Below are 141,953 nucleotides of genomic sequence, written 5' to 3'. Positions count from 1 at the left end.
AGCTGAATTGGTTATGATTCTTCATAGTTATTGTTCATTATCTGCAGTAGATTGTTTTTCTGATGTACAAGAACACTTCAGATACACAGTTCCACTCCTAATCACATGGAAAATAATAAAATTGAAAAGAAAGGGTAGTTTGTACTTTCTCACAGTACTGTCAGCATTACCTGATGTCCAACAGAAGAGAATGATACTGTTCCAGCATTACTTTAGGCAAAAACAAAAGAGCAATACCATTTCAGATATATCCAGGAAAGTATTAAATCCTGAGAGGTGAACCACTTAGGAATTCTCAGGGGATTTCCAACACCACCCAATTGCAAACAGCCACACTCTGGAAATTAGCACCTTTCACCTGAACTTTTAGTGTCATAGTGCACTTGGAAAATAATGTGCTTTATGTGAGACAGATTGCTCTCCAACATCTTCACTTGTTAAGGATTAGCTTCATTCATTCAAAGTAATAACTGTATTTCAAAGACTGGAAAATGAAGCTTTAGCACTCAGAAACACATCCATTCACAAATTACTGCCCATCAGGATCCTGAAGTTGATGGGCTGGTAAGCAAGGTAAAACAATGTTTTGTTGCACTCTTCATTTCAAGATTAGTGAATAATTACATCACATCAATCCCAGTGCAAAATCAAAACCTGAGTGAGAAATGCAGGGCACAGCACCTTCAGCCCTTCCCCCCGCCCCAATAAGCTTATTTATGTATCATCCCCAGAAACCTGAAAGCACAGCCTACCTCTTGGGCACACACTCCAATTCAGACTCACTTAAAAACCCTTTATCTACTTGATTCTTTCATGTGCAAAAACTGACTTGGTCGTTCTGCAAAGAGAGAGAGTTGCCAGTCACTCTCAGTCTCCAGTGTCCTTATAATATTCCATTTTTTTCAACCTCCTATGGTTTAAGTGCCAGCAGATCAATAACTGGCTCCAAGTCTGGTGTCACTGGTAGATTTTTTTTTTAACCATGGGTCTGTCCACATGACACCAGGCCTGCTGGCAACAAATGGGGTACACCTGCCTCAGATGAATAAAAGACTCTTTGCACAGGGCTCACAGAAAGAACTGCAAACTCTACTTGAAGGGAGAAAACCAGGCTCATTAAGAAGTCTGGGGACAGCACACCAATGTTGGAAGTGAGGTATGCTAGGGAGGTCCTTCAGGAGGCCATCTTAGTGAAGGTAAGGGATGGAGATCCACTTGGCAGCAAAGACACAAGGGTTATTGATGGGTTAGAAAACACAGAAATGCCTGAGAATGGTCTTGGAGAAGCTGGACTCAATGATCTAGAAGGTCCTTCCCAACCTAAATGGTTCTATGAACCAGCCTTAAAAATAACTCATAGTTTCTAATTATCAGTGTGAAGAAACCCACATCTCTACTGTCCATCTCTACTGTCCACTCTTCTATGAATAAACCCAGTATTTCATTTCAAGGGCTGTCTGTCCCCAGGTTTCTTCTGTGATAAATTCAATCTGTTTTTTAAAAGGAGCTGAGCATCTGAAGGTCTCTTCTCACAATATTGACACAGTGAAATGGGGCCTTTGCTATTACAGTAGCACTCCTTGTAGCCCTACAGATGATGTGTCAGCATTTCCATTATCATAACCTCTATTTCTCAGAGGTTAATAACTGATGTATTACTCTGCAGCTACACAGAACAAGCCACAAAGCCTCCACCTGGGAGGAGTTCTGCAGGATACAGCTGGATCTTTCCCAATAAAGATTAATCTTTTTAGGCAAAACAAGTATTGTAATATTACAATGTTAAGATAATTTTTGAAAGATCAAGGAAAATAAAATTATCGCTTCATAAATATTAACTTAACATGTGTAAAAAGGTGTACTGAGTAAAACTGCATTTTTAGTTGTAGGTAAGCTCCAAATTTCCTTGTTGTCTTCAAAGTGTTTGGAACACTTTTTTTTCCCCATCTTTGAACTGTGAAGAGAAAGGTTTCTAACTTCACAAAAATCCCACACTTCATTCCAGCAGACCTCACAGTCCAAACCAATCAAATGTTACAGTTAATATGTAAAGATTTCAATTTAAAAGATTTGTTGCAATTTAAAAAGTATCTCAAACTCTTAATCTAAAAATGTTCACTTGATTATAATGTTTTCTCACCAGTCTGTATGTTAGAGCTGAAGATCACATTCAGTTCTATTTACTTCCAGCACTTACAAAAGTTTTACTGCAGCTGGTGGTACTCTGGCTTTTGATGCACTCTTAAAAATATAATTAAAGACACTATTTCACATACTGTTTTCTAGAACAAAACCTTTCACTTTTCAATCTACATTCTTTGCAATTCCGCATGACCAAGTTTAAGTACGAAGGCCTTGGCCCCCAAAACATACTGATAGCTTTCTGATAGGAGTATTGAATATATATTAACACATGGCAAAGAAACGGGGAGAATTCAAAGCTGCATTAATGAATGTGCTACCACATGCAAAGTAAATGATCTGTTCTGATGCTTTAACACAAAGGTCCCTCAAATTCCATGTGTCCATCAGAATATGTGCTTTTAGAGACTGAATAAAGATTTATACTGGGGAAGTCAGAACTTTCACACAACAACAAGTGTTTACTTCAACACAAGTGTTGAAGTAAACACACAATAATTGCACTTCACCTGAAAACAGTTCAGTCGTGATTCTGCTCTTATCATACCTGGGTGATTTGATAACTCATTTTTCATGTAGGTGAAAGACTTTTTACAGAGACCCTTTGGCCAGGTTGAGGCTTTAAGGATGATTCCAGATTCCACAGGGTTTTGCTTCTTGCAATTTTCTCCTACTGTTACGACCATTGCACAGGCATTAAGGAGATTTATGTGTAGCTAAATACCCACTACACTAAATTCATGCTTATCTGATACTTTATGCATTTGTAAAAACTTAAGAACTGATTATCAGTGAAAAAAAAAAATAGTCCTCCCCCCATCGACTTGCTTACTGCTAGAAATATGTAACTGTAGGATTACACCTGATCTCTTATTGCCATCCATGAAATGCACACGTGAAACAACTCAGAGCTCAATGGAACTTGCAGTCTCTCACTGGCCATCTTACATGACATTCTGCTTTGTGAAAAACAAGAAGGTATCAAACAGTCGCCTTTCTTTATGAGCTACTGACAATAGTTGCATTAAATCTTTTATAATTTAACTATGAAGTCAACTGTCCACTTACTGTAAAAAACACAATTAATAACTTGGATGTTTCTAGCTATGATATTAACGTAAATGTTTACATGTAAACATAAGGACAGCAATAAAGTCACAGAATCATTAAGGCTGGAAAATACCTCTAAGATCATTAAGTCCAAGTGTTAACTTAGTTCCAGTGTGTTCACATCTAAACCATGTCCCCTTGTGCCACATCCACATTCTTTGAAGACTTCCAGGGATGGTGATTCCACCACTTCCCTGGGTAGCCTGTTCCAATGCCTGACCACCCTTTCAGTGAAGAAATTTTTCCTAGCATTCAATCTAAATCCCACCTAGTGCAACTTTAGGCCATTTCCTCTCATCCTGTCACTTTATTATCTGGGAGAAGTGACCGACTCTCTCATTGCTACAACCTCCTTTCAGTCAGTTGTAGCGAGCAGTGAGGTCTCCCTTAAAGCTCAGTTCTGGTTAGCCAGAGAAACTGAATTTTAAGAATGGTATAGAAATTATTGAATTCCAACTGAACAGGCTCAGTACCAGTGAAAAAGTAAACAGTAAAATCTCAAGTATTTAGGAAGCAGAGGTATTTAAAGACATTTTTGGGGTAACAGCTAGTCTTCTTCACTGTGTAAAATGATGGAAGGAAAGAGAAGTCATGGATCAGAAAAACCCTGAATGTTGTACTTCAGTAACAAGATGTGAGCCACAGCAGGAAAAGGGTGAGCTCATCTCTTACAGCACCAAATTTTTCCATCCAGCATTTGCCACTCGGATACATCATGTCAGATAAGATCACAGCAGTGCAACATAACACTGTTATTTACCCACACCTTCTTTACTCATCACAAATGAGTCATCCACTGCAAATCACAACCAAAGAACTGATTATTTTCACCTCAGAGACACAAACATTGTTACTTCCAAAGAACAAAAGCTTAAGTAGGACCTTCAACTGTTGCAAGGTCAGTCAACATTCTCCCAGTTACCCATGCTTCACTGCTATACAGTAGCCTTTTATGTATTTATTTAATGAAAATTCTGATTAATTAAAACATCCCAGGTAGTTCTTTATTCTATTTGACTACCTTTATCATACACATGTATTATTTCATTATACCTTCTTTTAGAAGTTCAATAACAAATGAGATTGAATATATAAAATACATATTCATTGTAAGCAGAGCAACCACAGAACTCTTCCCAAGGAACCACACTGCTTGTCCTCCTCCAGCTCTACAATGTGAAATTGTCTTCAATTCCTCCATCACCCTCAGCCCTGTCTGCTCACCCCATGGCACAGTGGTGCCACCACAGCTCAGCTGAGGCATGGTTATGAACTGCAGCTCTGAGGTTTACATTTGAGATGTACTAGCCTCTGAAAATTTACTGCAAAACCTGTTTCCCTTCTAACAAGAAATTACACGACTCGAAGGTTGGGATCTGCCACTGCATGTCATATTTCTTTAAATCTTTGATAACTTTCTCTTAATCGTGAAGCTAAAGAAATCTCTCAAAAATTCAACAAAAGGCAAGAGATGAGAACAAACTTGTATTTCTATATTCTTTAGCAGGAAAAAAAAAATGCTTGAACTTATTCGAGTTTAATACTGGCACAGTACTAAGAGGCATGAGGCATTTTTGTATAGTTTCCAAAACTCACACATCTTGGGGAACTTGGCACAACTCCTTTTAAAACAAGCCTTGCTCTCCAGTCACCTTCCACAGGAATGGGGTTCACTGCATCCTCACACTTCACTGAAGGTGTAGGAGCAAGCTGAGGCTGGGAAAAACCTGGCCAGAGCAAGTTTACAGAGGAAGCAGATTAAAGAATGTTATGATCTATAGACCACAAACTGTAGGAAGCACCTTATGAGCATGCCTCTTTGGAGGCTTGTTCCAAAGCAAGTAAACTCCGTCATGATCAATAAGCCCTTGAAGCTGAGTCCAGACAATTCATACGGGGGGGAAAAAAAAAATCTAAAACCTTTCAAAGAGAAGAATAGCCAACCAAGACAAAGAGTTAGAGGCTGCAGCTAAGTGAGTGCAGCCAAAGGTAACATAAAAGGCTGCACTCAAGATACAGAAGTCTACTGAAGCATCTCGAAGTGCCATTGCTCCCTGTATACTGTACAAACCATTATTTTTATTCTTCCTCTCCTTTATTATTTCTTGAGTCAAAGCCAGGTGCTCCCTGAACAGATCTCCAATTTCAGAACTGCTGCACTCAGATGAATAATAGATACCAGCTCTGAAAGGAAATAGTTTGAAATTTCAAATTTGCTTTAGCACCAGAGCAAAAGCCATAATTGTCCATTGTCTCCACAAGTGAATGCAGCCTGCTGCAAAGAAAAGGTATACGTTTCTCCCCAGGACACAACAGGATTAGTGGAAATCTTTGCTTTGCACAGGCCAGAAACCTTAACCTCAGAGCAGATCTGCACATTTCCACAGATGGCATTTTCAAGGAAGGACTGTGACAGCAGCGGTTGTGGGAGTGAAGAGAAGATTACCTTCCTAGCTAGTATTTATGTCGTGTACTCCCCAACAGAAGTGCAAGTGTTGCCATTTTACCCCAGCTGGCAAATAAGTACCAGACAGATGCTTGCTCACTCCCCAAGCCTCCCCAGAGGGGTTTGAAGCCCTCTCATCCTCCTTCCCCCAGCGTGGGGTGAACCAGGACAGAAAGTATTCGGAAAAGGCAGTCAGTTACTCTCCTTGTCTTACAGGTAGCAGACCTGAGACAGGCTTGGCACACAATTTGCTTTGGGTAGTGTGGCTGGTCAGTGGCAGGGCTGGCACTGTCACCAGACCACACGGTCTCAGAGTAAAGCTTTATATTCATTGACCACTGAACAATTTTCCTTTCCTGATCATGCAGAAAGGAAAAACCTTAGGTTTCAAACGCTCAATTTTCATGCAACACAATCTCTCCTAAGCAGTGAGAGTGTCAAATTAACTTACATCTCCTGAGCCCTGTCCCATACACAATTATGCCAACAGAAAACCAATATACACAGAGCATTCCTGGGAACATACACAAGACACACTCTCCTTTTGCTACTTTTCCTGTCGGATACAAGCATGCCTCATTGGTGTTGTGTTTCAAACTGATTAAACTCCTTTATGAACAATGAAGCCCTTGAAGTGTATCCTAAACAACCTTTGGTGAGAACATGACAAGTTACTCCAAGCAGAAGGAATAGCCAAATAGGACAAAAAAAGCTTACATAAATACTACAGTTGATCTTTCCAAAAGAACTTTCTAAAATACTAAATCTTGTAAAAGAGAATTGAGTGAGTAACAAAAGTCAAAGTCAGTTTAACTGCTAGGTCATTTTCTACTTTGAAAGATGCACAAAGATTTTCCTTTATCAGAATCAGTCTTATAGATATAACCTCTGAGGAAAAAACTTTGGGCAAATATCCTTAGGTGTCAACATTTTAGCCTGCTTTCATTCCCAGATCTCTTAAGAAATGATTTATATTAGCAGAACAATACAAACTTGTCCTAGCAGGAACGTGAACTCTGTGACTGTTCCCTTCTAAAATGTATTCTTTTTCTCTTGTTCTCTTTGCAAATACCTTGAATTGCCAAAATCATCTGACTCACCTGCCCCCAGCAGCGAGCAGGGCATGAGCCCTTCCCACAGATAACCCTTTCCCTTTTTGCAAGCTGTTCTGATAATGGTTCAGCTGAGATATTAGTACAGGATCCATGGCTTCTGCAGGAGAAATATGCACTTCCTTGGGGACTGCTCTTTACAATAACAACTATAGCATTCATTTGGTCCAACACTAAATGTCACCACCCTCCCAAACTCAGTGTTTGCATTCAGCTTTAACAGCAAAACCAAGGATGAGCACACAACATCTGACTCTACAGGCTAGACATTCCTAACAGGCTTGAGACCAGCATGAGATATATACTTTAGTTTTGCAGAGGTGAAGCTCAGGGTCTCAAATCACTGCTCCACACATAAACACATATAAGGTGTCACATACCTACAACATTAGGCATTTTGGAACTTCAAACTCTGGCTTTAGAAGCAGCACATCTTATTTAAAATGTTTTGAAAAACAAGAATTAAGGGAATATGTATGCCAATAATGCACTTCTCATGATCCAACTCCTCCCAGTTGCCTGCACAGGCTGTGCTGACCAGATGGATACTGGAGCTATGTTTTCATAATCAGTTTAGGCCTGTGCTGAAGTAAAAGAGAAGGTCCCCCCTTCAAATTTTAGCTCTTGAAGTGGTGCATCTGACCTAAGAATTCATCACTCCTGACCTTTTCTTTTTTTTTTTTCCTCCCTTTACTTTTAACCACCATCAACTTCTCCCTCTGAAGTGCATTACTGCACAAAAGCTGACAAGCTGCATGGCATTGAGCATCACCTCCATTCTGGCTGGGAAACCACATTGCTGCCGGATGTTGGGAAAGAAAATCTAAGCATCTACCTGTCACACCTGAAGGCAAACACAGTAGATTCACCTGGGAAAATTTCTGTAAGATGGATAGAGGGGATTTTACAGAAAAGTCGGTTTTAACTTCAACCATGAAGCAGCTGCTACTGTCCAGAAACAAAAAGCATTTTCTAATTGGCATTTCAGATCAGGGGTCTGTAGTTTGAGAAGTAGTAATTTCAGTCTCCTGTTCTTCATCTTGCAGGATTTCTTGTCCTCTCCCCCTTTTCTCTTCACACTCATTTTAGAGTCAGAGACAATAAACTTATTTTGAACAGTACAGAAACCTTGTGCTGGCTCACCATAACATTTCTACACTGCCTAGTCTGCCTCAATCCTGTTCTAGCACTGCACTACTGCATGTCACTCTATTGCTACAGTGTCTGGGGCATCAACAAGTTAACAGGACACAAAGATAGAGTTGCCAACCCTGCCTAACAAATGTTGCATTCCTCAGAAATTTGGAGCACTTTTTTTTTGTTAGCTCACCTGAAAAGCCAACAACTGCCTCCAGGCCTATGGTTCAGGTCAAGTACTTGTCTCAGCTAGAGTCTTGGAGACATCTGAGGGGCACATGGAAAACACACAGCATTCAAAGGTGAGAGTGCTTGGACATCAAACAGATAAATCCACAGTAAACAAAACTCTGGCTCAGTCTGAACAAATAAATGCCTGAAATATCTCAGCCCCAGGTAAAGAAGGATGCGTCCATTTTTTTTCCATCAAGACCTGAGTCTGCTCTGGTCTTCATATCTGTAGGTTCCCTCCTAGATCTAGCACAGAAGAGTTTACATTCACTTTTCTCTGTGCCTATACACCCCTTTTTCAAGAGCTCTATTCTGAAGCCCTATGAAGCATCCAAAACACAAGTGGGAGAGAAGGGGTTCAAGAGGCAATTAATTACTTACTGCTGACAGTGAGAGATTTTAGGTTCATTCACCATAGAAGTCAGCCAGACTTCTTCATTTGGCCCATGATCATACTACAAAATCAACTCTGAGCTGATGCCTTTTATAAATTACTGAGTAATTTCCATGGCTGAGGACTGAAACAGTCAAGTCCAGTCACTGAATAGGCAACTCTTACACCATGCTGGCCAACTGTTACATACCAAAATCCTTGCTTTCCTTCACTAGGATGGTACACTAGGATTGGCCTATCAGCCAAGTGCCTCTTTAGATGGTTGACAGTGGAAAGAGGGAATTACCCCAAGTGCCATTGTGCCAGTTTTCCATTGCCAAGCCCATCTGCGGCACCGAGTCTTAACTTCAGTGCCCAGAGTCAGAGGGCAGTGCCTCATCTTCAAGAGGCTTCAAGCAAAAACTCCAGTACCAGAAGGAATGTAGCTGCTGAGTTCATCCTGCAACACAACTAGAAGAATGCAAACGTTGGATAGATTATTTCCCTGTCGCTTGCACTGAAAATGAGATACAATGGATGTGTTTTAACAGAGTGCAATACAGCCCCGAAGAAAAAGTGTCATCTGAGTGCAACAGGTGCCAACATTCAAACTTCTCCAGCTTTGCTACATTAAAGATACCCTAGAGCACTCTATCAATTATTGTGCATTTGTCAACACAGGGCAATTGCTGTCACATGGTAGTGATAGATCAAAGTGCCAGTCCTTTGTTAATTTACCTTTGCTGCATTAAGCCTGCATGACTCAAATGAAGCTCAAAGACATGAAATGATGAAATCCTACTAACAGAATGAAACCTGACAAATATTTAACTATTTCCCTTCTCTTGGAGAATTTTCCCCCAGACAAAAAAATTCTTAGTGCAATTACACTTTTTTCAAATACAACCTCTACTTATTTGATGGTTATCTTCCACTAACATCTAAGTCTGCACTTTGGCCACATATAGCAAATAATGACTTGGTGGTCCTTTTCTCTGTCTACAAATTTGTAACTTCACTAAATATCAGTCCTGCAGCACGACCAGCAGGTCAAGGGAAGTGATTCTTCCCCTCTACTCTTTTCTTATGAGAACCCACCTGGAGTGCTGCATCCAGCTCTGGGTCCTCCAACCTAAGACAGGTGTAGACCTGTTGGAGTGAGTCCAGAGGAGACCACAAACATGACCAGAGGGCTGGAGCACCTCTCCTGCGGAGACAGGCTGAGAGTGTTGGGGATATTCAGCTTGAGGAAGAGAAGGCTCCAGTGAGACCTGATAGCAGCTTTCAGTACCTAAAAGGAGCCTGCAAGAAAGCTGGAGAGGAACCTTTTGCAAGGCATGTAGTATAGGACAACAGGGAATGGCTTTAAACCAAGAGTAAGTTTAGATTAGATTTAAGGAAAAAAATTCTTCATTTTCCAGAGGAGTTGTGGATGCCCCATTCCTAGAAGCGTTCAAGGCCAGGTGGGATGGGGCTCTGAGAAACCTGGTCTAGTGGAAGGTGTCCCTGCCTATTGCAGGGGGGTTGGAAATAGATGATGTTTATGGTGTCTTCCAACCCAAACCATTGTATGATTCTATGAAACAGTATGAGAACACTGATGTTACTTGCCATTCCTCAACTGCTTTTTAAAATGTGGCAATGATATAGCAGCTTTCTAACTCTCTCCTTGTAGAGGTGAATATTTATTAGATCACCTGACCATTCCAGTGGAAGCAGATATTCTGATGGAAAATCCATGTCTTCATACCTTCCATTAGAAACACTTAAACCTCAGAAATTACCTTCTGTTCTAGGAGAGGAAAGGGAAGCACAAATATTTGTTTGGGTGCCTTGTTAGGGAAGGAAAGGGAAAAATATTAATCAGCATTTCCTGGAATCAAGTGGGAACATTGAAGCCATGGGAACCTACAGTTATGACTCCATAGCTTACAGCTGAAGTTGCATTAGAACTGCAGATGACAGTACAGACTGGTGCATCTCTCGTTATATTATAGCATTCCACAGAAAATTATCACTAGAAAGGCTGCTCAAAGCTTTTTTTTTTTAATGTGGGAAAGCCATAATTGTGCCTCAGACATCCCAGTCAAGCAGAACAAAACAGAAAAAAAAAAAAAAAAAAAACCCAAAAAAAAACCAAAACCAAAAACATTTGAAGTGCAGACTCTAGCTATGACCCTGTTAGGCATCAAATGTTTCTCATTTAATTTAGCTAAGAACTTTCTCTGCTTACCACATCTTATGAACTTGACCGACTGCAGAGGAGGTATTTTAAGTCTCTACTGCTAAGTTATTTGAGGAAACATTTGTAATTTAGCACATGAGCATACAGAAGGTACAAACTTAGCTATTAGTGTATCAGTAATATGTATTTATTCTGAACTTTATGATTTTTTTTAACCTATTGTGAAAAACATTTTTATAGAACATGTATTTCCTTTCGAAGGAAACCTGCAACTTGAACTACAGCCGTTTTGGTTCTATTCTAGAACCCTTTCCAGAAGCTAAGAACACCAACTAATGGGGTTAAGTTTTTGATTTAAGACTGAAATGTTATTGTCTCTTGCAAAAACCTCGATGAATAGTATCCTGTTTACCAATTTTAAATAAAAAAAATCCTTAAGATTTAAAATATTTACAGGAATATTCACATACAGTTATAAACAAGATAAAGCACATGGAGGGGTAGATGAGTCTGACCTGTCTGTTGAACATCAGCTGATCTTAGACTTCCTGTCCTTCCACTTCTTTTCCAAGGTTTACCTTTTCAGCATGATCAGAAGCAGCTTCTACTGCAAATTGTACAGCTCTGGAAAATTTCCCGAGGTAATTGGGAGACTGAGAAAATTACTTGCCCAGCTTTTGAAGGGGCTAAAAGACTAGGGATGATTCATGTTTGGCCACTGGCAAACAAGGGTATCACAGCACGATGTGCCTGTAAACAGGGTACCACATACTCACTCGTTTCATGTCACCGAGTTATTGAGGCACTGGGTGCTGCTAAATCAGTAATAATCAAAAGCAGCAAATTCATGAATAGCACTGTTTCAACTACACAGTAGATACTCAGCTAGACTAACTCTTCTTCCTGCCTCCAGGGGCCCCAACAGCAGTCAAGTTGGGACTTCAGGCCTCTAACTCCTGAATAACAACAGCCGTGAGACACAGTGAGATTGCACAATCCTTGGACTCCCCACAACAGTTTCTTAAGGTGCAGTGCCTGGCTGTGTAAGTGGTGCTCATTTTCATTTCGCTTAATTTAATTTCTGGTGGTATCCATGGTTTGGTTCCTATCAATCAGGGCCTCCATGAAGCACCCAGCCCAACCAATTGCTTTAGATATGAAAGTATTACTTGCAAAAAACAGCGAAACAGCTTTTCCGCCCTCAGGAAATTCAGCAGCAAATGAGAAATTGGTTTCTTTGTGTCACTCTACCATGCATTACCAAATAGTCAGGAAATCTCACTAATATGCAGTTCTACAACTGGTTTTTTTTCTGATACTGCTGTTACTACTTTTAAAATATATGTTTAAGCTTTTCCATGTCTACACTCAGTATACTTGTCACACAGCACCATCCCCCAAATCCTTGTTACATATCCTCAAAGCAGCACTGTTTACATTCACACTTACTATTTATCACACAGGGTCTGAAGAGTTTGCATATCTGCATCCAGTCCTTCTCCACAGCTTTCCATTTCTCACATTTATCTTTGAAAGAGCTAGAAGCAATTGCTGGAAAACCCTGATAATCCTATTCAGATAAGCCACCTTGCTATTATCCAACATTGTTCACGTAAACCAGAACATGAAGCAAACAACCTATACAGATACCAATCTTTGTAATACAGCTTTTTAACACTTTATTTAGTTTTTCTATCAGATGAAGGTTAATAGATGTATTTGGTGGCAGATAAATCACTCATTTATAGAAGGCTCCAAGGAACAGCCACACATCCAACAGTCTAGCAACACTTACTTAGAAATGCACTACAAGTCTTGAAAACAGGAATTTTTCATGCAGCTAAGTGGAGATTATCTGCTTTCTTTTCTTTCTTCTCTTCAAGGTTGCACTCGAGTTTCCTATATAGCGTGATCCACAGCTGTGAAATTGCTTAACTTGCATTCATGTTAACAGATGTTAAATATTTCAGCATCTGAAACCATGACCACAAAATGGAGAATTTCAGTGGCTACATTTGAATATGCACATTTGAAATACAGATCTCAATGAGCAGGCAAAGTATTTTCATTTCCTCCAACTTGTAGATTCATTGATTTCGAATCTGAAAGGAACAGATCTGATCGTGCCACCTGACCTCCCAAATGCCAGCAATACACAGAGTATCTCCGGAAAAATAGAATCACAGTTGTGCTCACTGCCTGGCTTATTCTTTCATATCCAGTCTCAAGCAAAGAGCAAACCCAGGTTGTGTATTGTGGAGTATCTGATTCTGCTGTGACCCAGAGAAACTTCACTGACCTTTAAAGTTTAATAAGTGTAACATCTCAGTTAAGCAATGCCATTTGCTGTGAAAACCTTAGGTTGTTTTTTAATGTATACTGTTATGTTCAGGAAAATGCAGTGGACACAGTCATGTGAAGCAATAAAGGAAGTGCAAATTACAGCCTTCTATGCACAGCTGAAGCGTCTATGGCTTAAAAATTCACTTCTTCTTTGCAAGATGGCTCTCTACAGACTTTGTACTTCTTCCTGTTCAACTGTTGCGCTTGGATGCTGTCTACAAGTTTGCCATAGATAGTTGCTTATGGCACGAAAATAAATGTGTGATGTAGACTGATATAAATATTCTCTCAGATTTACTTCAGGAGAAGAAATTCCATGAGAGAAATAGATTGCCTGGGAACAAATGGTGATTGTCAGACCACAGCCGGGGTAGTATTACACAGACAACTGCAGCTAATTTTTTAGCCACCAGGCAGGAGGCAAATGCAGCATGAGGCTGTATTTCTCTCCTCCTATTTCCCATAACTACTTCTCTATACTTCAGCTTTCAGTCCTTTCCATTTGCCCTCCTTTTCACTTGACAAGATCATCACTTTAACTAGCTACCCTGTTGCTACTTCCTCCTTTTTTGAGAAGTGCAACCATTTCTTCTATATCTGTCTATAATTTGCCTAACCAACAGTCAGTCACATGGTTCTAGCAGCAAACATTCTCCACAACAGCAAAAAAAAATTTAGGAAGCTACTCTGATACTAAGAGGCAGTGAACACAGCATTGCTTCTTGATGGTAAAGGGTGTCTCTTAACTGGTAGAGTTCTTTCTAATAGATGTTTTACAAGAGAAAAATTTTTAAAATATGCACTTCTAAGGTTGTATGTACAATAGTTTAATACTAATACAAGGAATTAAAAGCCCTTTGACAGACCTACCAGATAAAGCACATCATCCACGCTGTGCTACATTCAGTAGCCGTACTGACACAATGTACAGACTCACTGAAGCCTGTCTGCAAATTTGATGTATGTCAGTGACAAGCTAATTAAAAACTTACTGTTAAAAAATAGTCAGCTTCAACTCTAGCTCTGGGAAGAATTTAAGTCGTTCATCTAGCTCTTCACAACCTTGCCAGTGCATGCTAACTACATGAGTAAATGAAAAAAGCATGGGCTTTGCTTTGAGTTGGTCAGGCTCTGGTAACATTTATAACAGGGTCAGTGCACACATTCAGTGCTTACCATGAGGCAGATTTGGTGAATAAAGAGTTCCACCCACTTTTGCTGGTTATGGAGTTAATTAAAACAGGGATATTTGACTGTGAAATAGAAAAAGGCTATTTGTGGAGTAGGGCGAAATTTTCTTCCCCGATTTAATTTAGAAACCGCAGTCATGGGTATGTGTGAGGCAGATGCTGTTCTATTCCACCACTGCAAACAACTAGTAATGGGCACTATACACTTTGGGAGCACTTATACAGCATACAGATCACTGCTTCTGACTAATTGGCTCTCTAGTTACATAATTCTTCAGATAGATTTGTTGCCTTTTTATAAATTTTGTACTTATCTAAGAAAAATCTACGCCAAAAAGAAACTCAAAATCTAATTAAGTAACTAGCATTACAAATCCAAGTGAACAAATCCAATTCCACTGTTCACTGACAAATACCAGCTTGCTTTGCAGCACTTGATCACATGTCAAGAAATCACTTTCCAGTACAAAAGTTGAATGCCCATGTGTCCATTTTACAGCTGAGTTATCTGAGGCATCAAACAGCCTGAAAATATTTAAGATCCCAGAAGGAAGCAGGGTCAGGATAGAGCATTAGTAGACGACAAACAGTAGTCATTCTTCTGGCACAGTATCAGGGCTCACTAACTTGTGACTGTTGGTCTGTCTTCACTGTCCCTTTTGAACTCCTGCTGCCCAACTATTGATGTAACATTTTACAGAAAATACTTCCTCCTACAGCTTAGCATCTCCTTATTTTCACATAACAGCCTTCGTTTGCAACATCTGCCTTAAAAAAACCTTCCAAGACAATGGCAGCCCAAACCAGCCCCGCATTGCTGTTGTTTTACTTCACTCTAGGTATACTTACAAGGTTCTTTACACAGGGATTCTGGCTTCATGACAGTTTTGCAGACCTCATATATTATGAATTTTATCAAATCTACTAGATTTCATGTCCAGATTGGGATGTTAACATGTGGTCCTTACATTTAGCATTTCCCAGCTCTTATCTTTACTAATCTAAACTAATCATTTCAACTGGCCATTCTAGAAGCTGACATGTTACTGTAAAATTGGAAGTCTACCCACAATGTCTCTCAATGTGCTGTCAGAGCACACTTATCCATGACCAGCATGCAGGAAAAAGTCGAAGGCAACAGTTCATTACTGACCACAAGCACTCACTCCACTGACACGAAATGCTTGTCTGACTCAAACCTCATCCTGCTGCAGAAGCTTCTTGCATTTGATCTGAACACAAAATTCTAGCACAATACAAGAACAAAAGTGTAAAATCTCTGGAGTTTGGCTGGAGTATCATATGTTTGGGAAGATTAGACATCAGTGCTGCTATCAGTAATGCAGCACTATTGTGAGCACACAGGAAAATCATCTCCCATTGTGCCCTAACAACCAGAGCTCTTCCCAGTGGTCTGAAAGGCCCCAGTTAACCAGATGCCTTTTGGTTCTGGCTGCTTCCTCATCCCAGGTGCCTCTCTCCAACAATCCCTAAACTGCACAGGACCTATCCTCACCAGAGTTACCTGGTACCCAGGTGGCTGTGGACACGCATTCCAGCAGTGGCTAAAGGGCGGGATGCACTCCACTGCTTCGCCCGACCGGACAGCTTTACACCTCACAAACCCTCGATGGAAAATTAAACTTGAGGTGAAAGGGGTGCAAGAGCAGCACTGACTGTGGCTCATGCTCTGCTTGTCCCTGGGCAGTACCAAGAAATTAAAGCCTACCAGCACTGCCACTCTCTGCTCTCCCTGTCACCCTGCCCCATAGTTGCAGCAGCTGTGCTCATTTCAGCTCTAATCCCCTGCAGCTCCAGGTCTTGCCCAGGATCCCAAGCACAAGATCAACAGCCACAAACTTGAGGACCACTGCCAGAGCAGAGATGCACACATTTCACTGAACCACCAGTGCCTCTACCTTATCTTTGCAAATTCACCTCTCCACAAGAAAAAACCCCAGTCAATTAGATAAAAGCCCTGCATAGACAAGTTACATCTACTTCTCCAGAAACCTATGGGCATAAACTATATGCACAATCTACAGGGCTGATAATTAGTAATCAGATTATAAAACAGAAACGAGAAGCTGATATTAATCCACAAAAGAGTTAATCTTGCTGTCAAAAGATGAAAGAAAGCCTGGCAAAAAAACTCTCGTAGCTTGTTAAAATGAATTACTCATCTAATGTTTGCCCTTTAAGTCATTCCAGACGTACTACAATATATCTGCTAGTGTTTTGGCCTCTAGATAACCTGCCTAGTAAATCAAAGCAAAACAGTGCATAATTAAAACCTAGTCTGGTTCAGATTATAGAATATACAATTTATTTTTACAAGTAAGAGGACAAACCCCATAATTCACTTGACATTTCACCACTCTCTTGAAATACAGTCTTTCCACTGGTGAAAATAAACTGCCTAGCAGCTGTGTTATATATTTTACCTAAATGTATATTTAGATCCATCATGTGTACAGACTAACAGATTTGTAGCAGTTTTAAGGGGCAGAGACAGTCCCTACTCAACTTTCACACAGGCAAGCTGAGAAAACCTGATAGTAAATGGCATTTAGGTAAACAGAACAACAGTAGAGACCAACAGGACACTTCATTAGTACCAACTGGTTGAAAACCAGCCTTGACCTTGTTTGGATTCCTCCATTTCATCCCTTGTTTTCCAGACCCCTGTGTTCAGAACCAGTATGGTATTAACTGAGCAGATTTCACAGTTAGCATCCAAATAAGCCCTACACCACTGACCTTTGTAAACACGGGGTTTTGTACCGAGTGGGATTATCAGACAAAGTTGCTGATCTGTGGTCTCAAGAACGCACCCCAACAATACAAATTTTCCTCTCAAACTCACAGAATTTCAGATAAATAGCTAATATATCTGGCTCACTGTCTACTCCCCTGTTTGTTTCCCTGCTCCACCCATCCCATTTATACAGCATAAACATTGAAGGCACACTGAATCATTCTGTGCAACCTTAACTAGAGTGCCAATCCATCCATTATCCTATAGCTTCATAATTAAGCCTGTGCACTTGATGGAAGGTGCAAGAGAAGTGGGAATAGTCTCTGCACATCCTTATCCCTTTTTTTGTGGCTCTCATCCCATCACAGCCAGAACAACTGCATTCTACTTTCCTCAGTCATAGGCAATGCTAATTTTGGCACACTTTGAAGGAATAACACAACAGTTTCACCAGCTACAAGCATTGAGACGGTTTCTGCAAAAGAAAAAACCTTAATCCCAAGATATCCAGTCACCATCTTCATTACAACAGCCCCCAGCACTGCCTATTACTTGCTACTCCATGACTCAAAGGAAGTCTGTATTACAGTAGATGGAGAAGATATTTTCCTATTGTTAATGTGTTACAATATTTGTATTAACCTTATCCCTCAATCCCAAGACAGCTCAGCTCACAGCCAGGGATCAGAGCCAGTCATATATCTTCCACCTTCCCTTTGACAAGGAGCTGCTGGAAAGATTTCGGCTGAAAATGAGCTCTTGCTTCAGGCTAAATTTTGTAGATTTTCTATATTGCTACCTCAAAGATCTCCTTACAAAGCAGGACTTCTGAGTTCTGACACTGTCAGTGCTCCTGACAAGTTTTATCACCCAAAATATAAGCTAAGAAGGGAATATTTATATCATCTGGTAAGACCAATAGTCCTTAGCAAAACTTACTTGCACTAAAGCACAGACCTGGGAATCACTGAACACCAGTAGCTCTGCTTTCTCAGTGAAGTTTTTATTGCAGACAGGAGAGAAAGGAACTTCTCTCCAGATGAATATGAAGTTATCTACACAATTTATGAGACTGTATGCATTGAAGAGAAGACACGTCTTCCACTTCTCCCTTAGGATTAACAATCAATGTGATGCTCATGCAGCCACAGGAAACTATCTGAGAAGTAGAGACTGAAACACAAAGCAATCCCAGTTTGAGAATCAGCATCTTCTTGTGCAGTCAAGAGTGCATATACACATCAACAGGCACACAGACACTGGCTTCCCTTGATGTACTCTTTCTTAGAAGACTGATAGCACCAAACACTGTTGGTAACATTTAACTGCTTTTTACTAATCACCTTGCAGTGTAGAAAGGAAGATTGCTGTAAAGAGCCAGCCATCTCAAGGAAGAAGAGAAGAAAATCACAATGACTAATGGTCTGAAGTGCATTTATTCCAGTAGGCCAACCGGCTGTAAGAGATGAAATGGCAGTTTTTCATCCTTCAGAGTGCAAGCTCTGATAACAAGGGAAGCTTTGTCAAGCAAATTATTATTACTCACAAGCCAAGGAATGGCTGAGACAACCCCAGAAATTCATACACAGAAATGTACTCAGACAAGAAGGAAAAACTTTGCCCCGTTAGTTCTGATTTGACACACAAACTATCTTTTTGCCCTTTTGTACCATCATGTGTTAGTTACACTGATTCTGTTACCATTCACACCAGTATGTTTTCCATTCATGTGAGCATATCCATGGCTCATTTCAATCTCTACAGAAGAGGTTATCCCATGGGGGTGATCTGAATCACCTTCAGAGGAATGGTTAACCCTTGGGATCATGCGGCTGTCATGGTATCAGGGAGAGTGCTGCAAATATCGTTTGTCCTGCCCAATGAATACTGTCTAAATGCATTGTAAACACATAACATCCCAGGCACGATGGCTCCCTCCATAGGCAAGTAGGATAACCAGCACTCTCCCAGGCATAAGATGTCCCCCACATCTTAAAAGGTGAACCACTCGCCTCTGGGTGTCTCTCAGCTTCAGGAAACTGGATTATTAGTTATCCACACAGTGTTGTATGACAGGCATCCTTGCTCCCTGGCCACCTCCACGAGCCACACTAAGATGGTTTGGGACAACTCACATTTAGCTGTCCTCTCCAGTGCTCAGAAACCCTACTTCAGCTGGGCTAGTATTAGCTCGTTTGTAAAGTAAAGGTACAGGACAAGGGTCCGTGTCCTCCCTTATCTGAACCACTGACATTAAGGGAGTTCTGAATCAGGTTGCATTTCCCCCTTGAGAAATACTATGGGACTCATTTGCCTGGACATGCAAAGGCTTTATGTGGCCTCCCGTCACAGCTCCAGGCTACTCCTCCCAAGAATCATCTCCAAACTTAGTGAGCCTGAAAAATTCAAACCCTCAAGGGATCCTAAATTTTTACATAACTCTTGGCTGCATTTTGTAATTTTTCCTGTCTAAGCAGATCTTAGAAACACAGTGAATACAAAGAATACTTATTCTTTGCTAAAGAGAAATCAACGGAAGAGAAAAGACTAATTTCCACCTCCAAGGACTGGAACAAAACGACTCAGTTTGAGTCTTCTGTCAAGTCTTCCTCTAAGGAATTTTAAAGGCAGAAGGTACCACGAGGGACTAGCATAATTCAACAGTTTGCCCTCCAGTACTAAAGAAAACTCTGTAAAGCATTTTTCATCTAAAAAAAAATAAATCCCTGGCTAACATGTTATGTGTTTCTCAACTTCAGGAGCCTGGATGATTAGTTATCCACACAGTGCAACAGGTAATGCTGCATGAGAAGTGTCCCTGCTCTCTGACCCCCTTGCAGGCCATGCTAAAGTCGTTTGGGACAACTCACATTTGTCTGTCCTCTGGTGAGGACAGCCTTAACTCAGGTGACTTAGCATTTCTTTGCACAAACCACCAAGAAGACCTCTCACAGAAGAGAAAACAGGTTCTTAAAACAAATTATTTATTACTATGTTTAAGATAGCATTTTTTTAGTCTCAGCTCAACAACCTTTAGGCTTTTACTGACACTCCCTAATGCACTAGCCTGGAAGCTCTTGTGTTCACTGAAGTGATGCTTTCTCTGTGTTAGTACTGAAAATAAACTATGACACTACTGTGAATCACCGTCTGTCCTTAGGAGCTTAAAATGTTTCTGCACAGATTAGGAGCAGCAAAGAAAACCAGTTGTAGAGCACATCAAGAATGATCCATGTGAGAAAGCAGTGTCTGAGAATGAACCAAGTGTTCTATGGCTAGCACTGAGGTTTTATGGCAGCAGATAGGTTGTTCAATATTGTAGGAACACGAAACAGTTCATGAGGAGGGATGGTCTGGAGAAAATCCTGAGCAGATTCCTGCAGGCACTTAAGAGAAAAGAAAGAGTTCAGTTCCTGCAAAGCACACAAACTGCTGGCAGCAGTAAGCAATGCAGTCAGGTGAGAGTCTAAATGCAATTTTAAAAGCTCTTAATGACAGAACATTCTCTACAGAAATTTTCATATATTCTGCAGCATATTTCCCCATGCTGAGTACTGTTCTTACTGCTTTTAGAAGCACTTGTGTTGACCTGATTCAGACCTTTACTAGACAACTGCCATAAGGCCACAACTGTCCTTGGTGCCATGGTTGAAGCCCAAATGGTAGCTAAGCAGACACTCACTCACTTCCCCGCCGTTGGAATGGGGAAGAGAAATGGAAGAGTAAAAGTGAGAAAAATCATGGGTTGAGATAAAGACGGTTTAATAGGTAAAGCAAAAGCCACACACACAATCAAAGCAAAACAAGGAATTCTTTCACTACTTCCCATGGGCTGGCAGCTGTTCAGCCATCCCCAGAAAAGCTGGGCTTCATCACATGTAATGGTGACTTGGGAAGACAAATGTCATAACTCCTAACAGCCGCTCCTTCCTTTGTCTTCTCTGAGCTTTATATACTGAGTGTGACACCATATGACCTGGAATATCCCTTGGGTCAGTTGGGGTCAGCTGTCCCAGCTGTGTCCCCTTCCAACTCCTCATGCACCCCCAGCCTCCTTGCTGACAGGGTGGTACGAGAAGCAGAAAAGGCCTTGACACTGTGCAAGCCCTGCTCAGCAGTAACTAAAACATCTCCGTGTTATCAATGGTGTTTTCAGCACAAATCCAGCACAGACCCAAAACACAGCCCCATACCAGCTACTGTGAAAAATGTTAACTCTACCCCAGCCAAAACCAGCACGCGTGGAGAAGGCAGCCCCTGCATTTCAAAGAAACTAAAGCCCTTAACTAGCCACGCAGGAAAACTAATTATGACATTGTACAGTCAAGAGATACAAAGGCGAGCCTTAATTGAGCTGAACAGAGCACCTAGGACAGGTGAGGTACAACAAACTCAGAATTCAGCACAGTCTGTTTTATCCAGCTTGTCCTCACTAAGTAGCTTGGATGTGTCTGTGGTACAAAACCCTTTGCAGCACGGACGCTGTGGACAAATATCAGTCTGAAACTGAAATCCACATTCTGCCACCTGACTGACATAAGGCAAAACCCAAAGAAAGTGGCAAAACCCTGCAGTGAGGGTTGGCATAGCTTCCTGTCTTGTTCTTCTGCTCACAAGTCTCACAGGAGTTACTGTCTGATGGGCAGAAAAAGGTGCAAGAGTGGCTCGCTGCATCCTGCAGACACAGCCTTTCCCCTTGCAGTGGAAAATTCCACTCTGGGGACTCAGCTGCTCATTAAGGGAAACTACCCAGTTATTTCACCCTCACAGGTGTGGAGATGCAGTGGCTCTCCGGGACACCATGCATGACAGCCATTTCCAGGAAACAAAAGACCAACTGATGGAAAACATGAATAAAACATACCCTGTGCAAAGCAATAAAGAAAAGCCTTTATCACAAGCTAAAACAATACTGCACATGATTGATTCTTTAAGACATGCCCCAAAACAACTAAATGGTTTAAAGGGTAACTTTTTAATGGGGTATAGGTCAGAGAATATTTTAGGTGCTAAAACCAATGCCATTTTTACAGCAACCATTTCTTACTAGGTAATCTGACAGGGTATTTTCACTTGGTTTTTAACTTGCTTCTGCTGCATGTCCTTTAACCTCGTGATCCATTTCATTTAGAGATTACTCACTCACTCAGAATTGGGCCCACATCAGCATATCTCTGTAGAAGTAGTGTCAAAATATGCCCCCTTTTCATACAACACCAGCTTTCAGAAGTATAGTTCTGCTAACTCAGGCTGCGGTCTCTCCCTCTCACGGACTCCCCCTTGGAAACAAAGACTGCTACTCTTGCACATCTGTAGCACTCTGGGACATCTTCACAATTCCATGGCTGTTACATGGGAAAACTGAGCTGCCAGAGTTAACTCTAACCCATCCAGGGAATGTGTAAACAGACTGTTTAACAGCAAAGACACAGGACAGGTTCCTAACTATACCTTGCACACAAAACAGTTGGTGAACACTCGAAACTAACAATCTACTTATATTTGCTGTGAGACAGAATCAATGTTTCATTTCTGAAGCCCTTAAAATGTGAGGCAACAGATTCCCTTTCTATGTGCTGCATCTAACTTGCAGAAATCCTAAGCTGACTTTGTGGTGCTCGCAGGAAAATCAATCCAGCAAAGTACAAGGGGCTTCCCACCAAAATGGAATATAATTTCATTTTGTGAGAATGCAGTGATTTGTTCTGCTAGCCCCAGCGGCTTAGGAATTGATTGCCATGTATTGGTGTGAAAGAAAAGCCAACCATTTGCACAGATTCTCTCCTCTTTTAGTACAAGCTAATACCACAATCGATGCTGATAGCAGCCAGAGGCAATTGCAATGTGTCAACAAAGGAAGAAAATGCCTGAGAGCTCTATAAGTGTGGGAAACAACTAGGCTGGAGGAGCACATGGAACATATTTAACCATCTTCTCCTTTAACTATCAGAATGGTTTCAGACCCTCAGGAGCAGGTAGCAGCTGGCTGGTATCTCTCCTGTAGTCAGACATTTCAGTAAAAATAAGTAATCAGAAATGAATACATTATTTTCTTCCCAGTTCCCGCAACATGCATAAACACACCTAAACATCCCCAGTGACTGCTGTCAGCACAGGATGGAAAGGTGGGTTTGTAAAACCCCTTTGGCACAAGACAGTTTTCTGCCACACCTCCTCTTCTTACCAGCAGCAGTTCCAAGCTGACTGCCCCACGAGCTGCAGTAGGATTCCTCAGCACAGGCTGGTGCATGCACAGCTCAGCAATGAGATTAATGGTCACAAGGCAACAAAAGTAAGATCACGGTATAACCAGATCTGTCCTTGAGCAGAGAAAAGAGGAACAACTGGCTGTGAAATGGACTGTCTGCACATCAGGACACGTCATTGAATTGTCACTTACCTTTTCTCAATTAAAAATTATGCAGGAGTCCAGTGTGATGAAGTATTACAGCTGATAATCCAATCTCTGTCCTTTAGAGGTCTTTTGCCAATCTGGCTCCCAAAAGGCTCTCCACGTTCATGCCAGGAGGAAGCATGCTGATGGGAATTCAAAGAGCAGCTGGACAATTTCATGACCAGCATCACCGTTTGTAAATCATGTCAAGAGTAAGCCCAATGCCACAGGCTCTCGCTGACAGCAGAAGGCTTTTCTAAACAACCCCACCATTCTGCTAACAACAGCCCACACATGTGCAAGGTAGGGAAGACTGATTTGAAAATCACCCACCTGCCCTTTCATTTTCCCCAAGTATCCAGCTGTGTCACTCATCAGTGCTAACAAGATGTCAGTGTCACTCACTAGTTCTCATTAGCAGGCAAAGCACAATTTTTGTTGGCTTCTCAGCCATGTTTGGACACTCTCCTGCAAGAAGGCAACTCAGGAAATTAAAATACTAAAAAGCCAAGTGATTAGGAGACTCAAAGGCTTATGTACCCGTGTGTGTAACCCTATCCAACACAGTTCTTCAAGCATTGTTGTGCAGTAATCATTCTGTCCCTTCAGGTGTCCAAGACCAGACACCTCTGACACCCTCACTGCCATTGTTCAGCTATTATCCAACTCCCCCAAAGCACTCCATGGCTAGCCATGGCTTGTGTCCAAAAGCATGCTCAGAGGTGCCCAGTCACTAAATGACAACCCTACTGCTCCATCCAAAGTCCTTGCCATCCCAAAAGGGCTTGGAAACCAGATACCATACCCCCAACAAGAAAGGCCAAGCTCACACAGACTTAGCTAACCCCACTCTCCAACCACCAGTGAAGGAAAATGAAAAAAACAGGGATGATTCCATCTCCAAAAAGAGGAATGCAACCTACCACTGCTGGAAGATGTATTTGCCAAATTCCCGGCACAAGCACAGGTTTCATCCTAACCCCCAGAAAAACCATACACCATCTCCTTCAGCTGAGCACTCACTGAGAAGCCTCTTTTATCCCAGGCCCACAGGCTTTCTTGACTAGTGAAAAACATAGAAACTGTAGGATCACTTCTAGGCAAGCATCTGGCATGCAGCTACCTAGAGGTGGAAAGTGTTCTCCTGACTTAACTATAGCAAACCACAGCAACAACAAATGTGTTTCACATGTGGCAACATATACTCTAGCAGCTCACTTTTTTGATCAAAAAATTTAAATAATTAAATTCAAACTTTCAGATAAAATATGATCACCTTATTGGAAAACAGAATGTAACCTTCCACTCAGACCCAGAAGTTAATGTAGTTATTACTTGATGTGCTTGATTGCTTTGTTTTCTGGCCATACATTTCTGATGGCACTCTGCCTCAAATACAAGAATCACAATCACAATTAAAGCCTACACCATGGCTGCTGTGCAGAAATGGGTAGGGTACAACCCTTTTCACCTTCAAATCACAGCTTCAAAAAGCTTAAGGTCTGAACAGACCATTAGGTCACTATGTCTGACCTCCTGTAGATCAGACCCTTAAACTGCACTGTTGGCTCTGGACTAAATTCAGCCAGTATTAACTGACTAAGCCACTTTCCAGCCAGGCAGCCAGTCTGGATTTCAAGACAGCAAAACAGTGGAAACCTACCCTTTCCCCCAGATACTTAGTTCCAGAGCTTAGTCCCTGCTCTTAGGAACCACTGCTTTGTTTTCTCATTAGTTGCATGTTTTCAACCTCTACCCGTTTGTTACTGCATCTCTTACCCTAGCTTAGTAAATACACTTTCCATGGAAGAAAAGAGACAATTACCCACTCCACAGACTTCTGAAAGAACTCAACAGCGCAAATTCCTCAAGTTCTTGCTAAAAGATATTTACCTTTTTTAAATCAGTCTGACCATGCTTTGCTGTATTGCCTCAATGTTTTAACACACCTTTAAAAGCACGCGTTATCATAATTTCAGGCTTTTTTCTCTTAATGATTTTGCCAGCTCCAATATGCAAGACACAAAGCAATAAAATACTAACATACCTATGTCTAATTTGCATGCAGCCATTTCAAGGTCTATTTTGTATTAACAACTCCCCTCCACCCAGACTGTTTTGCCTTACCAGTCGGTCTTCACTGTAATGAAGCATCCACAAATATCATTCTACAACCTATTTACTTGCAGACTGTAAATAGAAATGCTGAGTTGTGGCTGTTTCTAACAAAAGCTCTTAGTAGATAAGGATTCCTTCATAAACAGCTAGAATGAGATCAGTTCATTAACTCTTATCCTATCAGCTCTGAACAGTTAAGTCTTGCAAATCACAAACTCCTGTGAAGTTCAGTACCTCTTGTCCCCTGCACAATTACTTTTGCCAACCCTAGTGCTTCTACTTAGCTTGTTTGCTGTAGCACCTGTTTTCCTTTAAGCCATAATGACTTGCACTAATACATTCCCATCCTGCAATTCTTTATCGAGTGCATCTCATTTCAGTTTTGATATATTTTCCCTAGGACTACTGACAGAATAGAAAGCATACTGATGAGCCTTAAACTAATATGAGCTCCTAATCCAGTGATCAACTCCCATCTGTTTGTCCCTTCACACATGCCACAAAGAGGAGAAACATTACTTACGATTCAAAGGAAAGTTCCAGCTAAAAACAACATTTAAAAAATCAAAGTACATCTGGAGTATATAGTAAAGATTGGTTTGTTTGTTTTTTACTGTAGAAGTTGTAACACCTTTTGCAAACGACAGCAAAAATCCTTTTGATCCCATCTTGGGTCTCCCGTTGCCCCTCCAGTGCAAGTGTACCTCCTCAGGCCATGCCTATTATATTAGCCCCATTGGTTGCCTGTACATCCTGAATTCCCAACCAGCATCTAACCACAGAGCTTCCAGGGAATTAATAATCTTCCCCCCTCTGCTAATCCCCCTCTGTCTGGTAATCTTTATTCTTCCTGGAAGGAGAAAGCATCTGATCAGAGAAGATGCCCTCAGGTTAGGGGGACAGGGATTGAGCTCCATTAGCAAAAAACCCACAGGCCAAAGCTATTGAGCAGCTGTTGGTAAAGGAGGCTTACAAATTTAAGTCTAGGTTTCCAGCCCCATCTCTCAGCACTGCTTTAAGCAAAAGGAAATGTCTTATATCAAGCTACTGCTTTAGTTTTATAAATCTATCTATATGTACACCTATTTTCTGTTCCTAAAAAGTTTGTGAAAAAGCCTTAATGGAGGGTTACACTCAGCAACTCCTTATTCTATACACACACCCTTTTACTGTCTTTTTTTTTTCTGTACAAAACCAAACCTATGAGCTAGGATCAAGTTTGGCTTTTTTAATTTTTTTGAAGATTTTAAACTTTTTAGCACAGAAATAACCTGCCTCAAGCTTTTGAAAACAACTCTAAGAGCTTCTTAATATGATAGAATTTGAACTGTGCTTTAGTATCCGGCCTCCCACTATGATATATTCTTGAATGTTATTGCCTTCTTTTTTTTAATACTTGCCTTCATCTCAAGCTTAAAACTGTACCACATCAGTGCTTTAAGTCCCCACAGTGCTTCAAAATGGATGTGAATATAGCAACAGAACATAGGTGGTGGCAACCACTACAATTTCCATTTTAAATCTGCAGTTTTTCTAAATCTTACTGTGAGTCTTTCTGATTACTCAATGTGTATTCTTTTATAAACACAGGCTTTGCAAGAGGCCTGACATCTCACCTGAGTAATGACAGAACTTGTACCTTAGGACATACTTCACCTTCAAAAAGGAGATCACAAAAAAAAAAGAAATAGCAGAGGCTTGGGGCACATTCAAGTAACAGGACATCTTACAAAGACTGTGAAATTTTAAAATATTCTCCAACTACTCCTCCCTGTTTTCATGCATTACTGTAAAGTAGAAATACATAATGACAATTATCTGTCTTCAGATAATAAACACGCTAATTCAAAGAACAAAACCCTGGTCATATTGTTGCCTATAATGCTAGAGGCTGTGAGGAGTCAGAACAGAATGCCAAACCCAACACAGATGAATAAGGCAGTACTAACTATAGAAAGTGACTATTCAGCGCTCTTCAGAGCAGAAAATTACAGCTGGTCATGGATTTTGGCCATGTGAAACACTTACAGAATACTACACCTTGCCATTTTCCTCTAATTTTATAGTTAGTGCAGTAACTTAGGACTATCCATATATAGTAGAGACCAGTTAGGCAGAACGTGCTGGAGAATGCAGTTTTCATGCTTCCTGGCTCTTGAAAACACTCAGCAACAATCAGTGCAAACCATTACATGATGCTTTAACGGTGCTCAGGTGTGCAGCCACGGTGTATGTTTTAAAAGCAAAGTCACAGGAGCAGTGCAGTCTTTTGTATACAGAAATAAAGTTCCATGCAGACAACAATGGAAGCATTTATGCACCCTGAAGTGTAGAAGCTACAACAATGACTGAAGCATTTGAAAGCCAACAAAAAGACAGCCATGCTGGGACCCAGCCCAAACTATGCGGTAACCAATAATATATGTTTTCCTCAATCATTCCCCAAAATAATCCATACATCTTATGCTGTGAAAATGTATCAATTGCTTGATTCATAGCATGGTAACTGATCTAGTTCCAACCCTTCTGCCGTGGGTAGAGATACCTTCCACTAGACCAGGTTGCTCAAAGCCCCATCTGACTTGACCTTGAAGACTTCCAGGGATGGGGCATCCACAATTTCTCTGGGCAACCTGTTCCAGTGCTTCACTATCCTCACGGTAAAGAACTTCTTCCTAGTATCTTATCTAAACTTACCCTCCTTCAGTTTAAAGCCATTCCCCATTGTCCTGTCACTCCATGCCCTTGTAAAAAGTTTCTCTCCAGCTCTCTTGTAGCCCCTTTAGGTACTATAAGACTGCTCTAAGGTCCCCAGGCTGAACCATTCCAACTCTCTTAGCCTGTCCCATAGGAGAGGTGCTCCAGCCCTTTAATCATCTTTGTGGCATCCTCTGCACTCGCTCCAACAGGTCCATGTCTTTCTTATGTTGGAGACCCCAGAGCTGGATGCAGCACTCCAGGGGGGCCTCACGAGAGCAGAGTAGAGGGGTAGAATCAGCTCCCTCGACCTGCTGGCTACACTGCTTTCGATGCAGTCCAGGATACAAGCAGCTTTCTGGGCTGCAAGTACACAACCTCTCATCCACCAGCACCCCCAAGTCCTTCTCCTCAGGGCTGCTCTGAGTGCATTCTCTGCCCAGCCTGTTTTTGTGCTTGGGACTGCCCTGACTGGGGTGCAGCCCCTTGCACTTGGTCTTGTTGAACTTTGTGAGGTTTTAGTCTGATGTTCTTAGTCGGGTAAACTCTTTTACTTTGTTTTGGATTATCTTTTGCAATGAATAACAAAGTTAGAGTAGTAACTACTGCAAAGAATAAAAACATCATTTCATAGAGAAGCCATTTATCATGTGTACAGCAAAGTCCCTAAATTAAAAAAAAAAATAAATTAAAGGAGATGGATTTGACCAAATTCAGTCCCACATTATACTTAAAAACATATCATATATTGTTTTGAATCATCCTGCAAAGCCCTCTGGTAATGTTTACTCCCTTACTCTAAGCTAAGTCCTCTACTTGTCACTTTTAGCTCTGGTGGAGAGAAACCTTCTGGTATCAAGTGATTATTATTCAAAGTACAGAAGTACAACATGTGGCAAGCAAGCTTTGTAACCACGCTCTGAGTGCAGCTGAAGGCTCACAGATTTAAAAAGCCTGGAGGTCAATTAATTTTTTCTTCAGTGCTTGCTATGGATGAACACAGTTTAATCACAAAATAAAGCTGGGAATGTGCTGGCAGTCTTCCACCAGAGCTGAGGCCTCAATGCCAGTTATGTGTGCTTGGCTCTCCATCTAGTGGGGAGCTGCTGGTTTTGGTTAATGGCTGAAGTGGGAAGGATTCCCAGGCCAGCAGTGGGGCGGGGCTCAGAGGGGTTAGCACTGCTCTGCCCACATCTGTTAAGGAAACTTTCCTGTCTGGCCATCCAGAAGGCAGAAAGAAAACTATTGAGGCATTTAACCACTGCCCTTCCAAGTAATAAACATAACAGATTTATGACTAACAAGACTGGCATAGGACAGTAATGATTATCAATATGAAATCATGAAGGATTCTCAAAAGTCAGTTGTTGATCAGCTGGTTGATCATTTCACTACTCGTTTAATGTCAAAATGGTGTAATCAGTTTTCCTTACCTAACAACAAAATAAGAACATAGTACGTGGTCCTTCCCATTAGGTTCTCAGCTGGATTTTCACGAGAATCTCTCCATTAACTCTTGATCCCCAGGCTGTACATCATGTACCTGTATTTCAGGTGGGCTGGGTTGATACTACTGAGCACACTTCCCCAGCTTTTCAAACACTTTCTGCATATATGTAACATACTGGGTCACACATTCATGACCGTCAAAGACACTGGTCTTAGCTGGGCTGTAATTCCTGGTAAAACCAAGTGTCTCCCACAGAGAACTTCTACTGGTATCAGCACTACGGGTTATCGTCCCATTTCCCCCAGAGCCAAATTCAAGGCTTCTGGACACTTCAAATGAGTGTATGCACATATTTTTGCTATCTTTTCTTTTAATGTACTACTCATCCTTTTCACTTGTCCTGAAGATTGTGGATTGTATGGTATATGTAATTTCCTCTCTATCCCCAAAGACTTACACAGCAGATTATATATTCACTGTAAAATGAACACCTCTGGTTCAGTTGATGGTGAAACTGAACTAGGTATAACTTCTTTCAGCAAGGCTTTTACTACTCCTCCTGTGTCAGCCCTTCATATTGGAAATGCTTCTGCCCAGCTGTCTACCACTAGAAAATGCTATTGCCCAGCCGTGGGTGGCGTGTCTGCAGAGCCTATTTGGTTGCTCTTTTAACTCTGAGCTCAGTCAGATACTTGAGAACTTTTGGCAAGCAGTCAGCTGTTCCAGGTTTTATTTGCAGTGGTATAAATTCCAGGAGCTGCCCATACTTTTTGTACTTGGCTATTACCACTGTCCCTCCATGGGCTTTATCATGAAATCATCTAGCAACAGTGAGTAAACACTTCTTTGGCAGAATCAGCTTTCCCACAACTGACCATATTGCATCATCATTTTGAGTTGCCACCCACTTATTTTCCAAGTCTCTTTTCTTCTGTTGAGCAGTCCTTCTCATACATAGTCTTAGTCTGTCAAATTTGTCCATTCATTCTGGTTAACCATCAGAACTAGAACACTACATTGTCCCAGAGGGTGCCTGGCTCTGGCCTGTGCAGCTGCATCAGTGAGGGCATTCCCTCTACCAATTTCTCTTGACCAATGCCTCTACTGTGGGCTAGACAATGTATTACAACAACTTCTGCAGGTAACTGTACTGATTCTAGTAAACTGTGTATTTCTTCTCCATTAAATACTCTTTTCCCTGATGATGTGAAAAACGCACTTTCCATAACATGGGTATGACGTACCCCAAACGCTGCACTTGTCAAGGCTACTACTTCTGCTCTTTGTACACTTATCCTTACTGGAAGTGGTTGTGCTTCCATTACCTGGCCCCGGCTCACCACAGCATACCCAAACCATTGTTGTCCTTGCATGGTAGTAGGACGAGCCACCTGCAAATAGAACTACATCTGGGTTATGTAAGGGCACATCAGTTAAATCTGTCTGTGGTTTACTTGAAATATGCATCACCCAAGGTCATCTTGGTTTTGAGGCTAGAGTTGGCCACTTTTGGGTTTCTTCTTTCAGAAATGTTTCAGTAAAACTGCTTATTGCTTTCCAGAAATCAATCCTGGCCCACTGGGATAAAAGGTATTCCACGAAGCAGCTGTGAACACTCACTGGTATGGCTCTTTACAATTTTAGTCTCCTTTAAATATCAGAGCAAAGCAGCAAATGCCCTAAATTGGAATGTGTGTGAATGGCATACTTGGCACCCCTTCATCTGCAAAGGGCATGCTCCCCAAGAGCTGTGTGCACAAGTCAGAGCACAAGCAAGAAGAAAACAACAGGCTCGGAACTAATAGTGATTATGTCAGCATTTCTCCTGAAGGGAGAGAAAATTCTCAGCCAGTACCACTTTGAACAAGTTACAAGTAATTTCCATTGAAAAATGTGGTCAAAATACTCCTTAGCCTTGAAAGGGAAAACCATGTCATCACTTTGCTCTTCCTTTTATTAGTATATGTACTTATACCTAAGTATAGCAGGTGTGCACACTGTTCTTTCCTGTAGTAAAGATTTTTATTTAACAGCAAGTAGTTTTCTGCTGAGCTTGACATCCTGAAACCTTGTGAATTCCTTTCTTCTACAATGTTTGCCTTGTCAGCCAACTTGGTTTTGTTTCTGTAAGCAGTTAAAAAGTTGAAAAATATGAAGTTCCGTGGATCCAAGGTATGCAGTTGAGTGGAGTGAGTTTCCAACATAATGGAGATAACAAAGCATAAAAGTCTGTGAAGACTCAAATGTTTGTCATGTTCTTTAAATGTGTATCTGGTGAACCACAAGAATGGGTAAAGAGTGCCCAACTCCAGACTGATAAACATCAGAAGGGCCACTTTGATACTTCACTGCTGTGTATAAGCATCTCAAGTCAGTCCTGCTTATCACACGACACCTTTACCTAGTTGTTGTATCTCATTACATAATTAAGTTGCACAGTATTCTCTGGCCACTCGAGCTGCAGAAGTTGTTTAATCTTTTGAGTGCAGAATCCCTACCTGTCAAAGTCTCCTGTTACACCTCCAGTTCCAAAAAGCACTCTGAATACTTTTGTGCTATTACCAGTGCGATCCTAGGAAATAAAACAAAGAGCACGCTTGGCTTACCTTACTTGGTATGTTCTATGTTCTCATCGCTTCCCATATCACTGCAACAAGCTCTCTTGGCAACACTGGTCTTTACCTCAACTGCCAGCACAAATAACTGTGCCCTGCTGCACCACCAGTGCAGGAGAAGGTCAGTATTTACTTCAAGTTAAGATTTCAAACTTGCATTTTACAAGAAAAAAAAAAAGAAGGAAAGAAAGCTGTTACACATTTAGTGTTTTCAGGGGCTGAAAATGACAATTACAAAAATTCTACTTACTTCAAGTTACTGCTAAAGAAAAAAAATGAAAGCAAAACAATACAAAAACAAACCCCAAAACCTGGGTCCTTACAACACTTAAGCCAAATGGCTTAGCCTTTATTACAACTAAAAGAAACACGGTGCTTCTATTTTCATAGCAGGATTCAAGCATCACAGGAAGTAATGGGCCACAAAGCTCTAACAATACAGTGTGTGGGGGGGAAAAATTAAATAAACCAAACCCAAATCTTGCTGCAGACATTACAGCTTCTTCCACATGGAACCCACAGTTTTCAGGACAGCAGAGTGCAACACAGAGGCAGCAACAGCACCATTCTAAGCTCAGAGAACATTCTAAGCCTGTCACACCAAACGTGGTATCACCTAATTGTGTCCTAAGCCATAGTGAAAGCAGAAGACAGGGAAATGAATGTGGGTTATTTGTTTCACAGTCCTGCTCAGTTCCCTTCTTCCAGCATAGCAGGCAGTTGATTGCCTCCACTTGGACAACGGCTGCACAGTCATTGAGCCATCTGGGCCTCCATGGCCTGCGCCGTCCATTCCGGGGCTGTCTGACTTATCTTCTCCAGCAGGTTGTTAACTTGGAAACACAGTGACTGAATCTGTTTGTCCCAAGTTGGCAAAGCTTCACGAGCTGAAAAGCAAAAAAAAAAAAAAAAAAAAAAAAAAAAAATCAAACAACCCATTCTAAACAAAGTAAGTCTCAGCAAATCCCTTGCCTCTTTAACTGCAACCTTTCCATCTGCCACTGCCCTCACCTAACTCACAGAGGAAGCTTTCCTTGCAGCTACAGCAGGCTCATTTCGGTATTCAAAAGCAACCATTATTTCAGCTGTTAAAAGCCTGACTCCTGCACTGAAAGTAGATTTGAACAGAGAACTTCCTGGTGAGCCTGTTCCTACAAGGAGACTGATGAAATAAATTCACACTTTTCTGTGGGTGAAGCGTCAAAGGTTCTCTCTCCATTATGGCAAACCCTGCCACCTCCTGGTCGCAGCAAGACAGAGCAAGCTCCCTTCAGACAAGGTATTAGACCTAATTTCCTTATCCTGTTGAACACTATCTCAAAAAGCTCACTCTGAAGGGTGCTAAAAAAGTAAATTACTGTGGTTGAACTTACTCTCAAAATGAACAATTCCGTCAATCTGATCAATAAATCCGTTCATGCGACCCTCGGTTATCATCTGAGAAGCAATCTTTTCTGCCTGGAAGAGTAAAGAAAGATGGCAGAAACTTCATCCATTCTGAAAGAAGTTAAAAATTACTAAGACTTAACAGCCTTATAGGCTTTTCAACATCTGCACACATTGTGGGGGAAGGAACCCATAGACAACACTAATTATGAAATGATTAAACATACTCCATTATTCCTCATTCCACATGGTGTACCTTCCATTCTCACAAGATGTGCTAGGTATTCAACCTTCCTCATAACATGAGATATTTAATTATTTCCTAATATTTAACTATTTTCCCTAATATTTACCACAGTTATTTTCTCAAGCTGCTGATGTTCCTTGTTGTTTTTTTTTTTAAAAAAAAGTAGATAATGGATACCTTGGCTGCTGGGATCTCTAGTAACGCTCCGAGCTCTTCAAAAGTAATGTTGTTGTAAAGCTTGCTTGCAGATAGTAAGTTGTGTTCAATAACAGCTCTGTCCAGGATACTGGAACCTTAAGGGTTAAGATGAGGAAAAAAAACCCTCAAAACATTACTATAAGATTTAAATATTGGTTTATATTGTATAGCAAGTGAAAAAGCACTTCTTTTTTTTTCAAAGTGTTACAAGTGCAGAAGGTCCAGATGCATCTGCCTCACATCAGTGTTAAGCTAAGCAGAGACAGTGAACAAAAAGAAATAGACAGCACGTGGTTGATTTTAAGGCAGATAGCTTAAACCCTTTTATTTAATTTCTAGAATAATCAATAGGATCCCTTGCTACAAGACTCAATGTTTGAACTGAGGGAGTTTGACCTCCTGCGATCAGTTCCTAGCTTGCCAAATGGAAAGACCATTGCTTTGGTTTTTTATTATTCATTACAGCTCTTAGGGTACAATTAACTCTCTCTTAGTGTTCTTGTGATAGACCCTTATCTAAGGGTCCATCGCTGTTGACTGAACAGTTTAACTCATTTGCCCCTTAACCTCTAGTTGAAGGCAAGCACATTATTAAATATCAACTAACTTGCGTTCTTTAACTTATAAGGACAAACAGTACAGGTTATAAATAAACAACAAGCTGACCCAAGGAAAGGAGACTGTTAGCAAGTACTTTTAACACAGTTTTCACTTCTGTGACTACATGGTTATTTATTTGCCCCTAATCAACAATTATTATTCACTAGGAAGATTTTCCTGTTTCAGAGACCAGCATGTTTAGGATGCCAATGAAGTCATTATGTGACATTATTTCTCATTACTCAGGTTCCAGAGCTAAGACAGTGACAGTGAGATGGTTCAGAAAACAATTTGGATACAGTGTGAGGTCCAAATCATCCCCTCACTCTACGTCACCTTCCTGTCAAGTCAGGAAGCAGTTCAAATAAATAAGTAAATCAGTAAGACGAACTATAGCTAAGAAGCTTTACTATGCCCACGAGGGTAACGGGCTGAAAAAATAATTTAAAAATAATGATATAAGCAATACTAAGTTCTTTTCCATTACCCTTCTTGCCTGAATTGGGCAAGTCTAACTCCCACAGACGAGCACCTTACATTAGGAGGTTTTACAGAAATACGTACCATCGGCTGTAGTTGCTTTCTGGTGAGGCATCAGCATAGCTGCAAACTCTTGCAGTTGATTTCCACGGATAATTCTGTCGAGATACATTTTCTCCAAGATCCCATAGGCTGCAAGCTGCTGGCATCTCTCATCCTTGAAGAGCGTAGCAAGCATGCGAGAACGCTGCTGTCCTAGGGCAGTCAGGAAGAATCCTCACAAATGATCACCAAAGCACCAAGTATTTAGAGGTAAACAGCAGGAAGTTATCATTATTTTTCCAAAATACACACAAGTAACAGCCAATGAAGCTGTACTAAGGAAGGAATTTGATTGTGCTCAGTTCCAAAATGCCGTTTGCCACTACCTTCTGCATTTTTAGCCAAGATGCCACCTTATCACTGGCAAAGACACTGAACTAATCCACCTCTGAGCTAACAGATGCCAACAGGCAATTCTGACACCGTGTTCATAACTTTGGATTCCTCGACAAATCTTAGTGCAAGATACCTCCACACAAGTAATACACAAGATTACCTGCTTCAGGGGAAATACCTACGTTGGCTCTTTTATACAAAAATGTATTTTACCTGCTGATGCCAAAATAGTACAATGCAAAGCATGCTTCAATGCCTCCAGTCGCTCAGTTTCGTGGACTATGCTCTTATAGGACAGCTCGTTGTATCTTTGGGCAGCCTCAATGAACTTTCTTCTGTAATCGAGAACTCGAGCATAGCAAACCTAGAAAGGAAGGATGTCTCAGAAAAAGAAAACTAGCAGAGGTGGCTGCATAATACAGGTGTGCAAAACTTGCACACTATCAAGTGACAGCTCCCATAAACATTGCTCTTCTGCATCTTAGGGAAATCTGTGTCTTCAAAGAATTAGCCTGACTTGAAAAGTCATTGCTAAAGTATCACGGAAAGCAATTAAAAGGGCACTTCCCACCACTGTTCACATGTTAAATATTTCAAATGTCTAAAGGCCAGAAACTTAAGTACATGAAATATTGTACAGCTGATACTGTACTTATGTAAGGTTCCCCTTCACTACTGACACTGACAGCTGGCACTTAGGTAGCAATTCGTGTGTTTCAAGTGTTTGCTTTTTCCTTTCAGGGCTGTAACAGCATCTGATATTTCTTCCTTCCTTTGTGCTCTTCTACAATTTACAGAAAACATTTACACCTTCAACTAAGTGCACACTTTAAAAATTAGCATGGGAGGAGAAAAAAAGGAAAGGGAAAACCAACAAATCAAAGCCACTAGACACTGAGTTACACAGCTCATGGCACACCTGGTTTGTGTTGTAGAATTTTAAACACTTATCTCCTTGATCAGTACTGTTACACTGTAGTCATCACTGCTCATCAGTTACTAAACTCATTTGAGAAATTTGTGTATGAACTAGGTACACAGTAAACCCACAAATAAGTAAAAAGGCCAACAGTTAATTAACTACTTAAAATTTTAAAGAAGCTACTTTTATGGATGGGAATCATCATCTAATTACTGAGGGAAAGGGAGGGGGGCAGGGAGGTCTTCCATTGTCCCTAGTTATTGGATGCAATTTTTTCCCCCCTCTTAGATTTACAAACAAAGGTGGAGGCAACATTGTCAACAATATTTCAGATGTTTTGAAGTCTTCTCAATCAGTACAGGAAATTGGCATTTAAGGAACCTTTACAGACTTATCTCTGCATCACAAGGAAAGAGTTGCTTCATTATTGCTGTGTCTCTCAAACTCCCAAAACCATTTAGAAGCTTTTCCCTTTGTCTCTTTTCTCTTTATGAAAATTTTAGTGGCAGCATGTAAAAAAACCCAACCATCTCAGTGTGGAATCATCTCCCTACAGAAAGAGAAAGCAATAAAGCAAGTTAGACAACCTTATAATGGATTTGCAGCTGCTCATTAGTTGATTCATTCTGCAGCAGGGAAGCTCGGTTAATATATGCTTCTGCCTGAACGGGGTCATCATCCTCCAGATACAGCCTGGCAATTTTCAGGTAGGTCTCCAGTTTATAATCTACATTGTACTGTCTGTAGAGAAAGAAAAGCAAGTGCTCAGAGTTGCTCCAGAACTACCCTTGCTCCTAACTGTTCTAAACATATATTATGATTCTCAAGCACTTGGCAACATTTGGTTTACCCTGCTTTCTTCTTCCCTAACACCAAAATTAGCGCTCTCTGTCCAGTGTAAGGAAATTTGAGATGAATGCTAACGTAGAACTGGCCCCTACAAACAGCAGTAGAAATAATGCTGTCCACCAAGACACAAATGTACACACTAATAATCTGATTTTTGTGGATTAGAACTCTGCCACAAGTGGTGAGCCATTTGAGTTAAGAAGCAAACTTGTAGTGCAAAGCCTACAGCGGTTCCTTCTGCATGCAGAGAAAGAGGGCAGGAAGGACAACCAGAAAAAAGCAACAGCAAGGGTTCTAAATCTAAAAAACCAAACCAAACCAAACAAAACCCACCCCACAAACACCCGAAGAATCCTCTACTGTATTTGTTAATATCCCATTTCAAACTGTGTCTTCATTTTGAACTGAGAAGGTGGACACATGGAAGAACTGCCACCTTTCAAGAACCTTTCCATAACCTTAGAAGCATGTTTGCAAAATGCTATTAAAAAGAATTGTTTATCAACAAGACTAATTAATACTGCATAACTTGTGATGCAGCATTTTGACCCACTGAACTCCTACTGTAATGTACAGTCATCGAGCTATACTTCTGCCATCTGACAGTAGTTCTGGGAAAATATATAACCCAAAAATTCTCACTCACTGATCTAGTTAAGTACAAAGAGAGCAAGTACATGTAACAGCACAGAACTGTGTGTAACATACTTTTGCCCTGTTTCCAAAGGGATCCCCACCAACACTTGTGCTGCATTTCTCCAGTCTTCTTCTTTCTCATAGATCGATGCAAGATGTTGCCTTATTGAAGCGACCTAAAGAATAATAAAATCAGTTGCAGAAACTATAAGAGTTTAATGGTTCTGGATTAACTTCCACAGTATTTTTTCTTCTTTCTGAATCTCCTCAACCTACACCCCACCTTCACAGACACAGCAACCTGCACACATGCAACTCTTCCCACACAAGGAGTCCTGTGTGGGACTCCTGGATCAAGTTTTAATACCAAGCTTTTTAAATATGAGTGCTGGTTTGAAGCATGTTTGTGACAACATAAAAGGAGTTCATCATCAGGGAGTGATAAGTAGTAACCATTTATAAAGCTTTTAAAAAGATGAAATGAATCTTTCAAGAACTGGAGCACCAAGATTCACAAGCCGTTTGTTGCAGTTACACCTCATATCGTGCCTGTGAGACATGAATGAAGTGAACTACGATTAGATCCTACTGCAGAAACTTCTGCTTTGTAGGGCAGCTGTCAGCAGGTAAAACGTCAGTGCTTACAGCCCAGGTTTTAGAAGTGGAAGTGTAGGTAAAAAAAAAAAAGAAATCATCAGATGTCTTGGATTTAATTTATGTATAATAATGACAACAAGAGGCAAGCATTTTCAGCTCAGACTTAGAGTAAAATCTGCTTAAGAAGACAACAGATAAAGAGAAGAAAATATAAATCGTGACAGAAATTGCCTTGCCTTTCTTCTCAACACTAAATCCTAGAGGCTTTTTATATAAACAACTTCTCAGATAATGATGCACATTCGTACAGCAAAAGACAGAACTGAATTGGAAAAGAACTGCAGCACATTCAGTAGTCAACTAAAACTGGGATTTTGACATTTTTTCCCTGGTAAAATGACTGGCTAAACACAACACACACACAGAGGTTGTTTATTTCGAAACAAAAGCTATCTGTCAAGATGCATGCTCTTTACATCACCTGCCTGCCCCATCACTGGGGCAGAAGGCAATACAATGAGTACCAGTCTGTCTCTCAACAGCAACTCCAAGCTCAAGTATTGTTCCATTGTAAGAAGCCATTTTCTGGTAGCAGAGGAATTACATGCCCAGCATCATTATGAAGTGACTAAGTCTGTATTCTTTGCACAGTCCTAAATACTCTCTGCATTTAGCTCAGGTTTTCCATGTACAGGAACACAAAACTGGACTCCAAGTAGGAGTATCTGTTTTGAACAGCTTTTTAAAAGGCCAAACCCTCAAACCAAAACCTCCTCAGCATTGATCTCTCACCTGCTCTTCAAATGAAATAACTCTAGGCTGTATCTTTTCCAAGGTGAAGTGGTAGATTTCTTTGGCTGTGCTGTCAGGAAGACTTGGAAGATGGGTACAGAAATCTGTCAGCAGCTGACGTGAGATCACCAGACTGACATTCTCATTCACCACTGGGTCAGAGACAAAAGAGATGCAACACTTGTTAGTGCTTTCACTACAAGTGATCATTTCCTTTTAGAAAAAATTTCAATATTCCAATTTTTAAAACTGCATCCAAGTGAAGGGGTTTGTTTTTAAAGGTGATTTTTTTTTTTCTTTCAGAAACTGACTACAGGTCACCAGAGTTCTAACCCCTGACAGATAATAATGAATTCTTCACTTCAATTTATAGTTTAGGGAGGTGTTTCATGCTGAATCGCTGTCCTCAGTTGCTGAAATATCTTGGGAAAGTAAACCTTTAGGCTTAGTCTCACTAAGTTTAATCTCTACTCTAAAAGAATTACAACAGGTGTAATTTACAGAGGTGTTCAATAAGCCAAACACCCAATACAACACAAAAAAACCCTTAATAATTTCATTCCCTCTGAACATCTGAATGAGGTGATGACGGTTCCTCTTCCTGTTCTGTTTGAGTTCCAACAGGACCCAAACATCATGTATTTATGTAGCCTCAAGCAGAGCTTACAAATATGCAACCCCACAGACCTCTGGCCTTCACTCAGGGTGTAACCAATTCTACTTACTTGCTTCCACAAAAGCTTTCAAAGCTTCAAGTTGTTCTACACCCGACAGCTGAATGGCTTTTTCCAATATTTGACGGTATCTGTCCAAGATTGGAAAAAAAAAAGTTAAAAATCACTCACAGGGCACATTTTATCACTAAGAAGTTCTGCCTCTCTGCTTATTTTCAATGTCAGAGCCCTAGTTTTGTTTATATTTTCTATGCCTTGAGGTGGCAATTTTCCAAAGAGTATGTTCTCAAAGGTCATGAACATTCACCTGGAGCTGATATCTGGCGCTTCTGAAACCCCATGACCAGATTCTCAGACAACACAGCTCATCATTTTGTTACCTGGGAACGTATGCGCAACCTTGAAGGTTTTAAAAAAAAAATAATAATCACATACCTAGGATAGCGAACAAAAAAAGTAATGAAAACTATTATCATTCAAGGGTTCAGCCTAATAAAGAAAAAAATGTCCAAAATGCCACATTCAGTGAGACTGAGAAGCAGCATTGTGAGGGGCGAACAGCAGGTTATATCCACTTGACGGGAGGACAGTGCAGACTGCATTCTCAAGTGCTTATTCCTGCATAAATGGCAACTTAGAGCTCATTAAACTTTGCCTCAGCGTGTGTGACACTGACGAAGTGCTACATCCACGCTGAAGCCACGTTTTGGCGGAGAAGTTTCCAAGGTTTTACACTACAAGTCCTAAAAGTGACTCAGCCTCCCCAGAACACAAGCAACTGGACTGGGACTCCAAGAATTCCAGGTGGCCGATCCGCATCTCCCGGAGGAGTAAAACCCCACGAGACACATCGCGCCGCGAGCGGTTCAACCCCCGAGGTCTGCCGTCCAAAATAATAAAATAATAGTAATGAAAACAGTGGAAAGAATAATAATTACTAATAATAACAATAGTAGAGTCGTTGACGTATCTATGGCAGCCGGGGCAAATAAACTCCCTGACCTATCGCTGTGGTACAGCAGCCGAGCCCTGAGGGGCGGGTGGACACGCGGGGAGCCCGTAAACAAACAAAAAAAAGAAATTACAGAACTACGAGGTGAAATCTTTCCGTCTCCTTTTTATTTAAAGCAGCGCGGCCGCTGGGCAAGACCCGCCTCGCCACTCCCAGGGCCCGGCGCCCCCCTCCCGACCCCGCTCCGGCTCGCACCCCTCGGCCCCACCGCGGGGACGACTCACTTTCCCGCCAGGTCCTTGTGGGAGCCGCTGGAGTTCATGAGCTGCGCCAGGTCCTGCCTCACCGCGCCCGCCGCCATCTTGGGAGCCACCACCGCCTCCTCCCACCATGGAGCCGCGCGCGCGGCGGCGGGGGCGGTCACGTGACTGCGGGAGGGGGGGTGGAAGGAGCGCGGGCAGCGGGAGGGGGTCGCGCCGGGCGGGCCCCGCGCGCGATATCCCACGGGACGGGCGCGCGCGCGCAAATTCCGCGCGGGGGGAAAGGCCGCGGCTTCCTCGCTTCCTCCCTGCCTCCTCCTTCTCTTCTTCTTCTTCCCGCGGGTGGCGCCCGCGCGGCCCCGGAAGCGGCCGGCGGGGCGGGGCGGGGCCCGGAAGCGCGGGGCGCTGCTGCGCCGGCGGTTGCCAGGGCGGCGCGGCGCAGTATTATGGGATGCGGCGGGGGAATGGCGCGGGGCGCGTGATTTTGAACAAACGCGGCGGCGGGATCGGCGCGGGCGCGGCCGCCGCCGCGGCCCCCGGGAGCGGCACCGGGGGGGCGCCGGCACCGCGGAGAGGCACCGCCAGCGCAGGAGGAGGGAGTGCACCCGCCCGCCCGGTGAGTGCGAGGGGCGGGAAAGCGGCGGCGGGAGGACGGGGAAGGGGGTGCCGGGCACGGCTGACAGCCGCCTCCCGCCAGGAAGGAGCAGGCCCGGCCTCGCCGGGCGCTCTGCCCACGGCCCGGCGGCCCCACCGGCCTTCCCCGCGGGATGGCTCGGACAGCCGGCCCCGGCCGCCCCTCCGCCGCGGGGGCGCCCGCCCAGCACGTCCCATCCCGTCCCCGCCGCTCGCCGGGGGCAGCTGCGCCCGGAGCCGCGGCGGGGCGGCGCGGTCGGAGGGGCCGCGGGGAGCGGCGAGGCTGCCCCTTGGAGCGGGCTCTGCGCGGGACCCGGCGGTGCGGAAGGGGCCGGGGTTGGCGGCTCTGCGGGGCGGCGCCGGGGCGGGGCGGCGGGGGCAGGTGCGGCGGGGGCGGGAGCGGCGGTGACGGGCTGAAAATGGCGGATCTTTCGAAATGCGGCGGCGGCCGCCGGCGCTGACGGGCCTGGGCCGCCCCCGCCAGGTGAGACCCGGCCCGGGGGGCGCGGGGGGAAAGCGGCCGCGGTGGCGGCTCCGCGCAGGGCCCGCGGTCGCCGGGACTCATCGCACCGGGCCCTGCGGGGCCCAGCTGCTCCGACCCGCGGGACACCTCGCAGGGTTGCTCCGGGTACCGGGCTGCGACCCGGACCTGCTGCCCCAGGGGCCCGGGGAGCCTGCGGGGCCGCGCCGGCCTCGGTGCCGGGCGGTGAGCGCGTCCCGCCGGTGTCAGCGGGGCGATGGCCCGGGCGCTGCCCCGCGCGGCGGGTGCGGCGCTTTCTTGGCTCGCCCAGGGTGTCAGGGCGCACCTGTGCCTTGAGCGCACCGCTGTCCGGCCCTGGACAGCCCCCGAGCTCCAGGGGGACGTGTCCAGTCCTGGGCTCCTCAGGACAAAAAGGACAAGGAGCTAAGGGAGAGGGGCCAGCGGGGGCCACAAAGATGATGAGACGTCTGGAGCATCTCTCTTAAGAGGAGAGACTGTGGGAGCTGGGCCTGTTTGGTCCAGAAGACTGAGAGGGGATCCAATTAATACATATAAATATCTCAAAGGCAGGTGCCAAGAGGATGGCACCAGACTCTTTTTGGTGGTGCCCAGCAGTAGGATGAGGAGCAATGGCCATAAACTAAAACATAAGAAGTTTCACCTCAACATGATAAAGAACTTTTTAATGTTGAAGGTGGCAGAGCACTGGAACAGGCTGCCCAGGGAGGTTGTGGAGGCTCCCTCTCTGGAGCTATTCCAAACTCACCTGAATGCATTTTTATCACTTGCTCCAGGTAACCCTGTTTTGTCACGGGATTTGGACTAGATGATCTCCAGAGGTCCCTTCTAACCCTTATAACTTTGTGATTCTGTAAATGTAACTGGACCATCTTTTGGGATGGTCCCAGCTTCTCTCGTCACCACTCTTGTGTGTTATGAGGCATCTGGGATTCTGTGATTTGCATTCAGAATGTGTCATTAATTATTCGTGACCTTGACTTTGAAGCACACTGTGTACTAATTATGTAACGCTTGGTATTGAGGTTTTGGGTTCTGGAAAGCACTGTGGCATCCACAGCATGTGCAACTGTCCACTGGAATATAGTGAGAAAGCTCTCATACCTGAGATTTCCAGTGAAGAAAGAACAGATATTTAAACAATCTTTCATTAGATTCATCCTTCTGAACATTTGTTTTAAACATATTACAGTTATTATTGGAAATACTGAATATTGAAAAATAATTTTAAATATTCTTTGCAATGTTTACATACAGCTGGCAATAACAAACAGGCAATGAATAATTGTGGCTAGCTTATTCACAATAGCTTTTGGCTTATGGGAGGCAAGAAGAATAGTGAGTTATCAGCTGAAAACGTTTCTTCTGTCAGTGGAATCCTTTTATTCCTCAAGACATCCAGTTTACCTATCCGTCAGCAAGCAGTAACTGTTAGGTACATGCCTGGTATGGACCCACAGAGATGTGTGGCTGTATTGCTCTGTAGGCCAAGCACTCTTAAAGGCTGGCTTGGAGAGTGTGTTAGAAAATACTGCCCAGCTTCTCTAATGGGTTAAAAAAGTACTTCGTGCTTGTTGTAATGCTGTAAGCTTGGAAAGTCTGTTATGCAAGGTTGGTTGTTCAGATTATGTATCAAAAACTACCTGCTGATGTTTGGTTTGCTTACACTCCTGTAATGTCCAAGCTCAGATGGTTTGTAACTGAATGCTCTGAACAGTTCAGCCAGAATTCTCAGGAAGGTTTAACTGCTTTCAGGTTCACTATCTGCAAACTACAGGTCAATATGAAGTGTGCTGTCAGATTTCAGCCTTAGAGCCATTGTTATCTCACACTTTGGGATATGTCAGGTTTGGAAAAGGAGTCAAAACCCCTTAGGTTCTTTTCCTTCATGCCTGTTTGAAAACTATTTAATGGGGAAATAAAAACACCTAAGGTAGATTGGAGGTGGTGTGTGTTTTGATTTCTGCTCCAGCAAGGAAGCATGCTTCTTTATCTGTCACTTGGTCTGCCTGTGTTTTTGTTCCTTTCCTATGTTATAGAGGTGGTGCTTTCTTCTTCACATGCTGTCAGAAGCACATCCTAATGTCCTACAGTTTGTGTACTGTGACAGGAGGAGGGTACCGTAGAGTATTTTATAACAAGTACCTAGGGGACAAACTCATGCTTGTTTTGGGTTTTTTATTATTATTCTTAGTTTCAGGAGCTACCAGTGAGAAGAGGAAAACGATTCTTGAATTCTTGATTCAAGGGTTTGTATTTTGCCAGGCCTTATATTTGAGTACCTTGTTTTCCTCAGTTGCTTAGAAAGCCAATAAGCAGCATGTGGCTTTCAGTACAGCCTGTGACCAGGCTCACTCCCTTGACAGCATTAGAAGTATGAAAAACATTTTCTTGCGTAAGAAAGAATGAGACTGATGGAATAATCCATTGATCAGTCATGGGGTTCACAGCTACATGATGTGAGAGATTCAGGTTTGTCATGTTCCAGATCCTGATGTAGATTGGTGGCTTCTTAACTCTTTCAGCTTGTGTGTCATTCCCCTTCAGGAGCCATCCTTCTGCAACCAGACATATTGCTACCCATATGAGGGTTATGTCCTTAGTTTTGGGCTCTGCTTTGATCTGTTGTACGAGTTCTAGGTACATACTGAATCCCCGTCTCTATGGACTGGCTGTTTTGGGTGTTTTCTTCCTTTGGAGTAAAAGCAGTTTCTGTTATAGACTCAGGAAGCCTATCTGAAAAAGCTTCTTTAGATGTATCTGTTCTTGTGAAAGGTCTTTCAGATGTGATTCCTCGGTGCTATTCTGGTGCTGGTAAACCTTGAACTGAGCTATCCAAGCACACTGACTCGCCAGAATTTGCTTGCTACTTTGTAGAGAAGTTTCCTTCCTGGGTTGCAGACCTGCGTCAGCAGCATGGAGAAAATGAGGCTGTGCTAACCCACAGTTTGGTTTGGATGGCTAGTTTTGCTCCAGCCTAGCTCCTTTATCTGGGCTGCTCTTGCAGCTACATAGATGGTTGGTAGCACAAGGAGGAAGGAAAATGTATGGAAATGGATGGGCAGATGCCGAAGGATGACAGGAGACCTTTAGTAGTAGTGCTGACTTAATACATGCAGGGAATTGAAATATAAGGAAAGTAATGCCGCAGATCATGTGCACACAGTGGTCAAAGTAGCAAATGATACTATTTGAAACAGCAGTGCAATAAAGGTGTTGCTAGGATATTTCTCACATTATCATCATCATCATCATCATGGCTGGGCTTCGCGAATGAAGATTTGGGAAGGGCTCTACCCACGTTTGTTGCAAGTGCTCTGGTGGCTAAAAAGGCCAATACGAGACAGACAAGTCTGGTTGCAAAAGGCACAGCAGAAAGACTCCTTAGGTGGTAAATTCTGCAAGGCACGATTCTTTCTGCGTTGTCTTTTCTCCTCGAGAGTGATCCTGCGTGCTTTCTCAAAGGAAACAGCAGCGTTATAGATGGTGTGTCTCCAGGCCTCCCGATTGGAGGCCAGAGTAGACCAGTTATGGTGATCAATAAGGCCAAGGCTGAGATGTTGTTTCAGGGAGTCCTTGGATCTCCTCTTTGGGGCTCCTCTCTTGCGGCAGCCAGTGACGAGTTCACCATAAAGCAAGATCTTAGGGAGGTGGTTGGTCCTTCATCCTTGAGACGTGTCCTGCCCAACACAGCTGTGTTCTCAGCAACATGGCCTCAATACTTGTGACTGCTGCTTGTTCTAGAACAGATGTATTGGTCACATAATCTGACCAGTGGATGTTTAGGGTTGTACGGAGACAGTGTTGATGGAAGCGTTCTAGGAGTCACAGGTAGTGGTGGTGGATGACCCATATAAGAGAGTAGACAGCACTATGGCTCTGTAAACACTGATCTTTGTACTTTTCTTCAGGTATTTATTTCACCAAACTCTTTTATGAAGCTTTCCGAAGGCACTGTATGCCTTTGCTAACCTGTTGTCTATCTCTCCTCATCTCCATCTGAGGAGATGAGGCTTCGCCAATGGTGATGTGGGGATGATGGAAGACTTCCTGAGGTGCAGGTTGATAGAGAACTTCTGTCTTCTTTAAGCTGACTTCCAGCCCAAAGAGCTCAGCAGCATCTGCAAAGCAGGATGTTAAACACTGCAGAGCTGCTTCTGCGATTTCTCACATTAAATCCTATAAAATTGTATCAGGTGCTTGTTTTTGTTAGTGTATGATTAGCAGTTTGTTGACATATAATGTTTTTTAGGTTTTGCTTTTCCTTTTAAAATTATAATGGAAACAGATAATTAGGAAGAAATTCTTTACAGAAGGGGTAATCAGGCATTGGAATGGGCTGCCCAGGGAAGTGGTGGATTCTCCGTCCCTGGAGGTTTTTAAGATGAGATTGGATGTGGCACTTAGTGCCATGGTCTGGTAACCACAGCAGTAGTGAATCAAGGGTTGCACTTGATGATCTCAGAGGTCCTTTCCAACCTGGCTGATTCTATGATTCTATACCCAGAACTTGCCTAGGGAAGAAGGATCTCTTCATAACTGGGATGTGGAGACCTGGTTAGAAAGTTTGTTGGGTTTGTTTTTCTCTGTCCATTCTTAAAAAGAAAGCAGCTAGCACCTCTGTTATGACAGTGGTAACATGAGTTTGATCAGTCTTCCCATGGAAAAAACCCCAACCAAATAACTAAAAAAACCCCCAAAAACACAAAGCCAAAAACCTTAACTGTATAATATAAAATTCTCATGTACACATCACTTGATAACTGTCAGTTTGAACGTGTAGGCACTGCTAATTTGTGTACCTTGCCCATTCTTCTGATCTGCTGCACACAGTTGTTTGTATGGTGTGTCAGGTAGGGAGCGTTCACTTAACAGAATGCAGAGTAATAGGAAGGGAATGGTGTGCTTTGGTTGAGTGAAGTATGGTTGCCTTGGGAACTGTTTTGCAACTATAGATGGTTAATTTGTAGTAGAAGAACACCTGATATTTTGTTAAGTTCTCCTTGTAACTGTTGAAAAAAAGGCTGGATACTTACACTAGTTACAAATTCAATGTTTTGTAAGGACTAAGGCTGGAGATTTTTTCTTGCTGTAGTTTCCCACTGATATTGGATTTGATAAATCTAGAACCATGATCCTCTGGGAAGCATGCAGGCAAACTGCTTCCTTGTCCTATGTGGAGAATGGGAAAGAAAATGGAAATTATTTTGTCTGTGTTCCACTTACATATTTTGTTACTGTGTTCAAACAATTTGCTTTCAGTCTGCAGTTACATATGCAAACATGGTGAGTTTGCAGTCTTATATGATTAATTTTTCCACTTACCTTTGTTAATCATAGCGTCCTTATGGATTAATCTTTTTCTGGTTTCATTACCTGCATTTTTTAAAAGCAATCTCTAGCTCAGTAAGCTTAAAAGAGACTGTTGAGAAAACAGTGCTGAATGATTTTTGTAAGTCTTTGCTTTACAACAAAACAAACCTTTCCGTTTTAGAGACAAACTGTAGAGTTTCAGAGAGAGTAAGGAAATGGGGATTGCGTAAAATGAATGACACTGTTTTGCCCATTTTTGAAACAATAGCAAAATTGAAGAACAGCAATTAATTACGAAAGTTGTAGTACAACAAGATCACCTGTGTGCAGTTGTGCTCTTTCATTCGATAACATGCCAGCAGTACAGGCTGAGTCTTGGGTATACATATGCTTCTGTGGAGGTTTTTCTGACATGCCAGGTCTCAAGAGTTTCATAATAAATGCATTTCCTATCTTTTTGTGCCATTGCTCTTGGTGAATTTCAGTTGGCTGGAATAATTGATGTGTGCTTGTTTGTGTTTGGCAAAAAACGGATGGGAGAACACAGCAAACAAGTAAATTTACTAGCACTTTCTTTATTTTTTGTTGTTTATAAAATAATAAAAGGATTTGTTTCTCTGAGGTTTATTTGTTTTCCCTTTGAAATCGACTTAGGCAAACAAGTGACTTCTTAATTGTAGCTTCTTTCTGCTTTGCATAGGTAGGTGTTCTAAATCACTTGCATTAGCAAGCAGTCAAGAATCTCTGGGGACCACGAGCCTTTTGCTTTTATGTGGTGCGTTCAATCCTTTCTTGAAATAAGTTTTGTCTATTTGCTGGGTTAATGCCTGGAACATTAAATGAAGAGTGGGGTTTCTTTTTCTATTTGCAAAGATTAGTTATGGTGCCAGTGCTGTGAAGTGGCTACACTGGAGTGACCAGCAAGGCTGTAGGCAATTTTGCACCTACACTGGTATTAGCGAAGTTTGTCACTTCTCTTTTCCTGTGGGAGAAAATGTATATGAGCTACAGATTCTCCCAAGAGAGAAGCAGAAAACACGCAAGAGGGAAGCTACTTTTCAATTTTTACTGTTGCTGCTGGAATGACTGAGAAAAATAAGGGCTTATTCTTTCTGTTGGACAGGAAGGTGAGTTTTAGTGTTATTTCAGCAAAAAGAAATCAGTTGAATAAAAGGTTTTGACAAGTTGGATAGCCTGGATTCTTGAAAACAAAAATCTTTAAGGACATTGGTATCATAAGTTGCTACATTGGTTTCTGCTATTTGTTTATGGCTGCAACATAAGATCTTAGTTGTCCAGATGATAAGAACCTGAGCTGTCCTCAACAATGCAGATGCATTTTGCACAAGAATTCCATAGTTGCTTACAAGTTATATTGCTGCTGCTCAGTTGGTTTTGCTAGATTGTGCAGTTTGACACAGAGCTGCTTGGCTGCATGTCCTGAGCTGGATTCTGGAGGAACTTAGTGAGGTACTGTGTGACACCCTCTGGTTCAGGTATGTCCAGCTCTGTGGATATGTGGTGCTTTTAACTCTGTCTAATTGTGAACTAGGGCAGCTGAGTCACAGCAAACAACCTGCCAAGCTGCAGGTCAGCTTCAGTGTCCCATCACAGATAACACTGCTAATCTCCAGTCCTCCAAATTATGGATTTACACTTGGCAAAAGCTTCTTTTGTGTATACAGAGTTGTCTTAGAGGTAGTAGAGAGAGAAGCTGTGAGCTAGATCCTGCTACATAAAAAAAAAAAAAAGCCGAAGAACTTTTTTTCAATGAAAAAATACACTTAAGGCTTGGCATATAATTGTTTCTTCTCTTACTGGTTCTGAGAATGAGATGAACATTCTGGATCTATGTCAACTCAGTGTGGTGGGGACTTGTCCAAATGGTGGTCAAGCATGTTTGCCATAAAAGTCAAATTTGGAACAGTATCCTGTAAGGACAGAAAGGGATATATTGAGCAGCATGAACGGTGCATGCGAAGAATTCTTTCTAGGTTGTGCTGTCTGGAATAAATCATCTCCTGGGACAGGATAAGATACAGTGTCGATATCTCACTGTCACTTCCAGCATATTGAAAACAAAGGTTGTAGGAGATGCTGTGTGCTTCTAGTCACTGAAATGCTTCTCTCTGGCTAGTCCTGTCTGTGAGCTTTTGAGGGGTTTTGAAGTGTTTATCCAAAACTGTTGGTTTTCCTTACAACTAATGAAACTTACCCGTTTGTGTTTCAGAAGCTCTTCAACCTTTTATGTTATGTCACATGAGACTTCAGAGGTCTGAGAAGCCTACATTTTAAGTGGCCCACATGGTTCTGGGGCAGAGATGAAGATTCCCACTTTTGCCATTGAATTGATCTCCTGACTCAAAATCTTAATCTGAAATTTAAGTCCACAAAAGAAAGTCAGTTATTGCATAGTCCTAGTTATATAGATAAGCTTTCCCAGAAATAACATAGAGGTGCTTTATCTGGAGAGTAAAGTGGGAAGGAGGGGATAACAGTGGTTTTTTGGCATCTGAATGAAGTCACAGTTTGCCTGCAGGTGAGTTATTTATCTTCAGCTCAACCCTTCTGCAAGTAAATATATTCTGCACTTGTGAAGTGTTGTCACGTTTAAAGCTGGTGGAGCTGCTGAGATTTGCAGCTAGAAGCATGTTTTCTCACAAATCACTGCAATATAACTGTTGGAGCTATTTTTGCTTTTCTTTTAATGATCCACTGGACTCAAAAATGAAAAGAACCAACTTAGATTTCTAGAATACGTTTAAAAAAGCAGTAGTGGTCTTAGCAGCTTTCACTGCTGTTCAGATCTTGCCATCACTACCTTGAAAGCATTGTGGTTTGTGGTCTTAAGATTTTTACTTGGTTTTCATCTCTTTGTTCTCTTAACTGCAAAAAGAATCATGTGGTTGCATAAGACACATAAGGAATTATGTTTTTAGGACAAAGTGCTTTTCTGTGTCATATTTGAAATTAAATACCCCACTGAAATCAGTGTTGTGTGTGGGTTTTTTGTTTTGATTAGAATGAACTTCATGTGTTGTACCTTCAGCTGGACAGTGCAGGTGTAGTATAGATGTGGTGCACTGCATAATCATCATGCTTCCCAGCTGGCAAAGTGTCAATAAAACTGGTAGGTTACAATTCTGTTGTGATGAACTCTTGCTCGTGAACACGTGCTAAAATGTGCTCTTGCTCAAATTGCTGGCAACAAGCCTAATCTTGAAGGTGCACAATGTGATAACACCTGCTGAAAGTCTGTGAGGAACTCGATATCAAGCCTGTGACAGCAGTTTTCATGCTCGTTGTTTTTGAGAGTGTTCTTGGTGCGATATCGCTGCGTGTTCTGAATTATTCTGTAGCTGTGCATTCAAGAGGTGTTCAAAATTTGGAAAGCGAGACCTTTATTTCAACCTATACTTCAGAGTCTGAAATCTGCAGTATTTGGGCCTGGTGATAAGTACTCCTCATGTTTCGGGTTTTGGTTGGCTTTTTTTCAGTCAGGAGAAGTTCACTACATGTTTATTCACTTTAGATTCTTATTGCCTTAATATTGGCCTCCTAATATTAAATACAGAAAATTGAATAATTTTAAGTTATTTTGTTGTTTGTTTGTTTTTTTTCTTTTGGTCTCACCACAAAGTTTGCATAGGGTTAGAAATGCTTCATTAAATATAAAGGCCCTAGAATATACAAACCAAATTTTGGATTGTTCATGGCAGTGAACACCTTCAGAATGTAACACCTGTGCAGTTCTGTGTTTTAGCATTTGTCCTACTGTATGTTGTGAAAATGACTGAAACTGGCATACAAACCAAGAGAAGAATGAAGGGAAGTGTTCTCATTTTTAGTTTCTATTTTATTTTTAGTTTGTCTAAAACTCTGCTTGAAAGTAGAACATTGTTTCCAGTTACAAAAGGCAAAACTGAATGGCTTTGAAGTATTCTGCTGCAATGAATGTTATTTCCAGTTCTTTCCTGGAAAGTTACTCTGAGTATTGTGTGTGGTAAACAAGCAGTGTTTAAGACTTTAACCCTACCATGGTAAAAAGGAAAGGAGGATGTGCTCTTCAGCACACTGGAATTTAGTTAGCACCGGTGAGGATTAGACCCTTAAAGGACACCAAGGAGTTCTCAAGAAGCAGGTTTATCACCAGCTTGCTGATCCTGGTGCATCTTCAGAATGACATGGAAGTCTGAGTTTTCGACTTGCTATGAGCCACAAGTAACAAATGCTGAAAGTATCCATTGATGGTTATGAGTAGATAGATAAATATCTCTGCAAATTTGAAACACAGACATGGCTTGAAATGCAGACTAATATTAGTAAAATGGTATGGTTTTGCCCTTTTCCTAATGGACATTTAACCAGCATGTGAGAGCAAGGGAATAGCTACAAGCCCTGCATGGGAAAGTAGTTTGATCTTTAAGTGGCTTAGTTTTCTAGATACTAATGATTCTGAGCAAGTGCTTGGAGTTTTGTTGGGTTTTGTTCAGTAATACTGCTCAGTACCTCACAATGGCTGGAATGTTCTTCCTTAGTAATCTTCTTTTTAATAGATGGTACATTTGGGCAATGTAATGTTTGTTTGTGGTGAAAAGGGGATTGTCCAAACTGGAGCTAGATATCTCAGTGTTTTGAAATGCTGGTTTTCTAGGAAGCAATGCACTCACATGTGCAATATGATTCAACCATTTGCGACTTGTATGACATGCCATTTTTATCAAAAACTTAGTTGTAGCTTTTTTCCTGTTTCTACCTTCCATTTTGCCTGAAAGGCTCTGACTCCTGGGGATTTTTGGTTAGGTACTCTGTCTAAGGTCCTTGATAGTTTAATTGTAAAAATTGCTTTTGTACTTGGCGTGTGTAATCTAATTTCTGTGGTAGCATGCTGTGATTCCTGGTATGTGAGAAATAATTTTGATGTGAAGAAAACAGCTATAGGTCACAGGATAGCTGAGTCTTAAAGTATATTTGTAACAACTGTTGTGGTGAAGGAGGAAGATACAGTCATGTAAACCATTTCAGTTTTTAAGACAGTAAGACATGAATTTTTGCAAACTTTAATAAAATATCCTTTTTTTTTTTGTTTTAAAGCATGTTTGTAGAGAACATCATCTCATTCTTCCTCTGTGGGTTGTTTTTTGGGGGGGAGGGGACATTCATTGTGTTTTAACTGTTGTTGACAGTCTTTTGTAGTATTATATGTCAATTATAGCAGCCTAGAGAGCTTAGTAACTGTTTCATGGTTAAATAATTGCAGCATGTTTTTTTCCCCCCTCCATCCCAAGAACTGGAAAATTAGGAAGGTGAATGGGAGTAAGTGAATGAATTGCTACTGCAGTGCAGTGTTTCCATTGGATTGTACTTAAATTTTGCTGTTGTTGTAGCTTCCAACTGCTCACACAATCACAGAATGGTTGGGGTTGGAAGGGCCCTCTGAAGATGATCTAGTCCAGCCTGCCTGCCAAACCTAGAGCAGGCTGCATGTGTTGGTGTCCCGGCGGATTTCTGCAGGGAAGGAAACTCCACAGCCTCTCTGGGCAGCTGTTCTAGATCGTGGCCACGCTGTTCCTGACACCCCCCAGGATACCATTGGCTTTCTTGGCCATAAGGACACGCTGCTGGCTTGCGGTGAACTTGGCCACTGGAACTCCCAGGTCCTTCTCTGCAGAGCTGCTTTCCAGCAGGTTGCCCCCCCCCAGCCTGTACCAGTGCTTGGGTTTGTTCCTCTCCAGATGCAGAACCCTGCACTTGCCTTTGTTAAACTTCATTGGGTTCCTCTCTGCCCAACTCTCCAACCTGTCCAAGTCTCACTGAATGGCAGCACAACCTCCTGGTGTATCCTGGTGTATCCTCCCGGTTTTGTATCATCATCAAGCCTGCTTGCTGAGGGTGCACTCTCTCCCTTCATCCACATCATTTAACAAGTTGAACAAGACTAACCCAGTACTGACCCCTGGGGAACACTGCGACCTACAGGCCTCCAGTCAGACTCTGTGTCTGATCACAACTCTCTGAGCTCTGCTGTTCAGCCAGTTTTCAATCTACCTCACTGTCCACTCACCCAACCCACACCTCCTGAGCTTGCCTGTGTGGATATTTTGGGAGACAGTGTAAAAAACCTTACTGAGGTCAAGAAAGACAGCATGCAGTGCTCTCCCCTAATCTACCCAACCAGTCATTTCATCATAGAAGGCTGTCAGACTGGTCAAGTATTATTACCCCTTGGTGAATCTGCGATGACTGCTCCTGATTAACTTCTTCCACATGTTTAGAGGTGATGGCCAGGATAAGCTGTTCCATCACCTTTCCAGAGACTGAGGTGAGAGTGACTGGCCTGTAGTTTCCTGGGTCCTCTTTTTTGCCCTTTTTGGAGACTGGAGTAACATTGGCTTTCTTCCAGTCCATGAGTGTCTCTCCTTTTCTCCATTACCTTTCAAAGATGGTGGAAAGTAGCTTAGCACTAATATCTGCCAGCAGATCCCTCAGCACTTGTGGGTGTAATCCCATCAGAGTCCCTGGGTTTGTGAGTGTTAGGTTTACCTAAGTGATCTCTAGCCCTATCTTCCTCAAGTAAGGAAACTTTTTTCTCCAGACTTTCTCTCTTAGCTCCAGGGTCAGGGATCCCTGAGAGCTGGCCTTAGCAGTAAAGACTCAAGCAGAGCAGGTGTTTGGTAACTCTATCTTGTCTGTGTCCTTTGTCACCAGGGCATCCATCTCATTCAGCAGCGGTCCCACAATTTCCCTAGTCTTCCTTTTGCTACTCCTGTACTTGAAGAAACCCTTTTTGTTGTCCTTGACATCTCTTGCCAGATTTAATTCCAAATGAACCTTAGCCTTCCTTGTCATGTCTCTGCATAATCTGACAATGTACCTATATTCCTCCCAAGTGGTCTGTCCCTTTCTCCACGTTCTTTAACCTTCCTTCTTCTGTTTAAGTTTTGCCAGAACCTCTTGTTCATCCATGTAGGTCTCTCACCCCGCTTGCTTGATTTCTTACTCTTAGGAATGTACCAATCTTGAGTCTGGAGAAAGTGATGCTTGAATATTAGCCAGCTTCATTGGGCCCCTCCAAGGCTCCAGGGCTTTGTTCCACGATACCCTACCAAGCAGATGCCTGAAGAGGCCAAAGTCTACTCTGCTGAAGTCATGGGCACTGTGTGCCCTCCTCACTGCCCTGAGGATCCTGAACTTCACCGTTTCATGGTCACTGTAGCCAAGGCTGCCTTGGAGCTTTGCATTCCCCACCAGGCCCTCCCTGTCTATGAGGACAAGGTCCAGCATTGTACCTCTTCTCATTGGCTTCTCTTGACACTTGGGGAAGGAAGTGATCAGCAGATTCCAAGAACCTCATGAATTGCTTGTGCCCTGCTGTGTTGTCTCTCCAACAGACATGGGGGTGGTTCCCTGTGAGGACCAGGGCTTGTGAACATGAGGGTGCTCCTGTCTGTCTATTGAGGACCTCTTTAGCTCAGTCTTCCTGATTGGGTGGCCTGTCTATACATGTGACCCCTACTGTAATGTCACCTGTCCCTGCCCTTCTCTTAATCCTGACCCATAAGCTCTCAGTCCCTCCTCACCATCCTCAGGCAGAGCTCCATGTGCTCCAGCTGATCACTGACATAGAGGATGACACTCCCTCCTCGTCTCTTACGCCTGCCCTTCCCGAAGAGCCTGTTTCCTTTTATTCCAGCACTCCAGTCATAGAAGCTATCCATCCCACCACGTCTCCATGATGTCAGTGAGATCATATTCCTGCAGGTGTGCACACATCTCTTAACTGCTTTTATTTATTCCCCATGCTAAATGTGTGGGGACATAGAGGCATGTAAGAAGGGTCCCTGATGAAACCGATTTACCGGCTGGAATTCCTTTGTGCTGCTCTTTGAGTTCTCTCTTGCTGATTTGCCATCCGTTTCCAGGCTCTGGGCATCTCTTGCTGGCACTGACATCAAAAATGCAACACCTGGGCACACCTTTTGCAGACAGGTCTACTGCCTGTCCCTGTCCCAGGAGAAAGGTCTAGGCACTGGCGCTCGAGGCCTGGTGATTTTAAACTGCTTAATCTCTAAGTATTAAGACCCAAAAATCGGATTTTTTCCGGCTCAGCAGCCTTTGGGAGTTTACATATCTGCCAGTGTTGGAGAGGGCAGATAAGCAGAAGCTGAAAAATTTGAAAAGCCTATAAGCCCCTAAATTTTGATTGCATGTGGTTGACAGCATCTCATCCTTCTCAGTTAAATCATGAAGGATTCATTCTATATTTCCCCTTCTTCCTCCTGCTGTTGCTTTTGTTCTAATGAATGGCCTTAGGATTGGAATAAATTATGTTTTTAAACCTTTACTAGTTAAGGTTTAAATATGCCGATTTATGAATGTAAGAATACAATTATTATGGAGGTTTTGAGTTTTAAAATCCTCAAATGTGAGCCATGGCCTGCTGACATTCTTCTGCTCCACCTTGATCAGAAAGAGGAGAGACGGTGTTGGCACATTTTGGTCTCAGCAGTGGAAATGCCAAATGTTACCCCTTTTTTACTGGCTAATCAGTGATACTGCATTCTTTTGTATTCATTTTTGTTTAGAGTCCATTGTACTTGGAGTGAACAGTTATTGATTAGGTTGTCCACTTTTACTTCTCTGCCGTTCATCTGACCCAAGTTTCCTGCCTCGTTCTCCCCCTTCTTGAGGGCAGACTTCATTGTTCTTCTTCATACTTCTTTTTAAGGGTTTTTGCAGTTTATAGCTTGGGAAGCTGAAAATATTTGCACTTGCCGGTGTTTAATACTGCTACACTTAATTGTGTGTATCTGGCCGAGCTTTACATAACTACTAACAGATACTGCAGTATCTGGTAAGGATACTTAGTTTCAATTAGCATTTGCTGTGCGTGTGGCAACAGTTTTACTGATCCCGAGGGGTTACATTCGACAAAATGCATTCATGAAGCCTTTGATTTTGGGTGGTGCTGTGGGTTTGTTTTGCACTACGATGTGTTTATGCAAAAGCTGTTAGTGATTTGATTTCCTTATTTTCTGGTGACAGTGACATTTGAGAATTTAGTTAGAAAATGAATGTTGCCAATGACTTTAGGCAGGTCTGGCCAGTGTTCTTAAATCTGTCAAGTTATACCAGAGTGTTCCCATGGCTGAGCACTACCAGGTGTGTGCTGTGCACTGAGAAGGGAATGGGAAAGGGTCTGCTGAAGCAGCCACAAATGGTGATGAGTTTCATGGTCTGCTGCTTCATTCTGATGACCTTGCTAACGTGCAGCACGTTCCCAGGACTTCTTGTAGAGCTGGTCTCTGCAGCCTTATTCCTGTGTAATCTGAATTTATGGACAGTTTTACTTGCAGTACGTAGCCTCACTGATGGTTTTGTAACATATTACTGTGCTCAAACTGGTCATGGTTGCAGACTGGAAGGTTAACTGTTCTTAGTGAAATAGAGACATTTCTGGATCTAATAAGATGCAGTTAATGTGAAATACAAACATCGTTGCATCTTGCATTTTGTTTACTTGTTTGCAGATCACTGCGCTTTACGATACTGATTTTTTGGATTTTTGTGTTTAGTGTGGCAGCTTTGGTGTTTTATCAACAAAGGTGTTGATATAATCAATCTCAACTCTGTTAAAAGAGTTTCTTAAAGATTGTGCAGTGACATGCTAGTGACAAAGAGAAAAAAGATCAAAGTTCACAGGTACCTGTCAGATACCATTCTGTGTCTTTGCCAACAATCCTGGCAGTATTTATCCTCTTCCTTATAAATCCCCTTTACAACATCATATATGTATTATTCTTTGTGAATATCAAGACTAGAAATCTGTTCTATGGCAAGGATGATCACAGGTGGTTCACTCAAGCTGAGAATTTGTCCCTGTCCTCCTCCTAGCAGTACCTAGCATTTTTCAATGTTGTTGGTCCAAGGCTTTGCTGACAATATGCTTTAGTCCCAAATTTTTTATATGTGTTTGGCTGGCTGAGTGTCCTAAGCTGAGCTATGTTTACAAGAATTCATTGCAAGAATTTCTTCTTGAACTTTTAATTTAGCTGTCTTTTGTGGGCTAAAATTATCTGTTTAGTAATCTGACCCTAGGATTTTTGTGGAGTTCCCCAGCCTGATAGTGTGCTCATACACTTCTCGACCTAGATTGTTTTTTTTCCTCAGGTTTTGAGCCAAGTTAAGTGTAAAGATGCAACTTTTTGAGGGGTCGTAGGTGTACTTCTTGCATTATCAAGTACTCAAAGCATGACTGCTGAAGTGAAGGAAGCTTTCAAGGGTTTTAAATAGTTAAAATAATTCTCTACACTTTCTTGAAGATCTAAGCTGTTAGAATCTTAAAAGAGGTTGGCATGCTTTTACTGTTGGTAATCAGTTTAGTAGAGGAACTGGAAAAAAATGGAAACAGTATAAAAGCATTAGTGAAAAATAAGCAGCTGAACTGTTGAGAAATCCTGGCTAGATACCAAGAAGTAAAAATTTGCAGGGATGCTGGAGCTGCCTTTGATGACAGCAGCCTGTGGTATAGTTAGGGTGAGATTTTGATTGTTGCCTTTCATGTATCTATTTCAGTCATATCCAATGTACAATGAAGAAATAGAACAAGTGGGTTGTGTGGTTCTTTTTTGCTGTTGTTGGTGACACAAGCCTGGACACATTAATGGAAGCTAACTGTGAAATGATGAGACGTGGTAAATGCAAAATCTTTCAATGTGGTCGCCATGAGCTGTTAATTCAGTAGCCATGAGTAATGTTTCTTTTCTTTTTATGTGTCAGTAGCTGATTCCAGACTTGATGTGACGTATTTCTTTTCCTTTTGCATTCTGATTTGCAAGTGGTTGGTTTGGAGTCAGAATGCTGTTTAAAATCCTGACTCTATGTATTTAATATAAATATACCTTCAACTATTTAATAACCATTTACTGCTTTGTTACATAACCAAATGTCAAGAAGAAAATGCAAATAACTGGTAAACTGCAGAACTGCTTAAATATATGTAAATATGGTCATAGTGTTAAAAAATACTAAAAATTACCTTTTTTCCTAGAGAATAACATGTAGAAATGCAAACCAAAAGCAAGTTATTTAAAATTATTTGTAATTACTGAATATGGTGACTTTTCCACTGTCTGATTTAGATGATTCTCTCCTTTTCAAACTCATTGGCAATCATTATTTGGATTGCAGATGAGCCTAGGAGTCTAGCTTTTGGATCCAAGCCCCTTGTATTTATCAGTATAGAGCAGGATGATGATTTGGTTTGGTTTGGTTTTGGCTTTGGTTTTTTTGTGTCTGAAATGAAGTCTTAATATCTGAGACATGAGCTTTTGCAGGTTGCTGAGGAGACAGTAGAGTGACACAGCTCAGAAGAAGAGCTAGTGGCATTAACATATGCTGAAGCAGTCTACTTTAAGCAGTCTACTTTTACTATTCCTCTTTCTGTGTAATCTCGTATTCAGTTAACCAATTTGACTTTAAGGCAGCAAGGTGATACTATCAGTGCTGTGTCCTTAGGAGTGTTTTGTCTAGGGCTGCTTACCAGGGCTGGCATCATTGCAAGCTGTGCAGACGTTACTTTGGGAGAAATGCTTTCCAAAGGAGGTATTTCTGGCAGTGACATCAGATCACTTTGTATCTTTAAATGCCTGCCAATAAGTGAGCTGTGAGTTTGACCGGCAGTCGTCTGGACGAGTCCTTTCACGGCTCAGGCGTCTTGAGTGTCATGGCAGTTGGATCTGGCTTGTGCTCTGAGGTGAGGGGGATTCGTTTGACACCCTTCGCAGTCAGGGAGGCTGTGGGCTGCTCCAAAATAGCTGCTGGAGCTTGGCATGGAAACTGTATAATTACAGCAGGTTTTTTGCCCCCAGTCCTTCTACCCTGTGGGTAAAAGGCAGCTGTTCTGTCTTTGACTGGTGAGTGAAATGAACCCACGATGACTCCAGAGGAAACAATGTCACCTTGGCATTTGGTCGGTGATTTTATTGGCACAGTTCCTTATGAATTAGTATTAATAACTCAGCTCTGCTTCTCCTACAAGTAGGAAACAGAATTTGCAAGGATTTTGTCCTCTTGAGCTTATAATGAGTACTTGGAAGCGTGTACACACACCTACATGTTATGATCATCCATCCAGTGCACAAGTGTGCTCATGGGGTCAGCAAGTGGGGAAAATACCTTATTAAGCTGATCTGTTTTCAGACTCTGACAGTGATACAGCTTTAGTGGGGATGGTAGATGTGACCACTTCCAGCAGCGTCTTCAAGGCTTTTCAAGTGGGAATTTATGCTGACTTTGAATCTCACTAGTCTTTCTTTTTAAGCTCCTACCAGTGAGCTTAAAAAAATTCCATTTTCCTTCATATGGGGTGTTCTTTGTTTTGTGTTTAGAATGCCTTTTAAATTAGTCATGAATTTGGGCGTTATGTTTTCTGGTGAGTATTGAGGAAAAAAAAATTACTGAGCTGCTCTTTTCGTAGTGAACATTGAGGGATTATCCATTCATCTTAGAAGTGCAGGGCTTTGGTCTTGAGGTATGTGGCTGCTGATTGAGTTTGTGGTGTTGTTAAAGCCCGTCACTAAAGAAACATTTGTTTTTCTGAGATTTCTGAAATGAAAATTTGGCAAAAATGTTATGTCTGGTGTGGATAATAAGTCTCTTGAGGCAAGATACCCTGCTAATCAGTGATGACATGTATGAGAAAAGACATCATCTGTTGGATTTTTTTTAAAGCTGTTTACCTCTTTCTTTATACTTCAGTAAGTTTAAATGTCTGTGTCCATATCTTCGGGGAGAAACCATGGTTCTTTGTGTACTGTATTGTCAGGGGAGGACTGGTGATCCACGTCAAGTCAGTGCCTTGATTTGACTTCAGTGAATGATGTCATAAAGCTTTGGTCTAAGTTATTACTGAGAGTAAGTTCAGCTTTATGTGTTATGTTTTGATAACGATTTGTTTCCATGATATCCCTCCTGTGCCTGCACAATACTTTGAAAAAATTCTATGATATTTTCTTCTTTGGTAATATTATTTATAGAACTTTGAAAATGTATGTTTTCTGGAAGCCAATAACTTTTTAAAATATTGCAGTACCTGCTCCGGTCATCACTGCCACTGCTACTAAAATGGAGGTGGTTTCAGCAGAAGTCAACAGCTTGCTCCCTGAGGAAATAATGGACACAGGCATCACTCTGGTGGAAGATGATGGCATCGAGGCAGTTATTGTGTCATCGCCGATCGGAGACTCTATTCCCATGGAAACGGAACTGGAAGAAATAGTGAACATAAGCTCCACCAGCGACTCCTCAGCTACGACTACGGCCACAGTCACCACGGAATCGGTCACTGCCCCCAGCAGCCACTCGGGCGATGCGACAGCAAACACCACGACCCCAACACCTGATGTGAACGCAGCTGCAAAGCCCACCTTTCCCGGCGGCCTCCATAAACTTGGTGCTCAGACCCCCGTCACTATTTCAGCCAATCAAATTATTCTGAACAAGACCACCGACATTAAAATAGGCAATCAGAGTATTAAACCGGATGGGCAAAAGCTCATTGTAACGACTTTGGGCAAGTCTGGCCAGCCTATTGTTTTAGCATTACCCCACAGCCAACTCCCGCAGTCGCAGAAGACCGTGTCCCAAGCCCAAGGCGGAGACTCCAAGGTACAGGGCCAGCAGATCAAAGTTGTTATTGGAGGTCGGTCGGAAGTGAAACCTGTTGTTGGTGTCTCAGCTCTGACGCAGGGAGGTCAGCTGATAAACACTGCAGCCCAGCCCTCTGTCTTGCAGTCCCAGCAAGTAAAAACAGTACAGGTAAAGTGAGTTATGCTGATGAAACATCTTAAAACCAGTTTTGTTGCTGCTGTTGTTGTCTGTTTCCTGCACTGATTGACACACTGTTGTTTTCAGCCTTTGCGTTTATTCTTTGTATTAAAAAATACAATGCTGCTCTTAGCCCATGCTTTCATCTGTGGATGCGTTTACCATTTTATGCTGTTTGCCTCTAGCTACTGTCTAGAATTCTAGGATTTGCCTCAGAGAAAGTGAACTATTCAGTAAAATGAAGATAATTTTCTCATTATTTTCATTTTATAAAAATAAATCCTACATACTTTCGGGAAGGCTAAATTGAACTCTATGTGCATGTTGTTCTTCATTCAAAGTGTACACTTCTTATGAAAGAATAGCTTCTGCCTATCACGTTTAGTTTGTTTAAATAAACTCTCTGAAAAAAAACTTCCAGCATCTGAAAAAGAACAGAAAGGTATATCTTGTATGCCTCAAATCTAGTTAAGCATGTCTGTAGATTATGATGGACTAGACACTATCATAAGATGAACACTTCAGGGTCTTATTCCCAATCTCTGACATGGATCTTGAGATATTCGAAACCACAGAGAATCTGCTTGGATCTGAAAATGTGTGGAAAGACTTGGATTATGACTCAAAGGGTCTGATCTTCCTCTGGTACAGGACAGAACTAAATGTGAGTGACTTAGTCCTAGTTGGCAGTGAGGCAGAAATAAGACCTCTTGAAGTGAAGGGAAAGCAGAACTCATTGCAAGTTATGATGGAAAAAATATTTATTTTTGCCTCTAAATGAAGTAAGAAATTAAACCCCAAGTATTCTAATAAAAATAATCAGCTGCACATGACAAATGACAAAGCTTTGTATGTTTTATTAGCCGAATATTTCCTGACTAGTATTTTGTGGCAAGTGAATGTGAGCAAGTCTCAAGATTTTTTTAAGCTGCAGATGATTCCTGCACCAATTTCTATTTTCTCTTTTTTTGCTACATCATACCTGTGGAAACAAGTTTAATAATGGCTGTTTGAAACATAAATTTTCTCAAGGGACTTATAATTAATGATCAAGGTACATAAATGGTTCTCACTGTAGCCTTTACAAAAGTCTCTGCTCTTGACTCAACATAGGAACGTTTAAGAGTGGGTCAGTTCCTGTTACTTGACTTCAGTTATTCTCTGCCAAGTGACAGATACAGGAAACTGAGGAGAATGACGTAGCTGTGATGTGGTTTTTCTTGCATGAGGTGACCTGTGCTATCACTGACTGAAATACGGTGACTTGGCCAATGACCTCTGCTGTTTGTCATTAGAAATTCTACAGGTTCCTTGATAGGAGCTCTTACGAATGGACTTGCATCCATTTATAAATCTAGTTAATTGCAGTTTGAGTAAATTTGTTTTGTTGGGGTCACTTTTTGCTAAACCATTGCTTCCATTTGCACAACAGGTTGAGTTGTTAGCACCTGCCATGCCTTTTTTTCCTGTAGGGAGAGGGAGAAGTATAAATGAAAAGCAAAAAGGCAATGTTACAGGGAAGATGATTCTATTAGCACTTCACAGACAGTGCTTCTCCCTGTAGAAAATTACTAAAGTATCAGTCATAAATGAGGCTGGGTGAGACATTCGTGGGCTATTGGGGAGGTAACCTGGACCTGGAGTCCCTGGCTTAGAAAATGAAGTCCTGCATTTACCCCATCATCCTGAATGAGCTCCTTAACTTTTCAGTCAAAAAGGAGGCTGTGAATGCCTCCCTGCCTTCCCAAGGGTCTTGTGTAACTTGTCTCTTGGGGCTTTGTGAATCAGGTATTTCAGATGGAAGGCAGCACAGTGCTTTGACTTGGTGCTGAAAAGTGAATCGGTAAAAGATTAGATGACAAAGAGCTCTCATCAGTTCTTGTTACATTGTCACTATCATAGGGGCTTTGCATATCATTAGAGAAACTCAATTAGCCTTGCTGTAGTCTAATTGTGGCAGTTGAGATCTCAGCATTTGAGAGGTAATTGGTAGAGTTCAGCAAAAAGTTTCTTGGAATTTTGCTTCTTCTCTGATTATAGCTCTAGAGGTATGAGTCTGTGAAGTTAAAAGTGTGGCAAGACCTTTGGCCTCATCTATATCCAGAGGTTATTTACTGTCTCTTGGGAACTTGTCCTGATTTAGTTGAAACTGCTGCCGTGGACATGGCATCTGCTTTCAGCCCGTGGCTCCTGCCTCCACAGAGGCTCAAAAGCAGTGATGTGCCTGCTGGTGTTACTACTTTAGTCTGCACTAAGCTCGAGTTTGGCCTTGCACGTGACTCTGAACCAGATGTCCAAACACATCACCATGGCTGTCATTAAGCTGATCTGATTTGAACTTGGCTTGATGTGGTAACTGGCTCTGGTTTTAGCAGTTACATCGACATCTCCACAGCATCATTGCTGCCATGGCAAGGCAACTGCTAAGCCATCATTGTGGCTTCGTCTCATCATGGAAAAGTGACCTTGTGCACTCCCTAGCCTTAAACTCCCATTCCTAGCTCAGTTTCTTCATCTTCTCTGAATTATGCTGTTCTCCTTTTCTATTTCTAAAGTCCCTGACTTTTCATATTATGCCAAATATAAACTACATAGAGAGTGCCTACATGGCCATCCTCCTGAGAGGTCATCTAGGGAGTGGATTAACTCCTTTGTGGTAGCTGCCCATGCAGTCACTGTGAGGTACAGGTGTGCCTATTTTTGTATGAGTAGAACACAGTTTGACCACCGAAAACAGAGTCCATCCATATAAACTTGGTAGTTCATCTTTAGTGGAGAATGCTTAGGAAGACATAAATTGACCACTTAAATCAAGTTGCCTGCAAATAAATCTCTTTACTTCTGTAGGGGAAAGAAGGTTAGTGTGTAAATATAATATTCTTATGGAAGAGCGTGTTGCCCCAGGAAATATTTTTGCAGTCTAATTCAAAGTAACTTGGAGAGGCCATGCTTAGCTTACATAGGCAGGGGAATAATGTTAAGCTTGTTGAGATTGGTATAGTCAATGGCAGAGGGCTCCAGAGAACTTGCTCTTTCTGAGTATCAAAGGGGCAGTCTGTCACCTTGATTGTTTCCTCCGGCTTCTCCATTCTTTACTAAAACGTGTTGTGAGTTTCCCACTGATGTAGAAGCTTCTCAAAGGTGGCTGGGGTTATCAGCTCAGGTGCCAAAACCTCAGAAAGGCTCACTTGGCAGCAGGTAGAGGGAGAAGTGCTATTCCTCACGTATAACCAAACAAGTTTGACTCTTGTTATGTTTCCTAAGCCCTGAGGGTATTCACTTATTTATTAGACAGTCTTTGTAGACAAACAGTTTATCCAAAAAGCAGGGGCACCTTTATCTGAGGAAGATACTGCAAGTTGAATATGAGGGAAGCAGGGCTACTTGTGTTGACCAACTCTCGTTTTGAGATTTTTAATTTTTTTTTTCTGAAATACTTCATCTTAATGGTAGCTAGTATTTTACACGTATTCATGTAAGTCATTTAAGCACACTTATTGACTGTTACTGGGAAACAACTGCTGTTGTCCAGAGCTGTCTCTTCCTGCTGGATGTTGATCATGTTCTGAGCCAGACTTTGCTCTCACTTTGGAGAGTAAAAGCAATAGCAGTTGAGTTGCAATAATACCTTATGGCAGGGTAAGATTAAGTTAAGCAGAACAGAAATCTCAAATAAAGCAGATGAAATGCGTGGAATTTATCAGAAATTAAGGTGTGTGCAAATTAAAAGAAAAAATTACTGATAAAATGGCTGCTCATCTATCAGCTGTGTACGTGCTAAAAGAACTGAATTCTTGAAATGTTAAAATGACTTCGAGTTAAATTTGTGAACAAGACCGTGAATGGAACTTCTTTCTTCAAACAACTCACGTTTCAAAGTATTAGTTAATATATCTCCAAAAAGAGCAGGTTTGTATCCTCTGTTTCATTTTAAGCCTATAAAAGCAGCTGATGTGCCCTGGAAGCAGCATATTTGGTCTGAGGTGGAGGTTGACTATGAGGAACACTTGTGCTGTAACTGTGGAGTAGCACATGGCTTCCTTTAACTGAGGCCTGTTCTCTGCTTGTGCCTGCTGTCAGAGCTGCTCACTGCTGCCTTCCCTTGGCTGGGTGTAGCTCAGGCATGCAGAGATGGTGTTAGCTTTCCGTGGCAGGCTGGGGGGCTCCAGTGCCATAGCAGAAGGGCAGCTCTGGCTTCCCTGGCTTGTGCCATGAGTGTGCTGCTGGGAGTGCAAGCAGCCTCCCATGTGCTCTTTGTGGAGCAGTTGAGGAATTTGTGATGTGCTACTGAATACTTCAAATCTCTTGTCATTGCTTGACTGTAAAAAAAAGTGTTTTCAGTCAATAAATTCTATAGATAGGTTCGTGTAGGAAACCATAACATCCAGCCTACTCAGTTGCTTCCTTTAAGCATTCCTAACTTTCTCCAGCTATTAAAAGTAGCTGTCAGCTCTGTATCTTGGCACATCAGTGAGATTTCTCCAGTCAGCTACTTGAGTCCTAAAGGTGGTTCTGTGCCTTTGGGAGGTGGCTCCCCACAGGGATGCCAATGTGGTGCCTCTCTGATAGTGCTGGAGCTGGTGGCTAAGTTCCCACAGGATGTGCCTGGGGGTGTGTGGTGGAGGAGAGGCAGGATGTGCCTGCTCCAGTAATGCTTCCAGTGTGGTCATGTGGACTCAGGGAAGATCCTAGCAATAGTCCACACCTGTAGGCAGCCTCTCCTGACAGCAGGTTAAAAGCCTTTGAAAAAAGTCAACTTCTAAATTGAACTGTTCACTACCTGGGTGCTGGTGTATAAAAACTATTAGAATAAATGCAACAGGGAGTTAACTTCTGTCAGTGTGGGAAAGGGAAAAAGTAATCTTTAAGACTTTTAAGACTATAAAAAACCCTACTTATAAAGATTTCAGGTTGAGGGGATCTGTCATCAAATGGCATGTACATGTTCTTGGTCCAGCTGTGTTTCAGGAGACTGGATCACAAAAGAAAAAACAGATCTTCTTGTACCTGGAGGCAGCCAGCTGATTTGTTCTTGGTTAGTGACTACCCAAAACTTTCAAGGACTCATGATCCACGTACTTTTGGGGAACTGTTGCGGAAGGCGGTTTCCCCATTTGCAAAATAAAAGTGTGCTGCTGTGTCAGAATAGGTCAAGAGATGTAGAGCAGTAGTTTTCAAATTTAAGTCACTGGAGGGCAAGTTTTGTCTTGTTTGACTGAGAAAGAAGTAACTTCATTTAAAGCTTCAAATATTGAGAGTTGTGCATTTAATTTTCATATTTTTATGTAGACCAACGGCATGTAAGAAATAATTTTGGCATCTTCAAGATGAGGTATGTTTGCACAGAGATATCTCTGTAAGGGATATGGCTATCCTACTCTGGTAGCTGGCTTTCTGAAGTGTCATGGATAATATCCAAGCTCTTTCCGTAGGGAGAAATGGAGATGAAATGCGAGATAAGCAGTTATTCTTCTAATTATGCGTGCGAGTATTGCCCTTTTTATTTTTTAATGTACTTAACAATACGGTGATTTAGATCCAAAATGCTCAAGTTACTTTAGATCTTTTTTCCTCCATCTTTTAGATTGCGAAGAAGACCCGAACCCCAACTTCTGGCCCGGTGATCACCAAGCTGATATTTGCAAAACCAATCAATAGCAAAGCTGTTACAGGGCAGACCACTCAAGTGTCACCAGTCATTGCAGGTTGTACTACTTTGACTTGTTTTGCTTTACCTTTTTTTGAAGGCTGTTCAAAGAGGTGGTGATAGTAGAAAGTTTTTTGTCTCAACTATTTTACTGTAGTTTCTGTCAAAGTACCTCAAGCCATGGAAAAAAAGAGACCAGAGCATTTTATGGGTAGGAGCAGATAAATGCAGTTGTCAATACCTTTATACTTAGCTCATTTAGAATAATCTTTGTAATTGCAGAGTTGCTTTTACTCCAAGATGCTTTTACCTTACGGATTTTGAGGAGGAGAAAAAAATACCCCAGAACCTCAGAAAAGACTACTTGCTAAACAGAAAGTAATTGTATAAACATTATATAAACACACAAGGGGGAAAGGAGACACGTGCTGTTGTATTACTTTAATCTGCTTATAGTTGGACTTAAGTGTAATACATGCAAGTAACAGGAAAAATGTTTGAGTGAAATAAGTGAATAAAGCTGTGTGGTTTCTGTTAAGTCACTCACCTACTTCTAAAATAACCATCTCAGAAGCATCTAAGAAAGTAATTAAGGCAAAAAAGAAATTATTTTCTCTTTGGAAAAAAAATCTGTTAATCCTAAAAAAAAACCTAACCAACCATAGAACAATAACAAAAGCACCACCAAAATGAAAGAAAAAACCCACAGTGTAATCATTTGTTTACTATGGCAGTGGGACCAATGGATCTGTTGCTAAATGTATCACAGCAGGTATGCAAACATCCTAGACACATAAATTATCTGAAAAGGACAAATGTAGGAAGCCAGAGTTGTCTTCAGAGCTTTGAAGGATGTCTTTAACTGCTTCCAGATTGACCAACCCAAGTAGGCCTAAAGTCTTTAAACAAAGCTATTGTTTAAAGGTATATTTAAATAAATTTGTTAAGTCTTTACAGAACTGGGACTTGAGCTGGTTTTAGAAAGTATGCGACTGTCTCCTGTATTCAAAACTCTGATAGGTACAGGTGAATGGCATGTAACTGAAACAGTCTTTTTCTTGAGTTGTCAGGCTACCTGTGTTTCAAGTGAAACAGGGATTCCCCACCCCACTCACCAATTTGTCCTCTTTCTCAAATAATTCCCTACCAAATATATGGACCTGTGAATAAGAAGATTGCTGTGCCTGCTTAAATATTTGAATTAAGCTGGTTTTATGTTAAAAAAACAAACCAAAATCCAAACAAACAAAAAACACGACCCAAAAACATTAAAAACAACTTGCTGTTTTTAAATCAATATTTTGGAAAATCTAGAGTACCTGTACCTGAGCCTGTGAGAAAAGCATCACTGTGGGGTGAGGATGCTTCAGTAATCAAGAGGGAACTCTTTTTAAACATCTGCCTTTCCTCTCACCATTCCAAACAGCCAGCACAGCTTGCCAGCGTTGAGAGGTTGTCATCATTTTAGGGAAGGTGTAACATTTGTGTTTTCAGTTTCAATTTTGTTTGCATGTTTTCCTGAATCTGGTAAATATTTTTAATTGCCTGGGAATTCCTGCAAACTGAGGTTGAAGTTGTAAATTTGAAAGACTTGTCAATATAAGTAATCAGATTCTGTTCAGGAAGCTGATGCCAAAGGGTGCACAGGAGATGTAGTGAGAAAGGGAAAAGCTGTCACTAGGAAAATAACTCAAAGCATTGAAAACTGTAGATGGTAAAATTCTCACTGACTCTGACATTCTTGGGGTTGCATGTGGCTTTAGCAGCTGCTGGCAAAAGTTAGGCTGCACAAAAGTGGTCATTTTAGAGCACATAGACCTCAGAGGAAATCAGGTTTCCATGAGGACAATGCTTTTTCTTGTTAGTTCCAGTTGACTTTAATTGTTACGCCACTTGATTTTGGATGGAAAAGTTATGCTGGTGTGTGTCTCTTATATTTATAAATGTAGTACAACAGAATGGGTGACAGACAAGCTATGACAGAAAAGAGTCTGAACCAAAGTGCAGCAGAGGAAAGCTCAGTGGTCGAGCACTCTCTTGGAAAGAAACATAGAAAGTATGAAAAAAAAAAAAATCTGTTTTCCATTATGGGAGTTTTGCAATATTCCTGAGACTGATTTCATGATTTGGCACTGCTGGTTTTGATGTTTACTGTTCTTTGGCATGGTAAAAACGGATAGTTTGTAGACTCACGCTACCGCCCTTGATTTCACGTGTGTGTCATATGTTCTGTTGGGCAGTGAAAGAAACAACCACCAACACAGAAGAAAAAAGCCAAAAAACTTAGAATTCGGTGTAGGTAGACGAAACAACTTCTTCTTGGTCACTGTAACACAGCTTGTTTTTGATGGTTGAGGTTTTAAAAGGAAGTAGTCCCCCCGCGGATGCTCAGTTTCTCCATCCATTGGCAGCAGCCCAGGGACTTCCTAGGAGACTGCCAGCTGGCTGGGGGTTTGTGTGCAGCAGAGGTGTATTGGAGCTCAGGATGCTGTCCTGGCTATGAAGAACTTGCAGCTGAATATCACAGAAAGCTCAATGTACATTCTGGCACTTTTCAAGCCCAAGTAACAGTTGTTTTATTTGCAATAATGCCAATTATTTTCTTCTTTGATGCTAAATCTAACTTAAAGAACACCAGTGTCCTTCATACCAGGTCATACACTCTCAGAAATAGGGATCAGTTGCACAAGATGCAGAGAAAACTTTACTTTAAAAGCCAACGTGAACAGGGATAACTGGAGCTGATGGTATCTTCATTGTTTGTAGGTAGGGTTTTTTCCCAGTCTGCTCCAGGGACACCACCAAAGACAATAACGATCTCTGAGAGCGGAGTCATTGGATCAACTTTGAGTACTACACAACAGACACCGAATAAAATAGCTATCTCACCACTCAAATCCCCTAATAAGGTAAGGATCTGTTCTGGCTGCAGCCTTCTACCCCTCCTGCACAGGGTCTGAATGGAGCTCTCTGTGTCTTTGCTACAAGCTGTTTATTATCTCTCCTGAGATAATAAACATATCTCCAAAGTCCATAAAGATGTCTCCAGAGTCTCTGTTGCACATCATGATGTGATATCCTGAGTTAGATTTTTTGCAATTGGCACCCATACTGTCGTTTTAAGTAAATATGCATTACTGCATTAGTTTCCCATTCCTGCCGTTTTTTGCCATTCCCTAAGCATCCATTCTGAGAGCAGCTGTTCCCTCTTAGCCAAGCATTCAGACTATTTTTAATACCTTCATAAAATGTCAACCAGCTGTTTAAGAGGAGACCTTGATAATATTAATGGGTCAGCACTTACTAACCACTGCCTGCTACTGCACAGGTAATTTAGTCTTACCTGATTGCTCCCGTAGTAAATGAGATTTGCAATGGTCCATGACAGATACAGAACTAGAGATTGGCAGAGGTAAAGGCAACACTGGTGTTTTAGATTTGATGAAATTGTCTTGGAAAGAGGAGTATTGCTGCAGAAAGGAAGGGAAGGGAACAAGATGCATAGTGCGTGCAAGCTAAATATCATACATAAAAAGTAGAGTAAGAATAAAGAATTCTTTTGGTTTGGCTGTGCTTTAATGATGTGAGGTTATACAAATGGAGTGAAAGACTTGTGTTTGGCAATTCTTAGTAAGGTAAGCAACATGAAGAAGAAGTTAAAAAACCCCATAACTGTAGAATCAAAACTAACAATGAGTGTGAAAAGACTCCTTAGAGTTACATCTCGATTTTACTGTAGATAAGTAATTCTAAGTGTCTTTTAAGCACTTAGCAAACTCTTTCAATAACTGGGATTTTTCTTAAAATGTAAGGAAGTTTAGAACAAAAAGTAGAAACCCTGACTTTGGAGGGGCATGTCTGTATAGAATAGAGTATTCAAACACTGCATTCCACAGAAATGTGGTCAGATGACTGGATCTCTGTGGGAATCTGGAAAGTAGATTTAAAAATACTGATGTTCTTATAGTTTGACTGAATTGGTAGTATAAGGTGAGATTTATTTTTTTTTCCACAGCTCTTCTTTAAAATTTCTGTTTATGATGTACCAATTATAAAGCTGTTATTTAGAAAATCCAGATGCTATGGTAGGTTTCTGCATTACCCTTTTGGTGCTGGAAACCAGCAATGCCTTCAAGTTTCTAAGGGTTTGCTGTTGTTGCAGTTGGACTCATGTGATTTGAGATTAAATACAGTGCCCTTGTTCAGAGAAGGAGCTCTGTGACCTGGTGGAGAGCTGTACTTCCATGAGAAAGGGAACGTGTATGTACAGGGTCCTGTACCCTGCCCGGGGATTTAAACTGCTTCTTTGTTTTGCCAAGCAGCTAACAGTGGTGTCAGTGGCCTCCCAGCCTCCCAACTCCCCCCAGAAGACGGTGGGCGTCCCACTGAATGTAGCGTTAGGACAGCAGATCCTCACAGTGCAGCAGTCAGCACCCTCCTCCCCTGGGAAGGCTATAGTCAACCACACAACCACCCAGGTACACACTGACTTTCCTTTGTCTTCTAGCGTGTCTGTGTCATTGCTTGCTGGAAACTGGAGTGCTGGATGGCAGATTGGCAGTGGTCAGTCTGAAGGTGTTCTTGTAATGGTGTTTGCGTAAGAAGTGGCAAAAGAATTGCCCTGGGGAGCACAGACTTCGTCAATTGAGGGGCGCAAACCATTGCAAGCCTGTACAAGGACATGCTGTTAGAAAGCAGCTTTCCAGCCTGGAAAGCTCCACTTGGTGTAAGTTCTTGTCTCTGTGTACTGAATCTCCCAGGTCATCTGAAAAACTCCCGATGACACGGACAGGAGTTCTTTGGGTGGTTCTCTCTCTTCTGCCAGTGTTTCTCTGCCACTGACTAGGGGTGCTTTCCAGGTGTTTCTGAGGTTTGCAACAATTTAATTCATATTCCTGTGGTAGAGGAAAATACACATAAGTAAGACACCATGGTATGGAACCTACAGAACTAGAAATTGTTCATTTCCTATGTCTCATTCTTAGAAAAATAGGGGTTTCCATAATAGCTTTTATAAATTGATTTGCATTGATAAATCACAAGACAAAACTGACCTTTCTTACAAACTGCAGTTGTTACTGTTTTCCTGTTTTGTAATCTTGGGTGAGGGTTTTTTTAATATAAATATCTACATTCCTGTTTTGGTGAACATGAAGGGATGTGTATGTCTGTAAATAAACAGAGTGCGGATAGAGCAGGGAATGGACACAGTTGCATGTACAGCATGAGACCAGAGACTCAGACAGACTTTGCCAGCCTCATCATACTAATACAGGTGACAATTGGAATGCTGATATGGGGATTTGGACACCATCGAGATTTGAATTTTACTTTTTTTCCCCAGATAAAAAGTGGCAAAACTGTCTTTTGATACAGTCATTGGAAGGTTGTCACTCTACTGCAAGTGCCCTAAGTGGAGATGTCTGTGGGGTATACATACTGGGTTCTGATCCAAAGCTGTCTGACACAACACAAGGGTTTCACCTGTCTGCACTGAGCTCAAGAACATGCCTTTAGAAGAACTGTCACTTGAATCTTAGAATTTTCCCAGTTGGCCTTGGATGGCAGCCTCTAATCTGAGAGCTAGAGAGAACTTTGCCCATACTGGTCTCCCTTTGGTAACGCTTTGTCTGTGACTGTGCTTGCAGATGATACTTATTTTGAATTGCTCTGGCTTGTTAAGGTTTCAATGTATTAACAACAAAACAAAAACAAACAAAACAAAATCCCAAGAAAACACCTTTTAAAAGACCAGACTTATATATCCAGTGAAATGTGTGCAATTTTGAGATATCATTTCTGTAGTTGCTGAAAGCTGGGGAGCTGGGAAAATGTTCTCATGAGAATTCACATCATACTACCAATCAAATTTAATAGTAAAACTTAGGGACGATATGTTTAATATCAATATTAAAAGATACTGAGAATAAAAAACTGAACTTCAGAAGGAGTTAGACAGAAGAAGAAAAAGGAGGAATAAATCAAAGTTGGAGGTTGAGCAAGGCTGGAAAAAGAGGCTGTTATCAAACCAATAGGCTTATGAATGTGTATAAATAAAATAAAAACTTGTTATTAGTTTGTAGCTTAAGAAAAATTGGAAAGATGAAGTCTTTCAAATTCCGGGTATACCAATACTCCAACTGTGAGGTAGCACAGGTCTGCTGAGCTCCCTTTCTTTCACCATTTTGCCTTTTTTCTTAATGAATTTGTTTTGCTACTCCTCATTGTTCCTGCTTTTTTCATTTCTCAGCTTGTACTCTCTTTCTGATGTCTGCCAGTTTATGGACTCTGTTCCATTTTCTTCTCAAGGGTTGCATAGTGATTTCTGTGTACTAATCACAAACTGTCTTAACAGAATGTATCTGTACATGCTGCAGTCCAGCACAAAGAGTTCTGCAAGTTCTTACCATGTACTTTTATTAGTAGAAATATTTTTAGGTTTGGTCGTTGCTTGATTTTGGAATACAAACTGAATAATGTTCTGTGTAGTCACCTGAAATAGTTTTGGCAGACATTGTATCTGGGCAAGTGGACTGAGTCACCCCACACATGTAAATATTAGTTTATTCTGGTGTTTGGTGTAGAGCATTGAAAATGGAACTGAGTTTGCTCTGAGCTGTTGCGAGGCATTTAATCTCCTCACATCTGTTCTACTTTTGAAAGCAAAAATGGGGGTAACTGACTTCTGTCTCAGGGATATGAATGTTGTGGTAGAGTTGCTCACTAACAAATTGAGGAATAAACGTGCTGATGTTCTTTCTGCCTGTGTACAAGTAACTTCATACTGTCTGTGTTGGCTTAACAGGCTGTGAAATCAGCAGTGCAGACCATTACTGTAGGAGGAGTGGGTACATCTCAATTTAAGACAATTATTCCTTTGGCAACTGCACCCAATGTTCAGCAGATTCAGGTACCTGGAAGCAAGTTCCATTATGTCAGACTCGTTACTGCCACAACAGCCAGTAGTTCAACCCAATCGGCCAGTCAAAATCCCAGTACGAATACTCAGCCTCTTCAGCAAGGTAAGTGCTGGTGTTAATGTATTGTCTGAAGCTTTTATTGTTTTGGGGTTTTCTTCTGTGTTTGTTTTGTAAGGATTAAAATGAATACATAATAGAAGTCTGTGAAGACTGCCAGCTGTACTTGGTTTTGTGGTAAGACTCCTATAAATGTCTTAAATATTTTGCTATTACTTACGGTTTGTGTGTGGAAATGCCCCTTTGTGTCAAATTGCTCTGTAGTTGGGCCTGAACTCTTGGAGCATTTTAAGTTGCTTTTACCTAGTTTACCAGATTATGGGTCACTCGTGGCAACTCCCACATCTTCTGTATGAAAAGTGTGATGGCAAGATAGCCCACAAACTTATTGCCAAAACTTCTGTATCATGAAGATCCTTCCATGTAAATTACTTTAGAAGTGCCAGATGCTTCTGCTGGTTTCTGTTTGTGCTTTCCAGAGCTGTGAAGGAATAAAAGACTTCAAAGGGAAAAGGGATGTAAGAGAAATACAGTGTCCAGAGGAGGTCTGCAGCCAGGCTGCTTTTTAAGCCATTGCTGTGAAATGTGTGTGCAGGCTCTCATGCCAAATACAAATACAAGAGCATTCTTTAGACCCAAGTGTTGTATGCCATGAGTTTGGGCAGTGCATTGTTACAGCACCTCTGCATTATGCATATGTGAAAGTCTGAAGGACTGAACTGTGGACTTTGAGTGAATAATACATGTTAATGTGATGTTGTTTCTTGACACTAGCGAAGCCAGTGGTGGTGAACACGACCCCAGTGCGTATGTCAGTTCCCATAGTACCAGCACAGACTGTGAAACAGGTGAGCTAAGTGTTAAAAGGCATATTCCTGACTCGTTTTAGCTGAGTGGAAAAAGTCTTGCTCCAGCTCTGTAATGAGATGTTCATTAATAGAAGTGCAGTTTGAATCAGTGAAACACTGATTTCATGAAGACCTCTTCTGTCTCCAGGTGGTGCCCAAACCAATCAACTCAACTTCACAGATAGTTACTACTAGTCAGCCCCAACAAAGACTTATTATGCCAGCCACTCCACTGCCGCAGATACAGCCCAACCTCACCAACCTCCCACCAGGAACTGTGCTGGCACCAGCACCTGGCACAGGGAACGTCGGGTATGCCGTCCTTCCAGCTCAGTATGTCACACAGGTATGGTGTTACCCGGAGATGTGCTGCTGTTGTGGGATATACTGCCTTCCCCTTAGAGGTTCTCACTCCCTGACTGTCACCTGACACTAAGGCAACAGTTTCTTTTAGGGACCCCTGGCAGAATGACGATGGCACTAAATGAGTTACAATTAAAGGTTTATTTTCTCAACAGGATTGTTTTATTAGCGTAGCATAGAATTTATAATCGGAATAGCACAGGATTTCTCTAAGCAGAATCAGTGCAGTGCCATTCTGGGTACCACAGTACAGAATTTGTAATACAAACTTATAATACAACTTATGATTCTAATGACCTAGATCTCAACTTAAAATTTCTAATCACCTAGAGCCTCTGCAGATTGGGTCAGATCTTGATACACAGCTTGCCTCATCAATTTAACAATCATAATCTAAACTTGAAAATTGTACAGAAAAGTACAAATCGCTCGGCCCTCAGAGGAAGCAGATGTCAGTGGAGGTGACCCTGGCCACTGTGTGCTCATGGGTCTCAGCAGCAGGTCCACGCCAAGTTCCCCACTTAGGACTTGGAATTGCTTGGTGTTACAGACTGTGTTCTGTGTGCTGTTACACTTCCCTCCTCTGTGACAGTCATCACCACTACCTGGATGGGTGCCTGAGACATTCACAGCCGGAAAGGAAGAGAGTTACTGGCATTGTGCCCAGGAATCCTGAGACCTGTAGTGAAGGGAAGGAGAAATCCTATTTCTTTGTCTACTTAGTTCAGTGGACCTTCAGGGCCTGATAATGAGGAGAAAGGGAGTGTATATGTGACCCGCTTGGTCACAGACAGTGGCTGCTTGCATTACAAAATGGTGTTAGTTAATGCCAACACATTGGCAGGGGTCAGAAACAGGTGGTACTAGTCACACCAATGCAGGTCTAGGGATTAGATTTTGCTCTTTGCCAGGATCTGACCAACAATCAATATGAAAAGCAGAATAAAGGTAACATTCTGCTGAAGGCTGATGAGTCAGTTTGTAGAAACAAGAACTCTGATAGCTCATGGCCTTACTGGTACCAGCCTCCTTTCAGGTTCCCTTCTGGTTTTGTCACAGTTGCAGTTTGACCCTGAGGACTGTTACTGTGTCCTTCCACTCTAGTTATACAGATTTTACTTTAACTAATAGTATTTGTTGGACCTCTTCTCTGAGGTTTTGTGTTCTGGTCACAATCAGTCTCCTCTTACCTGGCCCCAGCAGGTCCATATCTGTCTCCAGAACCTGTCCCAGCAGGAGAAAACAGCTTCATGTAGATACTATTAAAGAAAGTAGCCCAGAACAGTGTCCTTTGGCAGGTTCTTAGGAGGTTTGGGTTTTTTAATGTGACAAATAAACTGAGGGTTCAGGTATGCAGGGAAGTTGGAATGCAAACCATGACTCACTTTAATTCCATATTAAGTGGATTGTATATAAAGGAAGCTACTAAAGTAATTTGTGCAGGAAGTGATCCTGCTCTATTAGGGGCAGGGTTGCTTGGGAGAAGAAGGGGAAAAATTAACATGTTTTTAGGAACAGGAACTGGTTGTGATCTGAACATTTCTGTGTGTTATCTCTGTCATCTGTATGGCTCTGTATGTATGACACTGTAATTGAGAACGAAAATATAATCTAAAATGATATTTTTACGCTAAGTGTGGAGGCAGGAGGTTGCCACCTGGTCCAAGTTCTATAAATGTCTAAAACTGTACTTACAAGCAAATTATTTATATAACTGCATCTGGATAGCTAATCAAAAGACTAACCACACATCCTTAATTTCTGTCATGTCACACATTAACCTTTTTGTTTTGTTAGCTACAACAATCATCGTATGTATCTATAGCAAGCAACACTGGCTTCACAGGGACATCTAGTATCCAGTCCCAAGCACGGCTGCCATTTAATGGGTAAGTGTTTCGAAAAACAACCCCAAACCTGTGGAATAGGCTACTTGAATGAGCATCTTCTTTCATTTCTGTTATAAAGAAGGGTGGGAGGTGAGGTGGTGGAGTTTGGTTTGGGGGATTTTCCAAGAGGCTTAAGTAAACTGTGGTGTGGTTACTCCCTCTGACTAAAAGGCGTGGATCTCTCTGACAATTGAGCCAGTCTCTTGATCAAAGCTGTGTTATCCTTTCTGGTTTTTGAACTCGGGTAGCAGGAAGTTGACCTGAAAGCTCTGTGTTGCTCACTTTTTTTATTTTGTATCATCACCTGGGAGCTACAGGCTTCAACTACTCCTCAACATTACTGGAAAGAGGTACTGGACAACATATGAGCTGGATGCTTAGCACATGCAGAAACTCAGCCAAACAACAAAATGGATCCTGATAGGAGGCTTTGGGTTTTTTCAGTCTTGCATTTTTCCTTTAAGGATGAAAATAACAGCTAACATGTATTATTTTCCCTTTGCCAATCCATCAGGCTTAGCTGTTCTGCACAGGCCTTTTGTGTTATTGTTTGCTGGAAATGGTGAACACGAAGGTGCTTTTTGTTGCTGCAACCTCAACTGATGCAAACTAATCCCAAATCCAGATGCAGCCATTCAGATGAACGGGTTTGATTTAATCTCCCTGGTATTACATGCAGAAATTGCTGGATACGGATGGAACAAATCTCATCAGAAGTGATTAGTGTCACAAAATCTGAGTTTTAAGAGCAGTTAAAGACTGTGTCTAATATAAAACTTATAGATAAACTGAATACTGATTTTGGATTGCTTTCCCATTGTTCTAGAGTTTTTTTGGTTTGTTTTTTTTTTTCTTCCTAATTCCAACTAGAACAAAAGAAAAGGCCATGGTCATGTTGTGCAAACCCTGATTGGATCTAGTCCTACTGCATTTAGAGGGGTTCTGGGGGCGGTTTCCCTGACTCCAGTTTTTAGTTATGATGCTTCCTCTAGCTTTAAGCCTCGTTTCTACTTTAGGCATGCATCCAGGTTTGCAGCAAATAATCCAGCTCTTTCTGGATTGGAAAGGCACTGTATAGAGGACTATATAGAATAGTTACTTAGATGCAGTCAGCCAAAAAAATAATGCAAGGGGAATATAAATGTTTTTTCAAGGTTTTCGTTATGAGCTATTTACTTGAATTTAAAATAGGAAGAAACTGACAAAACTGTGTTTGTGTATAAACATGTAAATGCCCCTTTTCCCCCCACAGAATAATTTCTTCAGAATCTGCAAACCGCCCCAGGAAGCCTTGCAATTGTACTAAGTCTCTGTGTTTGAAATTGTAAGTACAGCTTGGTATTGGGGATTTTTTTAAGCCTTAACTTTAACATCACAAATGTATGCCAAGTATCAGAATATAAAGTTTTTAAGTATGTCAGAAATTTTATGTCTAGATGCTAATTTAAGGTTACTATTGGTAACGGTGGAGATGCTGCAGGGCCTGTGTAATTCTGCATCTCCTGCCAGCTGTACAGGCCCTAACATTTCAGAAATGTCTGACTTTGCAGCCTTGTTGCATGATGAAGCCACAAAGCCATTCCACTCAGCAGCTCTAGTTGCTTTGGTGTTACCATGAGGGAAATGGCATCCCATGGTATCATTAGTGGGCATTTACTCTACTTTGGTGAAGCACATCAGTAATACCATGCTGGTTCAAGTACTTAGAAAATTTGGGCTTTGTATCTCTTGTTAAGGGACTGAATAGACAAATGATTCTTCACTGATAGTCTGAGTCTTTCGTATCCTTATGAGATATTTTGCTCTTTTGTTCGATGTATTTGTAAGAACTTGACATAAAAGCATTCTAAGCTGAGGACAGTTTCCTTATTGAGGCAAAGTCAGTTTACCGGTATTTTTGGGACAGTAATGGAAGAAGATACTGAAATTAATCTGTAGTTCCCTGAATCCTAGACAATGAGTAGGAAATCAGGGGTGTGGCACTCAAAGGGGAAGTGATGCAGCAGAATCTGAACCCAAGTTAAGAAATGTGTTTAAACTTTTAAACTTGTGTTTCTTTTTGTGTTAGTGCACCCCACCTCTATATGGGGAGGTGTGCCCTGTGCTTTCTTCTATGTCTTTTGCGTAGAAGACATGGCGAACAGGAAGTTGTGTAACTGTTTTTTCAGGTATTTTACACCTATGAGTGACCTCATAGTGCCCAGTATGTGTTAGATATGTGGAGTTTTCCACTTGTTTTAGTTTTTGATGCTATAGTGCACTAGAATTTCTGGGAGAAAATGGCATCCCTGGTGATATTTCACACCTTCAGAATGCTTTGGAAATAACCTTTTCTTGTAAATTGCTGTCATTATATCTTTAAGTGGCTAGGCATTGGTGGAGACCAAATGGTTAATTCACTCTGGCAAAGGTGCTTTCTTACTAGTAAAACTTCTTCCTGTCTGGAAAGGGAGTTGCTTTTTCTCAAAAGCATGTTGAAGGTAGACACATAGCCTGTTCTACAAAGAAGTAAAATCAGTTATTTGTTCACTGATGTTCTGTTTGTTTTGGAAGCCAGGACCATCCCACTACTGAATTTTAGACAGGATGGAAAAGAGAGCTGTTACAGATTGTAAAAGCTTTTGATGTAGTTTGTCCCTGGGACCATTCAAGATGTTAAAAATCACCAAAACACAGTTCAGCCAGATGAAGGCTTGTAGTTGACTCCAGGGGAACCCTAATCTAGTTCTTGTAGCATTGTGCTGGGCAAGCCACAGAAAGCCAGTTTTACAAGGAGTTTAGGCTCCTAGTAGGATTTGAAAGAGTATCAGTAGTTTTTAGCTATAGCTGGAGGTGGTACTGGAAGCACTGAAACGTGACAGAGTTTGTTGTGGCCTAAAGCCATGTTTGAGCTGGGGATGAATGTAGTACTTCTATGTATCAGATCTGTGGGATTGGTGAGATTTTGGTTTTGGTGGGAGGTACCAGAGGTACATAAGAGGCGTGGCAATGTGATTGGCTTTCCCTGTCCATGTTTTGCTGCTTTTGATTCACATAATTGTCCCTTTAAAAAGTCTCTGATAACTACAGCCTTATCCTCATTCAGATCCTTCCCCTAGTTGCCTGTGCTTCAAAGCCTCCAAGATGTACCAATTGTTATTCCATTTCTATTCTTCCATCCCTATTTGATTAACTCTGTCTCAGCTCAGAGCTGCAAACAGCGTATGGGCAAAACTAACCAAAAAAGACTCATTGCTGTGTTAGTCAGTTTGCCTGTTACCTGGCACTCCAATTGCTTGCCTTTTGTTTCAGCTGCATGAGAGCTCCTGAGGGCTGGCTTGGACTGGCTGGGTCAGGAGCTGCCTGTGAGGTGGCTGCAGCGGGATGGCCCTCAGTATGTAGGTGACTCAGGAGTCACCCTAGGAAAAAGTCTCCTTAGCTTTTCTTGCTGCTGTGGGGACCTGCGCTATGTGAACGTGAGCTCAGGTGGACACCCTCAGTTATACCTGTGTCTTTAGACAGCAGCTAGACCTGTGCTAGAGGATTTTGGCTCTGCAATGAACCTGGTACTGCTTGTGCGGGTGGAGTCGAGCACAGGGTGACCCTCACCTTTATTGGTGCATATTGCCAGAGTAGGAACTTCTGCTGCTGCCATCAGTGCTAACACCAATGTAATGGTCACATTTACAAACGCCTTCTGCATCTTCTGTTTCAGGTATTGTGATTGTTTTGCAAACGGTGAATTCTGCAATAACTGCAACTGTACAAATTGCTACAACAACCTGGACCATGAAAATGATAGGCAAAAAGCAATAAAGGTGAGGGGCCTCTTCCCCTGCCCCCGGGATGAAAGCTGTCTAGCTTATGTCTCCTGAAGCTACAGAGCGGGGCAGAGTGGGTGTATAATGCCCTGATCTCCTCCCACATATGCAAGGCTTAAGTTCTTTTATTGCACCTCTAAATTCTGATCCCTGCGTGCAATGACTGACCCTTTGGGTCTGCATTAACAGGCCTGCCTCGACAGAAACCCTGAAGCCTTCAAGCCCAAAATAGGGAAAGGAAAGGAAGGAGAGTCAGACCGGAGACACAGCAAAGGGTGTAACTGTAAGCGCTCGGGATGTCTCAAAAACTACTGTGAATGTTATGAGGTATGACAAATTGTCTCATTTTAAAGATATTAGCTTTTTCCATTTAGTGCAGTGACTCGCTTTGTCTCTTGTTTGTACTGCTATAATGTTTTTTTCTTCTTTTCTATTGCCATAACGTTACCTCTTCTCCCAGCAGTTTTCACCTAGAAATCCATGTATGTGGCAAAATCGATCACTGCTGTTGTGTAATTTTAATTTTAAACAATGTAGCAACTTCAGACTCCAGCTTGGATTTGTTTTTTAATGAATAGCACTATTTCCTAAAGAAATCTACTGCACCAAGTCCCTAGGAGGAGTTGAATCAGCATCCCACACGTGCTCTGGGATAGAATGTGTCTGTGGAAGTCAAAAACAAAAGTTGTTTTTACTTCACCTGCTAACTGATCAGTCTGTGGATGTAGAGACAGTGGCAGACTGACTTCTCTCATAGCTCAACCATCTAAATTCCCATGGAAACTGGAGGTTGGTGAAGAAAGGGATGAGTGGGAAACCATTGATTTACATTTTATGCTCTGTTATTTGATTCAAGTATACATTCTGGGAAAGCATCTCAGCTTGAGGTAAGAATTTAGAGAGAAAATTACTGCTTGGGGATTTCTTCTAGTGGCTAATTGGTACGAGATTAAAACAAGATCTCCTTTTTGTTGTGGCTTGTCATAAAAGGGCTCAAGGTTGCAACACGTCTCTTATGGGTTTTTTGTTTCTTTCAGGCAAAAATCATGTGTTCTTCCATATGCAAATGCATTGGCTGTAAAAATTTTGAAGAGAGCCCAGAGCGGAAGACGTTGATGCATTTAGCAGATGCTGCAGAAGTTAGAGTCCAGCAGCAGACTGCTGCAAAGACCAAGCTATCTTCTCAGATCTCAGATTTGCTGACAAGGCCAACACCAGCACTCAGCAGTGGTGGTGGGAAGTAAGTTAATGCTGCACACGTTTAAGTTGTTTCTAGTGTGGGTTTTTTGATGTACGTGACAGGTATGCCCCTGTCATCTTTGAATCTTGTCTGTGTAAGCTGTAGAAGCAGGAGCAGTCAGGTGAATGGAGCTTTTTTGTTCCTGCCTTCTGTGGGACCTGGGGCATGCCAAGTTTAGCTGTAACTAAGCCTTGTCTTCTCTTCATTGCCTGTGTGCTCACAGAAAGCACGAAGTACAAGTGCCATTTACTGAGAGGATGTAATCCTTGAGCCACCCATGTAGTAAAAGCTGGAGAATGGTTCTGTCTACCTGGGCATTGCAATGACTGTTCCAAAATGTCCATCAATGGAGGCAGGCACCAAAGCATAAAGGCCCACCAGTTCATTTGACTGTTGTTAATTGGGGCTTATTCACTCCCTGTAGGTTGTCTAAAGGCTCTTGGAAGCAATGGGACAAATGAAATCTCACCAGCCCTTGTACTAAGAAGTTGCCCTGTCCCAGAGTTAGGTGCCTTGTGTGTTTTTGCAGAGACTAAGGGGACCTGTCTTTGTTTCAGGCTGCCCTTTACATTTGTAACCAAGGAGGTGGCCGATGCAACCTGCGAATGCCTTCTCGCGCAGGCAGAGCAAGCGGAGAAGACGGGCAAGTCAAAAGCTGCAGCGGAGCGCATGATCCTGGAGGAGTTTGGACGCTGCTTGATGAGGGTTATTAGCTCTGCAGGGAAGTCCAAAGGTGACCCTTGTGCCATGAACTGCTGACTCGTGCACATGAGCCGCAACGAAGCGGACTGAAACAGAACACTTAAGGCACAGGGACACTTTGGTGTAGCATAAAGGATTTAATAATATTTGTTAATTTGGTGCTTGTTGTAAATTGACCCATGTAAGATTGAAACAAGATCTTTTATAACAAGATGTAGAGCCTTTTAAATCTTAGCTAAATCCTCTTCTACTTAAGACAATGCCTAAAGGTCAATTTTTCTTCCCAATGTACAGCTTTTACCCTGGATTTCTTAAAATTAGATTTGTTCTCCCCTTTCCCCAGAATAATTGTCTGAAGGGCATATATAAATTATTATAATATATATTATTTACGGTGTATGAATTGGCATCACTTTGTGCATACAGGAAAACACAGATGATGTCAACAGCTGGGTCATGCTTTTGGTGACAGACCTGTAATAAGGAGGTACCAGTGTATCCAAGATAATTCTGAAAGGAAGTATGTAAAAATGAGCATTCAAATGGAAGGTAGTACTTGTATTTAGGACCTGACGCAGCATGTTCCTTTAGTGCACGGAGCACTGTGAAATACCGAGGCAATAATACAGAGGGGTTGCTTGCAGATTTAGCATTGAGCAAGTTGTGGAGAATCTGGCTGGAGTGGGGCCCAAGGAGTTTAGAGGCAAATGAAATTAATGGGAATTTTTGATAGGAATGTGGCTGAGAGCTCAGGTGTTTCTTAAGCTGGAACTTGAAGGCTAAGACAGTGGCCTGTTCTCAGAAGTGATGCCATGTGGCAGCAATGCCATGATGCCAAACTGTCTGCCCAGCGTAGTGTTACCTGAGTCTGCAGCAGGTGGATGCTGTTGCTTAGGTGAAGATTGGTTTTTCAAAGGCCTGCAGCAGCCTAATCCCTCACTGGAAGTAGGGCTGTGCAGTCCATTGTGTTTTCTAGGATCAAGCTGTAGCCCTAGAATTTGTTTAAGCCTGAGAAGCTGAAGTCATGGGAGATGACAATCTGCATCTGAATCGACTTGCAAATGCAGGTATGGATCATGTTCAGCCTGGCTGTGGGTCTTCAGGATGCTGCTTCTCTGTACCTTGGCAATTTTCTTGGCATAAGGGCTTTTTTTAGAGTTGTTGAGAATAATTGTGAGAGCTGTGATCAGAGAATATACTAGCACAGAATCAGGATTGCTACAAAAACAGAGACACAGATCCTTTTACACTAAATGGGGGGCAATCAGCTATAGCTGGGTATAGACTAAGGCAGGGGATTTTTTTCAGTATTTGTTACAGGCAATCTCAAATCACATTTTTGATAGAGGAACACATTTGCAAAATTAACCTGGTAGGTTACTTACCTATCATGAACATCCATTAACCATGTTTAATCACAGGCGTTTTTATTACCTGTCTCACTGCAGCCTGAACTAGCTATGTTTTTCCAAAATGTATTTTGTATTCCTTCTATTAAAACTGTAAATACAGAGAAATGCAGCAGAGCTCTTTCTCCAGATTTTCTAGCAGGGCCAGGCTGGGGAAAAGTAGGGCCTAGGCAAACCAGCAGCAGAGATATGTGCCTATGTGTGTGAAGGCAATAGGATGGGAGGATGCTTCACCTCGCAGCCCTGTGCACTGAGCAGAAGGCCCTTCACCAGTGCCTCCTCAAAATGCCTTGGAGGCATGAAAGGGCCTGGGAAGCATCCAGCAGCAGTGCTGGGCCCACTGAGTGGCTGTTGCAGACAGGGCTTGGCCTGCCAGTCACTGTCTGAAGGGCTCTGTCTGCCATTAACATCTCCCTGAGCGTCAATAACAAGTATATTTGCGCATATCTCTGAAAAGGGAATCCTCCTCTTGTGTAAGTAAACGCCATTTTTCTCATGATTAGGACTTGGATTTACTAAAAAAATCAGTGCAGTAACTTTACCTGTAGATAGTGCGGATATTCTGTTTACTTCTAGTGACCTAATATAGTATGTCCAGTAAGATTTGTATAAATGTAAATTAGTGTAAGTGAATAAAGTAATACCTACTTACGTTATTTTTCGAACAGATTGCAATATGCCTTTTGTTTAGACTTCAGTCCATGTTAATTTTGTATATATTCCGTGTCCTACTCTAAATTGCACCTTTTGTGATGTGTATTTATATACAGTGTGCAAAAGCACTTGTGAAATTTAGATTACAGTTGTAATTATGTATGATGGCATTGCTGGAGAATATTTTGCTTGTAAAGACTTTGAAGGTGCAATCAAATGCTCTTAGTTCTTCTATTTTGTTTTGAACAAGCTTTCTCAAATATTAAGCTTGGTTTCCTCTCTCCCTGGTGTAGAGTGTATGAATTGGTTTTAGTACTTCCTTAGCCATTTGCATCAAACTGCTGGACAAGATTTACAGTCATCCAGTTCATCCAGTTAAATAAAAATAATTGGGAATGGGGCAAGGGTTCATTTTATAGTTCTGTTTACATCCGAAAGTAGAAAAATTAAATTTATATTTACAAGACCTATTCAAAAAATACACTTTTCTATATTGTACAAATAAAACAGTCAGATAAATCACAAAAAATAAACATTTATACTATTCTGTAAATACGAATTTTTTTTTGCACTCCTTTTCTTCAGCATTGACAAATACACAAGGTTTTTCACTGAAATATCAAAATAAATTGTTAATACTAGGTCCACTTCTGATGCAAGTACTGACTTGCATTTTCAGTATGAGACCAAATCCTACCAGAGATAAATATCCCTTGGTTACTGGTGTATTGTCATGCACAGCAATCCCAGTCCATAACTACTCATATTGGGGCTGGAGGTGTAGGCAATCTGAGTGTTACAACAATATATGTTTGCAACCAGTCTACCACTGGGATTTTGGCAGCATTTTTCCACTTGTCCTAGAAATCACATATATATATATATATGTATATATTGGAGGGAAATAGTTTTCTGCAAAGTATGTTGTAGCTGGAATTGGCTCCATGACAGTGATGGCTTTAACACAGCTTTTTGCATAGGTAATTGGAGTGGAAAAGAACAGTCTAAAGGTTTTGGATTGTTCCTCCCAGCAGTGATTGCATGAAGTTCTGTGGTGCTGCGGCTCTCAGAGCTTGAGGAATTGAGTGCAGCTGTTCTGCTCCCACGGTGTGTGATTAGGACTAAAGAGAGGAGGAGGAACCCGAACCAACCAAGGACAGTTTCGTCAAGTCACTGGCAGGCAGAATGACACCTTTAATTATTATTCCTGCCCTAGGACACGGTGGATCACCATTTTTCATCCCATCTCCATCATGAAGCTTGAAAGTAACTGAACAGCAAGTTTGGTGGGAATTAGTTGCCTTCTGTCTCTATGGATGCAACTGCTGTTCTGCACGGTAAAGGGATGCCATTTAGTAGCAGTCATGCCAAACTTTCTCATTCCTGGTAAAGCACTGGAGGCAGTTTCAATTGCCATGGAAATGAATTAACTGAAGAAGCCTGTCCTACTTGGTGGCATCAAAGCTATGACTCAAGTCATCTGTGGAAACATCAAAAGGAAACTCCCTTGGTGCCCTGGGCTGCAGGACACAGTTGAGTTTGTGTAGGTGAGCTGATGGGGCCACGAAATGGGACCTGAAACACTCGCCCTGCTACAGCACACCGAGGTACAACTTGAGTGCCACTTTCTTTTCACGTCTTTATTTTGCTTTTAAGGTAAAAGCTCTTCAAGCTTTCTTGCCTGTGGCTTTTATAAAGCAGATCTGTTTTGGTGAAATCAAATCGCCAGCACACGTGATCTCTCCCAGCCACATGGAATATGCATCAGTTTTCTCCTGGCAAGAGCGCTCACAGCACGGAGCCACCCAGCACCTCCAGGCAACACTGCAGTGTCTCCTACCACTGTCCCAGGCACCTCAAGCAACTGTTGCTCATCCTGACCTGCCACACAAGTTTCATGAAGTGTGTGGCTGCTTTGTAGGATCAGATAAACCTCCTTGATTTGCTTAGTCAGACTCCGATCGGGTGCTTTGCCGTGGCCCAGCGCATCACCACTTAATACCAGTTTTGATGGCCGAATCACGGGAAGACACGTGTTGCCTAGATCCAGCCATCGCTGAGCCTCAGCAGGGCACAGCCATCCTTGGAACAGCAGAGTACTCATGACCCCACGTGAGTACAGCTTGACTGACAGCTACCCAGTGGTGATGGAAATAAATGTCTTTTCAATCTGTGCCTTCCACGAGGGTATTTAAAATTCAGGTGTTGCGCAGGGTTTGTTCTCATGTTTAAGTAACATCTTGTTATTTTCTTTAGTAAAACTGTGTAGTGGTTGTTGATGCTCAACTCCCCATCAAATAAATGCTTTGTGAGGGTGGGGAAGAGGGGCCTTTCTCCCAGAAGCTCCTGGAAGACTTTCTGTTCTAGAGACGAATGCCACAGCTTGGTATTTTTGTTGCCATCCCCTACGTTGCCGTACCGCTTTAGGACTTGTTCCGAAATGCTTGCTATGCGGTGCACGCTTGCCGAGGGCAGACTCACTCTGCCTAACTTTTTTACGTAGAGCACTGACCTGGACCTCAGCCTGCTCTCATCTGAGTCAAAGAGGGAAGCGAGACAAGCCTCGCATTGCAAGTCCCAGGCCAACTGCTCAGCCACGAAGCCGGCGGCGCAGGTGACGCTCCAGGCGTGGAGTGACAGGTCCGTCAGCGCGTTACTCAGCACGGAGCTGTGCAAAAGGAGGCCTGTGCAGAAGGGGTACTCTGTTGCCAGTGCCCTCCCACGAGCTGGGTTATACTGAGCACGAATGCTGCCCAGGGTCAGATCTCTGCTATGAGACAGGGATACGTCCAAGGAGCTCACGTTGCCTGAGCCACTGCCATGTGGTGAGCCTGGTGACAGGCTGCAGCTGACCAGCAGTTTGTGATAAGCAGCCTGGAACACAGTGCAGGTGGGGCTCCCACTGGTGCCACAGGCCTGCTGGAGGGCCCTGAGAAACAGCTCCAGTGGGTCCAGGCTGAAGGCGTAGGTCTGGAGGTGATGGGAAGGAGTGCCTTCTGGACACATGTAGTTGGAGTAAAGCCACTTCAGGCTTTCAGCATTGAGCAAGAGACTCAAAAATCCTAGTTTGCGTTTGCTCTTAATAATGTATCTCCCCACAGAGTCTGTTAAGGTGACAAAGAAGCTCTTGGCCTCATTGAAGAGGTTGCTTATTTTGGTGTAATTTCCAGCCAGCAAAGGCACCTTCAGTCCCTTTCCATAGGGACCTCTGCCACAAAATACATCACACAGAGAGCTCATCAAACGCACAAACTTGACAGTGCCACTGCAGTTCTGAAATGAGGCCAGGCCCAGCTTCTGGAGGTGTTCTAGGGCATCGGCAACACCTTCGCTGAACAACAGTGTAGCAAAGTTGACCTTCAGGTGGTAACTCTCTTTGCTCCCAGATCTGCCTGAGCCGGGACTGCATGGCTCCAACACCCTCTGCTCCTGCAGAGCTGCCAGCTCCACCACATGCTGCCACCACATGGTGTCACTGAGCCACTCTACTTTCTGGAAGCACTGCAGAGCATTCCTTATCAGCTGAAGCGCGTGACAAACATCAAAGAAGTATGTGATGCTGTGAGCAGAACCAGGCGGATGATGGAAAGTGCACCGAATCCTTTCGGGATCCATCCTGATCCCCAAAGCTCTGGCGGTCTCAGCACCACGAGCAGAGGCACCTGATGTCACAGCCAGGACCGTGATCCCAATGTTATTCAGCTTACTGATGGTCTGATGAAAGAGCTGAGCAAGCAAGCGGCCGGTCATGCTGTTCACAAAGAAGTAGCCCAGTGGAGCTGTCCAGGGACTGGAGATGCCGACTGCCATGAGGATTATCGCTTCCGAGGCCAGCGGAGCCTCATCAGCATCAAGGATGCCTGCTCCCAGGTCAACAAAGCCTGTCAGGCGCCTGGTCTGTGGGTCCCACTCCTGCTGCTTCTGCAGGGACATGTCTTGTACCATCACAGCACAGTAGCAGTAGGCCTGATCCCCTCTCTCCACCTTTTCCTGAAGCCGGAGAAAAATGTCATTGCTGAAGCCTGCAGCAGCCTCGTTACTAGACAGCCAACTGGAAAAAATAAGAGGATGTGATTCTGAGACATGATTCTGAGAAAGCTGAAGCAACAGTCAGCACCTTTTACCCCTCAGGATGTGGTCAGCCATGCCTGGACTGGAGAGCAGGCTGACAGAGTGTAAAACTGGCAGCCCTGCGTCTCTTAATAGCGTGAGTTTGTTTTCTCACATCCTAGTGATGGGAAGCCAAGGAAAGCACCTTGTATAAGATCTCATGATAACAGGGGAAAACAAAATTACACCACAGAAGTGCAAATCAGGCTATGTACAGGGCCAGCAACACTTGTCTGCTCTCCTTCCCAACTGGCTTTCTCCACACTGGACACTGTAATCCAGTTTGGAAGATGTGAACCCCTCAGCAGTCCATGTGGAATGCTAGTCTTCCCAATACACTGTACCCTATCCACTATCTCCTGCCACCCCTGTGAGAAGATTCCTTGGAGGAAGCTGCGTAAAACCCCCACAGGCTGGCATGGACAACGTGTGTATCCCGTGGGCATCTTCCAGCTGCCCTACAGGAGTCTGAGGCTCTAAACCTGCAGGGGGAGAGTTCCTTCAGCCTTTGTTTTGTCTGTTGTTACAACCTCTTGTTGACAGGTCTGACAGCACTTCAGGTAGTAAATTCTGCTAAGCAGCCTGGGACACAGTGCAGGTGTGTTATTCTTATGCTGTGTCCCACATGCAGGAACACATTCCATCTCTCTTAGAGGGCTATCAGTGTTCCTTGACATTTGCTTTCCACTCTGCTCCTGTTACTAAAAACAAAGCAGGGAAAATTACTACCGTTGAATTACTGCTCTTTGGAACAGATCTGTTACACCTATTCCTACACGAGTACCTGGAAATACATTCAGAATGAAGGAATGAGTAAAAACTTGCTTTGTCAGGCTGCAGGGATGAGGGAGGGGAAAAATCTTCCGCAGATAATCATAGGCCTTAATATGGTAGAGGTGGAGAATACAGGCAAATTGCCTCATTTCTGGTGAGTATTCTGCCATCTGCCTCCAGCTGTGCAGCTCGAAAGGCAAATCTGGTTGAAAAGAAATCACAAGAGATCAGCTTTAGTGAAGCAAATAAAGGGCTCATAACAGAGGGATGCGTGACACAAATACACTGCAGAACACAAGGCAGTGGGGTGGCCTCGGGAACCACTCGGTCCTGAAGTCTGGTGTGAATGTCATTCTACAGTTTTGAGTAAAGACTGTGATTCTTACACATGGGTGCTGCTTAAAAACTGGCATAGCAAGTAAGAAGCCAGCAACTTACAGCTGAACTCCGTGATTTGAAATGGCTTCTTCGGGTTAGATCATCAGTGTTAACGGAACCCACTTCTGGGCAGCACAAAAGACAAGGTTTTCCTAGTTAAATACACTCTATTCTTGAGTCGCGTGACAACTGAATGGTGGCACAGTTTGATTTAACAACCTTGGTTATAGGTGTGACCTGAACACTGCAGCCAGCCTCAAGCAACTGGATTTTTGGGGGAGACTTTAATTCTCTGTAGGATTGGTGGCTGCATTCTGGACCTAGAAACCACAAAGCTAGGAGGTCCTAGGAGCCTAACAGTCGGGGATTACCAGCACCATAAAGTCAAGCAAAGACACAAAACCGGGCTGAGGGAGCGAGCACACGCTCTGTCTACCTCAGCAAGCGTCCCTTGCAGTACCTGAAAACTGCGCCCGCAGCAAACTCACGATTTCCTCAGGAAGCTGCCGCTTCTTCACCAGCATCCTGAGGAGGCTCGCCACGGTGCGCGGGGTGTCCGTGGGGCGGCCCCGCAGGCTGTAGTTGTGGTCCCCGCCGGGGGGGCCGCGCAGCGGCTGCTTCAGCGCCCGCACGGGGGTCCTGCTCCTCCTCCTCCTCCTCCGGCCGGCGCCCGGCGGCTCCTGGCGGGGGAGGGAGAGGGAAGGTCACGGCACACGGGGACACCCCGCGGGGAGGGGGCGCGGGGAGCGCGGCCGGTACCGCCCGCACCGCACCGGGGGCAGGAAGCGGGAGGGCACGGCCCCCCGCCGCAGCTTCCGCCGCAGCCCGAAGCGCTCGAAGTCCCCCTCGGCGAAGTGTCGGGAGCAGAGGATGGCGCCGGGGCCGGGCCGCCACGGCCGCCGGCTCTGCGGGTCCACGCGGTTCACGGCGCGGATCCACGCGCGGCGCTGCGCGGCGTCCACCGGGAACCTGCGGCAGACGGAGAGACGGGGATGGAGGGAGGGATGGCGGGAAGCGCGGGGAGCGCGGCCGGGGCGCAGGGGGCGCTCGCTCACTGGTGGAAGGAGACGCCGCGCTCGCGGCTCCGCGCGCTGTCGCGTGCGGTGCAGCCCAGCGCGGAACAGCTCCGCGTCATGGCGGAACCGGCGCTCGACGCCGCCGCGCCCGCACCCCGCGCTGGCCCGCCCGTTGGCCGCCACCGCCCCGCGCGCCAGGCCCGCCCCCTCCACCATTGGCTGGCGACGCCGGCGGACCGCCGTCCCATTGGACGCGGCGGCGCCCCCGCGGCCTCGGCGGGCGGGACCGGGAAGGGAAGGGAGCCAACCGGAAGCGGCGGCCTCCGCGGGCGCAGCCAGTGGCGAGCGGCGATCCTCGGGGCCAATGGGAGCGGCGCTCCTCACCCCTATATATACATAGCGGGGCCAGGCGCCCACCCGCCATTCCCATTGGGCTGTCGTGCTGGCAGGGTAGCCCAGTCCGGCCTGGGCTGCGCCAGCCCCGGCCACGCCGTGTGCCCACGCAGCGGCCGCGGAGCCCGGCGGCGGGGAGCGGCAGCACTGCTGCGCCTCGGCTGCCTCGAGAGGTGGGTCCGGCGCTGCCGCTCCCCCCGGCTGTGGATGCCGGCTGGTCTCTCCCTCGGGCTGTGCCCCCCGTCCCGCCCCTGTCCGATGATGAGCCTCACTGCTGTTCACATCATGAGCACGCCATGATTACTGCCCTGGAGCTGAGGACAGGCGGCACCGCAGCCCCCGCGCTGCCGCCGCTCCCCCCTTTCTCGTCGCCTCCCCCTCCCCTCCGGCTCCTCTAGATCCCCTAACTCCTGTCTCCCTCTCCCCCAGGGCCCATGGCTGCGCCTGCCCCGAGAGACGCGGCGGACAACCCCGAGGAAGGAGGCGGCTGCACATCCCTATCCTTACACACACACACACATCACCACCACCCACCACCCCACGGGCCCTTCCCGGCGCTTCCCGCCGCGGGAAGGCGCGTCCCCGGCGCCGCCGCCCGGAAGGCGCGGGGCGCGCCCGGAAGGCGGTGTGGGCCGGGGGGCGGTGCCGGGGCTGCCACGTTGGAGCGGTCCGGGAGCGCCTGAGCGCCGGGGACGCGGGGGTGAGCCGGGCAGGGGGGGAACCGCGGCTTTCCGCTCCTTTTCCCTTTCGGCTCTTGTGGGAAGCGGGGCGTGGGTGCCAGTCCCGAGGGTGAGGGCTGCTGAAATAAGACCCAAAAATGGGCTGCTTGAGGATGTTTGGCGGCAGGGCGTCCAGGGAGGGTGTTCTCGGGAGCAGGTTTGTTTGGTGGGTCAAGGCAGAGAGCTGCTGTAGGGTGGTGGATCCCTTGGTGCTGCTGGAAGAGGGGTTTTCGCAGCAGTTGAGGGTTTGCCCCACGTTTTCCTGTGTTATGTCCAGCAACCATCGCTTTCCCCTACGTGTCGATGTTACTCTGCCGGCAGGGAGTTGTTCCTCCCCTCCCCCCGGGTGTGCTGTGGAGAGGATGGCTGAGGTGCCTGTCCGTGGGATATCTTTAGGAGAACAGTCCCTCTGGCAGCTCCTGCCAAGTCCTGGTGCAGCAGCTGAATCCGTGGCAGTGCAGCCTCACCATGCTCCGTTTAAGCATCACATTTCTTGGTCTTTATTTTTTAGCAAAATGAAGCTGAAGGAGGTAGATCGTACTGCCATGCAGGCATGGAGCCCTGCCCAGCAGCACCCCATTTACCTGGCCACAGGTGAGTTTTTGGGAAGCATGGACTGACAAACCTCTGGCTATGTGCAGTAGCTGCCATTAGGTGGTCCTAATTGAAAGTTGTAGAAGTTACTTTGTGTCCTGGAGGCTGGAGCAGGGTATAGCTTGTGGTGTCTTGAGTAGAGTTCTCCAGTTGTGCCAGTATGAAAACATGCTTTGCATTCTGCAAGTGACAGCAAGCCATCCTCCTCCTTCTTCCAGGGGAAGGTGACAGCAATCCTAACTGCTGGTCACCTGTGGTTTGTTTGTAACTTTGATCATTTTCTGTGCATCATCGGGGAGAGAGAGGTATTTGCCCAAAGCTTTTCCTGCTGATACAGGTTAAGAAACACCCAAAGGGTGAACTATGGGGAGAAGAGTTATGTAGCACTGCATCTAAATAACAAAAACCAGAACCCCGTCTTGGGGTCCTTTTTGCAAGGATGTTGCTTTTATGTCCCTCCTTGTGCTGCTTTTGCAGTCAGTGCTTTGTGCAGTGGCTTTCTCACTGCCAGTCATGCTTCCTCGCAGGTACATCAGCTCAGCAGCTGGATGCCACCTTCAGCACAAGTGCTTCTCTAGAAATATTTGAGTTGGACTTATCAGATCCTTCACTGGATATGAAGACCTGTGCCACATTCTCCTCCTCCCACAGGTAGGCAGTGTTGTAAGGGAAAAGTAACATCTGTGAAACTGTTGTGCGTGGTATGTGTGGAAAGGTCGCTTCATGTGGTGTGTTCTGCATTTGTTGAGGAGAGGAGCAGAAGTTCAGCGCTGAAAGATGAAGGCACACGAGTGCCACTGATGTTGTAGGGCAGCGAGCTTGGACTGCAAAGGGTTGCAAGCAGCTCATGCTCGGACATAAACCTAAAATATCTGACATTGGCTGGAAGGTTTGAGTGTGTATGTGGAGTCTCTGGGATTCACAAGAGAATGTGAAATTGTGAAAATGCAGTGCTGCCTTTTCTTATTGCCCCATCCTGTTTGTGTTTAGGCATTTCAGGGTGGCTCCTGTAACATAACTAAATCGGGTCATGCCCTATGTATTCCCACAGCTGGGAAGCCAAGTTTGACTGTACAGCTCCACTTTAATGCTTAGTTCCTTACTGTATACTTATCCAGAGAGACATTGTTAGCATCAGAGCATCCAGTTTCCATCTCAGCAGCGCTTGTGGCACCTCTTTGGCAGCTGGTCCAGTGCCCACTGCTCCTTGTAGGTGAAACATCCACAGTCTGTTTAATGCCCTGCACTGTGGGCAAAGCTGATGTTAACATATCCTACTGACCTGCTCGGAGCAGGATGAGGTATTTGATCTTTTAGAATTTCATTGCTCTACCTTGTTTTAACTATGACTGAGATTCTTCGAGGCTTGTTACTTGTTTACTGAATTTCAAAGAACCCTCCTTATAGCCAGGATGCAGCACTCCTGTGAAAGTACCTCCCTTGATGAGCAACATAAGAATTTGACTTTGCCCCAGAAAATCCATTACAAAGGAGGTCGATGGTTATTTGTTTGTCTTTTCATTTAAGATAAGATAGCAGTGTATACATCAGGCTTTATTTTGGTTTGCAGCAAGTGAAAATGTCCTGGTGATTAGACCCACAGAAGATAAATCCTTTCCAAGGAAAGTTTTGCACTGCTCTTGTAGAACCATACTTTATCTTGGAAAGAGCAAAGAGCAAGAAGAAGGTAGTTGAACAGTTGACTCAGCTTTTTTGTTTCTTACTGTTTTCTGCCTTCATTTTGGATTATCTGAAGTCTTGTTCAGTCTTGCTGGTGGTGCCTGGACAACCCTGTCAGTCACTCCATTTCTCGTCAACTTTCATGGTCAGGTGCAGAAGTATAAAAATCATACCCAGGGAATGAGACTGTCTGATATCACAGACCAATTTCTTTTTGTATCATCATTCTTTGGGGAACCCCCACTGTAATCTGAACAGTAAGAGACTCAGCACTTGGCTGTTGCAATATTTCTCACCCAGCATATGCTCTTTGTGTAGCTTCCTGCAGGATGTATTTTATCCTGCTGAAGTTGCTGTGATTAAAAGAAATTACTTGAAGACTTCCCAGAGATAACAAAGAGATTAATAATAATACAGTGAATGCTAAAGTAGCTCCTTGCCACCTTCTGGTCTATGTGGGTTTGCTTTCTGCTTGCATAAGAGCTGACGGGTAACTATGTCATTTTATTCGAAGAAATTTATTCCTTGCATGGCTAAATGCACAGGAATGCTGTTTTGCTTATGTAGCAAGTTCACTGAGATGAAGGAAATTTGGGTATTTACAGAGGGACACAGTGGTGCAGAAATTCCTAATTTCTGAAAATGTGTTTAGTTCCTTGTGATTTAGCCTGGAAAATAGACTGTGGTCCAAGAGATGTGTCTGTGATGTGAGCAAACCACTTGCTGAGCCCCTGGTGTGGCAGATGAAATGCTTGCACATCCAAAAGCACAGATATGGGAAGGGATGTAGAATTTTTCTAGTTCCACCTTTTTTTTTTTTCCCTCTTATGTGAAGCTGTTGGCAAATAGCAGAAGTTTTTCTCCAGGCTGCAGTTGGATGGGCTTACAGTCCTTACTTTGAGTACTCCTATTGTTTTGCAAAGGTGAGCTCAAAATCATATTCAGCTGGGTGCACTTACTTGTTTTTGCAGCCAGGAGATTAGAGATGTTATCAGTTTCCAGGTAATTGGTTGTTCCTGTTGTGACCCTGGGTCTTGTTAAGGAGCAGAATGGGACATGTCTTTCTGAGGAAGGAGTTGTAAGTACAGAGACTCATCCTTAAGGAGAAATGCAGGCAGTGCTCTTCTCTGACATGCCTGCTCTGTCTGTTTGCAGCAGTGTCTTTAGCTGGGGTGAGCAAAAAGGGGATTCATCCTTCTGTGGGGAGCTGGTGGTGGATGACTGTAGACTGTGGGGTCCTCTGTACCTTACAGGTACCACAAGCTGATCTGGGGCCCACACAGCATGACCTCAGGGGAGAGAGTCTCTGGAGTCCTGATTGCTGGGGGTGAAAATGGAAATGTCATCCTGTACGACCCAGCCAAAATCATAGACGGAGACACCGAAGTAATAATTGCCCAGAAAGACAAGCACACGGGACCAGTAAGAGCCCTCGATGTCAACATGTTCCAGGTTGGTTTTCTGCTGTTCTTCATAACATACCATTATAGAGGAGTGGCCTGTCTTCACTTGTAACCTAAAAATGTTTCTGTTGCTTCCTCTCCCATGAAAAGCGTGAGCTAAATTTAGTGTTTGAGTGTCTGTTTGTATTTAGTAGGGAAATCCTGTCCTGTTACTGGTGTTTCAGGATGGGGTATGAAAGCGTTTGAGGTGTCTGCTTCGTTCCTTCCCTTTGTCAGTTGGCATTGCCAGTTCAGGGAGTCTTTTTAGCTCAGCTTATGTGTGAAGTAGAGGTGGCCTTCTGTAGTGTCTTTATCCAGTCTCCTTTTTTAGCTTCTGTGCACTGTGCCAGTATTGTTCTCCTCACACAGGAAGTAATTATGTGCTCTCACTCATACTTATGGAGAGACCAGATTCCGGGTATCTCTGGGGATTAGGTAGGATCCATCTTCAAGACTTCTAAGTATTGTTGCTTAGAAAGAGGAGACAGCAAAACACAGCCACGTGGCCTTTTTAGCAGAAGGGCTCTCAAAACCAACAAGCTTTCCCACATCACTAATGAGCATTTACTTCCCTCTAGATACAGTGTGGTTTTTCCTGGTCCCCACCAACTGTGTGAGAACTGAGTTGAATTCGTTCCCTAAATAACACTTCTGTCCCTGCCCTCTTGCTTTCAGCAAGGCTGCCCTGTGTCCACTGTATCTGCTCCGAGTTGCTCCTTTTCCCTTTCTGCCTGTTATGAACTCAGGACTCGCTTGTCATCAGCCACGACATGTGGTCAAAGGGCGCTTGGTGCCCTTGGCTCATGTCGCCCTGCCTGGACTTTTGCATCCCAGGTGCAGGAGTGCCCTGGGTGGTTGCACTCACTGTGAGCAGGGTGCTGTCCACCAGAGGCACAAATGCCACGCTCTGTCTGGAGCAAAGCTCTGTGGTGCAAAGCTTCAGCGCAGTTTCCTCCTCTGCCCCTTCCCACAAGTGTTCCCCTTGCCCGTGTGGCTGTGCCCCTGCAGCCCCTTCCTGAGTGTTTACTGTGCACTGGAGGAGCACTCCACGAATCTTGGTCTTAGCATGCCAGTCTAGTGTAGTGTGTGGATGTTTTTTAATTAACTCGATCTTACCTGCAGTCTCAAAAAACCTTGCCTTTTTTCCTAAGCTGCTCTGTGTGAGCCAAAAGCTATACCCTGAGCTGACAGGGCAAGTCGACAGAGTCCTGTGGATCTGATGCCTCCCAGCAGCTAAGACTGTGAAAGCTGATGCTGAAAATACTCTTAATGTCTGTTACTGCGTCTTACAGACTAATCTGGTGGCCTCTGGTGCTAATGAGTCTGAAATCTATATCTGGGACTTGAACAACTTTGCTACACCAATGACACCAGGAGTGAAGACACAGGTACCTGATTTGTATTTATTAAATTCTGCAGAGCAGGCTAGTGAAAAATACGTATGTCAATTAAATTGAGAGCTCATTGAAACTTACAGTTTTAAAGCCTGTCTCAAGTGGGGTTGAAACTACTACCCAAGTTGAAACCTAACTTGGGTAGTAGTTAATTGTGATTAGCCGTGAGCTACGTTTCTGGCAAGGTTAGCTACAGTCCTTAAGGTCTCTCAGGTTACACCACTCTTCAAATATCCATAACCATTACATGTCTTAGTCTTCCACTGCATGGATGAATTTGAAGATCATGAAGGTACACAGAGGAAAATAGGAGGAAGATAAAAGCAGCTACTGAGAAGTCAGATGATGAGGCAGTAGGTTTTGCAGTTGTCTTTGTGGGTCTCAGGGTGTGGTTTAGTTGCTATACTCAAGGTCCAGTGTTTAGCCCGTGTCCATTAAGGAGGATCTGTGGGGAAAAACAAGTCTTCTGTGCTATGAGCCTTGTGAAGGAAATAGAAGAATGGGAGGAAGTTGTTTCAATGCATGTAGGTTTTTGTAGCTGTTACAAGATTGCACAAGAAGTTTGTGGTTACTGGAAAATGGATTTAGTACTGTATGATAATTTGGAGACAACAAAGTGAGCAAACAGGATGAGAAGTAATCTTCAGTTTAAAGATTTTTAATTTAAACTCTATGGGTTTGGCTACTTTGTTTAGTTCAAATCATTTATTAACATGTAGGCATTTGGGAGGATGCTCACCTTAAAGATCTGTGTAAGATATTTTTTTTTATATGTTTAATAGTAATTTTTTTAGGCTGGGACATCTTTTAGTCCATATGCTTAATGATAGCTGGAAATAGTAGGGCAAAAAGGACTGGGTTAACACTGCATTTAATTCTTGGTCTGCAAAGTAAGCACTGGGGGGCAGGAATAAAAAACCTCCACAGAATTCCTCCAAGCAAACTTTTTCTTTTTGCGAAGTCAAAACCTAATAAACAAGACAAAAAGTCAGTTTATATACCCTGATATACTTCCATGGAGTAATTTCTGTTCTTGAAGACAGCTGTGCTTAGTCTTGTTTCAGTAACTAATGTATAGTGTAAAGCAGAAAATAACTTTGCAGAGAACTGCTAGCAGGTTATAAACCAGGCTTTTCCGGAGTTGTACCCTACAGCTTGTGTACAAAGGAAACCAGAACACGCAGCGTGTGGGATGGGTCTCTGAGCAGATTTCTCATTTATCAAGTCCTGAAACTAGCAGGGTTTGAGTCTTCAGTTTGGAAAGGTTGTGACAGGCTGTTCTGTGTGTGCAACAGCCTCTTGAGGACATCAGCTGTATTGCATGGAACAGGCAAGTCCAGCACATCCTGGCATCTGCCAGCCCCAGTGGCCGCGCCACCGTGTGGGATCTCAGGAAGAACGAGCCCATCATCAAAGTCAGTGACCACAATAACCGGGTGAGTTTTCTCTCGTGCAGCTGCAGAGGTGCTGACAGAGATGTGTGGGGTGCTTCTTGACACGTGGGAACAGGTCACAGCACCCCTTGTTACATGACATAGATACTGGTGCCTGGCCCAGTTTTCTGTTATAAGGCCGTGTTTATAAGGAGGAATTGTCAGCATTACAAATAAAAATAGACAGATGCAGATTAAAGTGAGATGAGGCACTCAGATGTCGTATCAGAGTGGTGAGTTAGTTTTGAAAAAGCCTTTACTGATCTGTTTGGGGCTACCACAGAAAGATTTTTTTATTCACTTGGTCGGAAATGACATGTTTTATGTGCTGAAGAGATGAGGCTACAGCTGATGTGCTCTGGGTGAGCACATCTTTGTTTCACAGAGCAGGGGACCTCATGGCTTGGTGCTCAGGCAGAGAGAGCATCCTCTCTTGGCATCCCATGTGGGATAAGCCCTGGCAGGACATTGAGTGATGGAGCTGGGATCTGTGCTTCTGCTGGTCTGGGTTTGAATGTGGGAGCAGGCTGCAGCTGAGCTGGGAGAGGGCAGGGTCTGTGATGGACAGCACCACAGAGGAGTGTAGCACTGAGCAGGTCACAGGAACACTGCCTTGTGTGGCTGCAGCCACCACGCCTGTTCCTTAGGCAGTGTAAATGTGAAAAAAGAGCCTGTTGAACTTGTGGAGAGATCATATAATTTTTATAATTCTGTATTATTTTAAATAGAATGTTGCTTTAGCGAACTCTGAAAATATATCAAGAGTTGAAAATGAAACTGAGAAAAGGGTGCTTGTGAAGTAGTTGTTTGGTCACTGTACTCTTATTTTGATAAACTTTATAACTTCATGCTTTATGTATTTGTTGCCTAACATAACAGCAGCACAGTAGGCTGTCTTCATGTGGTTGTAGTCCTCTGATACAATGTTCACATGACAATAACCTCTGCCTAATGATAGCTTTTATTAAAGATATCAATAATACCAGTAGAGAAAAAGATTTGTACAGTGAGCTTTACAGTTTTCTCACATTAAAACGTAGGGCTGTGGAAAAAAATCAGCACAACATCATCTCTTTGAGAGGACCTCAGGAAACTAACTGCAAGTCTCCTCACTCAGAGAAATGAGGAGAATATCCCAATCTGAATGCAGTCAGAAATAATGCCCAGAAACATGGCTGCAAATCCCCTCACAACAGTGTTTTACCAGACACGTAGATGAATTTGGTCTAGTTTTCTTTTTTCCTTTAGTGCTGCTTAGTTATTTGATGCTTTGGCACAATGTTGTCCTGCAGATGCACTGCTCGGGCTTGGCGTGGCACCCTGATGTTGCTACCCAGATGGTTTTGGCCTCAGAGGATGACAGGCTGCCTGTTATTCAGATGTGGGACCTGAGATTTGCCTCCTCACCGCTTCGTGTTCTAGAAAGTCATACGAGGTATGAGTCTTGTGTAACCTGCTGCTCCTTGGCATTAGCGCTGTTGGTGACTGTGTACCACATCCTCACCTGTGGACTTGCATAGTTTCTCTGCCTCTCAGTCCCCTAAATGCCTTGAATTTGGGTAGAGTTTGGAAGATTTTGTTAAATTCTTGTCCCTCCTCAGTTGTGAGTGAAACTTTCTGTATTGCCCCAAAGCACTGCTTGATTTAAGGAGTGAGAACAGCAGTAACAAAACTGCTGCCAGTGGTTCTGCTGACCTGAATCTCCTGCTAATAAAAAGAAGCTGGCAAACTTGATAGTCACTGACCTTACCTACAGGTTTGCACACTCTGTTAATGATACAGGCAAACAAACCATTTTGTTAGACTGGTGTCCAGGTTCTCCCACAGGACTGTTGCATTTAATTTTTGGATACAATGTCTGCATCTTTATAACTTTTCATGCACAAACTAGAAAGCATGTATTTCAACAAATAAAGTGCTGATAGCATTGGAAAGTTTCTCCTCCAGGAATAAGTGGGCCGGTCAGGTGCTGAGCTAATGTAGAAACTCAACTTACAAATATGCTTTATTTATCACTGTTTTTCATTTATATAAAACTTCTTTTGGCTGTGACTTTTCATGCAGGGGTATATTGGCCATTGCTTGGAGTATGGCAGATCCGGAGCTGCTACTTAGCTGTGGGAAGGATGCTAAAATTCTCTGCTCCAACCCTAACACAGGAGAGGTATTGTATGCTCAACACTTAAAAAAAAAAAAAAAAAATAAAAAATTAAAAATCTCTGTTCAGAGGTGGCACATACAAAGCACATGTTGCTGCGCTTGCATTCCTAGGAATGATGCTTCTGTGAGATGTTTCTCCCTATACTGGGTTCTTGTGTTTGCTCTGTGTGTCTTCTGAGCTTATTCTGGTGGTGCAGGATTCCTTTCTAGTATTGTCAGTATTAATGTTTGTCTTTGCTGCTTCTCTCCTACTGAGTAGTGAAGTCCCTGTTCACTGTAAGAGATGGAAATGGCTCCTCTTAAACTTCTAAATATGCTTCCTACTCTTTTGTTTTGGGCCTTGTGTGGCTGGATCATTGTTGCAATTGCCTTTTTCCTTCTGTAAGAACTTTTATCCAGACAGGAGGCATTTTGTAGCTTACTACAGTAATGGCAGATCAGTAAGAACCACCCTACTGCATTGCCACACACCTTTCTGGGCCTGGGGATATCTTTCAAAGGGGATGCAAATCTGCTTTTCAGCCAACTAGAGTGTTTGTCCCTAGACTATGACAAGTGCTTCAGGCATGCTGGAGGGCTGCTTGCCTGCAGTGGACAGTAATCCTGGAGTAGTAGTGAGAAGTGTTTCTAGAATTCAAACATTGGCCCAAAAGTGCAAAAGCTCTGGGGTGGTAGATGAGTTATCTGAGCTGGATCTTGTGCTATTATGAAGGTTTTATGTGTAGATGAATCATACTACGTGTTTTTAGTAAAAATAAAAAACATTTTCCTGGGAGAAAATTTTGCTGTCAGCATTTAGCATTTTATTCTTTGAGTTTCTCCTAGTTTATGGTTAAATGTCTGCTGTAAGGAAGGGGCTTGTCTGTTCCAAGGCACAAGAAACTCTCTGTCCAGAATGCAAGTGTTACCTTTTCCAATTTTCCTGTGAAAATGCTTACTTTAGAGCCTGAACATCTCTCTGTGTAGTGTGTGGGGATACCTAAATTAGCTCTGAATAACCCAGAATGGATGTCAGCAGCTCACAGCTTATGGTGGGGGACAGCACAAACATACCCCAAACTGCATAATTTGTCCTGTGTGGATTAAACATAAGATTTAATGGGAGAAGGGAATGAAGCAGTGGTGTTTGGGGGTTGTCAGGGTTTGCCCACTGTTAGTGTGAGTGGTGATGTGGAAGCTGCTGGGGAGCAAGAAGAGCAGACAAGTCTCAGGGCAGGCAGGAGAATTGTTGCTACTGGACATGGTGCTCCATAAGAGCTCTGATTTGTTGCACTTGGTTTTGCTGCCCAGGTGCTGTACGAGCTGCCCACGAACACACAGTGGTGCTTTGATATCCAGTGGTGTCCCAGGAACCCTGCTGTCCTGTCTGCGGCCTCGTTCGACGGGCGGATCAGCGTTTACTCCATCATGGGAGGCAGCACGGACGGCTTGAGGCAGAAGCAAGTTGACCAGGTGTTGAAAAATGTTTGGCTAAGAATAGGGGCAGAGGGGGAACAAAACATGGGCTCATGGGAAGTCTACAGTGGCTGTCTGCAGCCCTGATTGCAGGAGCACCAATTCGGTGCAAATAGACACTTATGTTTATTTTAATGGAGAGATGTCTCGTCTGTTTTTTCCCCTTTTTGTGCTATCAAAGCTTTCATCGTCCTTTGGGAACCTTGATCCCTTTGGTACAGGACAGCCCCTCCCGCCCCTGCAGCTGCCCCAGCAGGCTGCCCCACAGAGTGTTGTTCTGCCTCTGAAGAAACCACCCAAATGGATCCGGCGGCCCATGGGAGCATCGTTCTCGGTAAGGATGAGACAAGGCTGGGTGTGGTTGGCCAGGCAGGCAGGGAGATACAGGTGGCACCTGCTAAACACTGTGGGAAGAGGGAAGTTCACTGTTGTGCTCCACCTTGGGAGAGCTTCCCCTCTTTGGATGCTCGGGGCAGCTTCCAGACAGGGCACTTGGGACAGCAAGCCAGCCTGACAAAAGTGCTTGGGAAAAAGAAACATTTGTTTGTTTCTGTTTTGGCATTAGTGCTTCGCTTTTGTTTATGTGCAGTGCTTGCTTTGGAGTAAACAAATATACATTGGGAGGGGGAACGAGACCAAACTGGGCAAGTATCTGAGATTTGAGTGCAGTTCGAAGGTACTGTGTGAGTCAATATGCTGGAGAATACTTGGGTCAGCTTTGATCAAAGTAGCAGGAGTTGCTGTAGCAGCACATGGCTTGTTTCCTCCATGGCTGGTTGATTTGCAGAGCAGCCAGGTGAGGGGATGGGAAGGCCCTGATTTTTTTGTGAGAGCGGAATCATCTGCTCTTTGGTTCCACCTTTGGCTTATTTTCTAAACCCACAGGCCATTTCTTCTGGAGATTTTAGCCTATTCACTTGAAATGGCTTTCTTTGCTGAAATACTTCTGAATTTTCAACATCGTATGTCTGCTTATTCACAATCTGGTGCACAAATCAAATGCAATTTTCTCCTGTCAAAGAGAAGCAATGTTGCCTAGTCACTGTCTGATGTGTCATTTTATAATGTGTCTATTCCCTTATTCATCCTGGTTTTCCAGAAGCCAACTGTCAGTCTTTTTCCTGGCTAGGCTTTTGTTTTTTGTAATGCGTATTTTGTCCATTATTGGACTGGCCTGTGTAAATTCACTTTGAGGTATAGAATGAAACAATATTATAAGCCCCTCCTAGTTTTTTCCTATGTTGATTTTACCTCTCTAAATTGTCTCACAGCTTACTGCCCATGTCTCAGTAGGCTTTTAACTGGTAAACAGCCTGGCAGGAGCAGGGCAGACATCATGCTTGAGTGTTTATTTAATGATACGTGGGTTTCTTTGGTAACTGCATTACAGTGTCATGGGATACTCCATTTATGCTGGCCACTGTACAGACCCACAACTCTAGTTCTCTGTTGCTGGTCAGTCTTTTGCCTGAAAGAAAATAGGCACAGGAATAGCTGTGCTCATAAATCCTAAATCTCATAAATGTTCACCTGCTTATCCAGCAAGCTCCTTACATGCATAGAAATATGGGGTGATGGGGGAAAAAAAAAAATCAATGAGTTTATGTCAGGAGTGTTCAGTTCTTGAGTGATAAGCATATATGTGTTATATAAAATCATGTACATACATTTGTGTATGCTCATACTTTTTCATATGTGTTCCCCTGTATACTCATATTTTTCACATGCTACATTGTGTGCTTCAATTCCAGTTTGGAGGCAAGCTGGTTACATTTGAGAATGCCAAGCCTCAGCAGCAGCCAGGCATGGAGCAGCAGCAGCAGCAGCACCATCATGTCTACGTGAGCCAGGTTGTCACAGAGAAGGAGTTCCTGGCCCGCTCCAAACAGCTGCAGGAGGCTGTGCAGTCCGAGGGCTTTGTCAGCTACTGCCAGAAGAAGATCGATATGGCCCTGGCTGACTTTGAGAAGAATGTATGGGCCTTCCTAAAGGTAATGGGATAACAGCCATTCAGGAATTCCCTAGTGACTTGGAAAGCTGGTGTGGAAGTGGTTCCTTCTGCACATCGTGGTGTTTTAGCAGAAGAGATGCTGGGAATGAAAAGGTGTAGGCTGTGGGAATAGCACCCATAAGCCATGTCACTGGAGCTGGCCTGTCAGGAGAGGGAGGGTCCCCAGGGCCAGGGGGTTTGTGAGAAATCATGGCAGAAGCAAAGGCATGAGTAAAGGTATCCTGTGGTTTTTGGCATCCCCCATCAGTACATATCTGTACAGGGAGCTAGTGAGAAGGAATAAAGCTTTGGGATAGCTATAGATGGGCTTTTCGCTGCTCACTATGAGCATTTAGAGGTTTCCAAGTGAACCAGATAAGCATCAACCAGATTGAAGCCTTGCCCACCTGCTCAGGTGCCCAAGTCACTGAAGACTTTTGCAGTTCTCTTTATTACATTCAGTCTACTCAGCCACCAGCTCTGACTGGGCAATTTGTGCCGCTCAAGTAAAATGCTTGTGAGAGAGAAAATGAAGAATTGTGAATTGCAATATATTCTTTAACTTTTTTTAAAGGTGAACTTTGAAGAAGATTCACGTGCTAAATACCTTGAGCTCTTGGGATACAGGAAGGATGATCTAAGGAAGAAGGTAAATATGCCTGGAAGTTGTGCTTCTGTTAAAAGCTTTACTTATGAATGTATCTGCAGAACACAGCCTAAAAGGTTGACAATGCCACGTATGGTTAAGTACTCATGGAAATGTCAAAGCAGGCAACAGACAGAGGCATGTCTGCATCCAACTGTCTAATGCTGATGTGAAATTCTGACCCATCAAGAAGCTTTGACATTTATTGGTTCGATCTATTCACGTGACTGTGTTACTTGACATCCTTCTACTGTAGCATCATGGAATATGATCTGGTTTTAAGCTTTCTGGTTGAAGAACATGGAAGCAATTTTCAGGGTATCATTAACTGCCTTGGAAAACCTGGGATAGTCCTTCTTTTTTTACAAAAATTTGGATTACTGCGAAACAACTTGTAAAGATGTTTCTTCCCAGTTGTAGGGAGATACAGTGTTACAGGGAGATACCTGCTGTGCCTTTTTTGCTCTGTTGCTTTCAGTGCTCTGTCTAGTATTTCTTCAGTTCTGTTTCAGTGGATTTGAATGTTTGATTAATTTTCATTGTCAAATGTTTTATTTTCAAGGATTGGCTCCATTAAAGTGTCATTATGCTTATACAAATTAAATGTCCTTTAGGGCAAACTTAATATGATTACAGGGGGAAAAAAAAAAAAGTCATGTTTTTGCTAACAGTCTGTCCTCAGCTTCAAAAGTTTTGTGCATGACTCCAAGGCAAGCACAGCAAGGGAAATCCTGCTTTTGAAAAGCAGATCTCAATTAGAAAATCCAGTTGAAATTTAGTAATGGTCTTGCAGAGTGGCCTCATGAGACTAGAGCCTGCTGCTGCTGTTGCTCTGGGTTTGATATGCCTTGTGCATGGGGAGAAACTGGGAAAATTGGCTTAGCTGAACTGAGTGGCCTGAAATGCTGGGCCTACCCCATGATTTCAGTATTTGAGAAACAGATGACAGGAGCTGAAAGGCCATGTTTTTATGTAGCTGTTTCTCAACAGAGCATTGCACATTGAAGTTGAATCCATGTTTTTTAGTGTCAAGAAACAACACAGGACAGCTCATCTGTAAGTTTGTGATAGCCAGATGATGATAAACTCAGTAAATCACAACTAGTTTTTCATATTGTTGGTAGCATAAGGAAAGTAAAAGGGAGTCACAGATTTCAGCTTCTTGGAATAAGCTGTTAAGAGTATGGGGGGGGGTGTCTTCTTTAAACCTGTGATTCTCATGCTAACCAAGTATTGGATTTCTCATTTTTATTGTAATCCAGTGATTAAAAAAGAAAAAGAAAACTGTCTCCAGCAATTTGAGCTCAACTTTTTGCACAAACCAACATCCAAGGGTAAAATAAAGCCTGCAGTACCAAAAGCAGTAGATAACATTAGCAGCAATAGGAAACCCAGGCTCCCTGAACTAATATATAAACTCAATACATTATAAATTGGTGGGTTTGAGGGCCCTTGTTGAATCTGGAGTCATGGTTTGCTTTGCAAAGCAGTAAAAGCTTTTTTTTTCCAAGGTATAAAAACTCTTTTATACCATGGAAAATTCTAGCCCTCAACCATGTGCTTGAAACCACAGTTTCCTGATAGGCTCCCTGCTCCACAAGGATTGTCACTGCTTCATTTTTCCCTAACCAGAACAGACTGAGGCTTTTGTCCTTCATGTTCTTCTGATACTCCTTTTATTACTGTGGTTTCCAGCAACTCTAGTGAGGTTTGAGGCCCTTGAGTTAACAGTTAAAAGTTTAAAAGCATAGAGCAGCTATTGTTTCCATCAGAGCTTGGGGTGCTGGGGTATTAGCAGTAAATCCATCACCTGGAAAAGGAAATGGCTTTAGTTTCATGTTAACTGTTTTGCAGGAAGCATAGTAGCTACATGTTCCACTTTTGCAATCTGAGAAATTAGTGAGAGGTCTGCCTCTCTAAAATAAAAGGGTGCTCACTTAAATCTTGGTTCTTTTCTAGATTACATCTGCTCTGAATAAAGAATGTCTTGTAGATAGTGTTTTGGGAGAGGTAAGCAAACACGTGTATAACTCTGTGATTAGTTTATAATGCTGTGGTAATGTGCAAAGTAAGAATAACTTTTCTTTTAGCCTGATAGCTGTCCCAGAGTAAGTCACAAATAATCCAGCAGGTGGCAAGTTCCTACATTCAGTGGGATGAAGGTACTTATTTAAAAAAAACAACTACTTTTTTCTTCTTGAGTGTTCCCCCTTTCTCCAGTGAAGGACTCTCAGTCACAGGGTTTAATTCAGGGTCTCATTGGTGTCCCTCCACCTTTCCTTTTTTGCTGCTTGTGTCTTGCCCACTGTGACACTTCGTGCTGCCTGTGAGGTAGGGCAGAGTCTTGCTGCCTGACAGCTGATTTCAAGAGCACCTTCACCAGGCTTTAAAAAAAGCAAGACTGGGATTGTGGTCCTATAACACTTCCTACAAGAATAACTACAGTTCAGGCATTGCCTTTTGTAACTGCAGTGGCCTAAGTCTGCAACAGGAGTGCATTGCTTTTGTGCAGTAGACAGTTCAGATATCTGTAGTTGCCTAATGGGGGAGAAAGATTTTGTTGCGTGTTTTCAGGCATCTGAGATGAAACCAGCACAAGGTGCTGTGTAATTACAAAGGAAACAGGGCCTCTACTATGTTTATGATAGCCAAGCATATATGGCCACTGCATTTCTGTGATCTGCAGTCTGGTTCTAACTGTTGGTGGTGGGAAGGTGGCTATACTCTGCAGTGCAAAGTATTTCTTTCTCTTTTGCTGGCTTTTTTTTCATGGCATCTTCTCTCTGCTGAAGGCTCCTGCAGAATCTGAAGAATCTGTGCCAAATGAGGGGGATGAAGGCCGAGCTACAGAGGAGCAGTTCTTGGGAGAGGTATCTGTTGCCTTCTAGACTAACCCTGCTGACCTCCCTATATTTACTTTGTTACCATTAAGAGTGTTTTATTTTGTTGGCTTTTCCTAGTGCTGAGGTTATACAGGAATACAAAAAGTTACTTAAAACGATAAAAGCAGTCTCTTGTTAAGTTCCTCAAGATTTTTCTCATCAGCTTCAGACATCATGTGAATAGATTTTGGTGGCACTGAAGTAGAAGCTTGTTTTATAAGAATCCAACTGGCACCACACTCAAGGACTTTATTCTGCCATCGTTTTCGCTCTGACATTTCCCTAACACAAATTATCTGCCACCAGAACCCTAATGCTTATTTTTTTTTCCCCTTGCTTTCCTCATTGCCTTCTTTCCTCCCTCTGGTTGATTATTACCAAGCAGTCAGCTTATTACTGCCCCGTTTCAGGGTATAACTCTTTGCAGAGATGAAGCTGTGCTACTGGAGGAGAAATAGAATGTTCATTCTCTGCATTGCTCCCACCAAAGTCACAGTGCCATCCATCCCCTGGCACCTGAACAGCGAGTGTCAGGGCTCTGGCTGCCTTAGGAGTGTTTGTTGCAGCACTTCAGATGGATTTATCACAGGCAGTTTGGGGTCAGCCATGCCTGCTCTTGGGATCCTACAGCTACTGTTCATTTTTGTCCATTTGAACAGCATTGTTTTCAGCCCTATGTTTTAAATATGGGGACAGGTATATAATTAGCACTGAGGACCAGCCTCTGCCTTGTGAAGTCAGTAGCACTGAAAATACTGTACTGCTGTGTGAACAGGCCAACTTCATTGGCCCCCATTCCCTCAGTCTCCCTTTTGGGTTAGAATTCGAACTGTTAGCCCAAAACTAGCTGTGTTCCCTGTGCTTGTCTGCAGTGAAGATGAGGACAGTAGTTTAAGGCTCATGCAGACTGGAGTGGTGCACTTGACTCCATATAACAAACAACCTCTTAAGGACACTAAAACCAGAGTGCTCTCCTTAGGTTAGGTGCTGGATTGCTTGTTAATTCTTTAGGCACTGCAGTGGCAGACATGTATCTGACTGTATAAGGATTTTGCTGTATGCAGTCCTGAAGATATTAGATGTCTCATTACAAATGTTTGCTCTAAGAGAGAATTCACAGCCAAACATGACCCTAGCCTTCCAGCATGGATGGTAAATATTTGTGAGACTACCCTGGAGCCACTGATGATGCATCGAGGTGGGCTGTCCCATCCATAAAGTAACTGGAAGGGCACATTATTCCTGTGATAGTCACAACATGCTCTCGACTGATACCAAACACTTATTGTGTGTTATCTGACAGGAAAATCGTTTTCCAGATGCTGCCTCTTTTCGTGAGTCAAACATGAAGGTTGTTTGTGACTTGCCTCCCCATCCAAATGCCTGGTTTTGGTTGGCTGTGTACTTCATCCTCTGCAGTACAATTTCACTGATCAGCTCACAAGCAGGGTGTTCTCAGCAGACTCATGAACTCCCCCTGCGTGTACTAGAGCAACTTCTGCTCTCTTCTTAAGCTGTGCTGTGAAAATGGGTAATGGAGAGAGAAATCCCTCTTGGTGTTATTTTTTTATCATTGAAAGGTTTTGTTTGAAATCCCAACTGCACAAAATGCTCTCTATCTTAAATCCTGGGTGAGTTTTAGAGAAAAAAATAGCAGCTTCTGTCCACTGAGCCACTCCTGTACTGAGTGCAAAGTGCTTAAGTCTGGTCTATGCTGGACTTCTGTGTTGAAAATTAGGCATGTGTTCACATGTAATTTGCTTAATTAGACTAGGATGTGTGCCTAGTGCAGAGTATTTCAAGGACAAGCTGGACGTCTAAGTGGAGCAATGTGGAACCTAGGTAGTGTTATGGTAGACTGTTCTTGGTAGGGGTTGAAGTTGAAAGAAGAGGGAAGGGAGAGGTTTCTGACTTTGTGGTAATGGCTGTTGTTTTACTTGGAGGGGATTGTGTGTATATGGGCATGGATGTGTGTATGCAAGTTAATGTTCTCTGAGGCAACTGCTAGTCTGAAGGTCTAACTTGTAATGCAAGAACCATATTTTTTTAAATGTGTGTATATTCCAAGTGTTTACATAATGTCACAAATTCTGCTTTTCTTTTCTCTTAGACACCAAAGGACCATAAACAAGAAACTGAAGGTTTGGGATCTGCAAAGACGACATTTAACATTTCTGTTAGTGGAGGTAAAAAAAAACCCCCATGATATTGATTTCATGTTATGTGCTGATATTTATAAGTGCTGATGTTAATACTGATGTTCCAGTGAGAAGGCCATTTCTGCACAGAAATTGTGAAGGATCGTAATGACTTGCCTCTAACCACACTTGTTTTGCAGCAATCTCAAGGCACTTGAAAATGCAACTTCTTTAAGGAAGGAAGGGAAGTGTACAGCACTTGTGTACCCCATTGCTGAAAAGCAGATGCTCTGGGTGACTTCTGCTATAAAGGAAGACATGCTTGATGAGGCATGAAGTGCTAGCAGAAACTCCCAGGGGATCTTGAGTGACGCAGAAACCACTGACCCCTGTCTAGTTTGACTCTTTCTGGCACTGTATGCAGGGTAGTTGTTTCAGAGGCCATTTAGACCTCTAGCATCTTGCTCTGCTGCAAGGTAAGTGATGCTTGACAGTGCCCCCCGTGACGTGGCTGTGGCCATGTGTGTTTGAGGCTGGAGCATCCCTGTGAATACTGCCTGGAAGCAGGCTGGTTTGCAGGCAGCCTTGTGCGGTGTGGTACAGTCGGAATCGGAGTCACCGTTGCTTCTTTAAGTGACTTCTGTGCCACCCTGTGAAAGTGCACCCCTCTCTCGCTGCAGATGTGGACGGTTTGATCACGCAGGCTCTGCTGACGGGTGACTTCGGGAGCGCGGTGGATCTCTGCCTGCACGACAACCGCATGGCTGACGCCATCATCCTGGCCATCGCAGGCGGACAAGAGCTGCTCTCCAGGACGCAGGAAAAGTACTTTGCTAAGATGCAGAGCAAAATTACCAGGGTGTGTTTTTTCACTTCAGAGCTAACACGCTTCGTTATGCCTTTGGCAACTCCCTTTTTCACCTTAAAAGTTTTTCTTGCCGTTTTTTAGGTTTATTTCTGGGAGAAGTTTATAAGTATTCAAATCATCTCTAAGATCTCGGAGCAGAAAAGCTTCCGTTGCTCTTTTTTAATGCATTGATAAGAAGGGAAGTTTTCCACACTATCTGGATATAAGTACACAAGAGTATTCTTTATCTCCTCTCTGGTGTCTGAGTTTCATATACACTAATAGGTTCTCACCAACAGATAAATATCTTAATCAGGGCACATTTCAGTTTGTTGTTTTGTCACATTTTTTATGAGTCACACATGACCCATGCTCCGGGCCAGGCAGCATTATGTAGATTTGTGCCTGTGGTCAGTCTTAACAGATTTTGCTGATGCTTCGTTTCACTGCCTGCACAGAAAAGAGCAAAGTATGCCCCGGGTAGATCAATCACCCTTTGTCTAGGAGACAGCGTGTTATGGCCAGCTGGTTATTGTTATTTTCAGCTTTTTGCACGGCTAGGGATTGCTGATGTTGCTCGTTCAAGTTTTTCTTCTTTGTTACTGGCATGAGAAGGTAGCAACAGGAAGATGAAACAGGAGAAGTGGCTTTAAAAGGACACAGAAAACTGCTCTGCTAATACTGGACAAATGAAAAGAGGAAAATCTCAAGTATTAAGACTCTGCAGGATTTCTTCCCTTACCGCCAGCTACTCCCTCTGGCCTAATCAGAGAAAGGAAGAATTTCTTCTTCTTCACTGCAGTTAATCCTTTGGGGAAAGGATTGGAGAGCTGACCAGTTATCTGTGCCTGTGCTAACAAGCAAGTGTTGACCTTGTAGTTAGGATCTTGCATTTGTTGTTTAGGTGTGGGGTTTTTTTCTGGTCCCAAACTGCACACTTATTCCTTGTTCAGAAGTTTCTGAGCTTGAAATCTTGGTATGACAAGGGCTTTGTTCACTGAAGAGCAGCTCAGCTGCCAAGTCTGTCTTTTGTCCCAAGTAAAATAACTGGAGGCAGAGTTTGAGAAGAAAGAAACTGGAATTTTTTTTCTGAAGGCTTATGGACAGACAACCTGTGTGTAGGTGAAGGATAGGGACACTACAGCCAGCTCAGGTTGATGCTGCTGCCACTTTGCTGCTTCCTTTACACAGCCTTTTCAACTTGGCCTCAGGTCAGCCTCAGGCCAAGAGCCAAATGAAACAATTTGACAAACAAAATCCATACCCCTTCCTAGGCATTGTGTAGAAGACTTTCAGCTAAATACTTAGTATGTTATCTTTCTCTGCAAAAATTGCTGAAACTCATTTTCAGCAATCACAACTTGTGGAGATTTGTGTATTCTTTTCTTGCACGTTTTGTAGCAAGAATAATTGTCCTGTTTGTTATCTGAGCTCGTTTTGATTTTTCACTGTATTCCTTTTGAAGTAAAATGTATTGTTGTTCAGCTGCAATGCAGTATCTATTGTGACCCCGGATAGAGTGGGGATGAGTGCACTTGAACAGATACAAATCATACTGTAGGTTATACAAAGGAAATCCTACCAAGATGTTAACTGTAGTCTCTCTCCTTCTGGTCTAGCTCATCACTGCAGTGGTAACGAAGAACTGGAAAGAGATTGTGCAGTCTTGTGATCTGCAGAACTGGAGAGAGGCTTTGGCTGCTGTGCTCACTTATGCCAGGCCAGATGAATTTGCAGCCCTTTGTGGTAAGCACACTTTACAGGCTGGATGTCATTTATTCTACTTACAGCAAAACTACGCTTCGCCAGCATTGTTTTCCTTCCCCTATACTGCTGTAATACCTCTCTAGCTTCTTTCATGGGTCATATAGTTCCTAAGTCCTGTTGCAGAGGAGGAGAGGAACCTCTGGGGTGCTATTTTACCAGTGCCTTCCCTGACTTTCTGGGCACAGAACTCAAAGCCTCGTGAGCAGCTGTGTCCTGGTATTGCCTGTGTAGTGCACAACTGCTGGTCTTGTACCACTGGGGGGGTTGATCTGATGGGTGTCTCAGCCAAAGGACCAGTCTTGGGGTGTTTGTGCATGGGGTACAAGTAGAAATGTTTCAAGGAAGCACTTCACTCTTCTTTCCCAAGATCAATTTTGACTGCCGGAAGGAGTCCTCTTACCGAGGCAGTGAGCATGCCTGCTCTTGTGTGCTGTGTGACAGACAGCTGACTGGGTTTAACCCACAGGGAAGTTATATTGCCAGTAGCTGTGAACCTGACACCCCTGTGTCCCTCAGCCACGGTGTCTGGGGAGGTGTACGACTGCCTTCAGCAAGTGTCAACCCAGAGCAGTTCCATGGCTTTGCTCACAGCTCCTTGGCTGGTTGCACACTGGGGTCACACTCCTGAAATTAGGGACTGCGCAAGTTGGTGGTGGAGGGGAGAATTGAACCCTGGCCTCTTGTCCTTTATCATGTCAGAAGATGGACTGTCCCCTCTACTGTGTCTCATGTTTGCAGTCATTTGACAGGTTCTTACTGCCATGACTGCCTCTGAAGTGCCCTGGACTCCCATGAGATAATCTGTGCTAGACACCAGAGTGTGTCCTTACCAGCAGAGCCTAGGGGCAATATCCCTTCTCACTGAGACATGACAGCCATTGTAGGCTTACTCAGCTTCAGCAGCGATGGGGAGGGATCACCAAAGTGATTCACCAGCATCTCTGTATTCCATCTAGATCTCCTGGGCAGCAGGCTGGAGAATGAAGGGGACAGCGTTCTGCAGACACAAGCTTGTCTCTGTTACATTTGTGCTGGCAATGTGGATAAACTCGTTGCCTGTTGGACCAAAGTTCAGGATGGAAGCAGCCCCTTGTCCCTTCAGGTTGGTAATTATTTCAAGAAAGGTGTTGGAAGTAACACACTGCAATCATTTGGCACTTAAATCAAACGATCTAGTGTAGAGCTTTCTGACTGATAGCTGGATGTACATCAGGATGCAAGCCTTTTCCTTCTGGAATGGCATAGCACATAAATATGATACTGGAAAATGCACAGTTGTGAAGCACAGTGGCCCTTGTGCTTGCCCTGGTCTTTGGGTAGTCGTGCTAGAACACTTCTTGTGTTAAAGACTAATGGTAGAGCTTGAGTGTTTTGGTAAAGAAGAGTCTTCAAATGCTTGCATCTTTGGCAACTGGGGAGTACTTGGACACTTCTACTTTTGGATGTTCAGGAGAAGAAATCTAAAGGATTAGAGTTAAATCTAGAGAGAAAGCTGTAGGAAGGTTCTCCTTGGTGTTTTCTCCAGGGGTTTGCACATACAAGGCTTGATTTCCAGCAGTGAAATACATTGCATATAGCAAATATCTTGGGGGAACAGGAGTGGAATGAAGCAATTGTGGAATAATTTATTTTATAGTACAATCTTAGTTTCTTCCATCTGTTCAGGGCCTTTGAAGGACCAGTGTTAGAAAGTACTTAAAGTAACATTACTTAGCAGTGCTGTGAATCTCTTGTAGATAATTGAAAGAGCTGGAGTGTATGAGTTTTGCTTTGCATCATTAACTCTCTCCAGTTTTGAATTATCAAAATTACTTGATTTTGAGGGCTTTATATACAGATTTACCTTCAGTTTGAATTTGCATTTTGATTGCATGGCTTTGCTCTCTTGGACACTAAAATTGAAAAATATTATTGGAGTTATAATTAAACTGCTTGTTTACTCTGATGTGGAATTCATAGAAAACTCAGAGAAGCTGTTGATTATCTTGATTTATTTGTGGGGGTTTTTTTTCCTTTTTTGAAGTGCTGATTTGTTGGGAAAATCAAAAATGTTTTATTGAGGAGTCAGAAAACAATCCTTATTAGTGATGTATGGTTGAAATTCTGTGTGTGGTACACTCAAAAAATCTACTGTAAGATTTTAAAAAGGGACTGAATGTTAATATTGTCAAACTAATATTTGTAGTATCTCTCAATGTAAATGTAGTGAGAGTAAGAAAATCATGAGAAAACTGACCAGAAAACATTCCTGTAATTTAGGACTGGAAGGAAACCCAACCAAGGCCAGCTCTGGTGTTTGGGGATGTGCAAGGAAGGCAAGATATGGAGTATTTTTGCTATAGCAACCAGAAAGCAATGGACAACTCTCCCAAGGGAGATCCTTTTTAAGATGGTTAAGAACCGACTTCCTAAAACACCATAAATGAATGTGCAGCAGCACAGCACTGTTGTTGGTGACAGGCATGATTTTTCCTGTTTGCTCTCATGCTGTCACCAGATAATTTTATAAAAGCATACTCTTGGTGGGCATTCTCAGTGCTGATAGGGCCCTGAAATCCTTTTTAATAAAACCAGTTCTTTTGGCTTTGAACTCTGCTGGCTATGCTGTTAGAAGCTACTTGGTTGGTGTTCTGTTATCTCACATGATGGGAAAGCTGTGCCTTGGTGCAGTTCTGGTTGTCTGGGAAACCTGCACTGGGCTTGGACTTCTCACTGGGTGAGAGGGGTTTTCCAAGGCTTAGGACCAGCCCTCCATGACAGTCATTAGCCTGTCTCTAGTTAGCCATTCACTTTGCTGTTCTCACTTGTGCGTGGTTTTTTTTCCTGATCTTTCAGGACTTAATAGAGAAAGTCGTAATCCTGCGCAAAGCAGTGCAGCTCACCCAGGCTGTGGACCCTAATGCTGTGGGGGCCCTTTTGGCTGATAAGATGAGCCAGTATGCCAACCTCCTGGCTGCTCAGGGAAGCCTGGCTGCAGCTCTGACCTTCCTCCCTGAGAACACCAACCAGGTATGGGGCCTTCAGGCTCTTCACTCCCTCTCTCTGTGTGAACAGGTACACTTTGAGCAAAGGTCTCTGCACGGTGCAGTCAGCCATCAGGACTGCCATTTGACATGCACCTCAAGATGTGACAGGCTGTTTCCCCTCTCCCTGTGTTGACCTTGCTTAGCTGACAGAAATGCACAACCACCTTCTGCTCCCTCTTCATTTCACACCCTTGTCCTTACAGCCAATGACTGCCAGAGGGTGTCCCTCCAGCAAACCAGACACGGTGAATGAAAGGTGTGCCTTGACACTTGGTTGTTTTCTTTTGACTTCTCGTTTTCCATCAGCTGACATTTGTAGACAGGGTGGTTTGGGAAGGAGGCAGGCACATGTAAGGTAGTCCCAATGGCCCCATGTCTCATGCATGGTCATGATCGTGCCTCAGTCCGATCTAACAAAGCAGAGTGGGCTTCTGAGAGAGCTCATCAGACAGTGGGTGGCCTCTTGGTGTGATGCAGTGGGTGACAGGCAGTTAACCTTCCTTCACTGTCCTGCTCTGATTGCAGCCAAACATCGTGCAGCTACGGGACAGGCTTTGCAGAGCCCAGGGGGAGCTCCCGGTGGGACAGGACGGCCTCAAGGGACCATATGAGAGAGAGCCTGTGCCCAAAGGCCGAGCTGGCCCTGTGGCTGGACGGATGCAAACACCTCAGGCTCCAGCCCAGCAGTATTACCAGCAGGTAAATGGGTTTGGGCGGTAAGGGAGGGACATGGTGCTTGAATTCTTGAGAGTGATGGATATAATTCTTTTCCTTTCTCTTGATCTGAGGCTGTATGCCATATACCTCCCAAGAGCTTTATGGTAAAGCCTTTATGGAAAGGCTTCCTTTCACTCAATACAGATACCTCCTTTATTCCTTATCTGGAAGCATCCATTAGACACCTTGTCAAGCAGTCTGCTGCTGAAGATTTGGTGTTTTCCCCCTTTGTTTGAAGGTGTGCTTCAATGCCAAGAATAGCTGCATGGGAGAGCACTGCAGGAGTTCTCTGTGCTTTCTCTCATAGTCCCTGATGTCCCATCCCTGCAGCCCATGGGGCTTGCTCATGCTGCTCACCGGACTCTTCTGGGGCTGATTGCTCCCACCCCCAGCTCTGATGTTGACTGCAGAAGCTGCTGAGCAGTGGCAGTAGCAAACTGATGACATGTTTCAGCAACTGTGGGTACAGTTTGCTGTGAAAACACCTTCTCAGATGGGCATAAGGGGGAACAGGCAGGTGAGGAAGCAGGTGGTTTAACTTCCTAGACTGAGAGTGAACTGTGCTAGAAGAAAGACCTGGTTAAGTATGAGACTAATAAGGGAGCTGTGCAGGAAGGAAGAGGATGAATGGGGGAGGCAAATTCCCTGATTTTATCTCTAACCCGAGGACAATACCACAACAGAACTCACTGACCGTCTCTGCAGTGTGGTGTGTTGAGCAGCCCTGGCTGTGTGCATGCTTGGAGAGCATTGCCAAGTCTCTAATCCCTCAGTAGAGCACTGCAGCTCCCCTGGCCCTCCTCTGCACAGGGGCTCTGGGCTGGACTTTTCTGAGAGCAGAACTGTGTGGGGGCTGTGGGTGTTCTCCTTATGCGGAGGAGACTGGCACAAGCAGTGGTGTGTCTCTGTGCTGCACTCAAGCATTGCTTGCCAGAAAAATGGGGCAGGAAGGAAAAAGGGCTGAAAGGTTGAGGAGGGAACTGGGAGTTCTTGATGTCAACAACGTGTGCCTCTGCCTTCTTTCCAGGGTGTTAGCAAGGTAGATTTCAGAAGGCACAAAAACCTCATCCAATATTACCTTGCTAACACCATTGCATATGATTTTAAATGCGTCATCATCAATAATCAACTCTACTGTTCTGTCTGTGTCTTTGGCCTCCCTCCTTGTAACCAATGAGTTGCCTTGAGAAGTGATTCTGTGTGATTCCCGTTTGGCTGTGGGGAATAGCAGCTGTCCTCTACATGACGAGATCTTAGCAATGCTTTTTCTTTAAACCAGAGTTCCCTCTTTCTCCTACTGTTTCAGGCATGTCTCAAACTATTATTTCAGCAAGCCCTGCTCAAAAATAAAAGGCTGGGTTTATCACAACTCCTTGAGCATGCTCTGAGTTATCCCCCTGTGTTCTTGGCTTTTCAGGAAGTCCATGCTCATCAGGAAGGGCTTGAAGAGGGCAGGTATCATGTCAGAAAGGTGCCCAGCAGTGTGCTGATGAACCAGAATGGAGAAAAATTACACATTTGAGTCTTAGGATACTTACTTTGACTTCCTTTTAAGAAAGTGTGTACAAAGGACTTGTTCAAGCTTAAGGCAGCCTTTGTTTAGTTGCTGTCCCAAATAGGAACATGTACTTAAAACTTGGATTCCTTTCAGCATAGGGGTTTTTTTAAGCCTCTTTTTCATCTGGATAAACCAGGCATGAAAGGAAGTGAAAAAGTCTTTTAGGTTACTTCAATGATGAATTATGCAGACACTAACAGTGGTTGTTGTACAGCTGACTGCACCATTAGCCTAGCACTGTGTGGAGTTAAGAGACACATAGCCTGAAGCCAGCTGAGCCAGCCAGGACTGCAGGGTCACAGCTTTCCCTCTGCCTGTGCTCACATGGGGTGTTGAACTCCTGAACCCTGGCCATGTATCCCACTGTTGGGCAACACACCCACTCCTTGCTCAAGGATGTCACAGGCATAGGAGGTTTATGGCTTCTGTCCCATCAGAAAGGTAAAAGTGGTCATATGGAATTGAAGGCCTTTGAAGTGGCAAAGAAGGAAGACAAAGGAAAGGAGCTATGGGAGACTGGCTGGGAAGCAATTACCATTAAGATGTGTATCTGTGCATGTGCAAGAGCTGAATAACAGATTTTAACCTTTTGTAATTCATCTTGAGCTCAATTTAAACAGAAATCTTTTGTGTGAGGCAGTATGTTTGAATCTAACATGGAACTTGGGACTTGCAGCTCTGATTAGTGATGCTTGGGGTCATGGACTAATGGGGGGGGGGGCTTCTGCCATAGGAAAATGTCATGAAAGAGGGAGACCTGGCTCACTGGCACATATAACACTGCACTTGCTCCACAGCCAATTGTAGCTGCAACTCCACTGTGCTTCGTTTTCACTCTGCAATTCACTTTGGCTCCAGTGCATACTGATTTTGTCTGTCTTGAATGCATTTTTCCTTCTTCCTCTGAGATTTTATGGCTGTTACAAGTGCCAGCATGCAAACCTTCTTGCATCTTGTTTTGTGAAACCCTTTAGACTTTTTTTATTGTTTTGTTTTCCATGATTGGTATTTCTTTGTTCAATTCAGGTTAGAATTGCCCCTACTGTCACTACCTGGAGTAACAAAACTCCTACTGCCCTTCCCAGCCATCCTCCTGCAGGCTGTCCCTCTGACACACAGGTATAACCTTCATTATTCCTCTCTGAGCCCCTGCTCCACCCCAGTATGTCCCCTGGTGTAGTCTGTGTGCTTGACATGGTCTGGTACAGATAGACAGAAGGAGCAGCTTCCACGTGCGCTCTGGTTTTATTCCTCTGCATCTCATTCCTTTTTTTTTTTCACCAACACCCAGATGAGGGGCTCTGGAAAGCCTTGAGTGGGAGCTCAGTGTGATCTGAGCCTCCCCACCCCTTGCCTCACACTGGACTATTTGAAGTTTGATGATATTTTTCCTTTCCCCCCTTTCCATGAAAATCAGAAGCTTCAGAGTTAATGTTTGCTTAGTTGAAAGATGGCAGGGTGCTCTCAGACTGCCTGAATAACAGGCAGCACTAGCAAGGACCTCTTCCTTGTGCAGGAAGGTGTGTGCTGCTCTGCTTGCTGCTCAAGTCACTGCACATACAGGCTGTGCTGTCAGTGTTAGACTGGGCACCCTAAGGCACTGGGCTGGTTGGAGGCCTTTGCCCCTGTGCTGGTGGCTCTTCCAGGGAATGTGGTTGATCATTTTGTTACAGTTCTGCTTCGGCACTTCGTTAACGTTGCTAACTAAATCCTGTCTCTCCCAACCATTTTTCCTGAAATCTTTTTGCTACAGGGAGACAACCCACCTCCTCCAGGGTTTATCATGCCAGGTGCCATTAACCCCAACATGCCGCCACAGCAAGGCACATCTTCCAATTACAGCATGTACTCACAAGGAGGGACACGACCAACATACCCACAGAGTGAGTAACAGCGGCTTCCCCCTCTCTCCCTCCCACCCAGGTGGGCCAGCCACATTTAGTTGGGGATAACCAGTCCCTTACTTGTGTTATCCCCAGATGTTCAGACCAAGACCATCCTACATTTCTTGTGGGGTGGGGAAAGAGGCTCTTGAGGTGACATTCTAAAGTTGTCATTTCATAGAGGGGTTCAGACATTAGACACCCTCTACAGTCAAACACTGTCTCCTCTGCTGAGAGGGTATCTACCCACAGCTTAGACTCACTCCTCAGCTGGCCCTTCCCAAGGGTGTGCTGGGGTCAGAGAGTCCAAAGCCTGAGACCTGGAAAAGCAGCACGGGCCTGGTAAAGAGGGACACAACTGTGCAGCTGGTCCGTCCTTTCTTGTTGTGACTCCATGAAGATGGGAAAGGGGATGAGGAAATGAGGGCAGTACTAGAGCTAAGTGAGGAAAGGGGGGCAGAGCACTGACACTCAAGGCAGGGATTAAAAGTACAGATGTGAGAGAGGAAAAATGAGCATAGATGAACAGGACAGGTAGTGAAATTAGGCTGCAGGGCCTGCAGTGAAAGGTTGTGAGCTTACACTCACTTCCAGAGTGTTGTTCATTTCCTTGGCCTAGGATTTCCCTTTGTGCAAACCTAGGACAGGGCTTTCCCTTCCCTGAGAGACACTGTGAGGATTGCAGTGGTCCAGAAGAACAGCAGTGTCCATGTGCCCCAGCCCCACCTCAGGTGACACAGTGGCTCTGGGCCAGAGACTGTGTGTGGGAGAACAAGAGTCCTTACAGTCGAGGCAGTCCTTTCTGTGCCTCCCTGCTCCCAGTGGCAGGCTGGGGTTTTAAGCAGTCCTACAAGTGCAGGCAGAGTTGTGGGAGCCAGGATTTAACTGGACAGGTAAGTGGTTTGAGGGAGTAGGGGCACAAAGAGAGTGAGGTGAAGAAAGAAGCAGAGACAGATGAAACTTGCTCCTCTGTTATGAACTCACTGACTGAATGTTTTCTCTCCCTGTTTGTAGCTTATCAGGCCACACAGCAGTACTCCTCTGGAACAGGGGGACCAGCTCTCTATCAGCCTCAGCAGCCTATCGCTGTCCCTGCTTCAGCCTCTTACCCGAACCCTGCCCCTAACACCACCCCTCCCTACCTGCCCTCTGCCCCTGCCCACCCCATGCCCTCCCCGCTGTACCCCGGGCAGCCTCAGCCCTCCCCGACAAGCTTGAATCCTGTCTCTTCCTTCCCTGTTCCTCCTTCTGGCACATCCTTTCAGCATGGCAGGCCAGGACCTCCAGCAACTTCTGTGGCTTATGCATTACCTACTGGACCAACAGGTACTCTGCCTGCAACCAGTGACCTTCCTGCATCCCAGAGAACAGGTCTGCGCTTGGACAGGGGGGCAGGCAGGGAGGGGGGGAGGGTTTGGGTCTTTACTCACTCAGTTCAGTATGCACCTTTTCCTTGTGAATGCTCTGTACAAAGGTTGCTTTTGCTTAGAGATCGGTTCAAAGCATTTCTAAAGCACATCATCATCCCTGTGCATCTGGCAGTGGCACGGCTGCATTGTTGCAGCATGAGCAGTCATCTTTCTCTTGCGAGTCAAACCTTGCCACAGTCACAGAGCTTTTTGTCTTGCCCAAGACAGGAGGCTACAGCAGTCTTGTTATGAGGCTGTCATATGCCATGGATGGATAGTGGCACAGCTTTAACCTTGTGAGGCTGGCATCAAAATCTGCTCTGTAGCTGGAGAGCAGAATACAAAAACGAGCAACTTTTTCCTAATAGCTGCAGACAAGATGATCCCAATTCTCCTCGCACAATGATTTTGCAAATGTGATTTGTCCCTGTGCCCCTGGTTTTTGAGCAGCCTTTCAAGCCCGAGATTGGCAGCATATTTAATTCAAACAGCATTTCCTGTGGCATCAGCTCACTTCCATTATTTTGTTCCTAACCACTTAGTGCGATTGAATTGCTGTAGCTGTGAATGCCTTAAAAAATAATCAGAAGTGATTTAGAAATGCTTTTACGTGTCTTTCTTGGATGTCAGTTAAAAGCATGTGTGTGTGGCTGGCACATAGGAGCATGTTTGAGCATGCTTGGTGAGAGAGCACTCGCTGAGGTGGGGGCTCCATGTCTGCTCGTAACTGCCTGGATGTCGCTGTTTGCTGCGGGACAGTGACCTCGCTTGCGGTAACAAAGCTGTCTCTTCACTTAGCAGCCTGTGAAACAGCAGCTTCTCATACATCAGACAGTGCAGGAAGTATGAGCAGTCCTTTGATAAACTTGGTCATAAACACACTTCACATCTAGGTGCTCCAGCTGAAGTGTCAAGGACCAGATCTGGGGAGTGGAGGGAATATTAGGAGAGATTTGAGAAGTGTTTTGGAGATGACAGCTCTGCTGACAGGCCCTAATAAACCCACTGTGATTCCCCCTCTTGTTTTAAAAGTTTGTTGGTGTGAGGCAGTGCAGAAAAGGCGTTTTGCCTTTGTCTTGACAACATGAGTCCTGTGAGTATGTGCTCCTGGTGTCCTTCAGGCTGGCAGCTCACACCTCTCATGGCATTGCGTTCACACATGCCCTCGTGTTTTGGGGAGAAACAGTCTTTTGCTCTGTTAATAGGACTGGTGTAGGGCCACCAGAGTTGCAAGGGGAGAAAAGGCCTTTTCCCTCCATGGCGCAGCCAGATTTGGTGCTCTCTCTGTTCTTATGGATGCTGTACTGTGACCTCTCCCAACCCCATGTTACAGGGCATGTCAAACTTGAATCTTTAAGCCAGAGGAATTATTAAATTGGACAGAGAAAGATGTATTGGTTTCTGGGCCTGGGATGTTAAGCAGCACATTATAATGCAGACAGCATAGCTTCTGCACCTCCAGATAAATGGTGGGAACAAAAAAATTGTTCATTCTTATCCATTTTACTACTCAGCTTGTGTCACTGGCAGGCACTTCAGATCTACCACTTTTTAAGTTTCTTGCAGTGAAGTGACATAGTCCATGTGGTGTGCTCAGAGTGGGTGAAGCTCTATACTCTGGACAGTAGAAATTAGGAACATTAATGACAATGCCAGTTGATTTGTAAAATGGCATAATCCACATAGACTGTAGTCTAACACATCTTATGTCATTTTAAAAAAGAGGAATTGAACCAGTCCTTATCCACATTGCCTGGCCAGATTTCCTTTCAAAGTTCTTCATACCAGGCTTTTTATAAAACCTTCTGAGACCTATCAATGCTGCTTATGTTTTTCTCAGCAGCTGTGGTGAGAAGGTAGCCAGTATAAAGAGGCAAAAGCTCAGGAACCCAAACTTGGGCATCATCTCTGATTTCTGGCAAACAGCAGCCTTAGGCTGAAATGCAGAGGTGGACTCCAGGGCGTGGCGAGGTGCTGAGGCCCGGATGGCTCATGAATGTGGGCACATGAGTGCTGCCTGCAGCTGGAGAACTAGGGAAAAAAAAAATAAATTGTGTCTGAAGAGCACGCTCTGTTCTCTTCCAGTGTTTGGATTACGCCTTTCAAAAAGCATACAAAGAAGAAGGAAAAAACCCCCTTGTTTTTTAAGTGCAGAAATGCCAGTGATCATGCTTAATATTCTTAACCACCAACGTATTTTCTGAGCAGCTGCACTGCTTAGTGAAGGATGCCTTGGCATGAGATCCTGCAGAACCTCAGAAATCTGCAGCTAGAAGTAGATTTCACCTGTAACACCGTGTTCTAGTGCACGGCATATAGTGATGCTGATCTTGGCATTGAAGTGGTGTGCTTTTGTGTGTGGTGATAATCTAATCTGGGAACATCATGTTTCACTTTGTAAACGTGACTCATTTAAAGGGAGGGGAACAGGAGGAAGGAAAAAGATCTCAAATGTGAAGTCTTGAAAAGCACCTGACCTTTGAACTGGCTTGGATTTGAAGATGCACTTAAAGAAACATTTCTATAAATCTCTTCTAGTTTTTTGAAATGCATGTCAGTATGTTAAGCTGTGCTTGGAGCTTCAGTAAGCAAGAAAAGCCCACATTTATTTTTATTTTCATTTTCAACCTCTCTCACTTTTTGTGATAGATCTTTGAACCTGCTTTCAAGGGAGTTTTAATTTTCAGCATCTTGAATCCTGTTTGAAAATGTGATAGGCCAATTCTTAGCTAAAGTAAGGGTTTGCACTAAAAAACCATAAGCCCATCAGACCAACCCCAGGGACAGGAGTTATCTCATCCCCAAAGTTCCTCTTCTGTTTGAAATGGTGAAGGCTTTATTGGCTGCGTTTGTCATTTGGGTTTATTTCTCAGTCTGAGCTGGCAACGTGTCATTTTGTGTGAGTGTAAAGCTGCTGTGTGAACATACTTTTATTGCTGGGCTGCATGCAGTTGAGGCTGTGCCTTGACTTGAGAAAATACTTGGATATCCACCTTGAAGTCAAGTACTTTCAGCATCTCTTGAAAAGCTTTCTGGAATCGTAAAACGATGTTGAGAAGATTGCTGCTGAGAGTAATGGTCTGTCAGCTTCACTGGAATAGAAAATGAGAACATCAGAGATAAGAAAATGAGCCAGAACTCTGCAAAATTTGTTAAAAGAACTAGAAACACTGATTTACTGCGTGGAAAGAGCAACAGGCTTGTTTTTGGGGAAGGTGGACAAAAGCAATTCTACAGGGTGGTTTGAACAAATGACTTGTCTCTAAATTGACATTGTAATCAGTTTAGGTGTTTTTTCTCCTGACTTTTCATGCTCATTGAAACTAAATTGCTACTCAAAAATTGCAGACCAATTGTTTTATTATTTTTGAAGAAAATCTTTTTTTTTTAGTTGTCTTTGCATTTTATCTGCAGAAAGCCTACCAGCTCAAGACCAGACCTCTCCCTTCGCGGGTGAACTAGGTACCACCTAACCTGAAAATAATTACAGCCACTATGTGAAATTAATTGAACAGACATCAATTATGCATATGTTCTTCCGAGAACATTAAGTGTGATGCTGTTTGCCAATTAATCAAATCAGTTTTTAATTTCTTAATTAAAACCAATAACAACATATCTGGAATTTTTAACCACAGAAACAAATTCTAGTTTTCCTTTTTTAAAGGAAATTATTCCAGGAAATTAACGGTGGTAGCAGTCTGGGATATTTTCTTAATGTGTTACCCCTATCAGCACTGCAGCAGTTAGACTCCCTGTATCTGAATACTCTGGAGTTTTCTGGATAGGGAGGAATAGAGGAGCCCTGGGGGCACATGGCTGCCAGGAGATGGCACTGCCTTTGGTTAAAGAGAAAGCAGAGGTGAAAATGGTTCTAAATTGTTTTTCATTTACCCCTTTTACATACTCTGGATGTGGAACTTGTTTAACAGAACATCGGGAGCAAATTCTGCAGTGACGTTAAGCTGTGCTGTTGTAAGGTTGAATTCATCATCTGCTAAGTGAAAAACACTGTGGTGAAAAAGTCCATTGAGCAGGGATTTGGTTTTGTTGGCTTTTTGTGGCTTTGTGCAATAAATCCTGATTACTCGGCGAGGCCGCGGTAATGCCGGGATGTGATGCTGTGGTCCTGATTACACGTGCTCCATGATGAGATGGGGAGCTGCTTCTAATGCACTAATGGGAGCTTTGGTGTGCAAATCTTGCAGCTGCACAGAGCCTGGGAGATCACAAGGTTTGGTACAGAGCAACACCCCAGACTTGGAATGAATCTGCTCGGACATCCTCTGTGCTCCTTCCAGTTTCAAACAAATTGCCCTTGGTGCAGAAACCTAGATCTTTTTCACCGTGCTCAAGCATCTCTGCTCTGATTTTGGGATACAAAGGACCCAAAAACATGCTGTAGCTGGCAGGGGAGACCTGGGGGTTTGGCTCTTTTGTGTTTCCAAGGTGGCTGGGTGAATCTGGCCTGAAATGTTTGCCTCTTACACCTCTTCTTTCTGTGTGGTGTTGCTGGGGAACATGTCTTAACTGCCATGTATAAATGTCATGTATAAGCTCTCTTCACATATACAGTCTGTGTCGCAGAGCTGTGTTTTGGGCATGGCAGGCCCTTTTCAAGGGGCATGTCTGCTCAAAGTTTTTTTTTTATTATTATTTTTTTTTCTGCAAGAGAAGAAAAAGTTAATAATTAAGTTATTAACTTGAGAACAGTTGGTTAAGATCCCAAGCATGCACAGTGGGTGCAGAGCCCAAAGGGTCTGATGGCAGGGGTGTTGGGAGGCTTGGCTGCCACAGGAGCTGTTCTAGCCCTCAGGGAAGGGCAGGAGAGGGCAGGCTCTGCCAAGGCCCTGCCAGTAGAGCTGTGGCAGGGAGCTGGCCCAGCTGAACTCAAGAAGGCGTCACTGCCCTCCTCTGAGGTACTTACAGTCTCTGTTTTCTTTCTGTCCTAGGACCTCAGAATGGCTGGAATGACCCTCCCACCCTGAACAGAGCTGCCAAGAAGAAGAAGGTACTCTAGGAAATAGTGCCTCAACACAATTGAGTGCTGGTCACTTGAAAAGCAGTAATTTTAAGCTTCTCCTGGGAAACTTCTTGGCAGGAGAGGGAAAGAGAAGGGTTAGCAAACAAAAGCTTCACCTCATGAGCAGAAATGGCTTTTATGACTCGCCAGTATGCATTATCTCACTCAAAATATTTAAGCCTATAAAGAGATGGTGTTTTTGTGCTAAAGTTGTGGTTGTTAATAACAACATTGATCCTGGTTTAAAGGAAATGCTTCTGAATGTTTTCATCTGCAGTAAAGCAGCTGAATTTTGCAGGAGACGTTACTTAGGCAAAGTTATGAGGCTGTGCAAATTGTTATAGATTATTGACTTTGCTGGAGCTGAAAGCAATTTATCCTGATTAAGGGTCTGACCCTGAGAGGTCTGTTGAGAGTAAGACAATTTTCATGATGGAGATAATGTAGTTTTGTAAAACGGATTTAGATTGCAGCAGGGCAGAATAACTAGGGGCACTTGGCACAGAGCAGAGTGAGCCTTTCCCTCCTCTGGTGCTGCTGTAGTCTGGAATATCTCCACAGCAGTTAGTGCCTTCCGCTGTTCTCTGACCCTGGTGCATTTGGGAAGCAAGAGTTAGTCTAGAGCATGTAAAGTGTGGGGAGAACAAAAAAAAAGTTAGAGCAAGCAAGGGAAGATCTGAGTGAAGGTGAATGCAGAAGTCTGTCTTAGCCTTTGGGTTTTGGTCTCTGCAGCTCAAGATTAAGAAGCTTTTGGAGGCTGGATCAAGGACGCTTTGTGTGCTCCTGACTGCCCCAGTGGTGGGACGTTTGTCCCACAGCAGCTTGCATGCTGCCTTTGGGGCTTCAGGCTCTGAAGGAGAAGAAAGAAAGTTGTCAGAGAGAGTAACTGCTGGATCTGAGAGCTCAAGAAGCAGCCTTCTGCAAATAGGGTTTTTGTTACTGCAGCGTGTGTGTGTGTTTGTGTCACAGCCACAATTCCTGCCATAGCCAAGGCTTGAGGGTTGGCTCCCTTCTAAATGAGGAGTCACGCTTGTTCCCTCTTGGATATTTAACGAATCTGTCAGTCGTGTTTCTGTTTGTTTCCCTTCTGTCCACTGTCTGAGGGGTGGTTTAGGATATTATGAAATGACTCACCACATGGACTGTTATAAAATAGAAACGTCTGGCATTTCAAGCCGTAATTTTCAACTGTTTTCTTCCTAACTAAGAACTTATTCACCACTCAAAAGTTTATTGCTGTGATTCATTGCATTTATAACTGACTTTGGTGCTGGATTGAGAATATTTTTTTTTTGCTGTCCCAAACCACCCACTCAATTCTAGCATCACTGGTTCAGGGTTCTGTAATCTTTCCTTTTTTCCATGCACACCCCAAGACATGTGCACATCCCCATGGAAGCCCTTTCTTTTATTTGGATTCCTGTATGATGCATAGCAGAGGCCAGTAGCTCATTTTTTTGTTTCTTCCCTCTACCAAATGTTTCTGAAAAACCCCCTGTGTAAAGACTGGCAGATGCTTAGGGATGAATCTGAAATGCACCCATAATCTGTCTTAGCACAGACCTGTGTGCCAGAAGCTTGAAAGGCTTTCAGAAGCTTTATTGGAGCATGTTGCTAGCTGTGACCTACGTACTGCATGGACAAAAATACACCCTTGGAAGTGAGACACAAAAATCTAAATATAACGACCCAATAGTAAGAATAGATGTAGGTGTGGGTTAGTTTTCTCTTCTAATAGTGCTGGTCTGCCAAACCTCTGATTTGTGCCCTTGGCAGAGGGAGAGTGGCTCTGATCCTGAGGTGGCTGCACCCAGTTCTTGTGGCTGGGATGGCTCAAGGCACTTGTTACTGTGCAGCCAGAGGAGTGGGTTTGTTTAGGTAGAGTGAGATCCTGTTATTTCTATATCCAGAGCTCTCAGTTCCTGTGGGATGGGAATTCTCTAAGAGCTAGGCATTGTGCTTTGCCTGCAGCAGCCACAACAACATAAATGCACTCTTTGTTGGGTTTGTTTTTGTTTTTTTTTTTCCCCAGGTCCCTGATAACTTCCTGCCCCCGGTTCCCATCACTTCCCCCATCATGAACCCTCTGGCAGATCCGCAGTCTCAGATGCAGCAGACTCCAGCTCCAGCACCTCCCACCGGTGCCCCCACCTTCCAGCCTCCGCACCTCCCGGCTGGGCCACTGCTGCAGGGTGGCTACCCGCCTGCTTCCCTGCCACCTGCTGCTTCCAAACCCAGCACAGAGGGGGCCCCCGGGGCCCCAATCGGCAACACCATCCAGGTAACAGCCTGTGTGGCTTTGGTTTGTCCATCAGCAGAGCCTGGCAGGCTGGGATCCTGTTGGCCAGGCATTTCCTGTACCTGCAAAATGTACTTGTGGAGTTTTTAGTCACTAGCTTTGGGCCATGCTGGCATTGTGCTGCTGTAATCTCCACCTGGATCCCACCTTTTTGCAGTTAATGCTATAGTCAGTATGGGCCAACAACCTGCTTCCTTCTGCAGCTTCACAGCTTCCCAGAGGGAGCAACAGCAGGTGCTGATAATGTCACCTCCACACACCCACAGGGAAGAAACAGGAATTGTGCCAAGCTAACTAATGATGCCGCTTGGTTTAGTCAAAAACAACGTGTGGGTACAGTGACCTGGAAAAGCCTCACCTGTTCTCTGTTTCTCAGCATGTGCAGGCACTGCCAACAGAGAAGATTACCAAGAAGCCCATCCCTGAGGAGCACCTTATTCTTAAGACAACGTTTGAAGCTCTTATCCAGAGGTGCCTGCTGTCTGCCTCCGACCCGGTGGGTCACTGTGGTATTCCCAGAGTACCCCTGTGTGTGGGTGAACATGCTGGTACCTGTAGCACAGGTGGCCATCACAACCTCTCCTTTGGTCCCTCTAAAGGCTGCTTTGAGCAGCCACAAGCAACGTGTGGGAAAGCCATATGCACACAGGATGTGGAAATCTGAGGTCAAAGCACAGTCCAGCTGCCTGAGCACTTTGACTCTGGTCCTTACAGCCCTCAGCATGGGCAGAGCCTGATAATGAGCTATTTATGGGCAGAGAATTAACCCATTGCAGCCCCCTATATTGCTCTCTTCAAGGAAGGAGGGTTGGAATTGGTTACAGTTAGCATTTTGATGTTTATGGTTAAAAAAGTTAAAAATTCTGAAACCTTCAGAGAGAGAGCTATTGGTCTTTCTGTCAAGTGATCCCTGTGGAGGCATGCCCTGTACATTTGCTTAGCTGCTTCTTATAGTTCAGAGCAGGAAGCAGCTGGTATTATGCCAGGTCTGGGCCGAGGTTCACATACGTGAGTACATGCCTCAGATTTTTATCTGTGATTTGTGATTTCTGATAACAAACTCATTTCAAAAGGAAAAAAAGACTAGCAGAGAAGTGGAAGGTTAACAGCTTTAACATAACCACTGGAGCTGGACAGGAAAAACATTTCCTGTGCCAGCCAGCACTTTGTAAATGAGCCATCCCTCTCAGAGCTTCTCATTTATTTCTGGTGGTCAGTAAATAACATGCCACTCCAAAGCCCAGATGCTGACTGTTCAGCTCGTGCCTGCCACATGCTAAAAGATGGTACTGGTGGTGTGCAGAGGGCTTTGTGCACTAAAGGTGCTTGCTTAGCAGCACAGACTCGTGCTCCTGTTATGGAGACTGGGAGCTGAGCTGTCTGAGGGCTCTGTGGCAGTGGCTGTGGGGGTATATTGGGCATTTGGTGTCACTTCTGCCTTCTGTCTGCTCTACGGTTTCAGCTGCCTCTGTAGTTTTGACTTGGCATTTGCATGTATGTACTCCTCCTTTCCCCTGTGTGTCTCAGTCCAGCAGTTTCAGGTTGGGCTCACCCACACACTCCTTTTATAGAAGCTTTTTGAGGCCATAGGACAGACCTCAAGGTTCATTCAATTGCTCAAAACCCTTTCTTTAAAGCTTAGAGTACATATATGTATACAGTGTATACTGCACACTCTTTGACTTTTTCTTCCTCTGAGTGCCCCTTCTCCCAGACAAAGAAGGCAAAAGCATTCTGCTTACATCTGCACCTAGGGATTGCTTTTCTGCTCTGCCAACACGTTTTGCTTGCTTCTTGTTAAGTCTCTCTGATTTTCTTAGGCAGAGCAAGTGTTTAAGCATACGGAGACGAGACACCACCCTGGCTGTACACATCAGTTATTGTCAGAGCAAATGCAGGCACTACTCGTTACATTCTAAAGGGGAAAATGGCAACAGGAAGCAGAGAGTGAGGAGGACAACCAGTTTGCACTTCCACCTCATTTCTTTGACTGGAGGGATGTCCTGTTGTTTACTAGACACAATTTATTCTTCTTTGTCCTAGTTGACCATCTGTAAAATGAAAACAGCATGTTCTCCTGTTTGCAGGTTTTGAAACAAATGCTCTGAAGTCATGTATCTGAGAGTTTGCCAGTCCAAAAGAACCAGCCAGTTTATCTGCTCCTCCTGGGGTACCTTTTCCTTACCTATCTCAGTTCCTTGACAGCATAACTGGTGCTGAGGAGTTTTCCACACGTAGCCCGATATCCATGTGCCATGTTCTCCTTTATGTCCTCTGCCATCTGAACAGCTTCCCCTAATTTCTAGCACAGCAGGCAGCCATCAGCCATCAGGACAATATTTAATCCAGAGAAATGTTTCCAGTTGCCAGGGAAAATGGCACTATCCTAAGTGAAGATGGATTGATATACATAGTGATTTAGGAGGAAGTTCCATTACTCTTGTGCACTGATACCATTTCTGCCACTGCTGGGCACCAGCTTTCTTGTGCTCCTGCAATTGTAACCCTGATGCTTTATCACTGTTTTATTACTCTGGATTAAAATTTACAATTTCTGTGGATGTTGGGTTAAAAAAAAAAAGGTGAATAAAAATGTGTTTCTTCAGCAGTTGCTGCTGCAGGTGGAATATACTGGGGTTATTTTAAGAACTTTTGGTGGCAAAGTAATTCCAGGTACATCAGTGGGTGGATTATTCTGTAAAAGTCATGGAAGCACAAAGGATTTGTAAGGACATTTTGGTTAAAGCTATTAGTTTTTCTGTTGATACTAAAATCTTATAGACAAACTCCCAGCTTTACTAATCACATGAGGAAAAATATAATTAGGATTTGCCATAAATGATGACTGAGTTCTACTTACTTAGACTTGAGTATCTGCATGTGCCCTTAAGCTCTCATTGACGTTGCTGGATACATGATTCCAGTAAGAATTTTATCCAGTTGTAATGCTTTGCCAGTGAACCATAGAAAAATGTGCTGCAGCTCAGAATTCTGTCACTTTTGTATCAGCTAAACCAGTGGATTTTGCAAATGACCAGTGGCTTTTGGGGTGCACCTCTGTGATTTACTGTTCTCTGTAGCAAACTAGGGCAGTTACATATGGAGAACTACAGCCATATCACAAGGTCTTTCCTAGCAAAATCCGGGGAGAAAAGTACACAAGAAAGAATTCAAATTATGTGTTAGCAAAATGTTGTTGAGGAAGGAATTTGATGTGCCACATGGACCTCTTCACAGTGATATCAGACCAGTATGGTGTTCTTAAAATCACTGTGGTTTAATGTCTTTATTTCTCTTGCAGCAAACCAAGAGGAAACTGGATGATGCAAATAAACGCCTGGAGTTTCTGTATGACAAACTTAGGGAACAGACAGTAAGTTCTGTTTTACTTCCTCCCACCCCCCAGTCAAACATTGCCAATGGCTCCATTGCTGGTGTGGGCCCCTCTGCAATATGTGGCAGGTGCTTGTTCTTTCTTTGGAAGTGTGCTTCAAATCCATTTATTGGATGTTTACATGCACTTCTTGGAAAACAGCGAGGTAGTGTGCTTGGCCCCAAATGCTTGTGCGGACTTTACCGTGTTTTGGGGTCATGTTGTGAGTGTTATGGTGCTGTGCAGAGACTGTGCTGATCCAAAGAGCAGAGCTCCTTGCAGCAGGCACTGTTTCTCTGCTCCCAGCAGGAAGTGAGACACACAGCCTGGGGTTAAAAAAGAACCCAGGGGATTTAGATGTTGGAGGCTCACTGACTTCACTGGAAGGCAGATGTGCAACTACTTTTGAAGATCTGGTAATTTGTCCAAAGCCTTGCAGGAGGCTTTGGCAGAATAAAGGACTGTGCTTAGATGTCTTAGCACTTTAGGATTAGAGTGATCTAATCCTGTTATTGTCAGGCCGTGTTTGCTGAGCAATTAACTTTACCCCAAAGGCATAAAAGCCCAGTAGGTTTTTCACAGTGCCACAGTCTGTCACAGCAGGTCTCCCACCCCAGGGAATTGCACCCAGGGGCTGGCAGTGGAGGCTTGCAGTGCTGCAGAGAAGGTATGATCTGGTTGAAATCTGCTGTTAGACTTCCCAGTGACTGTTCCCAGTGTGATGCAGCTCTGAAGATGGCTATCTCTAAAGAAAGGAACTTAATTGCTTCACCTTCCTCAGGGCCAAGCCTTACGCTCGCTCGGAGTTTCTGTTTTCCTGGCACTAGTGTAGGTGCTGTTTTTTCTTTCTGCTGACCTGCCTTGCCTGGCTTCTTGCAGCTCTCTCCAGCCATCATCAGTGGTTTGCACAACATGGTGAAGAGCATCGAGACCCGCAACTACCAGGAAGGACTGAACATCCACACGCACATCGTCAGCACCAGCAACTTCAGCGAGACCTCTGCTTTCATGCCAGTCCTGAAAGTTGTCCTCACCCAGGCCAATAAGCTGGGTGTGTGAAGTAGCCCTGCACTTGCAAAGCCTTGATGGTTGCTTTTCCAAAGAAGTGCATTTCTACAGCAAACATGCAGGAAACGGACCAAATGCTCGTCCTCACAGCATGTCGCGGTAGAGCGCTGACAAATGGCATTACACTCTCCCTGCAGAATACTTTGCTCTAGAAGGGCTCTGGTGCTTTTCTTTTTATTTTAATCTTTTTCCCATTCCCTAATGATTCTCCTCTACAAATAGTATATTTAATGGATGATGTCCCATATTGTCAATTTTTAGGTGCATGTTACACTGCTAAACAGTGGCTTTTAATAACAGATGTATGTGGTAAAACAACAAGATAGGTTGTGTATCGGACCCTAAAACAGATTATTCCCTTCTACCCCACTGTTCCTTATCCACCGGATTAAAAACAGTCTGATCATGTTAGAAGTGTATTTGGTCTTTCATTTTATGAAGCTGCTTGCAGTCCTGTTATTACAACTTACATGTTAAATAGCTTAATTGTGCACTGGGGCAAACGAGCAAAATAAAGGCTAATGTGATATTTTCAATAAATGTAAATTTATTAAAATGTGTCTTTATGAAGTGCAATGTAGAGACTTTGAACCTGGAGTACAGTGAAGTGGCTTTCTGTTGTGTCCTTGGCACAAGGACATTTTTCTTATTCCATGCCTATCACTGAAAGCTCTGTGTAGGACACAGAAAGAACAGCAGTTGAAAGAAACGTCTGGGTTTGAAAAAAAAAAAAAGAGGCAGTTTTGCATGAAAACTACCTAAAATATTGGTGCCTGTGGACTGTGGATTTGGCAATGCATACTGCACGAAATATTATAAATAACAATGTAATCACTGCTCACTCCTGTGACTTAAACAGATTTGTCAGGCAAAACAATTTTATTTTTCTTTCCAGCATTTTCTTACCTCATAAGCATTTGTAATTGGTGAACATAAAGCATCAATTTGGAGTTGCCTTGTTTCAGGAGTTAAAAAACAGTTGGAGTAATTTTCTTCCCCTTGATCTAGGTTATAGGTTTCTAAGTAGCGTTACAAATATTCCAATACTTAGATTTAAGTATACTTATACCAGTGTATTCAGATCCTGTAACTTGGAAGATTTGCAGGAAGATTTGTGGCTGAATCACATCAGAAATGTGAAGTATTTTAATGCTTCCAGAAACTGGTAATAAGGAAGTGTCAGTCTACATCAGTGGGGAAAAACATGCAGGTCACCAGCTCCAACCCTGATTGCTGGGACAACGGTTATCTAGTAAATACTCTGCCAGATGAGAATGATAACAGCTTGTGTGCTCCACCTTCCTCCCCTGTGCCTGCTTTCTGCAAACTTAGAATGAAATGCTGGGGCTCTGAAAACAGGGGAGAGGCTGCACAGAAGCAGAAATGTTGACACCTGCAGCTGAAGCGGAATTCTGGCAGAACAGTACCCCAGGATCTCCGCGTGTGTGGAGAAGACTGCTGGACTGAACTGCAGTGTTGGTGCCTCCCTCAGGGCAACTGGGCACAGTCTGGCCAGATAAGCACCCTTGTATCTTGATTCGAGGTGGAAAAGAACAAGTTTTAAAGGAAAGAACACATTCAAAGGTAAGCAGGAAAAAAATAATAAAAAAAACCCCTTAGTAGGGTGGAAAGCAGGTGTGATGGACTGGCCTGAGGTTTCTGTGATGCGCTGTTCAACGAAAACTAAAGACAATCTTGGTATGTCAGGATCAAACCAGTAGGAGGTAATGCTGGGGGAATTCAGGAGCTGGTCGTGCATATGCTCTCACTGGTTTTGGGAGTATTCCTGGACAAGAAGCAGGAGTGCTGGCAAGCATTGCTTTGTGAAGCTGACTGTTCCTGGCAGTAACAAGTGGAGAGATTTCTTGGTGGTGGCAGAAGTGGGATGCACTCCCGTGGGTGCAGTGTGCAGGGTTGAGGGCAAAAGCATTGATGTAAATTGGAAGCTCCTAAGTTGGGAATAAGAAGAGCACTGAGACCTGAGATGATTAGTGGGAACAGCTTCTCTGTGTGAAATGGCTTTGTAAAAGCCAAAGAACGTTTAATGGCGTTGCACAAGCCTTTGTAAGACTTCCATCCATGTAAAAAAGATGCCAAATGAGAAGGGACTTAGCAAGGCACACAGATGTCAGGGACTGAAGAGTTTATTTAACAAGAAGAGATTAAATAAACTTTGCTTGTTCACCTTGTGAAGAGCACAAGGGAATCAGGTTGTTTGGGATTGAAGAGCAGTGTTAGCAGGAGAACAAATGTGGTATGAGCTGACCAGGCATAGGTTTGTTCTGGAGATTGAAGTGGTGAAAAATGAGACCACCAGATCAGAAAGAAACACTGGGGGAAGGGGTGTTGAGGTGATAGTATCTTAGAGTACCGTGATGTTGCACCACTGTCCTGGACACTGTCAGCAATGGAGTAATCTCACTCTCCTTGCTGAAAGGAAAGCTTATACCTCAGCACTTGTCTGGAGCTCAGGACCAGAAAACTGCACCAACCAAGTACATAACAGGAGTGGATGCAAATATCTGCTACTTCTGTGCTGAGAGCAGCCGAGATGAATTACCAGTTATGCTGCCGTCTGTTCATATCTTCAAGGAATGCCAAGCAATTAGCCACCCATCTGATATAAATGCAACGGCCATCTTCATTTACAGAAGGCAACGAAGCCCTGCCAAGTTATGCTGCTAAAAGAATTTGGCCCCAAATAGCCTAATTTTGATCTCACTGAGCAAGAAGAGATTTATACCATGGCATTAATACCAACCAAGCTACTCCTCTCTGCAGCCCTCCAAGGCTGTGGAATTAAAAGAAAAAGGGATGGAAGGAGATTCTAAGATGCAATCTGGGCAGCAAGGGGGTTGTCCGATGGCAGCTGACATGAGGAGGTACCTTGCCACTCCAGCAATCACCATCCAGGCAAAAAAACCAGCAGGAGAGTCTGTGGGAAAGGGCAGTGTTAATGGAGTTGTCTTGTAGTTGCTGGCAAATAGGTGGGGATGTAGCAGGGGCTGAGTACAGGCAGGACATCTAAGTTATATACTTGAGTGAAAACCTTTTTCTGCTTATAAGGCTTTGTAATGGATTTACCTTTTTCTGGCAGAAGTCCAAGGTCAGCACTAGACATGAATGTTGCAGATTGTCTTCTAATTGCTGCTGTGTTTCTGGCCTGTGCAATGTTTACATCAGAGTTGTCCCGTGTTGTGCCTTTCAGATGACACAGCTCCCTAACATACCCCTTGGGAATGTGGGTTTGCTGTTCAGTAACCGTCTTTTCTCTGCCCAGAAGGAAGCATACACTAGACTGACTGGGCTATTGAGAGAGAAGGGAGGGGGTCTTGCTGCCATAGCTGTTTCCCCCAAAAACTATGGAGGGGAGGGGTCGTGTCTTAAGAAGCATGGCAGAGACAGCACGCAGAGCAGTGCCACCACTCCCCAGAGTTCTGCAGGCTCCCCTCAGCTTCATCCTCACCCTCACCACCATGCTGGTACTTCGCTTAAGCAACACAAACCCCACTGTGTCATTAGCCTGGCTGGAGACTCTGTTATGCCTGAGAGGGGAAATAAAGGAGACTCTGAGTCAGATATTTCCCTCCTTCCCCGCTATCTGCAATCCCACATGGCTCCACACCCCTAAGGGTTCACTGTTCTGAGCTGCTTTAAGCATCTTTGCAAAGGCAGAGCAGCATGTAGAGAGCCAGGCAGGGCTCACAGCTTGGGGGAAAAACAGCCTTACATGGCCAAACATCTGCCACCAGCTGACAGCACCTCCCCTGCAGGGCTTGCTGAGCATCCCGCTGAGGTGCCTGGTGCTGAGCTGAGCCGTTCAGCCTTGAACAAGGGCCAAGGCCATTGTCAGACTATACTGAGGAATGTAATAAATAATGTACTGATACCAGGAACAGTTTCAACATGTCCAGTCTTAAATGGGTAATCTCCCAGCCTTGACTTGCTGTATGCTGAGTTGATAATTCTCATGTTTTCTCTGCCAGCCTTGCAGATGAAACAGATACATCACCAAATGGCCAGTCAGGATGGACGCATGGATACATTTCATGCAATCCTCACTCAAAAGAGGCTAAACTGATTAAAATTCCTATGAGCTTTAGAGCTGAAAGTTAGCCACAAGAGCATCTAATTAAGAGATGATTTATTAAGAAGCACCCTAAAAAGGCAACTGCAGCTGGCCTCATCAGTCTGGAAAGCACACAGAAAACTTTTTGGGAACCTGTTTTCTGAATTCTTTACCAGGCACATAGGAAGCATTTCAATTCACAAACACTGAGCACGTTATTTCTTGTCCCTCTTATGTTTTAGGCTTTGTTTCCTTCTTTACCACTTAAAGCGTTCATTTGAACAATGCTTTGGGATCATTACTTCATTTTTCATGGCAACAGAAAAGAAAAAAAAAAAGAGGCCAGTCTTGTCAAGATGTTAAATAACTGTGCTGGAATGTGATGGTAGCAGGCAGGACTGAGTAGCATTAAAATGATACTCAGTGTTCACATGAACCTTTCATCATTGCTGCCCTCTTTATTTCTTCCATGTGGAGAATTCTAGAAGAATGTTTAAAATATATCAAAACCAATATTGAGTTTAATTATATGCTCTCTGCTGATTCACTTGCCTCAGGAGGTGTAGTTAGTAATTAATTAGCACAGCAAGACTAATGTGCTTTGCACCAATATCACTCATAAAGCCACTCTCTGCTGGGTCCAGGCCTATGTCCCTAGCAATCATCCATGAGCAGTTGAGGCCAGTGCTGCACTGGGAGCCATTTGGGATGGAGGTGAGCTGGTGTTGGCTTGCCTCCCCCTGCCACACCGCTCTCAAACCCTGGCAAGAACCTCCCTCTGAAGGGCAGCTTTGAGCATCTTTCTGAAGGCAGAAAATGGTCAGGTCAGATAACTGAAGAAGGACAAGCACATTCTGGAGCTATGTAACATTAGGGCTGAGGTTTTGCTGTTTCTTAAACCTCTGTGAAAATAAAAAATGTAAAACTCCTTGACTAAGACATTGCCAAGCCTTTTGAGTCCTTTGCAGCCTCAGCTCCAGAGTACCGTCCCAGCCTGACTCACCTCAGGAAGGTAGAGAGCCTCTGGGTCTCCTGTTGCTTGGCAGCAAGGATTTTTGGTGGCACAGGCATCACCCTGAGAAGCTGCTGCTGCCCACCCACATGCTGCCACACAGAGCACAGCACAATAGACAGGTGCCATTGGCAGGTTTCAGTGAATCCCCCCGTGCTGCTCTCTGAAAAGTAAGAAAAGAAAACACATTTTCTCTAAGGGGCAGTACCTAACTCCAGCAGCACTGCTGAACCCCTGCAAGTCCACGATGTTTTCTGCCTGAATAGGAAGCTCCACAAGATTTAGGTCTTTGTCCTCTGTTCTTGTGTTCATTGTCTGACATCAGTGGCAGAAATCTGCCAGTGAGGTATTCTCAGGCTTGTGTCATGGGCAGCGTTTCTCACCTCAGTGCAGATGATGGATGAGCCCTCTCTTGCTGGCAAGGCTGCAGAGGATGTGTGATCACTTGCAGGGAGCACTGAAGCACTACTCAGAGCCTGTGCCTATCTGTTAAGCAGCCTGGTGCAGCATTTCAACCAGGTTCAGAAAGGCACGCTCTGGCCCAGGGGGAATCACACGCTTGAATGCTGCCTGCGAGCAGATTTCAGCCTGTAGGTCAGTCCTCTGGCCTGTCAGTGAGGTGTGAGCAAGAGCTGTGCTGAGACAGATAACACAGTGAGACTCATTTGAGGTTAACGCATAAGACAGCACCAGGGGCTACGTACAGGTCACCTGGGCCACAGCCAAATGTCAGGTGCCCCTTTTACCTGCACAGAAGAGGCATTATTGCAGCACAGGAGGCCAAACTCAGTGAGCAGACAGACAGGTATGACAGCTGAAAGTCCAGCTGGGATTGCCAGCAAAGGCGAGATGTGCATTGGAGAGGGAGACTGTCACGTTTCTCTCAAAACACTGCCTTGAGTTCTCATTTCCAGCATGTCTGCAATCATTACACCTTCACCTCAAAGTGCAGGCGACAAAACCAAGTCCAGACTACACTCAGGCTTTTTTTTTTTTTTTTTAAACGTGCACATCCTTTGTTTTTAAAAATATGAACTCTGGAGTGTTTATTGAGAAAATCTCCTTTTGCCTTTGTTGCTGTTTTGGTTGCAGCTCCTCAAATTTCTTCTCTAGGCGATTCTGGATCACTGAATGTTTTCCAATATTATTTTTTACCACGGGAAATATGAGTCAGATTTGCAAAGTCTTTTCTCTGCATTTTTGGGTACTAGTAAGACCTTAATCTGACAGTCCAGATCTCTGTCTGTGGCATGTTAGCCCTGACATCATGATCTATGTAGACAGGTAGCTTTTCAAAAGAGAGAAGATGTTTTCACAGCATCATGTCCCCAAATGTGCTGCTTCCCACAGCTCCTGCAGTGATCCTGGGACAAACATTGATGCTGTCACTGAGGTGCCACTGCTTGAGGAGTGATTTCTGGGATCAGGGTGACAGTGACAGGCTCCACTCCCACACTGTGCAATGACACTCTCAAAGAGGACACTTTGGTCTGGCTTGGGCTTCATCTGCTCCTCCATCAGGACCAGCAACTCCATGAGCAGTAGGGACCCCTCTGGAGCCAGGTGGGCTGGGTACCAGATAACATTCCCTTTCCAGTTTTGCTGCTGCACTTGACAAGCTTTCTCTGCATGCAGCCAGCTTTGCCTGGAAGGGGCATGAGGACTTTTCCTTCACAGAAGTAACACAACAGTGTCACCCTAAGCATCAGCACTCCCAGCTCCCAGAGGACCTTTGGCCACAACATTTGTCATGTCATCTTTGCTCACCTGCTTTCCCTGCTGTGCTGGTTGTTCTGTAAGCAAACTGCTATGAACTGGAGATGAATGTGGGATATGAAATTTACAGTATTGTGTGCAAAGCCTCATAGAGGGACCTTTCATGAATGTGTTCATCAGTGACTCAAATTAGTCAGGAATCTTGCAAAGCAATTTGTGTCTGCCTCTTGCCAGGGTGGCAGGAATGTCCGTGGAAGGCAGCTGTAAGATTTCAGTGCCACTGGCATCTGCACGAGTGTACAAGACTAACGTCTATCCTGTGCCTCGCTTTAATACCCTGCAAAATCCAGGTCAAGATGAACAGTTTCATCCTGCCTTCTCAAAGCAACGTGCTCCCTGGTCTCCATATTTCCTTGTTCCCATTTCATTCACCCTGAGCTCTGACTTTCCTCCCTTAAACACTCGGGGCAGCATAGCCGTATAAGCCGTGGTGTGCAGAGGTGAGTTTGGGCTGTGCAGTTTACTTCTGTAAGCCCGAGGGTCACCCACAGCATGCTGTGCCCAGCCGGGGAGCAGCTGGTGTATAAGGGATGGGGGCTTCTTTCTGCTCCTGCACACTGAGAGATGGAAAAATCATTAAAGGATGGAGTCTTCTCTCCTGCCTGCCCCCATCATCACATCACAGAGTCCAAAAAGGAAAATGGGTATCACATTTTAGATCGGTCGTAGGTATACTTGAAGTTAGCCTAACAATTGACCTTGACCAGAGGAACTCAGGGCAGGAAAGCACTGTTGCTGTAAGTCACAAAGGAGCTGGTCCCAGACAGGGAGGAGGGCTGCTGGCACTCCTGGGCTGCTCCCTCCTTCCCTCTAGTCCTCCCAGAAATATTCAAAACTAAACAAAATGCATCACAGGCAAACATTTTATCTGGACTCAGCCTCTGGTTCCCGCCTAATGACTGAAACCCTCTGCACGCTGCTTGTGCAGGATGTTCCCTGCTCCACAGCAGGTGAAGTGCCTCGCTAGTTAACAGTGAGCTACCTTCTGCCTGCCACTGCTCCAGTCATCCTTCTCCCAGGGGTGAACTGGCCATTAACAACACCCATCCTGGCACCTCCGGTAACCTGGTGTCCTTCCTCCCCCCCACCAGCTGGCAGCGGGAGGTCGTGGCAGAGCAATGGGGTGGACACAGTGGGGCGGCAGCCCCCCAAACCACACCTGAGCACTAAAACAACACTCGTCCGCGGTGGGACAGAGTAAAGAAGTGTTGTGGCTCGTCGTTCGGCTGTGCACTGCTGATAAAATGCTGTCTGTCTGTCTGTTTGTTTTCAATGCCCACCTTGTCACTCCCAGTCGGATGAACTTTCCTAACCACCTCTTGAATACCTGCTTCCTGCACTGCTGCACCGCCTGCGCCGCTGGCGTCTTTTACTCTGCTTTCACGAGCTTCCACAGCTAAAGGCCACTGAAACCCTTCTGCCCCGGGAGCGCTGGGAGCAGCCAGCAGGAGAGGTGCGGGCAGGAGGAATGCCGGCAGCAGAGGTGCGGGCAGAAGAGATGCGGGCAGGAGAGGTGCAGGTATGGCGGTAGGAGGAATGCCGGCAGCAAAGGTGCTGGCAGGAGAGGTGCAGGTAGGAGGAATGCCGGCAGGAGGAACGCCGGCCGCAGAGGAAGGGGCAGAAGGGGCCCGGGCAGGCGAGCGCGGCCGCGGGGACGCGCCGGGAGGCGGCCCCGGGCGGAGCCGGAGCCGGTGGCGGGGCCGGGCCCGGGGGCGGAGCGGGCGGCCGGGGGCCACCATTGGCTGTCGCTATGCGGTGCCGGCGGCCGCCCCCCGCCCGCCCGTCCCCG

The 141,953-nt window shown here is 43.8% G+C and overlaps 5 protein-coding genes across 19 annotated transcripts in view; 3 read left to right on the top strand and 2 right to left on the bottom strand.

The window, feature by feature from the left end:
- Positions 1-32,608: 32,608 nt before the first annotated feature.
- Positions 32,609-41,492, bottom strand: COPS4 (COP9 signalosome subunit 4). Its single transcript, XM_027652802.1, has 10 exons — positions 41,357-41,492; positions 40,172-40,251; positions 39,447-39,598; positions 38,130-38,233; positions 37,160-37,313; positions 35,864-36,014; positions 35,297-35,467; positions 34,112-34,227; positions 33,675-33,759; positions 32,609-33,188 (listed from the first exon to the last, which is right to left on the bottom strand). The coding sequence occupies exons 1-10, from the start codon at positions 41,431-41,433 to the stop codon at positions 33,055-33,057; spliced, it is 1,224 nt and encodes a 407-aa protein (XP_027508603.1). The 5' UTR covers positions 41,434-41,492; the 3' UTR covers positions 32,609-33,054.
- Positions 41,493-41,862: 370 nt separating this feature from the next.
- LIN54 (lin-54 DREAM MuvB core complex component) lies at positions 41,863-83,283 on the top strand. Of its 5 annotated transcripts, none has more exons than XM_027652713.1 (14): positions 41,863-41,948; positions 60,868-61,595; positions 67,189-67,309; positions 70,018-70,160; positions 71,571-71,729; positions 74,057-74,273; positions 75,003-75,076; positions 75,225-75,422; positions 77,237-77,328; positions 78,581-78,652; positions 81,023-81,125; positions 81,318-81,455; positions 82,166-82,368; positions 82,926-83,283. In XM_027652713.1, the coding sequence occupies exons 2-14, from the start codon at positions 60,903-60,905 to the stop codon at positions 83,125-83,127; spliced, it is 2,415 nt and encodes an 804-aa protein (XP_027508514.1). In that variant the 5' UTR covers positions 41,863-41,948; positions 60,868-60,902; the 3' UTR covers positions 83,128-83,283. The 5 variants fall into 5 exon arrangements, with proteins under 5 accessions (XP_027508514.1, XP_027508511.1, XP_027508512.1 ...); XM_027652710.1 differs by having other exon boundaries at positions 41,867-41,948; positions 71,574-71,729; XM_027652709.1 differs by lacking the exon at positions 41,863-41,948 and adding an exon at positions 42,369-42,449.
- Positions 83,284-85,603: 2,320 nt separating this feature from the next.
- THAP9 (THAP domain containing 9) lies at positions 85,604-91,535 on the bottom strand. The gene is made up of 5 exons (XM_027652708.1): positions 91,451-91,535; positions 91,169-91,364; positions 90,856-91,075; positions 90,069-90,219; positions 85,604-89,184 (listed from the first exon to the last, which is right to left on the bottom strand). The coding sequence occupies exons 1-5, from the start codon at positions 91,528-91,530 to the stop codon at positions 87,234-87,236; spliced, it is 2,598 nt and encodes an 865-aa protein (XP_027508509.1). The 5' UTR covers positions 91,531-91,535; the 3' UTR covers positions 85,604-87,233.
- An 880-nt stretch (positions 91,536-92,415) lies between these two features.
- Positions 92,416-133,853, top strand: SEC31A (SEC31 homolog A, COPII coat complex component). 11 transcript variants are annotated; one of them, XM_027652778.1, is made up of 29 exons: positions 92,416-92,504; positions 93,035-93,117; positions 93,645-93,768; positions 96,051-96,249; positions 97,532-97,627; positions 98,929-99,069; positions 100,359-100,501; positions 101,131-101,230; positions 102,517-102,678; positions 102,863-103,015; positions 104,433-104,672; positions 105,246-105,320; positions 107,277-107,327; positions 108,110-108,187; positions 110,310-110,385; positions 111,018-111,196; positions 112,804-112,930; positions 113,908-114,053; positions 115,787-115,960; positions 116,503-116,676; positions 119,279-119,371; positions 120,006-120,135; positions 121,150-121,506; positions 124,959-125,006; positions 126,497-126,555; positions 128,600-128,848; positions 129,243-129,362; positions 132,168-132,239; positions 133,119-133,853. In XM_027652778.1, exons 2-29 carry the CDS (start codon positions 93,039-93,041, stop codon positions 133,296-133,298), a joined length of 3,825 nt encoding a protein of 1,274 aa, XP_027508579.1. In that variant the 5' UTR covers positions 92,416-92,504; positions 93,035-93,038; the 3' UTR covers positions 133,299-133,853. The 11 variants fall into 11 exon arrangements, with proteins under 11 accessions (XP_027508579.1, XP_027508570.1, XP_027508569.1 ...); XM_027652769.1 differs by having other exon boundaries at positions 92,474-92,593; positions 121,150-121,461; XM_027652768.1 differs by having other exon boundaries at positions 92,474-92,593; positions 124,959-124,997.
- A 7,832-nt stretch (positions 133,854-141,685) lies between these two features.
- SCD5 (stearoyl-CoA desaturase 5) overlaps positions 141,686-141,953 on the top strand; it is a 32,143-nt gene continuing 31,875 nt past the window's right edge. The window contains exon 1 of the mRNA XM_027652720.1: positions 141,686-141,919. Within this exon, the coding sequence (XP_027508521.1) occupies positions 141,686-141,919 (234 nt within the window). The remainder of the gene's footprint in view (positions 141,920-141,953) is intronic.

The sequence above is a fragment of the Corapipo altera genome, unplaced genomic scaffold (assembly GCF_003945725.1).
Source record: "Corapipo altera isolate COAL_440 unplaced genomic scaffold, ASM394572v1 69, whole genome shotgun sequence".
NCBI classification, from domain to species: Eukaryota; Metazoa; Chordata; class Aves; order Passeriformes; family Pipridae; genus Corapipo; species Corapipo altera.
This window is presented reverse-complemented; position numbering and strand designations above follow the sequence as displayed.

What these genes read in the sequence shown, in the direction of transcription:
- LIN54 (XM_027652713.1), top strand. Translation starts at nt 60,903, where the DNA reads ATGGAGGTGGTTTCAGCAGAAGTCAACAGCTTGCTCCCTGAGGAAATA. An exon ending in ACTACTGTGAATGTTATGAG is followed by an intron (nt 81,456 to 82,165) that starts GTATGACAAATT and finishes TGTTTCTTTCAG; the next exon opens with GCAAAAATCATGTGTTCTTC. An exon ending in CTCAGCAGTGGTGGTGGGAA is followed by an intron (nt 82,369 to 82,925) that starts GTAAGTTAATGC and finishes TCTTTGTTTCAG; the next exon opens with GCTGCCCTTTACATTTGTAA.
- THAP9 (XM_027652708.1), bottom strand. Translation starts at nt 91,530, where the DNA reads ATGACGCGGAGCTGTTCCGCGCTGGGCTGCACCGCACGCGACAGCGCG. An exon ending in GCTGCGGGCGCAGTTTTCAG is followed by an intron (nt 90,220 to 90,855) that starts GTACTGCAAGGG and finishes CTTTTCAACCAG; the next exon opens with ATTTGCCTTTCGAGCTGCAC. An exon ending in CATCCCTGCAGCCTGACAAA is followed by an intron (nt 89,185 to 90,068) that starts GCAAGTTTTTAC and finishes TATTTTTTCCAG; the next exon opens with TTGGCTGTCTAGTAACGAGG.
- SEC31A (XM_027652778.1), top strand. Translation starts at nt 93,039, where the DNA reads ATGAAGCTGAAGGAGGTAGATCGTACTGCCATGCAGGCATGGAGCCCT. An exon ending in GGCAGAAGCAAGTTGACCAG is followed by an intron (nt 102,679 to 102,862) that starts GTGTTGAAAAAT and finishes GTGCTATCAAAG; the next exon opens with CTTTCATCGTCCTTTGGGAA. An exon ending in GCAGCCCCTTGTCCCTTCAG is followed by an intron (nt 114,054 to 115,786) that starts GTTGGTAATTAT and finishes CTGATCTTTCAG; the next exon opens with GACTTAATAGAGAAAGTCGT.
- COPS4 (XM_027652802.1), bottom strand. Translation starts at nt 41,433, where the DNA reads ATGGCGGCGGGCGCGGTGAGGCAGGACCTGGCGCAGCTCATGAACTCC. An exon ending in TAGAGATCCCAGCAGCCAAG is followed by an intron (nt 33,760 to 34,111) that starts GTATCCATTATC and finishes TTACTCTTCCAG; the next exon opens with GCAGAAAAGATTGCTTCTCA. An exon ending in CGGAATTGTTCATTTTGAGA is followed by an intron (nt 33,189 to 33,674) that starts GTAAGTTCAACC and finishes TTTGCTTTTCAG; the next exon opens with CTCGTGAAGCTTTGCCAACT.